Source organism: Podarcis raffonei, chromosome 7 (genome assembly GCF_027172205.1).
Source record: "Podarcis raffonei isolate rPodRaf1 chromosome 7, rPodRaf1.pri, whole genome shotgun sequence".
NCBI lineage: Eukaryota > Metazoa > Chordata > Lepidosauria > Squamata > Lacertidae > Podarcis > Podarcis raffonei.
The window spans coordinates 91564313-91678969 of record NC_070608.1 but is presented as its reverse complement, the minus strand read 5'-3'; the positions used below and the strand labels follow the sequence as shown (position 1 = coordinate 91678969).

At 42.0% G+C, this 114657-nt stretch overlaps 2 protein-coding genes and 1 long non-coding RNA gene across 9 annotated transcripts; 2 read left to right on the top strand and 1 right to left on the bottom strand.

The window, feature by feature from the left end:
- Nucleotides 1-2666: 2666 nt before the first annotated feature.
- ELF1 (E74 like ETS transcription factor 1) lies at nt 2667-77093 on the bottom strand. Of its 3 annotated transcripts, XM_053397554.1 has the most exons (10): nt 76934-77093; nt 76489-76543; nt 39437-39722; nt 20270-20444; nt 17993-18100; nt 16908-17069; nt 11781-11864; nt 8751-8943; nt 7359-7808; nt 2667-4265 (listed from the first exon to the last, which is right to left on the bottom strand). In XM_053397554.1, the coding sequence occupies exons 3-10, from the start codon at nt 39506-39508 to the stop codon at nt 3641-3643; spliced, it is 1869 nt and encodes a 622-aa protein (XP_053253529.1). In that variant the 5' UTR covers nt 39509-39722; nt 76489-76543; nt 76934-77093; the 3' UTR covers nt 2667-3640. The 3 variants fall into 3 exon arrangements, with proteins under 3 accessions (XP_053253529.1, XP_053253531.1, XP_053253532.1); XM_053397556.1 differs by lacking the exon at nt 39437-39722; XM_053397557.1 differs by lacking the exons at nt 39437-39722; nt 76489-76543; nt 76934-77093 and adding an exon at nt 23360-23647.
- On the top strand, nt 4261-10403 carry LOC128418102 (uncharacterized). Its single transcript, XR_008331660.1, has 2 exons — nt 4261-7079; nt 10137-10403. It is a non-coding gene; the product is annotated as an uncharacterized LOC128418102 (long non-coding RNA).
- A 102-nt stretch (nt 77094-77195) lies between the features above and the next one.
- On the top strand, nt 77196-105978 carry WBP4 (WW domain binding protein 4). Of its 5 annotated transcripts, none has more exons than XM_053397559.1 (10): nt 77198-77356; nt 80847-80919; nt 83474-83536; nt 83625-83748; nt 84247-84408; nt 84895-84950; nt 86817-86883; nt 88007-88125; nt 89239-89444; nt 105524-105978. In XM_053397559.1, coding segments are annotated over exons 1-10 (1080 nt in total). In that variant the 5' UTR covers nt 77198-77354; the 3' UTR covers nt 105732-105978. The 5 variants fall into 5 exon arrangements, with proteins under 5 accessions (XP_053253535.1, XP_053253534.1, XP_053253533.1 ...); XM_053397558.1 differs by having other exon boundaries at nt 87962-88125; XM_053397561.1 differs by having other exon boundaries at nt 77199-77356; nt 80847-80959; nt 87962-88125.
- Nucleotides 105979-114657: the final 8679 nt, after the last annotated feature.

Here is a 114657-nt window from a genome sequence, read left to right as displayed (position 1 = left end):
AAGATCTTATGGGACTGTAAGATTGCAAGGCCACTGTTGCAGGGGTTTTCACTGTCATGAACTGGCAGGACAACAGGGAGGAGGAAAAGGAGGAAGAGGATCCTGGCAAGGGGTTTAGCTGGGACTGGGACACACCTGGGGAAGCTGAGGATGGGGAAAGGAGGTTGGTGTAGGAAGTACTCGTGGGGAGATGGAGAATGGTGGGGGTCAGTGCACAGGAACCAGAGCAGCAGGACCAGAGAGGCCCGTCTCTACAATCATGGAGGACTCCAAGGCATAAAGAGCAGCGGAAGGGACCTGCTAGGAAGCTGAGGCAGGCAAGGGCCCACAGCCCAGCTCCCTAACTGACCAGCTGGGGCTCATTAGCTCTGGGAGGAAGTGTGTGATTCCCCAGCTGGAGTAGGCTCCGAACAGGTGAGGTCACCTGCCCCATCAAGCTCAGAGGCTGCAATCAGCAGACAAGAGATAAAAGGGAAACAGAGCGGAGGTGCTGTGTCTGCCCAACTTCCCATGTAAGTTGGACCCTCGCTTGGATGTTCCAGGGAGTTCTTGGGGACTGTGCTTGTGTGGGACTGACCTCCCAGTGCCCTGACCCCTTTATCAGCTGCAAAGACAGGAACCTGGTCTGACTGGACTTTGGACCTGTTGGCCTGCTGGACTGCACACTAACATCTGATGTGGAATCGTGCACTCCAGAGCGACTTGCCGCCAGGTACCCTGTGGTTCAGGATGTCCACACTCAGTGACCACGCTCCAAGGATAATCAAAGCTTCACAGTGCCCATGAGGTGTTCCCCCACCCCTGGAATGGAAAACTGCCACTGATAAAATCATAGAATCATAGAATCATAGAATCATAGAGTTGGAAGAGACCACAAGGGCCATCAAGTCCAACCCCCTGCCAAGCAGGAAACACCATCAGAGCACTCCTGACATATGGTTGTCAAGCCTCTGCTTAAAGACCTCCAAAGAAGGAGACTCCACCACACTCCTTGGCAGCAAATTCCACTGTCGAACAGCTCTTACTGTCAGGAAGTTCTTCCTAATGTTTAGGTGGAATCTTCTTTCTTGTAGCTTGGATCCATTGCTCCGTGTCCGCTTCTCTGGAGCAGCAGAAAACAACCTTTCTCCCTCCTCTATGTGACATCCTTTTATATATTTGAACATGGCTATCATATCACCCCTTAACCTCCTCTTCTCCAGGCTAAACATGCCCAGCTCCCTTAGCCGTTCCTCATAAGGCATCGTTTCCAGGCCTTTGACCATTTTGGTTGCCCTCCTCTGGACACGTTCCAGTTTGTCAATGTCCTTCTTGAACTGTGGTGCCCAGAACTGGACACAGTACTCCAGGTGAGGTCTGACCAGAGCAGAATACAGTGGCACTATTACTTCCCTTGATCTAGATGCTATACTCCTATTGATGCAGCCCAGAATTGCATTGGCTTTTTTAGCTGCCGCGTCACACTGTTGGCTCATGTCAAGTTTGTGGTCAACCAAGACTCCTAGATCCTTTTCACATGTAGTGCTCTCAAGCCAGGTGTCACCCATCTTGTATTTGTGCCTAGGGAGAGGAGTATAGTTAAGCTTTATTTCACATCAGCCCTTTATACAATAATCACTTGTTTTGATGTATTACATGTTCTTGTGCTATCTTAAAACACTTACCCAACTCATCATGGCATAAGCTTTTGCAAACTAGAGCCCATTAGACAGATGAAGAGTTATCATCCACTGGCAGAAATGACGAGCAGAATCCGAAACCAGGGAAGAGAAGCGGCGGAAGAAGAATGGAAAAAGTTTAAGGACTATTTAAAGAAATATTACAAAATTAATGAAAGTTAGAATGATGTTGGACTGGAAAATAAATGGTTACTATTAGCAATGGTTAAGACAAGGAGAATAAGGAAGATTAGCTTAAATTCAAAGTAAAATAAGGGAAGATTTGCTGAGTAATTGATTAGAATCTGGAATACAGAAAAGGGAGGCATGAGGAAGTCGAGGAAGAAAGGTTTAAGAAATTAGGATATGAAATGGTACCTGTTTTTCTTTGTTTTGTTTTTGTTATTGTTTGTTTATGTATTTGTTGTTGTTATGTATTGTTTGTGTGATTATAAAAACTGTTTAATAAAAATATTTAAAAAAAAAAAAAAGAAGAGTTATCATCCATTGGCAGCTATATGAAGCCAAATTGCCAGGAGATGCAAGGGGTACCAGCTTAAATGTATACAATTGTATACTTTGTTGTTTCTGCCACAAAAAGTTGTGCTTCTGGAAGCTGCTAGATAGAAGCCTGCTTAGTACATAACAATGCAGGATTGTCATAAATCACTGCAATGTGGGGATAAGTAGGAGTGGACGACCGTGCAGAAGAGTCGTCAGTCAACAGTGTGCACACAATACTGGAATATTTTGGAGAGGAGTGAGAAGTCCTGTTGCATGAGCAGGTCACCTGTGAAGCGTTGGATGCAACCTACCAATATTGGGGGATTAAAAATTATTTTTATGCTGAGTGTATTTGATGGCCATATTGGTGAAGACACTTCATTATTTGCTGTACTGTGTTTGAATTTGTTTACCAAGACTGTTTTATCCTGAACTGTTCTACATGGTAATGCATGCCAAATTTATCTCTCCAGACTCCTAGATTCACAAACAAAAACATATAAACATGTTGTACTTGATTTATTTTCATAATAAACCAATTAAAATACAAAAGACAAAAAAGGTTCAGAAGGGTTCCACAATTTAAAATTTTTTTAAATACAAATCCACTCTGTAATATCTGAATACATATAACTTTAGAGCTCTAAACATAATGATCTTATTTGTATCTATAAAATATTGCTCTATGGAAAATTTTTTTTGAAAAAGTCTTTGAGAAATTAAATTACATATTTACAATAGAAAACTGTAGTTCTATAGAAACATTTTAATCTCAAAATACTTTCATAAATCATACAATTCTTTTTTCACCTTCCTACAAAATAATGGGAAACACATTTTTTAAAGCTTGAATGTTGAAGTGGTCTGAAAATAATTGCACCTGTAATGATAACTTCAGTTTTGGTGAACAGGGAATACCCAATATATCCGCATTATGAAAACAAAAGCATATTGTAAATTAGTATCTTCTTGGGACGGGAGGTGTATTTCATTTTGCACAATGAAGTAGTTGGTGCAAACCACAATAGAAACAAGGATATTTCCAACTGTCCGCTTGTTTTCTGTCCATATAAAAACAAAAGTATTTTAGTTCACTGGCATTAAACAAATCTTTGGAATTTGCTAAAAGAATCACATAGATGGGTGAAAACATCTTTGTAGAAATCTATTATTTTAAAGCACTGATTACAGCAATGGTTATAATATTATGCAAGATAGCAAGATAGACAAATAATGCATGAAGTGTATGAAATTAAGATTTTTTGGACAGTGATCTAAAAAAGATAAATGCCATATTCCTTCAAGCTTGCATTTTTAAACAGTAATATTTTATATCATTTAGCAAACAAAACACTGAAATTAAGTGTATCGTATTACTTCTAAATTAATTTCAGAAATTAAAGTAGCTTTGTAATGCCTGCTTTGGAATCAAATGATACATAAACAGCTGATGAAGTCCCATCACACACAAAAAACCTTTACTTGTATGAACTTTGCTCCAGCTGTTCACTTTCTTGCTTAATTTGCACAGAAGAGGGAAATCCATTGGAGTTGGATACCACCGCCATCAAAGGCTGCTGTTGGAAGCCTTGCTCTGAGTGTTTGCATTCTTCCACTGTGTTATCCTCTGCCTCTGATTTTATCACTCCTTGTATAACAGTTGGTTTCGTTTCTGGAGCTTTAATGACGGAAGTGATCACAGTGTTGGACGGCTGAGCAACAACGTGTGAATTGCTGGGCGTAAAAGTTACCACGGGGGTAGCAGTGTTGAAGGATGGAGAAGAAGCCATGTTGACTGTTCCATTGCAAATGGTCTGCACGTTGCTGGTGAGAACTTGGTGAACCTGAGCAGGACTGAAGACAATGGATGAAGGAGGAGAGACTGGCTTGGGAGACTGCAGCATAATGTTCTCTTTAAGCACAGTCATGGGCTGTGAAGTTGGGATGGCTTGTAGAATAAACTTTTGGGGTGTTGTGGTGGATGTTGGATCTGTGCTGGCTATCACTGTGGTTAGAGGCACTGTCTGGAGTGTTACTGTATGCAGCTGCTGGTGATTCCCTGGGGACACAACAACCGGAACTTGGCTTGGGGCTTGGATAGTCCTGTTAAGAGAGGCAAAAATAATTACATTTCCCCCCCCTGCTTCTAATGCATTTGTAATATTGTTCTGTTTGAAAGCCACATAACAATGAACTTGCCTTCAGCCTGGAAAGCCAATGCTAAATCCCTAATGAGGACTCACTGGAAAGCACCAAACTCTCTTTCAGCCTAAAGCAAACGATGTTGAGGATGAGGAGAAAACTGGAATAGTTGTGAGGAATATGACAAATGAAGAGGGCGAGGCTCTTCACACATTAAAACTAAAACTAAAGTCTGACACAAAGCTAAAGTATTAACATACAAAATATCTTGAATCTTTGTGAACACAATTTAGAAATAAAATCTACTTGTTCATCCAAAATAGAAGTAACTCAGTTGACCACCGTAACTTTCCCCAAATCTGTTCAGTATCAAAATATTACTTTTACCATGTGCCCAGAGAGTTCTGCCTGTGCCTCCTCCTCCTCCATCTCAGTTTTGCCCTTGCAGAACTTAGCAGGGAGAAGGAGGACAGGGACAAAGCCAGAAGCAGAGGACTCTGCCTGCCACTTCTTGGCCTCGCTGTCTCCACCCTGCTGCTCCCAATGGGCATCAGACACTGGTGAATTCCAATGAAGGCCTTTTTCATTTCTGCACAGCATAAGCCTTGAGATAGCTGAGAAGCAGGGAGTGGCTGCTGTCAGCTGATATTCAAACAGAGAGCAAATTTAGAGAGTAGGGTTCATTATTGCTCTTCTGGCTGAAAAATGGCCGCACTGTAAGACTTTTCCCATGGCATCACAAAGCTGAAAAAGACCCAGAATCCTCTATTCACACTTCTTACCCTAGAAGTTACTTTCTGCAAATACAAGTGAGGGTGGATGTTTAAAATATCCCCCTGGCGAAAAAGGCAAATGCAAAAAAATTGCAGAGAGGCATATTTTTGATGCTTTCTTTTTGGAATGGCTAATTGATTCTATTTTTCAAAGGCTACAAAAGACACCTTAAATAAAACAGCAGCAAAAAAGTAGGGAAACACTTCGGCATGACTGTTTATCTTCTTAAAATACCCCCCCATCAAAAGTCCTCCTCAGCTTCAATAACTAACAGTTCCTTAGTTTTGCACAAACGACTCAAGAAATAGCGAAGTCTGTGTGCCTGGATGTGTTTGTGTTCTGTAAGGAGGAATTTAAAAATAACCCTCAAAATAGGGAGTGTCTTCTGTATTTCTCTCCCTCCTTCTACCCCTTGGTACTCATACATTTCGGCTCCCGAACGATTGAAACCTGGAAGTGAGTGTTCCGGTTTTCAAACATTCTTTCAGAAGCTGAACGTCCAGCGCAGCTTCCGATTGGCTGCAGGATGCCCCTGCAGCCAATCAGAAGCCACACCTTGGTTTCTGAATGTTTCAGATGTCGAATGGACTTCCGGAATGCATTCTGTTCAAAAACCAAGGTACGACTGTATTCCATTTTGTTCCATGCCACCCTCCAATACTGCTCCCCTCTCATCCCATTGCCTTGTACTTCAGTCCTCCCTGCTTGTGTCGGCTGTGAAGCACTCTGGAGGCAAGCCCAACCCAGCCCAGCAGAACCACAACACCAAGCATGGCACTTCTAGGCATTGTGAGGCCCCTCAAAACTGGCTGTTGTGGACTAACCATATTCACAGATTTTTATCTCTAATGCCCACTGACCAGCAGTGAAGTCTGTGTGAAAATAAGTAAATAAAAGTTTGCATCTGAAAGCAACAGCCTGTGTATTGGGCTTTTATTGGAATTGTCCCCACCCCCAATCCAAGTTTGGAGGAGGAACAGAATTCCCAAGCCAATGTTTCAGTTATTCAGTGCAACTTGTTTTTTGTTGTGAGGTGAGCACCATAACCCCAATATTATAGTTTTGAGGGAACAATGACTAATTTTCAAACTTTTTCTTGTAGCCACTGGGTTCTGGACTACATATGTGCCAAATTCTAAATTTCTGGGTGCCTTGGATGTACATTAACCATTTGAGAGAGAAGTGCAAATTTGCCCTCCACTTTTAGGTATCTTATTTTCACATCTTCCTAGTGTCCTAGTCTATGCATGACAAGCCAGATGCAGTCCTATCTGGCCTGCTAACCACCCATTTAGACTTTTGCAATGGGTTAGACATGGAGCCAACTTTTAAAAAGCACTGAAAATTGCCGTTGGTCCAGAATATGCTCCCAAGATTATTTTGGCCACATTACATCCCAGCTCTGCCAGCTGCACTGGATCCCAATTAAGTTTCTGGGCTCAATTTAAAGTGATGCTTGCATACTTTTAAAGCTCTTAACAACTTTAAAGGCCAAGTTACTTTTAAAATTTTTTTATTTTCTCTGATCCTTAACATCCTCATCAGAGGAGCCCGTGCTTCAAGTGCCCTTGGCAAATGAAGTGAGATGGGTGGCTCCTAGGAAGAAGGCCTTTGTGGTGGTGGCATCCTGTCATTGTAGCACCCTCCCATCTTTTTAAAATTATAGGCTTCTCAAATCAGGGTTTGTGATTTATTTTATATGCATGTTCTTAATTGCTGTACTTATTCATCCTTCAATAATAACTTTTATCATCTGTATCATCATATTTAGTATTGTATTTTATTCCTTTAATTTTTTGTGAGCCACCCAGAAGGTATATGTCATTGCACAGTGTGGAGGAATGAAGGTACACATCTGTCTGTTTTAGGGCTTGGAACAGACTTTCAAAGTTCAAAGCCTTGTGCTGTTGTGGACCTGTTTAGCAGGAGCTGCTTGGTGGCAGCAGGGAGCAAAGAGACTGGGAGCTTCTCTCTGGGAGCTGACATCTTCACAAAGTCAAGGTAACCCAAGGTTTGGCTTAAGTGACTTGTTGACGAAACTCAAAATGGTTTCTGGTTAACAATTTAGGTACTGTTATTATTTGTATGTTTTAAACAGATTTTATATATGTATATAGTTTTAGTTCTCTTAATTGTTTTTTAATTGTTTTTTCCATGTTTTTAGTGATTCTTGTTCTTATCTGTAAGCTGCCTTGAGGGGGAAAAGCGGGGTATTATGATTGTTGTTGTTAAAGCTAGCTGCGCCCAGCAGCCCCAGGTGCCCTGTTCTGACATTCTTACCTTATGTTCTCCTCCAGCATGTTACTGCTCACAGCTGTGTTTCCTTCTGGAATGGGTTGCACGGGGTGCATTAAATGTACTGTCCGATAAAGCTGAGTTGGATGGACTGGCTGACTAGGCTGCACCATCCTCAACACTTCTGATGTCACGGTGGGCAGCTGCTGTTGAAAATTTTCAATGGGCTGCTTAAGCCTGGCAGACTTGGAGCTGACTGGAGTCTTTAAAACAGCAGCAGATGTTCCTTTTTGTGCCATGTTTGAAGACGTTTTAGACCTGCCCATTTGGTTTCTATTACCAGCAGGTGCTGATTGTAAAGATGAATCGGGGGAATCTGTACTCAAACTTGGATCTTCATCATCTATGTAAACAAGGTCTTTTGGCATTTCTTTAAACTGATACACCAAACGTTGTCCTTCTACTTTGGCCAGAATGCCTCTTTGGTAATAATATCTATTTGAAGTAGGAAAACACACCAAAGATTACACAAAGGAATAGAGTTGTACCTTGGTTGTTGAACAGAATCTGTTCCAGAAGTCCATTCGACTTTCGAAAACGTTCGAAAACCCAAGGCATTGCTTCTGATTGGCTGCAGGAGCTTCCTGCACTGAATCGGAAGCCGCAGAAGCTGTGTCGGACGTTCGGGTTCCAAAGAACGTTCACGAACCGGAACACTCACTTCCGGGTTTGCGGCGTTCAGGAGCCAAAACGTTTGAGTCGCAAGGTGTTCATCGACCAAGGTACGACTGTACTTAAAAGTTGGAGAAACTCTACCTAAAATACTGTTTTAACACTAACAGGTTAATGCAGCAATATGCACTTTTAAAAGAATGAACACAATTCATTTCCTGCTGTTTCTGTTCTTGATGAGCTTTGAATACTCAAGTACTTTCCCCCAACAGATCACTCTCCATATTCTGAAAGGTCTTCATGCAACCAAGGACATTCTGCTCAAAGTACAGAACAGGATCCACCTGGGCTTATGAAGCCACACTGCAAACAAAAATGCAGTTGTGGGCCTGAGATGGTCATGATTTAACAGCCGGTATCCATGCTAAGAGAGGAAGATTGTGAGCCATGTCTTACCAGTCCAGCGCTAGCTAGTCTTGATTCAATCACAGTATTAATATTTCTAGAATGTTAATATTATTTTCAATCTTTTCCCTCCCAACAGTCAGCATGGCAGGCTCACTGATCAGACTCTATCCTCATTAGGTTGGGAGTGTGGTTGTTGTTTTGGAGAGCGGGGTGAGCTCCGCACAAAGTATTTTTGTATATCTGTATATAATATTTACTAGTATTAGTGCTTAACATTGTTTTAGCTTAGGATGCTCTCCCCCTTATGATATACATTTTGTGCTGAGTATATTCTGTCATGATCTTAAGTTTACCTACCTGAGAGCCCTGCCCATTGTTTCATAATTCATATCGGGTTTGTTTTTGTGCTTTCCCCACAACCTTGACACGGCCTTGGAATCCACAAGCTTAAAAATGCCCTTTTCCCTCTGAGTCCATTTTATGTACTTCGGACAAGTGGCTTTGTCCTGAAGCAGAGCTAGCAAGAACTCCCAAAGGTAAATTGTGTTTCCTAAAATAAATGAATAAAAAGAATTTCAGAAAGACACATTTTGAGAAAACAATTGTTACCGCAGTAAACAACAAATAACTTGTCCCAATAAAATGATACTTGTAAGTACAAAGATGTGTAATTTCTTAATTAACTGAAAATAAAATATACAAACGATGACCTTCACATACATAACAATAACTTCAAATAAATTATCCTGGATTTTGGGACCCTTCTTTTCTTCCATAGTCCCACAGCCACCTCTCTGTCTCAAAATCGCATTATGGGTTCATTATAATATACCACTCATGTAGATAGAATCATTAGAATTCTATGCAAACATTGGCATGCACTCTGGAATGTACCAGGTTGTAATGAATTTCCTTTGATTGGCCTGAGACGGACCAAATCAATTAAGGAAATGTTAGTACACACGGATATGAATTCCGAAAGAATTATAATATACCATCAGTAGTTCTGGGCCCACTGGTCACCACAAATGTAGCAGATGTTTATCCTGCCCTTTTTCTTCACAGATTAAAGAAATTTATGATGAGAAAACTAATTTCAGATTTGTTATTTGTCAATTTAGTACATGTCAGACCAGAGACGTTGTCTACCTTATTCAATGTCCTTGTAATCTATTGGCTCCACCACTTCAAGCAGTTGGGGTTCGGATTGGGGAACATCGTTCACGCATACGTAACACCAACATGGAGGTACCTCTGGTAGAATATTTTGTTTCCCACAACCATTCAGATACGGATTTATTATTTACAGTTTTATGGGTGAGTCAGGGGAGAAAGGGTATCAGAAAAGATTATGAACATCAGTTACGGCAGCAAGAAACCCGTTTTATTTTTATGTTTAAATCCATTCATCCAGGGGGACTTAACTCGGAATTAGACCTCAAATGTTTTATTTTATTATCTGTATCCTTGCTGTTACTTTGTACTGTGGCTTTAAGCTCAGTCTCCTTGTTATCAGTATCACCTGGGGCTGGCTATATATATTTTTCAAAAAATGATGTTAGTAACAGTGACTACATAATCGTATGAGCACTGTTCCAGAGTATTTTTCATTCTCATGTATATTATATCAATTCAAAAAAAGATTGGGTATGTAACCTTTTTATGTTACAGTTTATAATTTCCACGCTATTTGAAGTTATTGTTATGTATGTGCAGGTCATCGTTTGTATATTTTATTTTCAGATAATGAAGAAATTACACATCTTTGTACTTACGAGAGTTTGTTGAAATAATTGGCTGGTGAAGAACTGAACGAAACAGTAGTTACTATCCGGAAACACTGTTCAGCAGAGTTCAGAGTTGGACATCAGAATTGGACATTTGCTGATTATACAAACTTGATTTCCGCTGGGTAAAGTCTGGCACCGTGACTTATTCAAGGACTTTCAGAGACTTCAGTTTGATAGTTTTCATGTTTTGCATTATTCCATAAAGTTTTCTATACTGTAAGTGTTTCTGGCCATTGTGTTGCTTTCAATATTGCTGAGTCACATTTTGCAACACAATGGTTTGTTTGTTTACCCAATAGAATGACAGACTTTCATTCTATGAAAGTTTCATCTGATTACTCTAAATATCATGCCACATTTTCCCATGAGTGCTGGGTAGATTCCTGCCACAATCTGTATGATTTCTCTATTCAGTAAACACTTGCCAAAAGTTATAAAAGGAACAGGGATTGTATTTGTCCCTTGCTGCTTTGACAGCCAATGCCATTTACTCTGGGACACCAAGAGTCGATGTGAAGCCCATCGTCAGTTTCCCAGCATCTGGCTATCTCCATACGGGCAGCTGCCAATAGAAAGGCTAAGAGGTCATCATTCGGGTAATCTTGAGTGGGTGGGGTCCTAAGTCCAAGTAGTGCTCATTTCCTTGAAGTCAGCACTCCAAAAAAGGTTTGATAAAGCCGCAAAACCACCAATAGAGAAATAAGTCCCTTTGACTGCACCCCCCCCCAACATTTAGGATTGACTTCCTTAGATATTTGGGGTTGCCTCAAGAGGGCACAGGGCCACCTATGCAGAATGAGGATTCCCTTATCTTTGCAGAAACCTATTTCAACGGGCTCTTGGACTACAAAGCTGTCCAATTTTGTTCCAACTTTATGTTGATCATTTTCAACATTTTGTCAAAAAGCAAAAGTATTTGAATCCAACTATTATACTTTGGTTCTGAGTGAGCATGTCAAGGCTATAACATTTGCAGATTCTCTACCATCAAGTTCAATAATGCCCAGAGTCTCCACACAAGTAGCACTATGTAGAGAATTTTACATGGGATCAAATCAGTCTATATCGTAAGGAGCTCACAAGCATTACAGGACTTGTTCATAGTTCATAGTGTTGCTATTCTTCACTTAGACTAGTATTATCTGACAGGCACAGAGCAGAGTCCATTGTAAGACACACACACACACACACACACACACCCTGGAAAAGCCACCTTTATACTGTAAACCTCCCTGTGATTCTTGGATGGAGGGCAGTATGTAAGCTTAATTAATAACAACAACAACTTAAAAATACGGTGTGGCTTAGTATCAGAAAGTACCAGCAGTGGGTACCTGTGTACTCCTGCAGTACAAAAAAGCAGCACTTGCCATGGAATGAGGCAAGGGCAATTTCACAATTATCTTCTTTACTGTTATCACTGTAGATGGCAAATTCACTTCAGATGAAACAAGAAACACCTCTCATTGCCTCTTAAACCCTATGATCAGAATGAAGCAGCCCTGCTGAAGTAATAGTTGTGCTTGACTCCCAATTATCCAGAATGTTATATACTCAGCTCTATCGACAGGCGTCAGATCACGTTGCCGATGCTTACCCTTCCCATCTTTGCTTTTCTTTTTCACTGATATGTTTGGAGTCAGAGTAGGAGATTCTGGTCGCGGAGCTTTGGGTTTCTTCCCTGAAATAAAATGACTGTTGTATGAACTTTCACACTGAAACTATAAAACAGACATAGGGCAACCAATGCTTTCACTGAATATCGAACTCACGGCATGTCAGATTTAAAACAACCAAACTGCTAGATAAGATCACAACAGTTCAAGGACCCAGCACACCAATGGAGTCCAAGTCAATGATTTTACAGTACTTACTTTGTGGGACAAATAGCTTCCCAATTATGGATCTCCAAATAATTTATCCAAAACTTAGCAATAAGCCTTTGCTAGTTAAATTCTGATAATTTATATTTATCCCATTTAGCAATGAGCTAAATAGGCATCTAAGAATCAATATTTTATTTATTTTTAATTTATAGCATCAACTGATTTTAAATAAAAACTGTAAATGGCTTACAAAAATATTAAAATTACCAATAAAAAGTTAAAAACAAGTGATTAAAACAATTAAAATTAACAGTAAAAGAGTAAAACATCAATATCTACAGCAGTTTACAAAAAGAATAAAACAATCAAATCAGTAAAAACAGTTAAAAACAACTATTAAGAACATTATTTAAAATAATTAAAATCAATGATAAGCCTAAAACCAGATTAAAATACATGTAAACACTCCACATATCTAGATAGGCTTGCATTAAAAAAAGCTTTTAGCTGGCACCAAGAAAAGTGCAGTGAAGGGGCCTGCTTGATGTCATGAGGCAGGGAGTTCCAAAGTGCAGGTACTGCTGCACTAAAAGATCATTTTCTTACAAACGTGAAGCAAGTAATATGTGGCTCTGTAACAGCACCAGTTCTGCTGGTTGAAGCAGATGAGTGGGAGCATATGAGGTAAGCATAAAGTAAAGTAAAGTTAAAAAAAGTAAAGAAGTTCCAAGCCATTAAGCTTGGCCTGGAAACAAAATCAGTAACCAGGGCAGATCCTGGAACAGAGATGCTCTATGCTGACAAGGCCTCACTCCTGTTAGCAACCATGCAGCAGCATTCTGCACTAAGTGCGGTTTCTGGGTCAGAGCGTAAGCGCAGCTCCACAGAGAGTCCATTGAAGCAATCCAATCTTGAAGTCACCAGTGCCTGAACTACTGTGGTCAAGCTCTCGTGGTCCAGAATGGTTCAAGCCACCGTTCCAGTCACAGTTTGAAAAAGATGCTTCTAGACACTGAGGCTGCCTGGGCCTCCAATGATGAAGATGGATCTGGAAGCATCCTCAGGCTGCCTTCAGTGGTAGCGCAACCCCACCATGGGTGATTGACCATTTCCCCACATGGTCAGCATGGTAATGTGCCAGGATGTCCCCAGTTCCCATATCATGTAAACAAGGAGGTACTTGGCCCCCCGCCCCATTTCTGATATGAATGCTAAGCATTATTACACATTGGCCACATTTGCACAACACAATCCTGGCTGGTCTGGAAGTCATTAATCATGGTTCCCGGTACACATGCAACAGGAAGCTATGTCAACTGTGACTTCCTGATCTGATTTCCTCACTTGCCTGAAGGGAGAAGTGAAATGGAAGCAAAGAGGTTCAAGTGACTGTACAAAACGAGCACATGTCATGTGGTTTATTAAACAACTTGGCCATGTGATTATTGTATAATCATCTTTATCAATTTATATTATATGTATATATAAACATATACATGGGAGGAATTCAACGTCACACTAAGGTGGTAATTCTGTCAGCACAAGCATTTCGGCTTGCACACAGTTCTGTGCAGAGCAAGGGGAGAAACTCCATTGGGTAACAACAGAAAGGACTTATGCAGGGCTTCCACTGATGCAACTCATTAGTTGAATCTACCCATCATTATGGCTCATGCCATGTTGGAGACTAAGAATCATAGAATCTTAAAGCTGGAAGGTACCCCAAGGGTCATCTAGTCCCACCCCCTGCAATGCAGGAATTTCAGCTAAAGCATCCATGAGAGATGGCCACTCTGCTTAAAAACCTCCAAGGAAGGAGAATCCATCACCTCTCGTGGGAGTCTGTTCCACTGCTGAACAGCTCTTACTGTCAGAAAGTTTTTTCGAATGTTTAGTTGGAATCTCCTTTCTTGCAACTTGAAGCCATTGGTTCGAGTCCTACCCTCCAGAGCAGGAGAAAACAAGTTTGTTCCACCCTCCACGTGACGGCCTTTGAGATATTTGAAGATGGTTATCTTGGTCATCTCTTTTCCAGGCTAAACATACCCAGCTTCCTTCAAGCACTCCTCATAAGGCTTGGTTTCCAGACCCTTGATCATCTTGGTTGCCCTCCTCTGCTCAACTTCCAGCTTGTCAACATCCTTCTTAAATTGTGGTGCCCAAAATTGGACACATTATTCCAAGTGCGGTCTGACCAAGTTAGAATAGAGTGGTACTATTACTTCCCTTGATCTGGACGTTAGACTTCTGTTGATGCAGCCAAGAATAGCATTAGCTCTTTTTTGCTGCTGCATCACACTGTTGACTCATGTTAAGCTTGTGGTCCACCAAGACCCCTAGATCCTTTTCACATGTACTGCTAGTAAGCCAATTGTCCCCCATCCTATATATGTGCATCTGGTTCTTCCTGCCTAAGTGCAGAACCTTACATTTGTCGTCACTGAAATTCATTTTGTTAGCTTGTGCCCAGTTCTCCAATCTGTTACAGTCATTTTGAATTCTGATTCTTTCTTCTGAGGCATTAGCTACCCCTCCCAAATTGGTGTCATCTGCAAATTTTATGAGCATCCCCTCAATTCCTTCATCCAAGTCATTTATAAAGACATTGACCAACAAAGGGCCCAGGACAGAACCCTGCGGCACCCCACTTGTCACTTTTTTCCAGGATGACAAGGAACCATTAATGAGTACTCTTTGAGTTCGGTCAGTCAACCAGCTACAAATCCACCTAACAATAACCTCAAGAAAGTCTTTATTTTTTCTTTGTCAAAAGCCTGACTGAAATCAAGATATACTATGTCCACAGCATTTCCCTGATCCACCAAGTTTGTAATTCCATTAAAAAAAAAATCAGATTGGTGTGTCATGACTTATTTTTGAGAAACCCATGCTGGGTCTTTGTAATCACAGCATCCTTTTCTAAATGCTCACAGAGCGACTGCTGAATTATCTGTTCTAGGACTTTTCCTGGTACTGATGTCAAGCTCACTGGTTGGTAGTTACCTGGGGACAGCATTTGCCCACCTCCAGTCTGTAGGGACCTCACCTGTTTTCTAAGAATTCTCAAATATAATAGACAAAGGCTCTGAAATTACATCCATAAGCTCCCTTGGATGCAGCTCATCAGACCCTGGTGATCTGAATTCATTTAAAGTAGCTAGGTGTTCCCTTACTTCCTCTTTTCCTATCTTGGGCTACAGCTCCCTCCTTACATTATTTATTCTGTTATCACCAGGTTGGGCATCACTTTCCTTTTGGGTAAAGACAGAGGTAAAGTAGGTGTTGAGGAGTTCCGCCTTTTCTCTGTCACCCTATAGCATTTCTCTATGTTCCCCACACAGAGGACCTGCCACTTGCTTGTTCTTCCTCTTACTTCAGACATAGCCAAATAAACTTTTTTTATTATTTTTAACCTCTCTTGCAAGCCTGAGCTCATTCTGAGCTTTAGTCAGCCTGACTTTCCCCCTGCAACTGTAGGCTACTCGTGTATGCTCCTTCTTTGTGATTTCCCCTTTCTTCCATTTCTTATACATGCCCTTCTTAACTCTCAGCTCATCTGTAAGCTCCTTATGCAGCCACACTGGTTTCCTTCCACTTTGCTTGCCTTGTAACTGGAATGTACTTTAAAAAAGGAAGAAGCACCTCCCTGTGATGGGCTTTCACACAGATGGCATGCTGTTTAGGCATATGCATCAGCCGAGAGGTACCTAAACACATAGGCTTCACACCAGCACAAATAACACAGAAAGGAGCCATAAGCTGAATCTGACCTCTGGTCCAACTGGCTCAGCGCTGTCTACACTGAATGCCAATGGCTTTCCATGCTTTCACTGTCCTACCTGGAGATGCTGTGGATTAAAACTCAGAACTTTTGCATGGAAAGCAACTGCTCTACCATGGAGTCATGGCCTCCCCAATTAAATGATGTACTTTCAATATTTGTGCCACCTGTGTGGAGTTCAATCACCAGGAAGGAGTTTCCAGAGGTCTCTGCATTTTAAATCAGTTTTAGGTTTGCAGAATTGAAGTAGGCTGAACATGCTGCTAACCTATAGCTTCTACTCTGAAAATACCCAAGAATCAGAGTAGGTAGGTACTGAATTTAAACAGTTCAGTTCATGCTGTCTCTATCTTAGAATAATAATACAGAATGCTGCAGCGAGGCTCCTCACAGGGTCTCTGCCATGGGAGCATATTCACCAAGTGCTTTTCCAGCTGCATTGGCTCCCGCTGGAGTACAGGGTCAGATTTAAGGTGCTGGTTTTGACTTTTAAAGCCCTTCACGGCCTAGGACCCTCGTACCTATGGGATCGCCTCTCTTGGTATGCCCCACGGAGGACCTTAAGGTCCATATATAGCAACACCCTAGAGGTCCTGGGCCCTAAGGAAGTTAGATTAGCCTCAACCAGAGCCAGGGCCTTCTCAACACTGGCTCTGGCCTGGTGGAATGCTCTGCCTCTTGAGAACAAGGCCCTGCGGGATCTGATCTCTTTCCGCAGGGCATGTAAGACAGAGTTGTTCCACCTGGCCTTTGGCTCAGAATCAGTTTGATTCCCTCCCCGTTTTTCTTTTTCCTTTCTCCTCCTATGATGAGATTGCTTCCTAATTGTTTTAATGTTGTATCTTAATTTTTTAAATTGTATTTTAATCAACTTGTTTTTATTATTGGTTGTTAGCTGCCCTGAGCCTGGTCTTGGCTGGGGAGGGCGGGGTATAAATAAAAAATTATTATTATTATTATTATTATTATTATTATTATTATTATTATTATTATTATTTTACTGATGAGCCACTATGCTAATTTGGATTATTTTTCCAATTGTTCAATGGATATTATAAACATGCACATACTTATTCCATTTGTAGGAGAATGTTTAGCACATAATCACATTTCTTACCTTTTCTCTTTTTTGGTTGCTCAAGTGCTAGAGTGCTTGGTGATTCAGCAAATGCATCTTGGATTTGGTGAACCTCCATCACCTCTGGAATCCCATCTAGTGTGACTGACACATGAGTTATAGGACCAAGGTCAACATCCTCCTCCATCCCAAACCCATGGGCTGCAGAAAAACAATAAAGAAGTCAATGAACACTTTAATGCTTTTGGAAAGGTTTCTAGCAATGAGGTTACAAAATAGTCAAGGCTCTGTAAGAACAAAAGCTGACTTTTGAATTTCAATCACTTTAACAGAATAACTAATAAAATGCTAATGTATCTTGACACATGTTAATTTGAATATACTTAATGTAGGTTACCTATTTCTCTTGACTAATCAAGTGACCTACTTAATTACAACCTTACAGGGCTGTTAAGAAGGTGATACTGGATAACTCCATGTGTGCTGCCTTACCCTCTCTGAAGGAAGAGCAAGATAAAATGAATACATCAGCTCGTCCCGGAAGTGACTTAACCAAAAGTGAACCAAAAGAGAGAGGTCTTATAGTAGCTCCAAATCTGAAGCTACTGAAACGGATTAATGTGAACATCAAACCAATGTTTTTAAAAAATCAGTGATAAATTTAACATTTAAGTTGTAAAGAGAATGTGGAAAGAAAATGACGCTTGTGTGGACATTAAATATTTGTGCCTGATCCAGGCAACATTTTTACAGGTTTCATTAATGTCAATGTCATTGGCTTAAATCTTTCCAAGACCAATTAGACTCAAAAGCAACTTCTGTGAAATCATGCTCCTTCTTTAAATAAAGGGAAGAAGATCTACTAACACTACTCCTTTAAAGTAAAAGCTTTTCATTAACCCTTCCATTTCCGAAAATTGGAAGATTAGGACTAATTGAAAGGGTTGTTAATGATATTTTTAAAATAGCCTTATTTTCTTCCCTAGCCTGCCCTATGGTGCAATGGCAAAGCTACCAAGTAAACCTACTAGAGAGCTCAAGCCTTCTCTCCTGCAAAATTTAACACAGCCGCATAGTTTTTGGACAGAAGACACTTTGCACGGATATATTCCTGTCAGACTCACTTGATCTCTTCTCATCCAGCATTGGGCCAGGAGAATCCATATTAAGAAGAGCTTCAGCAGCTTCGATGGTTTGCATTGTTTCATCCCCATTCTGACAAGACGCTTCAACTGCAGATAAGAGAGATAATTCAGCAAAAGACTAGCATATGAGATGAAATGAAAACATTCTTTGATTTGGGTTTCATGCCATATATGGGATCTTGGAACATAACTACAAATCCCATGAGGAGAAAATATTCATGATAGTGAATCTGTAGCTGCATTTCCTGCTTTCAGCCACTCTTGTAATAAGCTTTCTCAAGCCTTGCACATTTTCCACTTTGTTATGCATAAATTCAATCTCTCCCCATGATGTCAGGGATTGTGTTGAGGAGGAATGGTGGGAGTCTCCCCCTCCCCCTGCTCCTGATCAGCATCCTGAATCCTCCCAGGAGCAGTGGAACAGTATAGATTTGGAACAGTGGTTTACAGAGGGACATAGTTCAGAATACAGAAGTTGGGAAGAACTGGGAGACAGAGAGTTAACAGGCTCACTTTCACTGGAAAGTGCCCATCTGCTCAGCCCAAGGTCAAGGAGAGCAAGATAAGGGGCAGCACAGAAAGCAAAGTGGTTGCAAGATCAGGTTGTAAGACGCAAAAGTGATGTGAGTGACAAGGGGGGAAGTGGGTGGAATCCTTAATTGTGAGCACCTGCTTCTGCTCATCTACTGCCAAAGTGGGGGGAGGAAGCAGAGTCCCTGAAGCCTGACACACGAAGCTCTTGAATTATTAGCTATGTCAAGAAACAGCACCAAAAAGATTGACAACTGAGGTGCTGTGTCTGGAGATTTCAGCTAATAATGAAGCAGAAGCAAGGCTCCCACAACAGTGTCTCAAGGAAAAACAAGATGGATGGAAAAACAATGTGTTGGTTCCAACATATTTTTTACTACATCTGTACCTCAAAAGGCCTTATGGTTCTGTCTAACTTTATTATCAGTCAGCAAACCACAATCCGTAGTTTGAAGTATGCTGGAAAATGATGGTTTGGTGTTGTCAGCGCTGCCCAAGGTCCCAGCTCACACAAGACCAACGCTGCTTCTTGCTCAAGTTAAAAAGTCTTTATTGAAGTTCAGTCTCATTTCCAGACGCGCAGCGCGCAACGCTACATCTATCCATCAGACCGTAGAAGTCCCATCTGAATCTCCTCCCCCCTGACACCAGCTTAAGATTCTAGCCTTACTCCACCTCTTCCTCTGTTCCTTCTTTCTCTGGGTCCTTCTGCTAGTCGGAGTCTCAGCCCTCCGAGATTCTTCTGACGCTGATTCTCCCGACTCTTCCCCCCCCCTCTTTCGGGCTTTAGGACCTGGCTCCCAATCCGGGTTTTCTGCTGTCCCGCGCTCCTCCACATTTGAACTTGGCGCGCGCGCGCAGCCTCCCACTTTCCTTCTGACCGTTACACTTGTGTCACTGCTCCCCCTTTCGGGGAGGCTAGCTGGACCTGGCCTTCCCTCCGTCTCCCCACTCCCCGATGGAGGAGAAGCTGGTCCTGACTCACGTGACTCTTCCCCCCCACTGTGCTCTGGTGGGGGAACTGGCCCTACTCCTCCGCTACTCCTTTGGGACTCCCCTCTGGTTCCTTGTTTATGGATCGTCCCCCCTGGGACTCGCCTCGCCCTTACCATAGGCGCCCCCTCCTGGGAATCTTCTGATTCGCTGGAGAAGCTCATGGAATCTCTCGGTCCACTGTCATATTCCCCTACGCTCCCCTCTGATTCCTCTCCTCCGCTCTCTATTTGCTCTCTCCCCTGCTCTTCTGCTCCTGAGCCTCTGACAGGTGTGATATCTGAATTGATAATCATAGTTACAGCTGTTGATCTGCCTCAAGATTCAGTAATGAGATGAACTTTTGAAGGTGAGTACAGAAAGGATGAAAACAAAAGCAGATAAGCAGTTATAAACCATGGGTTTGCCCCATCATTAGGAAACTCAAACTATGGTTCAGTGTGATAACTCAATTGAGCTGGTTCAGGCAATCATAACTTATTGAGCCAAAATATGCACAAGCTTTTGTCTGAGCACAGAGCCACTTCATGTGAGCTGAAATGAAATCAGAAAGCCTCCAATTAACCATAGTTTCCCATTTCATTTCAGCTAGTAACCATGGTTTTTCCAACTTGGACCAATCATGAAACCATGGTTAATTGGAAGCTTCCTGGTTTAACAGGTCAAAAGGCATGGACATATCTCAGCCACTGTGTCCTTAAGTGACAATGCAAAAAAAAAATGCTTACAAACCTGTAAGGGTGATATCATCATCTTCTATAATTTCTTCTTCTGCAACATCCAGCGAGTTCTCTGTTATCATGTCGCTGGGTTCAGCAACACAGGACAAACCAGAGTAATTGTTCAGGAGATCTGCACTGGGTACATGTTCCACAATGACAGCAGGAAAGATTGATGGATCACCCAGCTGTAAGAAGAAGGGGCAAGGCAAAAACAAAACATTACTTTATCAGCAAACAGTGGGAATAATTAGACATAATGTCACAACACAAATTGGCAAACGTGTTATCTGTCTCAACTTCATGAGTCAGCTAGAGCAATAAATTGCCTTGTAAGCATATCTTGCAATGTGTCTGCTGTAGCTTGAGGCATACTAGAATCCTGCTTTTTGGCACAGACATTGTGCATATCTGGGGTAGCCAATTTGGTGTCCTACAGAGCGTGGGTGCTGCTGTAGGACATGGGTGGCACTGTGGGTTAAACCACAGAGCCTAGGGCTTGCCAATCAGAAGGTCGGCGGTTCGAATCCCCCCGACGGGGTGAGCTCCCACTGCTCGGTCCCTGCTCCTGCCAATGTAGCAGTTTGAAAGCACGAAGTTCAAGTCGATAAATAGGTACCACTCTGGCGGGGAGGTAAGCGGCATTTCCGTGTGCTGCTCTGGTTCGCCAGAAGCAGCTTAGTCCTGCTGGCCACATGACCCAGAAGTTGTACACCGGTTCCCTCGGCCAATAAAGTGAGATGAGCGCTGCAATCCCAGATTCGTCCACGGCTGGACCTGACAGTCAGGGGTCCCTTTACCTTTACAGAGAATTTTAGGCAAGAATTCTTATCAGCACTAGCTGGGGATGATGGAAGTTGAAATCCATCACCTTCTGATGGGCACTGTGTAGGCTATCCCCGTCTAGATCATCTGATGAGTTGGGACCCACTAGTGGGACCCAGTGACGCAACATGGGGTGCAACAGGACACTAACAGTTTACACTTGCATGGTAGCAAAGTAATAAGTGTTCCTTAAAAATGTTGGACTAAAGTCATTTCCAGATAGAAAAGCTTGAAGACTACTATTCTAGATAATATTTTTTTTTAAGAATAATTTTTTATTAACTGACCAATCACATCAAATCAAACCAAATTACATAAATTCCAAATTACACAGCCGAATTTTAAATTTTTGTTGGGGGTACCCATATTTCAAGTTCCGAAGGGGATCCAATCAACTTCTTGCTTCTTACTGCTGTTTTGATGTCCACAAATCTAATCTTATGATGTTCACAGTACTATCCAGTCCTTTCTTATTGTTTTTCCACATCTCTTGTTGTTATTTTCATATATTTTTCCTTTCTCTTTGTGACCTCTGATAGTCTCCGCAAGCTGGTTAGAACATTTTGTAATCCTGCGTGGATATTTTTTTTTTTATCCAGTAGCCATATCCAGACGTTTTCCATATAACATCACTTCCATACATCAAAACAGTCTTAGCGTCATTAATCTTCACCAATCTGCCTCCTTTCTCAAAACCTCTGAGGAGATTCAACAGGAATGCAGTCTAAAAACAAGTCCGTTCTTCCTCCCGGCTATAAATCCTTTGGCAAGATGGCGACTCCGAATTAATTGCTGCACCATTCCCAAAAGCTCTTATTGCTTCTCGATCTTCATAAAGCATACTTTTGGTTAAAGTTTATCTCCACACAGACCTTAATCATCCTGCTTGGGTCAGTTCAACTGACGATTCTAATGAGGTGGGGTTCTTGTAAATCACATAGAAGGAAAGTAAAAAAGGTCCCCCTCCCCATTCAGTCCCATTGTCAACATACCCAGCCTTTGGTGTATCTTCATCGTAAAATATTCCTGTTTCTCCAACCCGTCGTCTTCTTTCGCAGAGGTCACTTAAATTAGCAGACTTCACTCCCCTTCTTCACTTGAAATATGTGCATTTGCTTCTTTTGTAATTAGTTATTCCAAATTGCTGCAACTAGTGCGCGATCAGAGACAGCGTCCAGGAGAGCCGAGGTCCACACTGGGGCATTCTGCCTAGGGCGCTCACCCCCTTCTTTCAAATTAGGGGGTGATTTATGGGCACAGCAGGCAAGGGCAGTGTTCCCCATTTCCTTGGGGCAACAAGGGAGGCTGCCTACTCCCATAACAGCCTCTTAATTACCCCGTGTGGGTCGGAGAGATGGTATTGTCAGCCATCTTCCAATGCGCCCCCTAGTGGCCCCCCTATTCTAGATAATATTTGGGTCTTTTCCAACTCCATGAGAGCTGGTGTTGCATAGTGATTAAGAGCGTGAGTTGAGGTCTGGAAGTTCCCCATTTATATCTCACCTCAGCCATATAAAGGCACCTCAAGTGCCTTTAAAGTAAGCCTCAATCCGTAGTACAAGGACATTCATTCATTCATTTATAAACATTTTTATTCTTCCTTCAACATAAGGTCCCAGGGTATGTTATAACAATAGAACAAACAATTATAAAATCAAATAAAACCATTACAATTATAAAACACATACAACTGCTTTTACTGGAACAGATCCGTATGATACTGTTATAGCTGCAAGGATTTTTGCATGTTAAGTCTTAATTGTTAAAGTTATTTTTTGTTGTTGGTAAAAACAAAACTGGCTACCAATTCAGACTTGCGGCAAATGTCAAAATCACAAAATAGTTAGTTAATATGTGTGCAGTATACCTAATCTGAAGCACTTTCCAATTTTGCTTAATCACTCTTCAGAATAAAGCCCATGCTTTAAAAATGTTCTGTACAATAAAATGAATATACAAGGAAGACAAAGAAGGAATAGTAATTAGTATAAGAGAATAAGATTTAAAATATTGTACTTTAAAAAAAAATTATGTGCAAAGCAGAGAAAGCCACATTAATATTAAATTATGGAAGCTCTGCACAAATAAAATACTTAGTTAAACTGAATGACTTACAACAGGGAAGGGGAACCTGTAGCCCTCCAGATGTTGGGACTACAATTCCCATCTTCCCTGACCGCAGACTGTGCCTGCTCAGGCTGATTGGAACTGAAGTCCAACAGGATGTGGACTTAAAATGTTGGGAGATGGCAGAAAGTTAGAAGGAATTATTTCACACCTTTTCGGTTCCTCCAGACCACTTGAAGTTCTTTTTTCTTCCAGACTTTTAATAGATGCTATTGCTGTTGTTCACATCTGTCTTGTCTCAGGAGACACCTGGAAGACAGCACACCTCCCGGGACATCTCGTTTCCTCCGCAAACTGGTGCCTCTGTCCCAGTCAGTAGGGAGTCACCTACCCCTGCCACTTGTCTCTCCCTCCGCTGGGGAGTGGCAGGAATCATGATGTCTTCCACAGCCTCCTCAGAGTGTTCTAAGGTCTGCATCTGCTGTTCTCGAGTCTTTTCCTCTCGACTACTGGCGCTTATCTGGATATTATTAGGATAGGTTACAAAGGCAGGAACCTTATGGCTCAAGTACTTCCCACTCCTTCCTCTCAGCTTGCCTTCTCCACACTGCAATTCCCTTTCTCAGAGATCATCTCCATGGAAGGTAGCAAGTGGGTTATTGGCATACTCATCCATGATCCAAAGGGGTTAGGTCAAGAATGGAAAAGGACTCCTCCAAATCCATCTCCTCCTGTCTCTTCCTCCTCTCCTCTGGAGGGTGGCAGGATCATTTTGTGCACTGTACCTTTCACAGCCACCTTGGTGTATTCTGAGGCTGGCAAATGCTTCCCATGCTCCTCTGGCCCACAATTGGTGTCCAAGGTGAGAGCATGGAAGTGATTTTGCAGCTCCAACAACACAGTATGGTTTGTGACAGTCCTACTTCTGTGCATCACATTCCTCCAGGAGTTAGTCTCTTGCAGTGGGAGATCTTCCTCCTCCCTAGAGTCATCTCACCTCTGTTGCTGTGCCATCACAGTCCAACTCAGCTCTACTGAGAAACACTGCATCTTGTCCTGTCACTCGAAGTGTGTCTAGGTGAGCTTCAAGTTGCTGGACATTCTCTTCCAGCAAAGCAACCAGCTTACACTTGCTACAAATGTACTTTCACACATTCTCTGGCAGAAAGACCAACATGGCACAGGTACTGCAGGTCATGGCAGTAGCTCCCTTGCCCTCTATGACTCTTGGTCCTATGCACACCGTGAGACAGGACTCCAGGCCTCCCCGTCAAATTGCCCTCGCAAATGCCCACCTGCAAGTTCTGATCACAAGTTCTTGGTTGTGAGCTCCCAGAAGCTGCAATGTGCTAAGTTTGCTGCTGGCTGCTAACTCCTCCCTAAGGTTTACTCCAAGTATAACACAGCTAGATATCTGCCAATGTGTATGATTTAAATGCTTTTGGAATTCAATCATTTAGCAGAGACACCATTTCAACAGAGTTTTATAAAAAGAGGCAGTATAAAATTGTGATAGGAGTAATTTGGCAACTTTCATAGGCATATAGGCATTAGTTCCTCTTCTATGAGTGTCCCACAGATGTCTCTATTCTTCCTTAAATTCTATTATATTAGCTCAGCTCAGTGAAACTGGAACAACCCCCATTCACCTTGTGGAGCCAAGAGGAGAGTGGGTGATTCTCTTGCAGGTGTGCTGGGCTTCTGAGGTACTTGGGGCTGGTGACCAAGGCGTGCCAAAAAATATGCAAACCATTTATTGCATTTGTAATACTTAGCATATGAAGAGGCTTTTAGAATACAGTTCTGTATTTAGACTCTTCTTTATCTTAGGCAACTTCCTCTTCTGCTGTTGTAAACTTTTCCTTTTTTAAAGGAGAAGTTACAAATGAGACATATTTACTATAGGAAGAAACCTTTAGAATACAACTATGTATTTGCACTTTGCATGTTTTTTTCCAGCTTAGGCAATCCCTACTGTTGTAAAAATCTGTTCTTACAGAAGTCAAGAATTATCTGTTATTGACAGTGCAAGCCTATACATCTACTCAAATGTAAGCACCATTCAGTTCAATGAGAGTTACTCAAAGGTAAGTGTGCAAGGATTACAGCTTAAGACCACCATCAATTTTCGGTTTCCGGTTGACGTCATGATTAATGGCAGTAGCTCTCCACTGCCCTCCAGGGCAGTAAGGAAGTTCAGGAAGGGGAAAGCCAAAATTTATGAGGTAAAATTCCTGGCAATGTTCCCCAGTGGGTTCTGGGGAGTTCACTGCAACTCGCTACGCCGCTTTAGCCCGTGTCTGCCGACTTGAAAGGCATGATTCGTGACTGGTTCCTCATTAATTTGGAATACTGGCATTAATCATGAGGCACTCACACTCCTGGTCTGGTCCAAAAGTAATTTTAAATGAAGTCCATTCAGCCTCGATCGAGGGGGGAGGGCATAATAAAACCTTGTTAAATTCCTTATTGAACATAAATCAAAAGCCTCCCCCTTCTTTTCCTTGGTGACAGATCCAATAACAAAGCCACAGCTACACAAAGACTGAACGAAGGAAGATAATTATTAACTCTCCCAGCACCATCAATTTTCCAGAGAGACTAAATATATATTTTTTTTCATTTTAATTGACATTTAACAGGTGTGCTGCACTTATTATTTTTTACATGTAACCAATTATGTTGTACTATACAGAATATGCATTGCTCCAATGCAGCCTTCTTCAACCTGCTGCCCTCCAGATGTGGCAGTACAACTCCCATCATCCATGCTGGCGGGGGCTGATGAGCTGCAGCCCAAAGCATTTGGAAGGTATCAGTTTGGGGAAAGCTGCTCAAATGGGATGCTTTTATTCACTGGGTTATAGATGCCACTGATGAAAGGCTAATTTGAGACTGAAGTGTACCAAATTCTTGGTGGAATAAATTTATCTCTGCACATTTGTATGAACGTTTTGTGCTATCCTTATCAGCCCTTTTGCAGAGCGGGTGTCTGTAATCAGTTTCAGTATCAGACTGTCAGCAAAGGTAGGAAGAAATCAGGAGAGAACAACTCAGCCCAGACACAGAAACCACAATAGATGTAAAGCAAATGTCACCTTCTGTTATAATACATTTTAGCATTGTTCATTGGTAGTGATGCAAAGCACTGTTAATACAAACCATGGTTTGAAATCAATTAATACAAAATGGTGGCAACTGGTTTACAAGATTAGAACTGAGAAAGGAATTTCTCCAGAGTTAAATGGAGGGCATGTACCAAAGCTGGCAAACTATCAGCTGCCAGGCATCTTTTGTTCAATTCAGACATCACTTCAAAATATGACTAAGGAAGCCCAACTAAAGCTTGTGTGATGGCTGAATTGTCAAACCATGGCTTACAATCAGCTGGAAAGCCATAATCAGAAGCTAGAATCAGATCTTAGCTTTTCAAAGCTAACATTTGTGCTAACTATGGTTTGACATGACATTTGAATTAACAAGCCATAGTTACAGCAACTGCATCTCTTTCAGGGGTTGCTTAACCATGGAGATAGATGGGAGTAAATTTATGAAACTGAGAGGGCAGAAAACAAAGACCATGAGATGCATCAATGAGTCGTGTTTTGCTTGTACATTTGGAAACACAAAACATGGATTGGGTTATAAACTACGGCTGGCTCAAACCCTGCTTTAATGTGTTGTCTGCGCTAAGCCAGAATCACATCTGAACTATGGGCAGTACCAACAAAAACTCTAAAACACTGCATCCTAAAATCCGAAATGTTTATATTCACAAACCATTGACGCATTAAGCTGTTGGCATGCAAGAGTAAAAACATACATACTAGAAGATAAAGACACCCAGGGGGGAAAGACCCTCTGTGGGCAGGCAAGAGTGTTGGACAGAAAAGTCATATTGGAAGAGGAACAAGACTCAAGCTGACCGGACGGGGTGGGACACAAGTAGGCAAATGCCTGAGGCGCATAGCAGAGTGACCAAAGGTTAGAGCACAGGAGGGAGCAGAGGTAGCTATGGTTTAGGTCTGGAAGACCAGAGGATCTATGAGGAACATGCATTTTACTATTATTATAAGAACTGAGCAGCAGATACCAAATGAACAATATATACATCTAATTCTAAGTACAGAGTAAGATCAGCTTTGCTCACCAGCATCACCATGTGCTAGAAAACAAAAACCTCTCAGTCACAAAAAGCTACTTTGCAAGTTGCAAATGTGGACTCAGGAGCATCCACAAGGGAAATATTTTACTAAGAGGAGCACACTAAGCAACCAACTGCTTTAAGACTGATTCTCCTTTAATAAGGAGAATCTTGCAAAATATTTCCCTGAACATATTTCAGTCGTCACCAACTCCTCTTGCTCACCAATATGAAATGACAAGGAAACATCTAACTGGAACAATTAGGTGTATTTTTTCTTATTAGTTTTTTTTTAGGTAAACATAATGGATGAAGGCAACACATACAGAATCAATGCCATACTAAGGGTGAAAATAAGAAGGCAAAACTATTTAATTTCCATCCGTCCTTACTGATTCCAAAATAGGAAATTGGCTGCACCAGGAGCTGAAAAGGTCAGACTTCCGGAGTCGGCGCCATCGGCAATGGCGGATTCCCTCTAACTCTGAGGGAGTTAGCTCCGCGGAAATCGGGTCTTGCCGCTACGGCGAAGCGGGGACCCTTCAAAAAACCACAGGCTGGTGAAGCCTATGACCGTGGGACTCAGCGGGCACCTTCAGCGCCCCCCCCAATTTGCAAAGGAACCCGGCTCCGGGCACCGGAGTGAAACGGGGTGAGCGGCGCGGTGTTGAGAGTCAATTGCTTCTTCCGTGGAGTGAAGCTGCACAGCTGTTGCCGGAGAGCGCTGACTTTTTTCCTGTGACAATTCAGCTATCAAAACAACTACCGTGAGTAGGTTAAACTTAAAGATTTAAAATAAGGGAAGAAAAAGCACTAATTTGGCACCGAAACGGGAAGGCTTAAACAGGAAGTCCGCCTTCCGTTTCTTGTAAACAGATCAAAGCAAAGATCATCTAAGCTAAGACCTGGAAAATCGCTTTAAAAGGACTTAAATCCTAACATCAATACAAGAGATCTCCCTCCCTGAGTTGCAGGAGAGGGGAGGGAAGAGGGAGAAGTATTTTTGCCTGCAAAAAGAGAGGAAAAGAAACAAAGACCACCACTTAATGCCTGGGAACGGGCTGTCAAGTGACAATAAGATTGCCATACTGTGAATCGCGCTGTTTATGGATATTGTAACCTTTTGACAGTTAACTCTGCAAGAGAGATACTTTGATTTTGACTGGCTTCTCCGGACTTTAAGGAACTGTAAAGTAACTGAAACTGAAATTGAAACTGTTGTTTATTTTGTTAAATGGGGGACTTGGAAAAGTTACTTTAATGCAACAAGAATTGACTGTTACTGTGTCCCCCTAGAGGAACTTTGAAATTGTTACAACTGGCCAGGGAATTTTCCACTTTAAACTGGCTAGGGGAATTTTCCACAGCAAAACAAACTCCGTCCGTGGGATTGACCTTGAGCCTCAGATAAAGTGTTATGGCAGACTTGCCTCAGGAAAAAACAACAAGATCTGATAAAATTCGGCAGCAGCGAAGAGCATCAGCATCCGGCCCTTCTGCACCACCAGGGGCAGCATCTGTTCAAGTGGGGTCAAAAGGAATGGCATCTGAAGATGTTTTAGCTTTGGCATTAGGTAAAATTAATGAATCTTTGGAAAAACTGAGCAAACAAGTAGCTGAAGCAACAACTATAATTGACCAAAACACTACAAGCATCAATAATTTCGGACAGAAGGTGAACTCTAACACAGAATCTATTGAGAAATTGCTGCAGGAATCTACTTTGACCCGAAAGACAGCTGAAGAAGCAAAGGAAAAAGCACTGGCCATAGAGGAAAAGATACCACCGATATGTAGGCAACTTGAGGACCACAGGTCGATGTTATCCATGATTGAACTGAAGGAAAGACAGACAAATTTAAGGATCAGGGCGGTACCTGAACTTGAGAAAGATAACCTAAGTGACTTTCTTATGCAGGAATTTGCAGACTTTTGGAACCTAGATTCAGAGAAGCAAGATATCAAGATAGTAAGTGTCTTCAGGCTTGGAAGAGGGGGGAGAAAGAACAGGGTGAGAGACTGTTTGATTACCCTCCGAACAAAAGAGGAGAGAGACAAAATATTGAGTCTGCATTTTCAGAAGACCTTGGAAATACATCAATCAAGAGTGGAGATATTTAAAGACATTCCGAAATACCTTCTGGATCTTAGGTCTAACTACGGAGATCTGGTGACCCTGTTGAGAAGTAATAGAATTGTTTTCAGGTGGGAATTCCCTCAAGGCCTATCTTTTACCTTCAAAGGAAGAAAGCTAAAAATAAGATCAGTGGATGATAAAGAAAGATTTTTGAAAGACTACAGAGAAGATCTGCAGAAAGAATCTGAAGAAGAGCCAAGAGCATTAAAACCAGGAATACTAGACATAGCATCACTATCCTTTGGATTGGACAACTCAGAGAAAGTGATACCACCGACAGAACAAGAACAATTACTGGGTGCAGTTGGAGGAAAAGTAAAGTAACCACGCCATGGCTCTGCAGCTATTAAGCTGGAATATTAATGGTTTTAACTCCCCGGAGAAGAGGAAAAAAGTCTTTCATTTATTGAAAAAGGAACAATTGGACTTGATTTGTCTACAGGAAACACATGTGATAAGGCTACATAGGAAAGTATTGATCAATAAAAGATTGGGTCAAGAGTTTATTTCATCGGATAAGGTTAAAAAAAGAGGAGTAGTGATTTATGCAAAAGAGAGCCTATCACCGAAATTTATTTTTAAAGATGACCAAGGAAGATTTGTGGCAATTGAAATTCAAACACAAGGAGAGAAATTTTTGATAGTAGGAGTTTATGCACCTAATGAGGGGAAATCTGAATTTTTTAAAAAGTTGCATGAGACATTGCTGGAATATATGGATTACAACATTATCATGATGGGAGATATGAATGGAGTGGTATCTACAAATATGGACAAGGCACAGAGACAGGTAGTTACTAAGGATGGCAAACTACCAAAAACCTTTTTTGAGATGACTGACAATATGGACTTAATTGACATTTGGAGAACAAAGAATCCCTTGGGTAGAGAGGGAACTTTCTTCTCTGAAGCCAAAATGACATGGACAAGAATTGACCAAATCTGGATAACTAGAGGACTGGCTCTTAAGATTCGAAAAGTGGAAATTTGCCCTAAAACTTGCTCCGACCATAATGCTGTGAAAATGGAGATGAGACTAACACCAACTGGTTCCTTCAGATGGAGGATGAATGACACCTTGTTTAGAGACGAAGAGGTTACCAAGAAGGCCCAAAAAACCTTGAGAGACTATTTTGAGATAAATATGAACACTACTATTGAAAAAAGAGTAATCTGGGACGCAAGCAAAGCGGTTATGAGGGGGTTTCTAATTCAACAGAATGTATTAAAGAAGAGAACTCAAAAGGAGAAAAAAGACAAAATTTTGGAGAAAATAAAAGAGGGCGAGAAGAAACTGAGAGCGAAACCAAAGTCACAAGAGATTCTGAGAGAAATAAAGTTATACCAAGTCCAATATATGAAAATGATGAAGCAGGAAATAGAATGGAAAATTAAACATATGAGACAAAGGACATTTTAATCGGCTAATAAATGTGGAAAACTGTTAGCTTGGCAAATGAAAAAAAGACAAAAACTCAACACCATTACTAATTTGGAAGTGGAAGGAAAGAATATACAGAATCCAGTGGAAATTAGAAAATGTTTCCAGAGGTATTTTAAACAGTTATATACACAAGGGCCACAGAAAGAGTTTGATATAGACCAATTCTTAAAAACAAATGGATTACAAAAAATCTCTCAAGAAAACAAGTTAATGTTGAACCATAAAATAACAGTACAGGAGGTAGAAGGTGCCATCCAGAATATGCAGTTGGGCAAATCTCCAGGGCCGGATGGCTTAACCTCAAAATACTATAGATCTTTGAAAGATTGGATAATTCAACCACTAAAGGAGGTTTGTAATGAAATTTTGGAGGGGGGAAAAGCGCCAGAGTCGTGGAAGGAAGCTTACATTACACTTATACCGAAAACAGAGTCTGAAAAGACACAACTTAAGAACTACCGCCCCATATCCTTGCTTAACGTGGATTACAAAATTTTTGCAGACATTTTGGCTAAAAGATTAAAAAAAGTATTAGTGGAGGAGATACATAAAGACCAAGCTGGCTTTCTCCCGGGCAGACACTTGTCTGACAACACGAGAAATATAATTAACATTTTGGAAAAACTGCAAGTGAATATTAATACTAAAGCAGTCTTAATATTTGTAGATGCGGAGAAAGCTTTTGATAATATCTCTCGGAGTTTTATGAAGAAAAAACTGCAGGGGATGGGGGTTGGTCAAGGTTTTGAAAATGGTATAGGTGCAATCTACTCAGAACAAAAGGCCAAACTAATTGTTAACAATGTGGTGACAGAGGAATTTAAGATAGAGAAAGGGACACGACAAGGCTGCCCAATTTCCCCATTGCTTTTTATTTCGGTCCTGGAGGTTTTGCTAAATATGATCAGAAGGGACCATCTGATTAAAGGTATACAGGTCGGAGCCAAACAGTACAAATTGAAAGCTTTTGCAAATGACTTAGTACTGACACTACAGGAGCCAGAATCTAGCACTAAAAGAGTATTAGAATTGATTCAAGAATTTGGTCATGTGGCAGGATTTAAGTTGAACAAGTTAAAAACTAAGGTTCTTGAGAAAAACTTAACACCGATTGAGAAAGAGAGGTTTCAGAAGGAGACAGGTTTAACATTGGTTAAGAAAGTAAAATACCTGGGGGTTAATATGACCGCTAAGAACTTAAATGTATTTAAAGATAATTATGAAAAATGTTGGTCAGAAGTGAAAAAGGATCTAGAAATATGGTCAAATTTGAAGCTTTCCTTGTTAGGTCGAATTGCTGTTATAAAGATGAATGTATTGCCAAGAATGTTATTTTTGTTTCAATCATTGCAAATTTTGGACAAAATGGACTGTTTCAAGAAGTGGCAGAGAGACATTTCTAGATTTGTCTGGCAGGGCAAGAAGCCCAGAATAAAATTTAAAATACTAACTGATGTAAAGGAAAGAGGTGGATTTGCCCTACCAGACCTTAAACTTTATTATGAATCAGCAGCATTTTGCTGGCTGAAAGAATGGCTGCTTCTTGAGAACACAGACATTTTGGATTTAGAAGGCTTTAATAATGTTTTTGGGTGGCATGCATATCTGTGGTATGACAAGGTTAAAGCACACAAAGCATTTAAAAACCATATTGTCAGGAAAGCATTGTTTAATGTCTGGATAAGATATAAAGACTTACTTGAAAACAAAACCCCAAGGTGGTTATCACCAATGGAAGCAAAGGCTCAGAAAAAGCTCAATATGGAGGCCAAATGGCCGAAATATTGGGAGATTTTGGAACAAGAAGGAGACAAATTGAAATTGCAGAGTTTTGAGAAACTAAAACATAAAGTGCGAGACTGGCTTCATTACTATCAAATAAGGGAGGCTTACAATCTGGATAAAAAAATTGGCTTCCAGGTGGAAAAATCAAAATTGGAAACAGAACTATTAGACCCCAAAACTAAGATACTATCAAGAATGTATAACTTGCTGTTGAAATGGAATACTCAGGATGAAACGGTTAAATCTGCTATGATTAAATGGGCACAAGATGTTGGACATAACATTATGTTTGCTGACTGGGAACAGTTGTGGACCACAGGTATGAAATTCACGGCATGTAATGCTTTAAGAGAGAATATTATGAAAATGATATACAGGTGGTACATGACACCAGTCAAGCTTGCAAAAATCTACCATTTGCCCGATAATAAATGTTGGAAATGTAAAGATAATGAAGGCACATTCTTTCACCTTTGGTGGACGTGCCCAAAGATTAAGGCTTTCTGGGAGATGATATATAATGAAATGAAAAAGGTATTTAAATATACCTTCTTGAAGAAACCAGAGGCCTTTCTCCTGGGCATGGTCGGCCAATTGGTGTTAAAGAAGGATAGAACTTTTTTTATGTACGCTACAACAGCAGCAAGAATACTCATTGCAAAGTATTGGAAGATACAAGATCTACCCACCCTGGAAGAATGGCAGATGAAAGTGATAGACTATATGGAATTGGCAGAAATGACTGGCAGAATCCGAGACCAGGGAGAAGAGTCGGTGGAAGAAGATTGGAAGAAATTTAAAGATTATCTACAGAAACATTGTAAAATTAATGCATGTTAAAATGATGTCGGAATGAAATGAAGCAGTTTTAGCAACAATGTTAAAAAGGAATATGTAAAAAAGGATTGTTAATAGATGAAAATATAAAGTTATAATATGTTAAGATAAAGAATTAAGATAAAAACAAAGAGGGAAAGGATTTGCTGAATTAACCATTCGAAATGGAATACAAAAAAGGGAGGTGTGAGGAGGTCAGGGAAACAAGTAAATGAAAGGCAAGATATGGAAAGATGGATTTATTTTTAATTGTTTCTTTCTCTTCTGTATTTTGTATTCTTTGTTTTCTTTTTTCTATTTTCTTATTACTTTTGTAACTTCTTTTGAAATTTTTAATAAATATCATTTAAAAAACAAAAAACAAAACAGGAACTGAAAAGATCAGTTTTAGCATTTGCCATGAACAGCAAACTGCACAAAGTTTAGCAGAGATGTAAATTTAAACAGATTAAAAATCTGTCCAGCAGCCTACACTTCTTCAAAGCAGCCAGAATAAGTACCAGAATAAGTAACACTGTGGTAGCCTTCACACCTCCTTGCCCCAAGCATGTATTCTGCATAGCTCAGGGGGACTTGGGCCAGTCACTATTTCTCCATCAAACCTACTTCTGAGGATTGTTGAGAGGATAAATTGGAGGGTAACAATGGCAGAATCAGTATGTTGCCCTGATCAACCTGGAAGAAGAACAGGATACAACCAAAGTAAATAATATTCTATTGCAAGTTGGTCAGACAATGGAGTTACTGCTCAAAGTAGCAAGTATATTCCCAACAATAAGTTCTGGTTTCATGACTCTCCAGGAGTGGTCCATTGTCATGAAGGGATAGAACAGGATTGTAACTGTGCCTTGAGAAGATATTATATGATGAGGACAAGAGAACACCTTCAACAATCTCTGTGCCTGCAATAATTCCACCACAGAACTCATAATCTCTAAAATAACAATAAGCTTAAAAACGAAATGCAAATCACCTCTTTTCAGAGAAAAATATATAAAGAGAAGAAGTTGTGGAAGGATCTGATCTCAGTGGTGGAGCAAATGCTTTGCTTGCAGAAGGTCGCAGGTTCAACTCCTGCTATTGCCTGCTATTAGATAGAAGACATTGAGAAAGATCTCTGCCTGAAGCCCTGGAGAGTCACTGCTAGTCGGAAGAGATAAAACTAGGCGAGATGGACCAATAGTCTGGTATGGTATAAAGCTGCATCCTTGATATTGCTATAGTTGGGCTATTATTGGGGAAATATTGCGAAACTAATAAATAATTATTTGGTATAAGGCTGCTTCCTGTGCTTAGAATCTTGTTCTCCTGCACCCTCCCCACCAAAGTAGGATGATGATGAGCTGTTCTATACCATTAGGTATTTTATACCACGCTGTACAAAAAACAACAAAATTCAATGGGTTTGTTGTTGTTGTTGTTTAGTCGTTTAGTCGTGTCCGACTCTTCGTGACCCCATGGACCAGAGCACGCCAGGCGCCTCTGTCCTCCACTGCCTCCCGCAGTTTGGTCAAACTCATGCTGGTAGCTTCGAGAACACTGTCCAACCATCTCGTCCTCTGTCGCCCCCTTCTCCTTGTGCCCTCAATCTTTCCCAACACCAGGGTCTTTTCCAGGGAGTCTTCTCTTCTCAGGAGGTGGCCAAAGTATTGGAGCCTCAGCTTCAGGATCTGTCCTTCCAGTGAGCACTCAGGGATGATTTCCTTAAGAATGGATAGGTTTGATCTTCTTGCAGTCCATGGGACTCTCAAGAGTCTCCTCCAGCACCAGAATTCAAAAGCATCAATTCTTCGGCGATCAGCCTTCTTTACGGTCCAGCTTTCACTTCCATACATCACTACTGGGAAAACCATAGCTTTTACTACACGGACCTTTGTTGGCAAGGTGATGTCTCTACTTTTTAAGATGCTATCTAGGTTTAAATGTTAAGGAGAAACGCCTCTGGGAGTAGGAAAGTCTTTGCCAAGTGCCCAAAGTTCAACAGAGTGGTGGCTTGTATCAGCTCAGCTGGAAATTAGTTCCATAGACCTGGGCCCACAATACTGAATGTGTGGCTTCTGCTAGATATGAGCCATGGGGTGCCACAAAAAAAGAGACTCCCCTAGAGATCTCAGTGATTGGAATCGGCTGTCCTTAAGGTATCCTGGACCCCCAGTTGTTAAGGGACTTGAAAATTCATGAAGCCAATGTTCAAGCAACAGCGTTACGTATGGCAAGTAGTCTGCCCTTGCCATCAATCTAGCCACGTCATTCTGTCCCAGCTGGAGCCTACAGACCAGATTACTGCATTGCAGTAATCAAGTCCTGAGGTCACCAATGCATAAATCACAGTTGAAGAATGGCAGGACAGTGGCTGCTCGGGTGCCTCATGTTCGCAACCTGCAGTGCTGCGTCTGCGTACGCGCGGGTCGCGATTCGGCGCTTCTGCTCATGCACCAAAACCCGGAAGTAACCCGTTCCGGTACTTCCAGGTTCGGCGCAGAGTGCAACCCAAAAACACACAACCTGAAGTGTCCGTAACCCAAGGTATAACTGTCATTGGTGTACTAACCACAGCTTGTGAAAGGCACTCCTAGAACTGAGGTTACCGAAGGTTACCATTGACAAGGCTGGATCCAGGAGCACAAACTATGAGCCTGCTTTTCCAAAGGGAATGCAAACACAACCAGAATAGGCAACTGGCCAATCTTCCAGACACAAGAATCACTTGCCTCCATCAAGCTCCATTTATTGACCCTCATCCTGTCCATCAATTTACAGTGTTCAGGTCCTTGTACAAAAACGCTTCTAGCTTTAGGCTCTGATCTAAATAAGCTTAAATGTATAAATTAGACACAACGAAGAAGAATTTCATAGCAAAGTAAAATTCTGTAACTCTCCTCAAAGCAAACTGATCTGTCTGGCATGCCACAAGCTTGTCTCTACCCCCCAAAACTGAGAACTGATGAAAATGGGTATCAGCAAGTGAAGGGGTGAGACCATTGTCATGTGCACCCCCCTCAAACATTTTACCTGCTTTCTTGCTGCCAGCAGCCTAGTGTGTGCCTGATAGTGGTTGACACTGGAGGCCCTCATGTAGTCTTGGGAATCTGAGGCATTGGCTTGAGTGGTTCCCCTTCTCCCTTTTGGGACCTACTCAGAGGGTAGTTGTATTAACTGGCTGGGCCTCTCCATGGGATTTGTCCTGCACTATCCCACAAGGTTCCATTTGTTTAATGTGTATATGATGCTGCAGAAGAAAATCATCGGTTGGTTTGAAGTGAGATGCCATCTACTGTATATCTGGAGATTTGCAAATTGTTTGGCATGGGGAGGCACATCCCCTGAAAGACAAGTATGGAGATTGGCGCTCTATTGAACTCTGCACTATCTGTGGAGGCACAAGGCGGGATTCATGGCTTAGGACACCTTTCACCAGCATAAGCTGGTTCATCAGTTGTTAACTTTATGCAATGTCTGGCATGCGCTGCCTTTGAAGACAGTTCAGAAATCAGAACGCAGCTGCCTGGAGAGTGGTTGGGACCAGGTTTTGGGGTCATTATACCAGTTGCAATGGCAAACTATTCATTTGTGGATCCAATTAAAAGTCCTGCTGTTGACCTTTAAAGGCCTAAACAGATTAGGACCAATTTCTCTGAACGGCTCTTGCCCCCTTCCCAGCCTTATGACTGACCTCAGAGGCTCTACCATTAAGGCCTATTTGACTGACAGATAGCAGATGCAGGGCCTTCACAGTGCTGGTCCCAGATCCCTCCCAAGGGTGTACACTTGGGTCCAACTTTATTAGCTTTTGAATGGGCCTTATGGATTTTTAATTTCAATCTGCTTTTAACTAACGTGTTAGCCCAAGTACTTCATTATTTAAACTAGGGTGGATAACCTGAAGTCACCATACACAGTCTCCAAACTCCATCCTACCCTGAAATTTGTCATTTCTTAAAATAATAATCAATTTTTTTAATTGATTGCTTCTATGGTTCTCTCAATATGATGCCATAAGGTTTTTTTGCCCCTCCCAAGGCGTCTCCAAATTTTACCCCTATTTTTTTTTAACTTATAGGGTTTTTTAAATAATGTTTTTGCTGACTGATCCCATGGGTCCCTCACTATGGTACTATGATGCCAAAAGATTTTCTATAGCTCCCAAGCCCTACCCCCCAACTAGACATTTTCTAAAAAACCACAAAACCTTGCTTTTACTGATCACTCCCTTTACTGTTCACTCCCTGATATGATTCTGTGAGCCCCCAACCTGCAAAATAAAATAATAATCAAATGTCCCCTTCCCTCTTTCTGAGCAGGGTTTGCAGATGCAAGAGGGCTCCTCCCAGCCCAGCCCTGCCAAAGCTGATGATCCCACTCAAGCACAGACAGTGGGCCTGTGGTACCCTCTGATTCAGCCCAGCTCCCCAGGATTCTTCAAGGGCCATGAGCACCTCAGTTTGCAAGGCCCTCTGGAAAAAGCACACCCAAATTCTGAGCTGCCTTGACTGCCCTCTCGCCCCTCTGCCTCATGCCTTTTGCTTGTGCACAGAACGGGGGAGGGAGAAAGCCACAACTTTTCAGCCGTGGCCAGAAGACAGGACACTCTTCTTGAAGGATACACAAGTGCCAAACATTTCAAGAGGCAAAGTGCCAATAAAAGCTGCTCAGTCCTTTGCTACAAAGTTGGCTAAACTGTGGCTCTTTGGCTCCAACCAACACTGTTAATGGTCAGGTATAGCGGGAGCTGCCGTCCGGGGAGTTACAGCTTAGCCACCCTTCATTTATTTTATCTATCTGCAATAATAACAGTTGACACCAACATAATCATTTTTGGCTGCTCAGAGGTGCCTTTGGACCCAGAAGGCAGCAGAAGGGGGTCTAATGGGGTACGGCATGCTTATATGCACACCAACACACACGGGAGGCCAGGAACGGAACCCCTGAGCGAAATGGTTGTCACCTAGATACTGCTCAATTGTTTAAAAAAACCCCTCAAAGCAGTTACAAAAAGAAGAAAACGATGACATTAGCAGCAAAAGTAATTAAAAACAACTATTTAAAACATTAAAAAAATAGTTAAAATCAACAATAAGCTAAAACCTAGATTAAAACACATGGTCAACATTCTACACGTGTGGATAGGCTTGCCTAAGGTGTTTTTAGTAGGCACCAAAAAGAGCATAGTGAAGGCACCTGCCTAGTGTCAATAAGCAAGGAGTTCCAAAGTGTGTGCGCTTGTCACACTAAAAGATTGATTCACTTACTACCAGTAGTACCTTGAGCTTCACCCAGGAGCAAATGGGCAACCACTGCAGTTCTCCGAGCACAGATGTTATATGCTGACAAGGCCTCCCTCAGCAAACATGCCACCCCACTCGGCATTAACTGCAACTTTCAGATCAAGTGCAAGGGAGGTCCTACATAGAGCACCTTGTAGTAAATCCAACCCTGGAGTAATCCATGCCAAGCCTTCCTGGTCCAGGAAGGGAAACCTGTGTATGTCATACCAGTTGCAATTGCTAGAAGGCACTTCTAGCCACTGAGGCTACCTGGACCTGGACCTACAGTGACAGACTGGATCCAGAGATACTCTGAGACAATCAACCTCCTCTTTCATGGAGAGTGCAATCCTATCCAGAGTAAACAATTCACCAGTTTCTCAGATGTAGGAACCACTCACCCACAATGCCTCAGTCTTGCTAGGATTCAAGTTCAGTTTGCTTTTTCTCATCCATCTGGAGAATTATAGGTGTTATAAAGTCTTAAGGCATGAAGCCTATCAACTAAATTGCTCATAAACACACATACACTAGAAAGCAATTCATAGATGTGCACAGGATTTCCCTTGTGATTAGAATCAAAGGTTCAAAAGGGAAAAAAGTAAAATAACGCTTTTAATATTTGCGTAGAATACACCAGTGGTTATCCGACATGGTTTATTTTATTTCTCTCTTACCTGTTGCTCATCCTCCATAACATTACTGGCAAATTCAAACATTAGGTCATTCTGCTGTACAGCTGCTGCCATAATAAAGCATTCCAAGATTTCAGTTCTGCATGTGGGGAAAATGCTCCTTCAATGTAAAGAAACAGAGTTTATCATCAGAAATGAGTTGTGTGGGGTAGACGATCTTGAAGTTACTCAGGTACCCAGATTCTTATACAATCTTCCTGGATTCTACTATTCACAGACAGGTCAATTAGAAAATGCCTTCCTGAATACGCTTGTAATCCAAAGGCCACTGAAAAACAAAATCAAGATCACAGTCATAAAAAATGTAAAATAAAATCAAAGAAGACGCTATAAAATCCATCTCTTTATTTTTTAACACCTTACTAATATTACTTAAAACAGACAAATGCTTTATTATTATAATTGGGAAGCACACTTTTCTAGCAGCCATCAAACAGAAATACAATGGAGTAATCAGAAAACCCACCATCTAAGGTGACTGGAGGGATCGAATGCCACCAGTCCACGTAACACATTTCTGCCTTTCAAGCCGATCCAACTTTGCAATATATACTTATTACTGGTTTAAGAAAATGTCTCTCTTTACCACACTCCTAAGACTCATTGCTTGTTTTTGATCTAAAGATGCAAAAAAGTCTTCTGCCACCCCTAAGTGAACAGATATTTGGGCATTTTTTTCAACCCTGTGTAAATGCAACGTGAGTGTATTCTTATCTCTAACACCGGCTTGTAAACAGCAGGAAGGAAACACTGACCACGTCATGGCAAATGAGACATGCAAAGAATTGTATGCTACAAAACTCGATAAACAAAACTGCACTAGGAATATTGCAACATGTGGGGAGATAGACTTATAATTCTTTCATTCTAACAAACCATGTATAAAGTTGGACTAAATCAGTTTAGCAGGAAGTGATAAGCTATATCAAAATTCTAACCTGAGATAAAAATAGTCAAAGCAGCGCTATTAAAAGCAAAACATAAATGAGATCAAGATATGATGTGTGATGTTCTTTAATTTTAGCAGTCCTCTTGATATTTGTACTCAGAGAGTTTTTGTACCAAACCCATATTGGAGTGGAAGCTTTCAGGAGGTCACAAATGCAGCTGATCATACTTCATTTTTATTTCCTATACATGCGCTGCATCAAACTCCACTGTTAGGTCAGAAATTCCCTAATAATCCCTGCCAACATTGCAGAGTGTTACTATTATTTCCCTTGATCTGGACACTAGACTTCTGTTGATGCAGCCAAGAATAGCATTAGCTCTTTTTTGCTGCTGCATCACACTGTTGACTCACGTTAAGCTTGTGGTCCACCAAGACACCTAGATCCCTTTCACATGTACTGCTAATAAGCCAGTTGTCCTCCATCCTATATTTGTGCATCTAGTTCTTCCTGCCTAAGTGCAGAACCTTACATTTGTCCCTACCGAAATTCTGATTCTGTCTTCGGAGGCATTAGCTACCCCTCCCAAATTGGTGTCACCTGCAAGTGAATACCTTCATCCAAGTAGTTTATACATATGTTGAACATCAACTGGCCCAGAACAGAACTGTGTAGCACCCCACTTGTCACTTTTCTCCAGGATAATGAGGAACCGTTAGTGAGCACTCTTTGGGGTCTGATCAATCAACCAGCTACAAACCCATTTCACAGTTATCTCATCCAGCCCACATTTTACCAGCTTCTCTGCAAGACTATCATGGGGGATGCATTTGTCAGAAGTCTTACTGAAATTGAGATACACTATGTCCACAGCATTCCTCTGATTCACCAAGCTTGTAACCCTATCAAAAAAAGAAAGGAGATTCGTCTGGCATTACTGGTACTTGTTTTTGAGAAACCCATGCTCGGTTTTAGTAATCATAACTTCCTATTTTTAATGCCCATAGTCTAACTGTTTAATTATCTGTTCTAGAGCGGTTACTAGTATGGACCTCTAACTCACTGGTCAGTAGTTACCTGGGTCTTCTCCCCCCCCCTTTGAAGATGGGGGCATTTGCCCACCTGCAGTCTTCAGGGACCTCACCTCTTCTCCAAGAATTCTCAAAGATAATAGACAAAGCCTCTTAGATTATATCCACAAGCTCCTTCAGTACCCTTGGGTGCAGCTCACCACGCCCTGGAGATCTGAATTCATTTAAAGCAGCTAGGAGTTCCCTTACCACTTACCGTATTTTTCGCTCTATAACACGCACCTGACCATAACACGCACGTAGTTTTTAGAGGAGGAAAATCCTTAGGCATGCCACCCGTAGGCATTTCCTCCATAACACGCACAGACATTTCCCCTTACTTTTTAGGAGGAAAAAAGTGAGTGTTATGGTGCAAAAAATACGGTATTTTCCTATCTTAGGCTATAGTTCTCTCCTTGTATCATTTATTCTGTTATCACCAGTAGAAACCAAGCAGCTTCTCAACCAACTTGGGTAAACCACCTGCTCTCAGCAGCCAGAAACACCATAACCAGACACTGGAGAGACCTGTCAGGAGTAAGCATGGACCAATGGTACCAAATAGTATGGGAAACAGCCCTACTAGAAAAAATAACTAATAAACTGAAACTGACACGGGGACAAACAGAAGAAGACGCCTTCACCCCGGTATGGCTCCCCTTTATCACATACACAACCCAACAGGACAATGACAATAATCCACCAACAGCATACAAATCAATATGGCTAACCTGATCCAAAACACACACACACCTCACTCACACACGAAAACAAAGATCACCACAGCCAATCACAAGCAAACAATCACACCCTAGGCCAACCCCAACCTCTCTCACCACCAAAGGAACACAAGTGAACAACACAAGCAACGCTGACACCAAACTCTACATACATTAAACATAATAGAAACACCGCCACCCGACCCCACCCCCATCCATCTTCCCTCTCTCCACCCGCCCTTTCTTTTTTCTTTCTTTTTTCTTCTCCCCCTAATGCCTCAACAAATGAAACGGATTTGTAAAAATGTTACATGGAAGAAGAAAAAATACGAGGCACTACACTTCTGTAAAACAAAAAAATCCTTAATAAAATATATAAAAAAAAACAAAAACCAACTTGGGTAAAAAAAATTATGGACACTTTTAATTTCTAAGCATATCTACCCTGAAAGTACTGTACACCTGAAAGTAATGAAACACCTGAAAGTACTATACAAAAGTATCAACCATCATATGAACATTCAGGAGGCAGTCCATATTACATCTGAATACAGTTTGTGAACATCCAGTCAAGACATGTAGAAAATGGCAAAGGGCTAAGTTACACCATGACAGAGAGGTCCCTCATATTAATCCAGAAAAGGCGATTAATGTTGATATTCCAGCAAGAATACAGAGCATTTATCCAGAAGCCTCATCCACATAGTATTTTTTTTAAAAAAGATTTGCTTTTGGTATATATTGCTTTGTTTTGTATAGATTTTGTTGAGATTAATGCATTTCAGCAGGTTGGACTAGATAACTCTCTAGGTCCCTTCCAACTCTACAGACCTATGATAACAAGTAGCTCAGAACTGGAACATGTGAAACTATAAAGGCTGAGTTCACACACTGTGTTAAATTGCAGTTTCTTGTTTTCCAATTATGAGCTCATGGCTTGTTTCTCTCCAAACAAACTAGGGGACCAGATTCAGACATGACAACCAAAGGCTTGTAGTTGGTTGCTACGACTGCAATGTCACTAGGAAGAGGGCAGGAACTGCGGCGCACAGAAGGATGGACTTTTGAGGAGCGTGTGCTACAATTTTTAAAGTTTAATTTAAGCTGCCTTGAGGACTTATATAAAGAGATGGGTAGAAATATCAACAAACTGAGTACAGTTGGTTCCCAAATGCCTTGGTACTCAAACAACTTGGAACCCAAACACTGCAAACCCAGAAGTAAGTGTTCGGGTTTGCAAACCTTTTTTGGAAGCCGAACGTGCTCCATTTTGAGTGCCACACTTCCGTTCTGAGTGCCACACTTCTGATTTGAGTGTTACGCCTTCTGATTTGAGTGTTACGCTGAGGTCTGTCTGTTTTTTGCTATTGATTTTGTGTGTTTTTTGTGGCTCTTTCTTGTGGGTGACTGTGTGGAACCCGTTCAGCTACTGATTGATTGATTGATTGTGTGACTGCAGTACATTGTTTATTGCTTTCATTTTATGGATCAATGGTCTCGTTACATAGTAAAATTCATGTTAAATTGCTTTTTAGGGGTTATTTTTTAAAGTCTGGAATGGATTAAACCATTTTGCATTCCTTTCTATGGGAAAGCGTGCCTTGGTTTTGCAAAACTTTGGTTTTGGAACGGACTTCCAGAACGGATTAAGTTTGAGAACCAAGGTACCACTGTAGATCTGGAGCCCACAGGTGCCTGAAGGCTGCATATATTACATATATTTGCAAGCCTCTTACAGCTTAAATCTATCTTATTGGAAGATGCTAATATATTAATATGGTCTTCCTCCCTCCCAGTTGCTGTCAAGTGTGACCAACATGAACAGTCACATCTCTAGTAGGGCAGGCAGCTGGTATGATTCAGCTAGACCAGAAATTCCAGTTTGTACACATTGCTGTCTCTCTTCCTTCAGGACTGTGCCTGCACTATCCTTGTGTCAGATTACAAAGAGCCAGGACTTTTAGCCCTTGCAAAACAACTAAACATATCACATACTGAGATCTGCCTATACCTGTTGTTTCATATTTAACCCCTTTCAGTACCAACAGGACCCCTTTATGTACAAAATGCCATAAAATACTTTTAAAATAAGACTTATAAACACAGTTATATTCCTAGATGTTAATATATCTTAACATATATATATATATATATATATATAATCACTTTAAAGTATTTCAGGTAGCAAAAAAAATTTATGTCATGTCAGAACGAACTTGCTCAGAAAGCAGATACAAGGGGGGGGGGACAGAAATTATCTTTTATAAAGGTTCTTGACTTGCTTTTCTATTATTGCAAGAAGTATTTTAAATACACCCATTCACTTATGATACTGATAGTTCACATTTTCATATAAACACTGTAAGCAGTAGTTTTAATAATTGCTCCCTGCTGTCAGGTTTCTGTTTGCTTTCTGTTTGTTTCCTGCAATAAGTAGCTGTTCAAAGTAAGCAAAAGACGTATAACCCAATCCACACTTGACTGCAAAGTTAAATTTGAAGCATATGACAATCTAAGCAATGGACCAGTTCTTGCTCTCAGGGATGAGCACTGTATCCTTAACGCGGATGCTTCCACCTCTTCTTGCTTGCCATTCGTCAACCATTGCTCCCCTGAGAAAACTCCCTTTACTGTTGCTATTTTTAGAGCTCTCTCTTTCTGCCACTTCTCACAGCTCTTCCCTCAACTCTATCCAATACAATTGCTGGTAACACTTAAGAAACACTGTATACATTTTGCACAAAGCTTTGAAACTTGTATGCGCTTTCTACTGACTGTTAACTACTGTTAACTACACCCGTCAAAAGGAAGAAAAGCACAAACATGCTCTGTAAGGTATGAATTATGTTAGCACCTTTTCATTTACATGCATTATCCACTGGACAGGTTTGTCCTGGGCTAAGAGGTTTTTCAAATGCTAATTACAAATGCTGAGAAAAACTGAACTGAAAAGGCAGGCTTAGCTGATGAAAAGAGAAAGCACCACACAGCCTGCCCAGGAGAGAAACACAGGCGACTTTCTAGCTCGATGCAAGTGGAGAGGTCAGTCACTGGAGACCAGTGACTTTGGTCTTGGAGACCAGCCACATGGTGCACTTTCAGAAATGGCATCTTCCTTTTAAGAAACCTTTACTGTGCAAAATGCTCATAACCCTATGGAATCAACGAACCCTATCCCTCCTCTGCTCTTAGAAAGGCACATCCAAAATATTACGCTAGCATAAATCCTTTGTTTCAGGGCTCTTTATGGAACTGTAGGATAGAGACGACACAGTTGTAGTAATCAAAGTTAAAAACAGCAAAAACCTAAAGAGAAAATGAAAAGCGGACAATAGTTCTATAAAATTGCGAATGCAACAAGCCCAATTTCTTTTAAACTACAATTTGTTTTAAACTGTTTTTTGTGCTGCATTTTATTTGGCTGCAACCTGCGCTGGGACATTCTGGTGAAAGGAAGGAACTAGTAGCAGCAGCATAATCTCCAACATTTCTCCAATAGGGACATCCCATTCCATAAGGATCATTTTACTATTTATACCCCACACATACTATTGGGTTGCCCCAGCATTCTAGGCAGCTTCCATATATCAAAACATAATAAAACACAAAACATTTTTAAAAAAACATTTCCTATACAGGATTGCCTTCAGACGGGTCGGGGGTCAGATAACTCCATACCCTGCAACATTTCTCCAATGAAAATAGGGACATCCTAAGGAAGAGTGGGACATTCTGGGATCAAATCAGAAACCAGAAAGGTTTCTCCAAATCAGGGATGTCCCTGGAAAATAGGGACCCTTGGAGGGTCTGTAGTAGTAGCAGTAGTCGTAGTGCTGGGAGTTTTTAAGCTCTGGTGAAACCAACAGGATCTAAAAACCGATGAAGCCAAGCATGTGATCATAGAACAAATGTTTTGGGAACACAATTCAAGGCTGGGAATGTGGGCAAAGGGCTAGTTTGATCATGAACTTCAGCGTCTGCCAGGGAACGCTTGCTGAGGAAAGCCCTGCCCCATCCTCAGTGCTGTGTTTAGTTTCCAGCAAAGAAGCAGGAAAGTGAAGAAAATACACCTAATCCAGGTGCATTGCAGAAGCAGTGAATGAAAAATGAGAAGCAAACAAAATACAATGAAACACTTTCCTACCTCTGGGGTACCTTGCAGCCCCACAGAATCCTTACAAGGAACAGAACAGATACACTATGGCAAGCAAACAACAGCTAGAGATCAGCATGGACCGGCTGTGCCTACTCAGAACAAAGTCCTGTCTCTCAATAATACAGACGTACCTCGGAAGTCAAATGGAATCCATTCTAGAAGTCTGTTCGACTTCCAAAAAGTTTGGAAACCAAGGCACAGCTTCCGATTGGTTCCCAATTGCGCAGGCACGCCGGAAACAATAGCAGAAGCGCGTCAGATTTTCAGCTTCCAAAAAAAGTTCGAAAACCAGAACACTCACTTCCCGTTTTCAATTGTTTGGGAGCCGGAACATTCAACTCCCAAGGCGTTCGGGAGCTGAGGTATGACTGTATACGGGTTCTGCCATGATTTTCTTAGGTAACCTTCTTGTTTGGGCACTAAGCAAATAACCACTTTAAATTTCCTTTATTCTCTTCGATCGACAAAGTTAGTGATACCCTAACTTACTATGGGAATAAAATGAATTCCGCCATCTAAATTAGGAGTTCTAAAGCAAGATGAACTCAAAACAGGAGATTAGACAGTCCTGAAAAACTGGGCATTGGTCTTTTGAAACATCAAGCTTCCTGTAGGACTTATCCCAATGTCTTTAGTTAAGACACCTGCTTCAACAAGGGTAGTAAACAGCAACAAAGGTTCTGTCCTGCTCAAGGCACTGTGTTTCACAGTTTAAATTCACATGTCTGGATAGCCAGCCTTGAAATAGCATAAAGGCTACTTACAAATGCAGATTGTATAAATTACTACAAATAATACATCACAAAACAGTTGAGATTTAAAACTTTCTTTTTTTAAAAAAATAAATCATTAACTAGCAAGCAGTTACAAAGAGCTTTCCAATTAGGCAGTTATCTATAGGAAGTGAGTAAAATATTGCAACTCTGCATTTCAGAACTGGCTAGCTTCTACCTGATTAAGAAATCTTTCCAGCTCAAAAACCTGCACATTCTTTCACCAAATGAAATTGGTTGAAAGGGAAAAAATATCCTGCTTTGTCAAGGATTGTCATGTGTGAGAGCCTTAAAAACTTCAAAGTAAGCAGACCCTCCTTCTTCACTGGACTGTTTGCAGCAAGCAAGATTTTAGTTTTGCCCCCAGCAGATAGGAGCCGTCATGGTGACAAGGCTGGGGGAAGAGCAAGGCATCACCACTGCTTCTGGTGGCAGACGGAATTTATGGGCTGCCAACAAGCAACCATTTTTCTTATTCTTTCGGACGAATATGAAAATAATTGTACTTAACCTAATGGATGTGATCCATTATATAACATCAATGATAATCACATTTATACTAGTTTGTCACAGGCATGCAATTTACTCCATCATGTAATTTCATGTTACCCCAATTGGAAGATAGATTTCATGGAATTCTACAATGTTCTGATACAAATAAATTGATTGTTTCTGACTAATCCTAACAATGATTAAATATTCAGGTAGGTAGGCATGTTGGTCTGACGCAGTCAAAATAAATAAAACAAAATTTAAAAAATTGTCCAATAGCACCTTAGAGACCAACTAAGTTTGTTCTGGGTATAAGCTTTCGTGTGCATGCACACTTCTTCAGATACACAGAAACAGAAGTCACCAGACCCTTATATATAGTGGGTGGGGTTTTTCTCAGGAGGGTAGTAGGAGATGGGTGATTGACTAAATGGGTATAGTAAACCTGTTGACAACTGTTAACGACTGCAATTAGTCCTACAGGAAAAAGCAAGGGATAGTATGCAGATGACCAAAAATAGCTTTAACTATTAATTAATTATCTACTCTGCCTTATTCCTCCATTTGTTGCTAATGATCAGAAATTTTCCCATTTCCATTAAGTCCAGTCTTCCCTGAAAAAAGAATACAGTTACTTTTTCCATTTTAGACTGTTACATCATAACCTTCATGAGAAGAATTAAAGAAGAGCAGTATCTTGGTTCATCTGTTCCACTTCTAGTGGTCTAACTGACAGGAAGCAGACGTGTAGCTATGAAGTATGAGTGACAACTGCTTCCTGCCTTCACTGCTGCATCTTTCTTTCACACTTGTAGTAGGAGAGTTCATTAATGCCACAGTATACTAAACAAAGCATCAAGTGTCATGCCTTTCAGAGAAACACCTGCTAACATCTGCAAAGCAACATGCTATAAAAACACAAATTCAAAACACTGTGGGGCAAGGGGAGCCAATTCCCACACAAGGAAAAGATAGAACTGGGGGAGATGAAAGATGGCAGACATTCTTTGAAATTATGTATATTACCAAAAATCACAAACCACCATCTTAAGAAATAAGAAATTATGTTCCCTAGCTTCACAAGATCTAATGGCTAAGCAAGGCTTCTAGCAATTGTGACCTAAACATACAGTATTGTTGTGAGTTTGCAGGGGAGGAAGTTGGCTGTATGTGAGATCCTCTTCACCCCTGGATCCCTGAATCCAGCAAGTGTTAACATAGAAGCCAAGTTAGCTTCCTGTGTTAAGGTGATCACCTGGCCATTAAGAGAACAAAGGCGACAGGAATCTGTGGGAGACAGCAAATAGGCAGGCACCCTCCCCTCAACTCAGAGAGTTAGAAGACAAAGCCTGGGTTTTGAGTTGCAGCGAGGTGAATTCAAAGCAAAGCAGCAAGCTGGAGAGAGGCAGAACAACCTTTGAGAGCAATGTTAGATTTCTTCTTGAATCCATGACCCTTTCTGGGTGTTGATGCTGTGAACCCCTCCCTCATAGGCAGAGGTTGTATATATGCATAAAGAGATCAGATATCATAAAGACACCACAATCTCCTCTGTGTCTCATTCCAAAAGGAAACATGAACCCTGGGTAAGGGCCTGGAACTGCTGGAATTGGAGATTGGGGTGGCATGCAACAATATGATGTGCCACATGTCCATCATCACAAAAACTGTATGGAAGCAATTAATCCTGCATTTTTATGAAACACAGCATGATTAAAACTATTGAATGATGCAAGCATTTCAGAGTTTGACAAACATCTGCTGTCAACTGTAGTATACACCTTTCTGCTACAAAAGTCATACAAAAAATTTACTTTCTTCATCAAAGAACCATCACAAAACAGGAAGTACCAGAATGGGAAAATTATGGGAGTTAGCTGGGAGGGATTACAACCAAGCCTGGCAATTTTAACTGGGCAATCTTAGATTTTGCTTGGAAAATACTTAATTAAGATACAATGGATATTGTAACTCCAACTACTTTTTCCTAGGTAAAAATCAACCCTGTAATTGTTTAAAGCATTAAAATATTGCATCATTTAAAAGAGGAATTTTCACAAACATTTGGAACTAAGAAGCCCAGATCTCTGTGTCAGATCTAACCAATCAGTGGCAACTGAAATAGAGGAGGTGGGGGAAAGAAAGAAACCATATATACTTGTGCCCAAATGCACACCAAATTCACAGCAAGCAGGCAGCCACAGAGCCTCCAACTTTTAAAAGCCACTTCTTTAAATTGTGGAGGAAGAAATGAGTGTCTGCTGATAACGGACCTGAAACTCTTGAGAAGCCGGATGGATCTTACTTCTCAACACAGCGTGCATCATTTGAACAATACACATCTCCATTTGTATTTAGAAATAAAATTCAAATTCCCACCATAAAGGGCTCCTCCTTATGCGCCAGTTTCTTGCTACATTTTGTAACCTAAACTTCCATATACAACTAAAATTATAAAAACAAAAACAATTTACACGCATACACGCAACTTTCCTAAAATTATTCAGATTGCAGACTGTTTCAAATTCTGGAATATTACAAAAAGGACTTTGTAGGTGAGGAAGGGAGAAATGAAGTATAAGTGACACTTAAAGTAACAACTGAGTATACATTCCATAGTTGGAAGAAGGTTGCATCCAAACAGAATGCCAAACCATGGTTTAATGCTATGAAAACCAACACATGCAAGTTTCTCTGCCTCCCAACTCTCTCAAGGAGATCTGAAGCTTCTGCTTCCATTTAACAATTGTTAAGTGTGTTCTCCCAAAACCTGAACTGTGGATAATATTAATTATGTCTGTTGAAACAAGCCAGTCAGCCAGACTCGTAAAATATGCTTTAAAATTGATTTATTTCAATAAACCATCATTAAGACAAACCCCTGTTGGTCAAACATCACAACAAGCTATGGCTAATTTAATATTGAAAACTCCCCAAATCTTTCTTCCAACTCTGCCAGGGATGGAGGAGGAAGCACATGAGACCAAAGCTGACTGAAGCTTATTCTTGAACAGTTGAACAAGGCCAAAGTTTCTCAATCCTTTTTGGGAGTGGGGAATGTGTTTGAGACTTGAATCTGAAAAGATGTTACAATTTATGGAGACTAACAGAATTATCCAATATTAAATATTTATTGCCATATTCCTTTGTACATTACAGGGTCTCTTCCGATGTATCATCTAAGTCTGCCAGTTGTTCATGGGGAGGCAAGTCTATTTCCCCAGGGAGCCTCTTGACATCTGAAGGCAACCCTGTTTAGCGAAGTTTTTAATATTTGATGTTTTATTCGGTTTTTAATCTGTTGGGAGCCACCCAGAGTGGCTGGGGAAACCCAGCCGGATTGAGGGGGTTATATCATCATCATCATCTTCAAGCGAGTCATTTTTATCATGATCAAAGTCTGCCAAGCACCTCAAGACCATTTTTCTGTTGCTCGTAAATTTGGTTTCTTCCAGTTGTTTGCCCACATCTTATGGATCTTGAGGAGAGTGGAAGCGATGCATTGCATCTACTGTACTACTTTGATCTTCCTACTATTTCTTTCAGCACAAAATGAACCCAATTAACAAAGCCTTCTTTTTAACAGTGGTTACACTTTAAGGCTTAGATGCTTTCCCCCTTTACTAGGAATAATTTTACACAGCCTTAAATTGCATTGATTAGACCCCTGTGGGTCTAATCACTGCTAACGCATCAGAAAGAAGCACTGCAAATAAACTTCTTTTCCCAAAGTCTTATTGAAGCAGAATTGCCTCATGTATAAAAATATCCTTGGCATATTATTAGCAGAACTATCCATAAAACAATTACCCAATAAAATATTGCCTAGGTCTGGGGTTGCCAACATAGTTCCTGTGGGCATAGATGCCCCCACATACACCCTCCCTGGTGCCCACTGGGTCTCCTCCCCACTTCTGAAATTAGGCTTGAAAGAAGCATCCGGCTGTAGCCGATAGTTGCCATGTGCGTTTAGTTGTAGCACGTGTGTGCGGTGTCCACAACAGTTTCTCCAAGTCTGTGTAAATATGCAAACGCAACCATAAGGGTTGGTGACCCTTGGCCTAGGTTAACTATTTCATATGGTTCAGCAAGTAAGCAGTACACAAACGCAGAGTATTCACTTCTACAATAAGTGAATGCTATGCCCTACAATTCCTGACTTGGTTAGACGTTCAGAAGCCATTCTGAGCACAGACAAAAGGTTGGTTCAGAATCAGATCTACAAATTATGCTCAACAGAGTGCACAATGCAATGGGGGTGTGTGGATTCACAAGTGCCCTATGAGGTCTTTGCATGTGCAATCAGAAAGACAACACATATCTCCTACAAGACTGCACTTTCAATGATCTTGCATTTATTAATGTTCTGTCACTCAAGTTATATTAGGTGGAACTATTTCAGAATAAAGTATTACTGATGCAAATCACATCTACTTCCTCTGGTCCTTCCTGGAGAAAGTGATGAAAGGAGAGCAGTTTCAGGGTGCTATACAGTATACCTTTAAGGTCTGTATATAAAATCACTGTGAGGGAAGTCACCTGGAGGTTTGGGTTGAAGTGCCATCAGTATGACACCCAATTCTACTTCTCTTTTCTATCTGCTAACCACAGAGAGGCCCTGAGGCAGTTTTTGGGTGGATGAGAGGAAACAAGGTGAAACTTAATCCAGGTAAGAAGACTGTGCTGTGGGGTGGGAAAACCAACTCCAAATACTCTGAATGGAAGTTTGCAAATGCTCCCAGACTAGGCTGCCCTCCCCACGGAAAGGGGGAAGCCTTCTTTTTACTATCCTTTTACCGCTGGCTTCAGTGGTTGGTTTGTGGCTGCATTTTTAGTAAAGTCACATTAGCTCATTTTAGTACCTCTGGATGCGAACGGGATCCGTTCTGGAGCCCCATTCGCACCATGAGCAGAATGCAACCCGCATCTGCGCAGGTCGCCACATCTGCGCATGATGTCATTCTGAGTGCCTGCGCATGCACGAGCGGCGTAACCTGTTCCGTTACTTCTGGGTCGCCGTGGGACGCAACCTGAAAATGCTCAACCTGAAGCACCTTTAACCCGAGGTATGACTGTAATTCATTGCCCTGTTTTGAAATGTATGATTTAAAAACAGATTATGGTTTGAGCGTGTCAGTTTATGTAAACCATTCGAAAGCACATCAAAGTGCAAGTAGATCAATAGGTACCGCTCCGGCGGGAAGGTAAACGGTGTTTCCATGCGCTGCTCTGGTTCGCCAGAAGCGGCTTAGTCATGCTGGCCACATGACCCGGAAGCTGTACGCCGGCTCCCTCGGCCAGTAAAGCGAGATGAGCGCCGCAACCCCAGAGTCGGTCACGACTGGACCTAATGGTCAGGGGTCCCTTTACCTTTTTTAAGGTAGAGTTACGTCATGGTGTCAGTTTCAGGACAAAGGAGGGTTCCTGCTTCACCTTAATTTCTGCTTTGAGAGCTGTATCTGAGGAAAGTTATAATGCCTTCCCTCTGGGTATGCAGCACAATATTCTAAATTTAGCAAGTATCCTTTGTACTCTGACCCTTCCCCCTTTGCAAAATCAACAGTAATGGAGGTGTTGCTAATCCTCTCTCATGAGCATCCTTTGCTCTGGTTAAGAGGTTGCCAGAATTCTACTGTACCCTGCAATATGAATGAAATCCTGCATATGATGCCCAGGGAACAACTACATTAGTCATTTTTGTCATCAAGTAGCTTCCAGTTTTACCACAGAGCCTACGACTTGCCGATCAGAAAGTCGGCGGTTCGAATCCCTGTGACAGGGTGAGCTCCCGTTGCTCGGTCCCTGCTCCTGCCAACCTAGCAGTTTGAAAGCACGTCAAAGTGCAAGTAGATAAATAGGTACCACTCCGGTGGGAAGGTAAACGATGTTTCCGTGCGCTGCTCTGGTTTGCCAGAACCATTTAGTCATGCTGACCACATGACCCGGAAGCTGTACGCCGGTTCCCTCGGCCAATAAAGTGAGATGAGCGCTGCAACCCCAGAGTCGGCCATGACTGGACCTAATGGTCAGGGTTCCCTTTACCTTTACCTTCCAGTTTTAATGGAGGGGGGAGCATAAACTGAGGAGCAAGAACAGATTGGTCAGATAACCAAAAACATGTAAATATTTTGATATAAAAATCAGGATGCAACTATTGTGTAATCTGCAAAAATCAACAAGTGAGGTTTTTCAAGATGCAGAGGCAAATATAAGCATCAGCTCATGTCTTTTGATCAAGTAGCTGTTAAAGTATAGCAGAAGAGGCCAGCAGAATACAAGAAATTGGCAACTCCGCAAACTTTGAAACCACAGAGATAAGAACAGATGTGGTAAACATCAAAAAAATATATTCCAACACATTTTTAGCCTTCACTGCTTTTCATCAGGGGAACATTACTGAAAGGGTTACTTTTACTCCCAAGCAAGTTGGTGACAATCCCTTGAAAGAGACCTCCTGAAAAATAATTGCAGTAGTACCTTATTTTGCCTATACTCCAGAAATATACTAGGAGTTCTGAACAGTTTATTGCTACTCTACTGCTTCTGGATAATAATTCCGGTGTAATATATAATGTGGCCAAATTCTGCGGAGCAGCAATTAAAATGTGACACATAATGACTAGCACCCAGGAGTAGTATATTGACATATGATCATGAAGGGTTCCCTCTGACGGATAAATGACCAGCTGGAACTGCTTTTTTATGTATATGTAATTTTATTTATTTTAGTTTGTTCTAAGATTTTAAATTTTTTAATTGGTGATTTCATCCTAATACTGGTCATTGACCATAATAAAACAACTTGACTTGAACTGCCGTAGTTGCTATTTAACTTTGCTTGAGTCCCAGAAACTCCAAGTGAACACACAACATGAGTAGGTGCCAAACAACAATTTTGCTCTCTTAATGAAGAGATGCACTTCTCTCTTTCCCTATCCATCCATCCTCTTTCCCAGTTTTAATATTTTGATGTAAACTACTTTTTGTGAAATGCAGCGCGCGCACGCGCACACACACACCAGAACCAACAACACAAAACATCCCAAATGTTTCTATGTGGGTCCTGTTCTGTTCAGCTAGGTCAGCCATTCTATTCTGTTCTGTTCCTTTTCTTTCCAATAGGCTAGATATCACATTCACTGTTCACGCAAAGGACAAATTAATAGAGACTTCATATCCAACAGCAGCCGCCACCTGGGTTGCTGTGACACATTGAACAAGCAACTTGGCACTGCAATTCACCACTTTTTGTTAAATACGTCCAACAATTTGGAAATGAAGGGTTGCTTTAAAAAACAACAACCCCAAAAACCCCAGTAATGAAGAAATGCTCCTACTGCAAGCAGAAAATATTTTATAATGGTCATTTCAATACCAATGTTTTAAAAAGAAGCTGGCAGACTTGGTTTTGACAGGAGACCACTAGGAACTATGAGAACATTAATAATCATTACAAAAAGTGAACATTCACCTTTAACTTTTTACGCTGCCCCTTAAGTGAGATACGATGTGATGAGAATCTCCTGTACTTTTTCTACACTACGTAACAGTCATGGAGGAGATCAAGCTGGGAAAAGTATAGGGGAGGGGGCTGATCTCACAACACCTTCCACTTAAAAATTGCCTCCTCCTTCAAGGTTGATCTTTCCCCTTGGAAAAATTGCAGGTACCCCCAAAAGGGGCAGGTGGAATTTTTAACCAAGAAATGAAACAGAGATGTGGGCTAACCAAAGACTAGACCACCACTCAAGCTGTGAGAACTTCTGTGTCCTACCTGGTGAGACGGATGAGGGGGAGGAAGTTGAACGTGAATCCTGACAAGGTAGAGGCACTGTGTGTGAGACTGGTTCCCGTGTCCAAGAAACTAGTCAACTCCCTGCTCTGAATGGCATTGCGCTCCCCAAGAAGGAGCAAAGTTCACAGTCTGGGGTTGCTTCCAAATCCAGTTTTGTCACTGGAGGTCCAGGTAGGCTCAGTGGCTAGAAACACCTTTTAACAGATGCAAGTGGTGCAATGCCTACGATGTTCCTGAATCAGGAGAGCTTGACCACAGCAGTTAATGCATTGGTTACTTCAAGGGTGGATTATTGGAATGCTTGTAGGGCTTCCCTTGCACTTCATCCAAAAGCTGCAGATGGTGCAGGATGCTGTGGCATGATCGCTGACAGGAATGAGACCCTGTCAGCGTAGAATGGCTTTGCTCAGACAACTGCAGCGCTTCCTGGTTTGCTACTGGGCCAAGTTCAAGTTGTTCCTGTTGGTATAGAAAGCCTGTGACAACTTTACAACTGTGACAGTTTACCGGTGAGATTGCCTTATCCCATATAGGGCCACTCAAGCACTTTGATCTGCGGAACAAGCACTGTTAAAGATGCCACATAATCAGTGCTTTTTTTCTTAATTTTTTTTTAGGGGTACTCTCATTTTGACTCAAGAAAATCACCATTTTATAGTTCAGATCAAAATGGACAAAAGTACAAAGATTCCCAAAATGTTTAGGAGTATTCATATCCCTGTGTCCCCCCAGAAAAAAGCACTGCACATAATACTTGGAACACATTTGAAAGAAATCCATATTTTAGTGTGACAGCACACATTTTGGAATAATTTTGGTCATTTTGAAATCAGGCCAGCACATCCACTGCACTTTTTCTAGTGCCTGGCCTGCTAAAAACGTTTTGTTTAAGCGTGACTATCTAGATATGTAGAACGTTGGCCTGTGTTTTAATCTGGTTTTTTGCTTATCACTGATTTTATTTTTTAAAAATGTTTTAAATAGTTGTTTTTAACTGGTTTTATTGAGAATCTGATTGTTTTATTATTTTTGTAAACTGCTTTGAACGTGTGTTTTTTTAAAAAAAACCACACACACACAATCAAGCACTACATAAACTTTAATGAATAAATAAATATCTAGTTTGACCTTCTGAGGCTAGCAACCCAAAGTTGTCATGTTCAAGGGCTTCTGCCCAACTCCTGAGAATGGTTCAAAGGCTGTTGTTGTTTTGAGCAGCATACACCTCCTGCCCCTATCACCAACCTTTCACATCTCCTCAGATTCAAAAGAGGCTTGCTTTGTGGCACCGGTAAAGGTTGACTGCGGTTCACAAAAAGTTGTCCTAAAACAATACTGAATACAGACAGCGATCACCAAGTTCTTTCGATCACAGATATATATGTGGATTTCAAAGTTATTTTTAAATATCTGATAACATAGGCTCCTTATATGCTAGGAAATACCACTACTTTGAAAGCATTAAACACCAGGGATACTGCAGGAGAACTTAATAGAGAGGCTGAAACAAAGGAACAGCACCAGAAATTGAACAGCATCTGACCAAGCCTCTCCCCCCCCCCCCCGCCGCCAACATGCAAGCTTTCTATCTTGGTAATGTTGGTAGCAGCAAAAAGCCCCATTGTATTCCATAGACACAGGGAGACATTACAGGCAGCTTTTCCTCTGGCATTGCATCTTCTGTTTTAAGGAATCGGACCTGGTTTTAAAAGTTGATCAAGTTTTGTTTTCAGTTGAAAAGGGGAAATAAAACACAGCTTACTCAGATAAGCCTTCAGCTAAAACTTACAACTAACGCCTAAACAAGACAGGCAGAATCCCCCATCTAAAATCATGTTGTGGAAAACAGTAACTTTGCATGCTGAAGTCAATAGACAAATAATTTACAACTCAAGCGTATTCCCCTCCCCTCACAGAAACAGCCTTTCCACTCCTTGGTCCTAACCTGAGACCTTTATGTTACAACACAAACTCCCTTCTGCTATAAAATGTAATATATACGTTTTGCAGTATAGAACGGCAGAAATTCCCAGCAACAACAGTCTTTAGGATTATAACAACTACAAACTCTTATTTTTCATTTTTTGGGTAGCATAACAGAAAGCTGAGTGCTAAAATCACAGACAACAGAAGACTGGCTCAGTTTTCCTCAGTTCAGTCTCTTGGATGTGAACAATCAGAATTCAACTCTTTAACCCAGCTCAGTTTACTAATGTGTCGTCTGGAGGATTGCCACAGGCTTGCCTATACCATGCTTAGACACACGTAACTATTTTACAAATAAGAATCCACCTTAAAGGTAAAGGCTACACCTGAAATGTATTTTTTCTGCGGCACACAGTGCTGGATTTCAACAGTTTATATTATATTATTTTCCTTTTTCAAAAGCATTAAATCCATTAACACTTTTATACATAGGTAAACCAGTAAAGCTGACATGCCCCCTTAAAGTGATTTTCATTTTTCCTGCAATCAAACTTATTGTGCTACAACAGATCATTTTCCCAGCCTTAATCTTGCAAACCCATTTTTTAATATTGTGGCAAACAAAACATTTAAATACAAAACAGTCAGTATTACACTATCTGTTCCCTATTTTTAATTAAATTAAGCGTGTGACTTTCAATTATTAACATAGCCAAAAGCACACAGCCATGTTTGTTTTTAAAAACTCAGCAGGTACACCTAATCCTCTACCAGAAATATTAAATTTAAGTTACAGACACTTCACCAAGTTAAGTCAGTCAAAATTACCTTGTTTGCAGAGTCCCAAAAGCTAGACAGTAAAAAGTAATCCAGCAGTTTTGTGCAGTTAAAATGGCTTCTGTAGATTGGGGAAGTGGTGTGTGTGCTTCAGCTTATGAGTCATACATGAAACTAAATGTTTCTCAGAGAGGCACGCCCAGGTTGCTGTGGGCCCAATTACTCCACCAGGTCAAACATGCAAATCTTCAGGTAAGAGGGGAAAGAGAGAACAACCTGAATCAGCCAGCCACACCTTAACTAGTTGGAGAGCAAAGGCCGAACAATTGCAGAAGCAAAGTGGAGCATACAGACGGCACGCTCAACAAGAGGACAAGGAAAGGCCACAGCAATTCATGCAGCCCTATCAGATATTCCTCCCTGCGCTCTGTTTGCTAAGAACCGAAGAATTTCACTGTTCAGAGCAGTTAATGATCAATCACCAAACCCTTTACACTGTAAATCAGCTAAACACAACTTTGCAGTATTGTTAAAACCACTTAATTCAAATATAATTTACTTCAATTAAATTGCAACAGAAGCCATTGTTTTTGTCAGAGTAGTAATTATTCTGAACACTCCATAACCTTGCACTGGGGGAGCAGGGGCATCAGGGTAGTTTGCAATACTTCTGCCATGTAAGATAACTCTTCAGCATAGCTTTTTTGGTTTGAGTCAAAAAATAAGAAAATAAAAAGGGAACTTGGAAAAACAATTACATACAGCAAGACCAATCTTACGAGGTGTAGCCATTCAGTAAAGGCAGGGCAAAATGAAACTGGAATCAGGAAGGACAGTCCTAGCACTGGCCAAGAAGTTGCAAAGGAAGAAGACACTAACAAGGAACAGCTGAGTTCAGAACATGCACCATGGATGCTGGTATTGTTATTAAATTTGTATAACCCCTTCATTCAAAGATCTCTGGACAGTTCACAGCATAAAAATCCAAAATAAAAACACAAAATACATAACACAAACAAGAACAATCCCATAACCCCCACCCCACCCAAAGACATGTAAAAGGTCACAAGATGTTAGTTAGCCAAAGGCCTGGTTAAAGTGGAAAGCTTTTGCCTGGCACCTTAAGATGTATAATGAAGGCGCCAGGCGAACTGCCCTGGGGAGAGCATTCCACTGATGGGGAGCCACTGCAGAGAAGGCCCGTTTTCGTGTTGCCACTCTCCAGACCTCTCATGGAGGAGGCACCCAAAGAAGGGCCTCCGAAGATGATCTCAGGGTCTGGGTTGGTTCACATGGAGAGAGGCAGTCCTTGAGGTATTGCGTTCCTGAGCCATTAAAGGCTTGGTAGGTCAAAACCAGCACTTTGAATTGGGCCCGGAAACCTATTGGTAGCCAGTGCAGTTGGGCCAGGATTTGTTCAAACCGTCTTGCCCTGGTGAGCAACTTAGCTGCCAAATTTTGCACCTGCTAAAGTTTCTGAACGGTCTTTAGAGGCAGCCCCACATATGACATGCTATAGCAATCCAACTGGTACCACATATCAGGGAGCCCACCGCAGATTGCAGACAGCAACGCAGCACCTCCCCACAGTCAGAGGGGCTGCCTCCTTTTCTTCCTTGCCCCCCCCCCCGCGCTTCTTCACTTTACAGACTGCGGACAGAAGGAGAGCAGAAGCAGAAACAACTGCCAGTATTAATAACCTGTGTTCAACAAAAGTGAATTATTACCTAACAAAAAATAAGTATGTGGTAAATACAGCAGCAAGTCTTGTGGCATCTTAAAGGTGAATACATTTATAATGGCATAAGCTTTCAGATATATAAAATGTAATCCTGAGTTTCAGGTACATATTGGTGAGAGCTAATTAATGCATATAGCGTGATAAAAATCCAGTACCAGTTATAATTGTTAAAAAAATAAAATAATAGAAAAATGTTGGGGATGTTACCTTTTCCATACTTTTTAAGTAAGAAAGGGGCGGATGATTCCTGCATTGCATGGGGTTGGGTCTCTTCCAACTCTACAATGCTGTGATTCTAAGAGTTGAGGTGTCTCAGAGAAAGAGCTATGCAATGTTGCGAACTCCCCCACTTCTGCCTGTGCGCCCTAACTGACCTTTCCTATCAGATAACGTCATTACATGGGGAAAGCGTTCCTTATTGTAAAGATTACCAAGTGTAGATTTGGAAGGGACCCCAAGGTAGGGTTGACATATGTCCGGATTTTCCCATACACAGTCAGAATACACTGGTACCTTGGTTCTCAAACTTAATCTGTTCGTGAAGTCCGTTCCAAAACCAAGGCGTGCTTTCCCATAGAAAATAATGCAAAACAGATTAATCCATTCCAGTCTTTTAAAAACAACCCCTAAACAGCAATTTAACATGAATTTTACTATCTAACGAGACCATTGATCCATAAAATGAAAGCCATATCCATGTACTGTACTATAAAATAAATAAAACAGTACAGTGGTACCTCAGGTTAATTACTTAATTCGTTCCGGAGGTCCGTTCTTAACCTGAAGCACCACTTTAGCAAATGGAGCCTCCTGCTGCTGCCATGCCACCGGAGCACAATTTCTGTTCTCATCCTGAAGCAAAGTTCTTAACTCAAGGTACTATTTCTGGGTTAGCGGAGTCTGTTACCTGAAGCGTATGTAACCTGAAGCGTATGCAATCCAAGGTACCACTGTATTGTAGATAATAAAAATAAAAACAAATTCTTACCTGCACGGATGATAGTCAGTTTGGATGGGGGCTTTTATCCATTTCCACAGTCACACAATCCATCAATCAGTAGCTGAACTGGGTTCCACACAATCACAAAAACAAATTAACCGAAAATGCCACAAAAACGCAAAATAAATAGCAAAAACAAAAGCGCCAATCTTAATCCATTCCAGATGTCAGAAAACCAAGGTGCAGCTTCTGATTGGTGGAGGCGCCCCGGAATCAATAGCCAACAAACACATTGGACGTTTGGCTGACCAAAAAATGTTTGAAAACCGGAACAGTTCCGGGTTTTCGGCGTTTGAGAACCAAGGTACTGCATTCGGCAGCAGTGTCCAGGCAGAAATCGGGAAACTGTCCGGGAAAATGCAGACGTATGGCAGCCCATGGCAGCAGTGCCCTTTTTGCCAGTTTTCCATACAAATAGCTCAAAAACAGCAATCTACCCCAAGGGTCATCTAGTCCAACCCCCTGAAATGCAGGAATGATTTTATTGAAAGCCACCCTGACAATTTTAATCACGATTCTAATAATATATTAAAAAACCATATGCCAGAATTGTTTATTGTTGGTATTCCGTCAACAGAGATAATTATACAGTGATTAATGACAGCCAAGACATAAATCTTGGTTGTCACATCCTCTCTTTCGTCACGCTGGCCACGTGACCCGGAAGTGTCTCCGGACAGCGCTGGCCCCCGGCCTCTTAAGTGAGATGGGCGCACAACCCTTGAGTCGGACACAACTGGCCCGTACGGGCAGGGGTACCTTTACCTTAAGGGATCAACCTCTAATGCTCTGAAGAAAGCTACTCTTCACGCTGAAGACGGGGGTGTTTCTGATACAGTGAGTGACTGGGAGAGAGAAACTAACCACTACTGTGCCCAGACACCACAGAATAGCCCTGAAGGTTAGCCCTCGAGGTATTAGGTCAGCTAGATCTCCCTTCTTTAATTATCTTTGAGACTGTGATCAATTACAACTGAGGTGATCTGTCTACCAGTTAAACTATCACCTGGAATGTAAACTGACTGCTGGCGTAAGAAGAGGCATTAACAGACTGAAAATAAAACAAAAAAAACAAATTTTAATTGTTTTAATTGTGACTAGGAAAGATTATTAACAAATAAGGAAGCTCTGATTGTTAAGAATTTTCATTTTATATTGCTTTTAATTCTTTGTCCCTTATGTGGAGTGCTGGCTGCAAAAGTGAAACTAATTTTTTCAAACATCGGAAAGGAATGCACTTCTTTGTTAAAGAGACAGATGCAAGTTTTCAGATGCAAGGCAGAAACTGTTAGGTAGAGACTAACAGAAACCAGTATGGTAAAAATACTGTTGAACACCACTGGCTGTTGGTACCATGTGGCAATTATTGGATGACCAACTGAAAGAGCTCCATAAAATGGTGAATGAAAGATCAAACTAAATTCTAACTGGTCATCCTTCCATTACCATCCCATAGGAAAAATGAGTAGTGGCTCTAAGGGTCGGAGCTTCTAAACCACTCTCCATTTCCGCCTCCAAGTGGCCATTCCAAAAAGTAACCACAAAAAAGCTGATGAGGTTGCTATACCATCTGGATTACGTTTACTCCACTGAGTTCCCCAATATGTCTCAATAAATGCTTTCATAAAAACTAGGTTAATCTGGTTGCAATGTTATATGCTTACTGAGGAGTTAAGTAGTACTGAACACAATGAGAATTACTTCTGAGTAAACAAGCCTATGATCAAGTTACCAGTCTATCTACTGTGGTGCCCACCCACTCTTTCTGTTCTGGGGATACATGTCCGACTTGAAGATGTAGAGATACCCTTAGCATTATCAAACATATAATACCAGAGTTGATAGCAGAAGCAATACGTTCCTTCAGCAAAAAAAAAAAAAAAAAAAGAAGGAGGAGGAAAAAGCTTTCTCCTAAAGGCCTCCTTCTTGGCTGGGACATGTGACTAAGGGTGAATGTACAGTGCTTTACAAAGAAAGAGAAGTAGGCTTGCAGAGCAGCTACTGCCCATGGATGTATAAGACTCTTCCACTCATCCCTCTCCCTCCATCTCCATGGAACCAGTTTTTCAGGTTTTCTAAGTTATACTCTGGAAAACCCAAAACAGGCCCTGAAGAGTGTGTCAACTCTGCTGAAATAGTGGCATTTATGTTCCGGTGGTACAACTGTTACAGATGTATTGATTTCCAGCCTTCAAGGTCTGTACATAGTCAGACGTGTAAACGGCCTCTTGCCTAGCCATCTGTAGTAAGAACTGCATCCAGGGAATGAGAAGCTCAAGAGGAGTCTGAATGAGGCATAATTAGCCCCTATCCATCCCCCAGTGGAGCAGGGGAGACGGACCACACAGACAGAAAAACAGTCACCCATGCATACAGAACCTGGCAGGCAAAGATACATCCACATGTAATTAACATAAAGCAGGCCAGGCCACAGGCACAGCTAGGAACAGACATAACTCTACCACATCCAATTCCCCATCAGTCACATCCACAATACAGTGGTACCTCGGGTTACATATGCTTCAGGTTACATACTCTGATAACCCAAAAATAGTGCTTCAGGTTAAGAACTTTGCTTCAGGATGAGAACAGAAATTGTGCTCCGGCGGCGCGGCAGCAGCAGGAGGCCCCATTAGATAAATGGTGCTTCAGGTTAAGAACAGTTTCAGGTTAAGTACGGACCTCCAGAACGAATTAAGTACTTAACCCGAGGTACCACTGTACCATCTAGTGCAATCTGGCAGAAACATAGAGGATACAGAAACTGAATTTTCCAGGCTCCCCCACCTTTCCCAGGCCCGTAGTGACATGGGAATGCTCAGGATGTGGAACATCTCAACAGTCAACTGCCTCACAGTATCAGCAGAATATATAACCTACATGTATCAAGCTCAACTCAGATGACAGTTCACATGCCACAGGGCTATGCCTCACATGCCCTACCTACATGGACTCTGATGTCACAAGGGATGGCTCAGGTGAAGGGCCACCATAGTAAAGGGGCATCCTGCCCTCACAGCTGGTGGGGAAAGCAGAACTTTGCTAACATTTTGGGAAGCAAGTCTGAGAACAGAGATGCTTTTGAGACAACAAGACCTGGCAGGTCAGTTGGGGAAAAGGGAGACATGTGTAGGTAACTGCTGAACAACCCAAGTGCCCCACCTCGTATAGATAATCAAAGGCAGTGGAAACACCCCTGAGCAAATAGCTGCCCTTCCAGTCTTTCCAACACACGTGGACTACCAGGCCCCATCTCAGGTTGCAGATGTCAAGGTTCAGCAGCTCACCCCACACATATGCAATTATTTCCAGAAGCCTCAACACAGAGACCTGTGCAGCAGGTCCCAATCACCATTCTCGCTGTATCTCATTTATCCGTTCGCCAGGTCAGATACACAATATGCATTTGTACCACCAGGGGCCAGCTGTACAAAGACAATGGGGATGCAACTCCTTCCTGGTACCGCTGATGGCCTGCACAAATAGAACCTGAGTACAGTGGGCATGGCTTGCAGCACCTCATACAGAGTCAGGCTATTGGTCCCATTTAAGGCAGGAATATCTCCTACCTCCACCAGGAGATGCCAGGGGTTGGACCTGGGACCTTCTGCATGCAAAGCAGATGCTCTGCCACTGAGCTACGACTCATAGTCTTCCAGAATGCTTGTTTTCCTTTTCCCAAGCGAGTCTCTCCCAGCCATCAAAGAATAGGAATGCAGTGGAATTTGCACAGGGAAATCACCAGCATATCCACTCCCTGGGAAATATTCTCACTTTGGCTTCCACAGCAAGTCCTCTTGGCATGTGATCAACACAGTTATATATATGCGCAGGCAGGTGACTAAGGGTGTGCATATTTATATAAATGGATGCAAATTCTGGATTCTGGATTAGTTGTACTTACGGGTCACCTTCAAAGGTAGCCCCACATAGAGCACATTGCAGTAGTCCAAGCGGTAGATAACTAGAGCATGCACCACTCTGGTGAGTCTGCGGGCAGATAGGGTCTCAGCCTGCGTACCAGATGGAGCTGGGAGACAGCTGCTCTGGACAAAGAATTGCCTTGAGCCTCCATGGACAGCTGTGAGTCCAAAATGACTCCCAGGCTGCGCACCTGGTCCTTCAGGGGCACAGTTACCCCATTCAGGACCAGGGAGTCCTCCACATCTGCCCGCCCCGTCCCCCAAAAACAGTACTTCTGTCTTGTCAGGATTACGCCTGAATCTGTTAGCCACCATCCATCCTCCAACTGCCTCCAGACACTCACACAGGACCTTCACCGCCTTCACTGGTTCTGATTTAAAAGAGAGGTTGAGCTGGGTGTCATCTGCATATTGATGAACTCCCAGCCCAAACCCTCTGATGATCTCTCCTAGTGGCTTCATATAGATGTTAAAAAGCATGGGGAGGACGTAACCCTGAGGCACCTCACAAGTGAGAGGCCAGGGGTCTGAACACTCATCCCCCAACACAACTTTCTGGACAAGGCCCAGGAAGAAGGAGAGGAACTACTGTATAACACTGCCTCCAGCTCCCAGCCCCTCTAGACAGTCCAGAAGGATGTCATGGTTGATAGTATCAAAGGCCACAGAGAGATCCAGCAGAACTAGGAAACAGCTTTCACCTTTGTCCCTAGGCCGCCAGAGATCATCCACCAGTGTGACCAAGGCTACCATATTTTTTGCTCTATAAGACACACTTTTTCCCTCCTAAAAAGTAAGGGGAAATATGTGTGCATCTTATGGAGCGAATGCAGGCTGTGCAGCTATCCCAGAAGCCAGAACAGCAAGAGGGATCGCTGCGCAGCGAAAGCAAGAGGGATCGCTGCTTTCGCTGCACAGCAATCCCTCTTGCTGTTCTGACTTAACTTCACTGGAGAGGCACTGCCCAGTGCCTCTCCAGGAAAGCAGGAGGAGAAATAGAAGGGGCTCCATTCCTCCTCCCACTTCACTGGAGAGGCGCTGCGCAGAGATTTAGAGCTGCGCAGCGCCCCTTCTGCAAAGCGGGAGTGGCAATAGCAATGGCGAAGAGGACCTTCTTCACCGCCAGTATTGCATCTGCATCGACATTGAGCTCTAACCCGTGTCCGGTCTGATTCGGTGAGTTTTCCACCACTGGCGCTCTAGCCATCTCAATGATTGTTTTTGTTGTTGTTTTTATAATAATATTTATTAAAATTTCAGAGGAAATACAAAAATATAAAAAGAAAAAAAGAAGACAAAAAGATACAAAATACAGAAAAATAAAAATAAAAATAGTTATAAACAAATCAGTCATTCCATATCCTATCTTTCATCTGCCTATTTCCCTGACTTCCTCACACCTCCCTTTTATTGTATCCTGATTCAGTCATTGTTTCAGCAAATCCTTTCTATATTTTAGCTTATAACCAATTAATTAACTCTATACATCCTATCCATCTTTCACCATATTCTGATGTTCAATTTACCTTACTTTATTTAACCTTATCTTACCATAAAATACCTTAACCTTATCTTACCATAAAATACCGTAAAATACCTTAAAACTTAAAAACTTAATACTTATTTATCCTTATATCATTTCTGCTAAAGCCAGACAATTTCATTCCAACATTCTCCCTAATATTCATTAATTTTACACTAATTCCCAAAATAAAAAATTTTCTTTATAGACTCTTCCAGTTTTCATCCAACGTCCCTTCTTCCTGGTCTCGGGCTGTGTCAGTCCTTATTATCCAATTCCATCTAGTCCATCAACCTGGTAGTCTGATATCCGAGGCTCTTAAGTCTCTTCCATGCCCCTTCTGCAGATCTTTTTCTTCTTGTTTATACTTGCACTTTTCCATGTCTTTTGTTGGTCTCTTTCTTAGTTTCTTTCCTTTCTCCTTAGGGAGTAGGTCTCCGGGGAATTTCCATCCATACTCATGTCCATCTCCCCACGTCAAACCAGCCCATTCCCCACAGTCCCACTCCCCACAGTCATCAATATAATCCAAAAGATCTTTAACAGCATATTTCAAAATCTCTCCAAAGTTGAGATCCTCCTCAGCTCCAGACTCCCTCAGGCCTAATTCAAGTTCATTCTTCCAAAACAGCTGCTTATACTCCTGCAGGGCCTCGGGTCTCACCATTTGTGTTGCTTGAGGTAGCACCGTAGCTTCCGCCATTATTATCTGCCCTTGCATTTGCCCAGTCGAACCAGTTTCCTGGATTGGTCCCTTGTCTTGCAAAAGGCAAGCACCAGGACTTCTTCCAAACACATTTTTATTCAAGGTCACAGTCTGGTCCCACGATGTTAATCTCGCAGCTGTGAAATCCCCAAGTAAACTGCAGCAACAATTTGACAAGCTCCCTCTAGAGGATACAATTTCTATTTGTGTCCATCTTTTTAAATCATGTCCAACAAAAGAAAGTTACTTTCAGTTTTCAAATATTTTGTTTCTTTAGAATGCAACAGGCAGCATTGGAATCAATTTGTTTCTCTTTTTTCTTGCTATCTGTCAAAATGTTCCATTCACAGTCAATGAACGTCTCTGATAATTTCTGTTTCTGGCACCCCATTCCCAGGTTTGAGACAGTGGTAACTTATTTTCCTTTACTCCCTCTCCAGCAGGCTTTAACAGTTTAATTTCCCCCCTTTTCTCCTGCTTCCAAGGGGGTTTTAATGGTTATAAATGAAGGAAATTTCGACCTTTATAAAACGACTTTCCAGGCTATTAGCTTACAAGATTTTTGCTTCAGTTTATTTACAGAAAGCGGAAGGCGGACTTCCTGTTTTGAACCTTCCCGCTTCGGTGCCAAATTAAGATATTTCTTGATCCAATTTTCCGTTTCTACTCACTTGTTTAGAGTCCAATTGTTTAGAGTCCAATTGTCGACAGGAAAAAGTCAGCGCTCTCCGGCAATGGCAATGCGGCTTCCCTCCGTGAAAATAGCAGTCAGTTCGCAGCACCGCGCCGATCACCCTACTTCACTCCGGAACCCCAAAATGGGGTCCCCCGCGAGTAGGGGAGGCGCTCCTGGTGCTCTGCCGAACCCCACGTTCCCAGGCTTCTTCCACCTGGGATTTCTAGCGGGTCCCCACCTTCGCCGTGGCGGGTAGACCCAGTTTCCACGGAGCCAGTTCCTCCGGTCGGAGGAACTCCGCCATTTCGCCGATGGCGCTAACCCAGAAGTCATCTCAATGATTGTTTCATCACCCTCAGTTCCGGGGAAAACCACGGGGCTGTCCGGGCTCCATGCAACTGGAGAGGGCGCTTCGGAGCCAGACACTCGATAGCCCTTGATAGCCCAAAAAGGGAACAGAAACAATGCTTCAGTCAAAGGGTTCTGGCTAAAGGTTGGAAGGTTTGGGGGGAGTTGCATTATTTTTCCTGTAAATTATGGCGTTAAAATAGAAACATTGTAACACCAGCAGATGCTGAGTTACTTATAGGCTGGATCTAGACACATCAAAGAAGTGTTTCAGTTTAAAGCATTATGTACAGAGGCCATATGTTCCCAAATGTCAGGAGCTGTTCCTCTGTTTCCAAAGGTCTCACTGCCCGCTGTTCAAAACAAAATGCTAAGACTAGATTTATTCTGTAAGGCCAAGCTTAATAAGATGGGGGGGGGGGGGCGGGACAGACACTCTGCATAGCCTAAGAAATTATTCTGATCCAGAAACAGTAATGCTGTTTGCACATGCAGTTCTCCTACAGCAAGAGTCCAAAAGCTGGTTTGGAGGATGTCTACAGCTAGCAACTGGATTCTGCCCAGATTTCCCCATCACATGCATTCTTCCTACTCAAGCATGCTGCTGTCCATTTATCTACTCAGAGCACAAGCACAAAAGCAGCAAATCTTACAACTATTTATATTTGACTAAAAGAAATCTATCATACAGTGAAGGGTTTAGGAATAAAGTAATCAAATACTTCTACCGCTCAGTTAATAAGCAGTAAATGTTAGATGATAATGCACGTTAAGTGATGGTTTTACCAAGCAGTAGATAAAAAGGAACTCAATGGAAGGGGAGCACTTCTATTCAACTTATTTGAAGCAAAGAGGAGAAAGAGGGAATATAAATTTTAAAAGGAATCATTAGATATTATGATTGTCACAGAGCCACAAACAGGCTGCCACTAGTGATCATCTGGAATCCACACAATAATAATAATAATTTATTATTTATACCCCGCCCATCTGACTGGGTTTCCCCAGCCACTCTGGGCGGCTTCCAACAAAATATTAAAAATACAACAAAACATCAAACAAGAAGGATGTGCTGCAACAACAGTCCTGGGTATCCTTCCAGAGAGGGACATCATTGGGCACAAGGCACACGAACAGTTTATATTTGACAGTCTTCCCACACAGCTGCCGTAACAGGATGGAAATCTGAGCAGGAGGTCCAAGGTTACTAGCTTCTAGTGCACCAATACTGCTTTTGATGGCTACAATTACTGTCTACTGAGGGCAGAAGCATGGGCCATGAGCAATATGGCAATAAGAAAGCAGAACATGTGCATATAGCTTGTCAAAAAGCAAGCATTAAGAGCTTCCCAAATGGGGCTGCCTTCAGGTGTCTACAAAAATTTCTCTCTAGCACAGATGTTATTTTCTGTGTGTTGTCTGTAGGGATTTTGGAGCAAAGTAAACAAAAGCCCCAGATATGAAGTTGTAATGAATGACTGGAAAGATCTCTTGTACATAAGCAGACTCAGGGAGGAGCTATGGCACAACAGAAACAAAAATCTACATACAGTGGTAACTCCGGTTACAAACTTAATCTGTTCTAGAGGTCCGTTTGTAACCCGAAACCGCTCATAAAATGAGGCGCGCTTTCACTAATGGCACCTCTCACTGCTGCCGTGCTTCTGGCACGAGACTTCCGCTCGCATCCTGGGGCAAAGTTTGCAACAAGGGGACCTACTTCCAGGTTAGCGGAGTGCGTAACCCGCAGCGTTTGCAAGGGGGATGGTACGTAACACGAGGTTCCACTGTACAGCAAACAGAACTGGGGGGCCTGAATGACCCCAGCCCATCCAGATATATGGCTGGGCAGCCCTATTAAATGAACAGCAGATGAAAACAAACCCTTTGCCCTGACAAATGCAATCAGAGTTAGTCTACTGTAGAGCAGAAAATAAACTTCAGAGAGCGATACCGTTGAACAGTCTTGCTTTACGGATCAGTGTTGAATATTTCTGTAGAACTGGGGAAGGATCAGGGGTGCTGCTTTTGCCATCTTTACTGTCCCACATACATTTTTAAAGGGTTTTATCTTAAAGCTCAGATAGTGTCTCCAGTACATTGTTTATACAAAGTCTTCCAGTTTCTTTGTCCTATAGCACAGACAAAACCAGGTTTAAAAGAATATTTCCCTAGTCTTACGTAAGAGAAAGAAGTTGGGGCAGATGAATCTACAAACAAAAGTTGAATATTGACTCAGGCTCAACTTTGGCCACAGTGGCAGACCACACCTGAAGATGTGCTTAGACTTGTTTACACTACCTTATCATTTACATGCTCATGATATTCAGAGATGAGACAGGGTGAAGTTCAGAGCTCAAGTTGTCTGAAGCAGCTTTCAGACTTAGGGACAATTAATGTAACCGAAGCCTTGACAGATTTTTTTTGAAATGAAAAGCAGAGAATTGACAAGGTTGTGTAGGAACACAACAAGTGCCCCATGCCTCAACATATTATACCCAACTCCATGTGTTAACTGGTCTTAAACCTTGAGAGTGCAAACCAGCATATGTTGATTGACAGTATTTTAATAATCTAAGGATTTTTTTGAGGGCACTACTAATGTAGTTGTCTATCAAAGCTCATGCCACAGTAACTTACTGATCCTTCAAGGGGATACAACAATTTCTTTTTTTAAAATTTAATATATATTCATGTAACATTCTCCATATACAGTTTTGATTACAGGTCATAATTTTATCTGCTAATATTGTTTTTAAAAATTCAAAATTCCAAGTTTGAATAGTTTACCTCTCTATCTCTAGCAAAGCAAAATCTTTCTCTCTCAACTTAACTATAAAAAAAAATGTAAAAAGAACATCCAAACTAACTTTTTATTGAATTTGATCCTCACAACAGAAGCATGTGTTGCATTCAGGTGCTGTCAAAGACTTATAACAGACATACACCTCAAGTTCGTTAATTTCAAAAATCTTCAACTTGGGGCCCATTTTCAAATGCAAAATAAGGGATCTATTGTTCTTTAAATTGAATTAAGCAATTTTATAAGCATCTATGCTTCTACTGCATGTTCACTGCCAGCAGCAATGTACTCTGCTACAAGAAAATTTTCACTTCCTGCAGATGGTCTCAGCATCTGGTAGCCTTATTTATTTGATATACCAACTACACATTAGATGCAACCTAAGTGCATAACTTTTTCATCCTTATAGTATACTAAACTCCATAATCCAGCCTATGGCTGACAAACCAGTAGACCTACAGCTTGCCTGGGTTCTTCAAGATGTGGATCCTTATATTACCCTACAGGTTGCTAAATTCCTAACAGCCGTCCTCTCGTACAAGAGACGGAATGGAATGTTAGCTGATTATTGATAGTTATAAGAATTTTCTATAATGACATCAGATATTGATTTTAGTGTAGTGCCGAAATTTTTTAATCTTAATCTTAAATTTTTTAAATGAACGGCTAATATCTGTCCTTGTGAGTTGTGAACTGTGTTATACTACTTGTGGTTTGTATGAGTCCGCTGTTTTATTTGATTTGTTTTGTTGTGTTGTGTTTCATGATGGGCGTAAAGCCGAATAAATATTTTGGTTTGGTTTCATCCTTACTGCCCCTTCAATTGGCTGTTTCTATTGGAAACAAACATCAACAAAGATCAACATCAAAGTTATACCAGATCCTAACTCTGTTCAGCAGTAGGGCTGTTGCTGCTGCTCTGCCTAAGACTGGCAGAGGGGAAACAAGCCTTTCAAATAGTATTTTGCACCACGTTGCCGTGTCACATGACTGTGCCTAAGTCGCCCCTCCCCCAGTCCCATCCCTGGAAACACCCCCCTTTTTGGGACTACATCAGGCTCATCTCAGCCAGCTGGGCAAGGATGAGCAAATTAAGCCCATCTGAGCCAGCGCTGAGGACTTTAATCCAGCTGAGCGGAAGATCTGCTGCATCCTAGGCTGCCTACCCCAGTGGAGCTTGCAATAGGACTGCCCCCCAACTCTACTAAGAGTACAGCGGTACCTTGGTTCTCGAATTTAATCCGTTCTGGGAATCCATTCGACTCCTGTAACAGTTCAAAAACCAAGGCACGGCCTTCTTAACATATTTAGCAAAACCTCCAGAACCGAAATAAAAAGTAGTGGGGAAAGTGGGCACCCTTGGCTGGTTCCTTTTTCAATTCTAATTTCTTCTGAGACCACATTATTAACTATAATTTTTGCTTTTTGTTCAAAATAGATCACATTAATACCATTTAGGAATTCTTGTCCAACCTCCATACTTTCTAAATTCTTTTTTATAAAATTCCAGGAAACATTGACAAAGGCCTTCTCAGCATCAATAAACATTAAGATCGCTTTACAGTTTTTTTTAGCTTCCAACCTTTCTAGCACATCGATTATATTCCTAATATTATCTTTCATGTGTCTTCCAGGCAGGAATCCTGCCTGGTCCTTATGAATATAATCTGTTGGTATCTTCTTCAGCCTATTAGTTAAAATGTTAGTAAAATTTTTGTAATCCACATTAAGTAATGAGAGCGGTCTGTAATTATTTACGTTGGATCTATCTTGATCTGGTTTTGGTATCATAGTTATAAAAGCTTCCTTCCAGGTTTCAGGTGCTTTGTCCCCTCTTAATATTTTATTGCACACCTTAACCAACGGCTGAATAAGCCAATCTTTCAAAGTCTTGTAATATTTTGCAGACAAACCATCTGGTCCTGGGGCTTTACCAAGCTGCATCTGATTTATGGCCTTCTCAACCTCTTTTCTTGTGATCAATCCATTTAGTAGGATCTATGATTCTATGATTCTATGATCTTTTTATTTTGGGGAATTTTTTGAAGGAGGAAGAGGTCAAAGGTATAACAGTAGGATCCAAACAATATAAGTTAAAAGCCTTTGCCGACGATTTGGTGTTAACTTTACAAGACCCAGACTCCAGTGCAGTGAAAGCACTGGAGCTGATTCAGGAGTTCGGGCAAGCAGCAGGATTTAACTTAAATAAGAGCAAAACCAAAGTGTTGGGGAAAAACTTAGATAATGAGGAGAGAAAAGTCCTTCCGGAAAAGACTGGCCTTGTCTTTGTGGAAAAAGTGAAATATTTGGGTGTGAATTTATCAGTGAAAAATTTGAATTTATATAAGGATAATTATGAAAAATTATGGAATGAAATTAAGAGAGATCTTGAGGTATGGTCAAATTTAAAACTGTCAATGATGGGCCGTTCTTATTCCAAGCTATCCCAATTATTGATAATGTAAAATGTTTTAAAGAATAGCAGAAAGCATTGTCTAAATTTATCTGGCAAGGGAAAAAAACCCAGAATTAAATATAAAATATTAACAGACTCAAAAGAAAGAGGGGGATTTTCCTTGCCAGACCTGAAGATATACTTTGAAGCTGCAGATTTCTGCTGGATTAAGGAATGGATTCAACTAGAAAATGTTGATGTGCTAGATTTGGAGGGATTTGACAATGTATTTGGTTGGCATGCATACTTATGGTATGACAAGATATCAGCCCATAAAGGTTTTAAAACTCATGTAATCAGAAAATCTTTATATAATGTTTGGATAAGATATAAAGATCTCTTAGAAAGGAAAACATCCAGGTGGCTCTCACCAATGGAAACAAAGGCCCAGAAAAAGTTAAATATGGAGAGTAAATGGTTGAAATATGCTGATCTATTGTGGGAAGACAATGAAGGACTTAAATTAAGACCATTTGATCAAATTAAAGATAAATTAGATTGGCTACAATATTATCAGATCAATGAACTGTATAAGCTTGATAAGAAAAATGGTTTTGCAATGGAAAAATCCAAATTAGAAACGGAGTTGTTAGATACCAATGCTAAAAACCTATCCAAAATGTACAATTTATTGTTGGAATGGCATACAAAGGATGAACAAATTAAATCTGTGATGATAGATTGGGCAAGAGATGTTGGACACAATATAAAGTTGGAAGATTGGGAAAGGCTGTGGAAGAAAGGGGTTAAGTTCACTGCATGCACTGTATTAAAAGAAAATATTATGAAAATGACGTACAGTGGCACCTCTGGTTCCGTACTTAATTCATTCCGGAGGTCCATTCTTAACCTGAAACTGTTCTTAACCTGAAGCACCACTTTAGCTAATGGGGCCTCCCGCTGCTGTCACGCAATTTCTGTTCTCATCCTGAAGCAAAGTTCTTAACCCGAGGTACTATTTCTGGGTTAGCGGAGTCTGTAACCTGAAGTGTATGTAACCTGAAACGTATGTAACCCGAGGTACCACTGTATAGATGGTACCCCTGTAAAATTAGCAAAGATTTACCACACAAATGATACTTTATGTTGGAAATATAAAGAAAAAGAAGGTACCTTTTATCATATGTGGTGGATGTGTCCCAAGGACTTCTGGGAAAAGATTTATAATGAGTTGAAAAAAATGTTGAAAAATACATTTATTAAGAAACCAGAAGCCTTTCTACTTGGACTAATAGGATTCGAATTGCCCAAAAAGGATGTTAGATTGTTTTTGTATGCCACCACAGCGGCAAGACTATTACTAGCCAAAAATTGGAAATCTCAAGAAATACCAACAATAGAAGAATGGAAGATGAAGATGTTGGACTTTTTGGAGCTGGCTGACCTGACTGGAAGAATCTACAATCAGAAAGGAGACTCAAGAAGATTGGGAGAAATTTAAAGAATATCTAGCTAAATATTGTAATATAAGATAATTGGAAATCACTTGGAAGTTGGCTGAGGATTATAATAATAATGGGTCGTAAAATACTAAGGACTAGAATCAATAAAAGAGAAGCTAGTAATTAAATTAGGTATTGAAAGTAATAATTGTTTCTATGTTTTTCTTTTTGTATTGTGTATTTTTCTGTTTTTTTATTATGTATTGTTATTATATTTTGTTATAAAACTAGAAAAGCAATAAAACTTTTTGAAAAAAAGACAAAACCAAGGCACGGCTTCCGATTGGCTGCAGGAGCTTCCTGCACTCAACTGGAAGCCGCAGACGCCAAGTCGGACGTACGGCTTCTGAAAAACATTCGCAAACCGGAACATTCACTTCTAGGTTTGAGGCATTCAGGAGCTGATTTGTTTGGGAGCCAACCAAGGTACCACTTTACTCATAAAAACCTAATCCCCCATTGTTGTATCTTCTTAAAAATATATATTGGCCTCAGCAAATAAAATGTATCACATGCCATGCCTTCACATGCCAGAGCCAGTGTGGTGTAGTGGTTAAGTGCGGTAGTCACGTAATCTGGGGAACCGGGTTCGCGTCTCCGCTCCTCCACATGCAGCTGCTGGGTGACCTTGGGCCAGTCACACTTCTTTGAAGTCTCTCAGCCCCACTCACCTCACAGAGTGTTTGTTGTGGGGGAGGAAGGGAAAGGAGATTGTTAGCCGCTTTGAGACTCCTGAAGGGGAGTGAAAGGCGGGATATCAAATCCAAACTCTTCTTCTTCTTCTTCTTCTCTAATTTTAGGTGAAATTATAAAATAGTACAGCTTTATCAGTATTTGTGTCTTTCTGCTACTACCGTATTTGCTGTTTCTTCATATTATTGACGGTTCTGAAACTAAAGAGGAATCGCAATAACAGCTGAACCTATCAGAAACCACATAAAGCAATACTATAGCACCAAGGTTTGGTAACTTCCATTCATGGAAAGGAGAACTTGCTAGAGTTCACAACACTGGCAAGTAAATAAGCAGGTAATTACTAATAAAGAGGTATGCAGGAGTAACAAATAATTTTAATTAATGGTACACATTTCTTTACAAACTGTCCATCATCCATTTTAGTACTTCACTAACTCATAAGTGAACTAATCATTATGAATTGTCAGAACATTAATACAAGCCACACTTGCTCGTAATATCAAAAGTAACTGCAAATTGCATTAGAATATAAATATGTGAGATATAATACACCTTTATATCCACTGGGTGGCAGTCCTTCAATCACCAAATCAATATTTATACCCTAAGGACCAACCTTTTCATGTTAATAGTATTGCCCACAAATCCTCACTTCCTAGCTGAAGGTTACCTTATGGGGCTGCAGTTGTGCCATGGTTTAGTATTGCAATAACAAGTCTTTGTGGCCACTGGGTTCCTAGGATCGCCACCGTTTTCTCCAGTGTGACCATGAAAAGAAGATACTAACTGCAGCTTAGTGTTCTGCCCAAACTCAGACAAACTGCAGTTAGTCTTTACTGAGGTTTCCTAAAACTTAAAATTATGCAAAGCACTCATGAGGCCTCCCAGAACCACTCTTCCCAGCACCTTTCGCAAAGTACAGCCCAGGATTCAAGCGCTGCTACAGCAGTGCTTTAAAGTGGCGGGTGTGACCTGAAACTCTGGCGTGCTGTGTGGGCTTCTGCAGGGCCCACGGAGCCGGAGGTTCCTCTTCCCCCGTGGAAGTGGGGGGGGGGGGAGAGACTTCCTTAAGCAGCTAACCTAATGCAGAGGCCGAGAGAAACTCGCGCTGCTCCGAGACTTACCTCTCCCGAGTGGCTCGCTCAGCCATCGCTCTCGCCTCCCAGCTCACTTCCAGCGCTGAAGAAAGAAAACAAGCGGCAAGAACGTAAGAGCGGAGGAAAGGGGCAGCACCTCTCCCCGTCTTGCTGAAAACCAGACACCCCCCCCCCCGTTTAGATGGTGCCTGTTGCCCCCCGTTGGCCCAAAGCCTCCGCGGGAGAGCGAGCGAGCGAGCCGGGCCCGTCGGGGCGGGGACCCTGAGCATCCCCGGAATCGCCCCGAAGGGCCGCCCGGACCCCTCCGCGGGGGAGAGGAAGGGAAGCCCCTCCGAGCCGCAGCTGCGCGGGGCCTTTTCTTCCGACCCGAAGGGGCGGCCCGGGTGGGGCTCCAGGGGGTCTCCCCCCCGGCGGGGAGCGCGAGAGGGGGCAGGGCAGGAGGGGGAGCTCGCACTCGAGGAAGCCAACTGACCGGCCCGCCACGGCGTCTCCTTCTAGCGGACGGCGCCCCGTCGGGTTTCCGCGCCACCCGAAAGCGCCTCTTTCCCCGCCCGCTCTGAAGTGGCGGAGCCCGCCCGCGCGGGACTCGAACCCGCGGCCGCTCAGAGCCCGCGCGGGGGGGGGTCTCGTGGGGGGGCGTCGCGCGCAACTCGCCCCGGCTCTGGCGCGCCCCTCCCCCCGCCCGCCCGCCCGCCCGCCCGACGGGAGGCTCCTCCTCCCCCTCCCTCCGCCTCTCCGAGGAAGCGAGCGGGCGAACGCGCGGTGCGGATTGAGCCTGTGCGGCTGCCGTCCGTCGCGTCGACTCTGGGGGAGAGAGAAAGGCGCTGCTGCTCGGCTCCCTCCGCTCCTCAGGAAACAGACCCGGCGGCGGCGGCGGCGCCTCGGCGAGAGAGATGTAAGCGCTCCCGGGAAGGGAGGAAAGCGGGAGGGGGCGCCGCCGAAGGTGGGTGGGCCTGGCTCCTTCCCTCCCGCCGCCCCGCCTCAGGCCGCCCCGCGAGGGAGCCTTTCACACGTGAAAGGGACGCGGCGTCTCTCAGCCCCGCTCCCGGTTGCTCCTCAGAAGCCCGTCTCGCGGGGGGGGGGCATCACGCGCGGGCCTACACGCGTCCCGGGAGCCCCCAGTATCGCACGCCCGTGTTTCATTATCAGGCCAAAGGGGCGGGGAAACGGGTCAGAAAACTCCCATACAGGGATAAGGACGAGAAGGATATTAATTATAATTAATAGGTCGCCTTTATTCAAACCAATCAGAAATCACAAAGTGATGCACAAGTTTTTGGCCTCATTTAAGAAGGAGAGGAGAAAAAAAAATGTTCATAGTTTGTAAGACCAGAGATGAAATGGAGGAGAGATGGGTCATTCCGCATCAAATCAACGCAAAAAACAAGGGTTTCGCCACCCTCTCAGATTTTGATGAAACTTGCTGTACACCCTTCCCTTATGGTTGAAAGAAACCCCCTTAAATGTTTTTCCTCTATCTCAAACAGTTTTAATTTTATAGCACTTCAAAGTTTCGTGAAATCTATGTTTCTGTCCCTCAAGATTCTGGCCTTGTGTGCATTTTATTTTTTCCCCTCCATAACCAATGATCAGATGTCTTTGAAATTTTACATAGAGATCAATAACATGATGCGGATTTCAGGAAAAAATACACCAGCACTCAAAAGATTTAATAAATGCCTAAATGTAGATTTTTTGGTAGAAAAACTAGGTTTAGAAAAGCTGAATTTTCAGCATTAGGGCACAATGCAATCAATAGGTTTTGATGGTAAAAATTATTGCAAATACATGCTCTTTCTCAACAAAGACTAAAATTTATGGATCTCTTATGTCTTATGACAAAATTTTACGTTTTTGGGACATCGTGGGGGGGATGGGGAATGACTACTGGGTACAACTTTCCTACAATCTATAGCTGTAAAATAAAAAAATAATGAAAGAAAGTTGTTCATCTTAAAATCTAAAATAATATTAAAACTATGAAAATTGGCTATATCGTGAAATCACCCTAAAAAATATATCTGTCAGAAACTTTAAATCACGGGTGTCAAACACAAGGCCCGCGGGCCGAATCCGGCCCGCCAGACCTCGTCATGTGGCCCGTGTAGCCACCAGCGGCTGCCAGCCTTCACCTTTTATTCTCCCCCCTTTTTTTTTTTTGACACAAGAAAGCCGCCTCTTCAGCACATGCGCAGCAGCCTACAAGCCAGAGAACGTCTGCCCTCTAGCGGCGCCAGCCGTTCTACACAGGAAACCTCCACTTTACATGCATTCAGGAAACCTCCACTTTTTTTTTTATATTGAGCGCATATTGAGTCCTATAGATACAACTGGCCCTTTGAGGGTGACCAAACTGCTGATGCGGCCCCCGATGAATTTGCGTTTGACACCCCTGCTTTAAATGCTGACAAAAGAAAGTCTCTCAAAAGTCCAAAGTTAAACTGTTACTAAATCTGCATAGCTGTGAATGCCACTCTACTTCCCATTCACAAAAAATCCCCTTGCAGAGCCTGTCCGCAGAAATCAGAAGCTGACTTCCTTTTTTGCTTCTGTTTCACCAAATCAGTCAATTTACACCTAATTCCTTTTTAAAAAACTTTATTTGGCTTTTACCTCTAATTGGAAGATCCGCTGCTTGTGGTGGCGGTGTGTGGCTTCGGCAGTAAAGTGCGGTGGAGCCATGAGCGAACTCAAGCCTCTTTCCCCCGCGCAAAAATGGCAGCCTGGAGGCTCAGGAGGGTGAGTTCCCACACTCTGCTGGACCCGTAGGACACCCACTCCTCCATGGGATGGGGGTTGGGGGCCCCTAGCCCTGGCGCTCACCCCCAAAGCTCTATCTGCCAGAACTGTGCCGTCCCTTAAGCGGACGACACGGAGCACACTGCCATTACCTCCACAGCGAACCAGAAGTCCTATCCTGCCCAATTCTTAAGTTTCCTGTGTGAACTTGGGCCCATCACTGTTTTTCAGTCTCATAGTTATTGTGGGAATAAATTGCATCTTTTTATATGTTATTCACATGTATAAAAGTACTACAGTAATACACATACCGTATTTTTCACTCCATAAGACACACTAAAAAGGAAGGGGAAATGTCTGTGCATCTTATGGAGCAAATGTGTGGTCCCTGGAGCCAAATTGCCGGAGTGTGGCACGCTCCTGAGCTGCTCTTTGGGAGTGAGCTTTTCTGTCCCTAAAGCCCAGGAAAGGTTTGGGAGCAGCGGGCAGGCTGTGCACCGTTGCCCCACGCTCCTGGGTTGCTCTTTGGGGGGCGCAGCAAATTGCCGTCTCTCAGTGCCTCCTAATTGAACTGCAAATGTTTGATTGCCTTACTGGATTCTGAGCTCCATTTGAAATTTAAAAATACTAAGTTTGGGGATTTCTTCAAGTAGCAGTTTTGCAGAAATAGTCATCAATACATGCAAAGCATCTCCACAAACCAGTAATAGTGAGCTCAGCTAAACTAAGCAGGCATCTGGCTCAGTAACAGTTTAAAATGCACAACTATAACCGGACATCCTGTGTGTTTGTGTGTGGACCATGTTCCTAGCAGCTAATCTTTATTGCTGAAAAGAGGCACTGATATTCCACTCCAAAACTATAATTCATTAAAAAAATTCTTACAAGCACAGTCCACCTATACCAAACCAAAAACTTTGTGTTCTCTTGGTATTGAATGGAAGCTATTTATCTGCCCTCTTTTCCTCCTCTGTTCTTTGCTCAATCACTCCACTTCCCACTCTTTGAATCTTCCTTTCAAAACAACTATGCCTGTTTTGAGAAAACTTCACAGATTTAGGAACAGGAGCGCAGTCATTTGATGTCTTTGCTGTTTCTCCATACTCCAAGCCCTTCTCATTTGCACAGCCCTGGTTTCTCTCCCTGACTATTACCATTCTTGATTAATAACAGTAAAATGCTCAAATTTTAGTTTATGTGACCGCTGCCAATACTGGCTTCCCAGTGATAATGAAAACAGCTACATTGTAATGGAATGTCTATCCTTTTTCCATTAACTTCGTTATGTACCGTGGCTCGCTTTAAAGCAGCAAAGCGGACAGGAGCCGCCCGCTTTGCTGTTTTAAATAGTTTAGTGCAACGTTTGAGTCAGAATTTTTTTTTCTTGTTTTCCTGCTGTAAAAACTAGGTGCGTCTTATGGCGCAAAAATACGGCACTTAGTATGTTCTAAGAGCCTTCACTGTTCTTCACTGAGATTCTCTGAAGCACTCCTGTGTTTCAGAAAACAAAGAAATGGTTGGTATCCCACATTAGGAAAAGTAGATTTTTGGCATTGGAACAAATAACTCAGTGAGAAGGTTGGGATTCAGTTTGAGTTGCTTACTCTTGCAAAATGGCTTTTAATTTCCACATTTTTCTTTTCTAGGGCCGATTACTGGAAATCTCAGCCCAAGAAATTCTGTGATTATTGCAAGTGCTGGATAGCGGACAACAAGCCTGTATGATGATCTACCTTCTGTACTCTTAAGTGAAACTGAAGTACAAAAAATGAATTATATATTAATTTTCAGCAGGTCAATCTAGACTTGGAAGTTTGTATTATGAGGAGTGGTCACCTGAGTGCTGAGTCTGAGCGAACCCCAGGTATATCTGAGATCCAGATATACTGCTTCCTTAGAGGTTGTGCAACAGCTACTGATACTGTCCTGATCTTTATTGGGACCAGCTGTCATGAGTGCTCCAATAGCTGCAACACTATTCTATTCAGGCATTGTTCCTGAATGAGAACAACCCACATGCGTAGGAGGCATGGGATCACCCCCACCCCTGTTCTGTTCACTCAGTCCCTGACCTTCCGAGGTTAAATGTGGAAGGTATGAAGGGGGCTAGAAGCCTCTACATGATGGGGAAACCTGCTTTATCAGGGGGCTGGATCATGCAGAGCCTTCCACTCACATTTAAGTGAGCACAGGTAAAAACTCCTCAGACGTCCCCTGCTCATTACAGAAAGGTTGGCGACTGATTGGGTCAGCTGGGTATGCAGGGGACAATTTTGTCCCCATGCTTCCTACCTGTGTGCCCGAGCAGGGTTAATATTGATGGTAGTTGCATGTCATGTGAGCTGTGAAGTCTCAAGATCTCAGGTTGGTGGAGGGCACTCCTTGCAATATTTCTGTTTGTTACTACAATATTGATGAATTCTCTTTGATCATTCTTCTTATAAGTCCCTACACCCTTATTTTAACAAAGCAAATTCCTAGCTTTCGCGGCTTTAAAGATAAACTTGAAAAAATGTGGACAATGGCTGGTGAAATCTTACAAGCAAGAATATAACTCTGCAAAATTTTGAACAATCTGCTTACCTACTTCCATGGCTGACACAATCAGAATAAATTATGCAAATAAACCAATGCATACAAACTTAATTTTCATGGTATGTTTTGACTGACTTTGTGCAAAATCTGGATTACTTTGGCAGTTCTTTGCGGCACAAAGTATAAACTTAAGGCAATAACAAAATCTTGTAAGCAAAAAATGTCAGCTGCGTTCCTGTATGGCCTTCTGCCCCACCCCTTCAAAACATCATTGTAATCCTCTCTAAAGTTGTTCTTAAGCACCTTCTTGCATTTCTGTCTCAACAAAGGAAGTCCAGCCTCTTTCTCTCCCTTAGCGTGACTTTCTCCAAACCTATTCCTACTTCACAATCTGTAACCCTGTTACCTAAATTAGAAGCTTCAGTTTCTTCTTCTGCTACCCCTGCTTTTCCTGTGGCTAAACCCCACTTCCCATTCCAAAGCTTACAAAGAACTGTGTGAACAAAGAAAAACATTTTAACTTGGTAAGATGTTCAGGTGCATCATTCTGGCAAGTGGTGAGAACTTTACCACACTTCAGCTGGTTGGAAATAAAATAAGTAGCAAAGCAATCCTAGGAGGAGAAGGAAGGAGAGGGTGCAGAGATTTTTTATTCATTCCCTTTGCTGTGCTCCAGAATTGGGCCCCTTGGAAGATGTGTGCCTACAGTGCCAGAAACACCCTGTTCTGAGACTTTCTGCTGACTGCTGGCAGTGAGAGCCCCCCCCCATGAAGCCCTTTTCTATTGGTAAAGGCTGGCAGAGAGAAGCCTGCACACCATTCCAATAGTGCCCCTTGCAGGTCATCAACATTGGGGAAGTCAGTAGTGTTGTGCGCTAAATTGCCAATTGGTAAAATATGTACTGACCAATGTGACTATATTGTATTTCACAAGCACTACTGTCTTGTGTGCTCCATCTGTGGGGGTGGCAACAGTGCTTCAGGCTGGTATTCTTCACTGCTGCTGTTACTAAGTATTATATGCCTGATATATATTTAAAATAAATTAACGTTTCAGGAATCCTTGTGATTGAAAGAAAAGGAAACTTGTTTTCATCCTTCCTATTGTGTGTTTCTTTTATATTTATCTTTGTAGCCTGAACTTCTGAGCATTTCACTGAGGCGAGCCTGTATTAGTACGCAGTATTATTTTGAGATTTTAATTGACTGTAGTGATCTTATTTATTTAAGATATTTTAGCCAGCTTCTGTTAACAAATAATTTAAACAAGAAAATGATAAAAAGAGCAGATTGAAACAGAAGCAGAATAAAAAACGACATAATAGCATAAAACTTCCTGAGCACTGCCACAAAATCCAGCTAAAATGCCTGAGAGGGAAAAGAAAAGGTGTCTGGAACTTAAAAGCAAAGGTACCAAGCAAGGCTTCCTGGCGGGTGCATTCTGTGAGTGGCATGCCGCCACTGCAGCGGCCTTCCCCCCAGTTCCTATCCGTCCTTTTAGGGCAAGCAGGCAACACATAGAGCTGTGCCTTTGATGAACTCTTGGAACAGGTTCATATAGAGCACAGTGGTCACTAAGGTACCCCAGCCCCGTGTCATTAAACTTCTTGTTGGAACTCTAGGTTACTGGTAGGTTTGCTTCCTTTTGTTTTAATATGTCACCTGTGTTCAGTCTCATTTGTGCTCCTGCCAGTTCACATTTCTGTGTATTTTAATTCTGTCTCATTTCCTTTTAAAGAGTATTGACTTTCATGAACGAGGAAAAAACCATAAGGAAAATGTGGCTAAAAAGATTAGTGAGGTAATACAATATATTAAACCTTGTTTAAACTAATCACATTATATTAAATTCCATTATTTAATGGAACTCATTATTTTTTCAATTGCAGATTAAAAAGAAAAGTTTGGAAAAGGCAAAAGAAGAAGAAAAAATGTCAAAGGAATTTGCAGCCATGGAGGAAGCTGCAATGAAGGCTTATCAGGAGGATTTGAAAAGAATTGGTGCTACGACAGGTAGGGCCTGACGCTGCCAAAGAGATGAACAAGCTCCTGCTTAATATGTTCTGTCACTCACTTTTCCCATAGCTGTAGTTGTTTCCTCTTTCCCTCCTTAAAAAAACAGCAGATATAAATCCCAGCAATTCACTTCTACATCATGTCCAGGTGAGCTTCTCTTGTTATAATCCAAATCAGAGAAGGTTACGCTCGGCCAGCTTCTGTTCAGTGAATTGTCCGATAGAGGAGTCAGCAAGATGGATTCCCACTCCCTGTCACTCAAGCCCCTCTCCTTCACTGAACCTTTTGGCTCAGCAGGGAAGGGGAGCTGGCTTAACAAGTTGTGAGTGATCTATATCCACTCTCTTTAATCCAGGGGGATGATAGCGGGTGTAGTTCTCCCAAACCCCCAAAATATATCCTTGGTCTTCGCTCATGAAGGGAGCATCCACAGCAACCCAGAAGTCCCCGGAAGTTTTGATGTTTGTTTTTTAAAACTGGAACTTGATGTTTCAGAATCTTTAGGTCAGAGCTCAGCACCAAAAAAGCGTGAGGAAAAGAAAGAAAAGAGAAAGAGAGAGAGAGAGACCACAGAAACATCATCAGATGCAACAAAGGAATGGGTGCGAGGATTTTCTCCAGAAGGCTATATGTATTACTACAACACTATATCAGGAGGTAAACCTGTAACAAGGAATGTGGATTTAACCATCCACATATCTTGCAATGGCTCATTTCCAATTACCTCACCACCCGCTTGTACCTATGACATCAGAACAAAATAACCTGCTCTCACCACGCATGGAAGTTCCTTGGCTAAAAAAAACACATTTGCCACAGACTTCTTCCTTTCTGAAGCTTTTCTCCAGTCTGCCGTCTTCAGTCCTTCAGGAGCTATCAGTGTGACCACGTGGAGCCACCCTCCTGAGATTGGCATCACTGCCGCTTACCGGGATGGGGATGAGGCCCAGCAAGGTGGAGGCTGCGTGGACACATTGGCAGAGCCAGCTCAGTGCTCCCCACGGTGCTCCCATCACTGTAGCCATTACCCAGCTATCATTACTTCCATACAGATTTACTTTATGTGTCACCATCATTTTTTCAATGTACAGACAACTGAAACCTAATATCTCTTCTTTTATTATTATCATCCCCACCCTTAAGAATCGCAGTGGGAGAAACCTGAAGAATTTCAGGACAACCTTCAAGAACTCCAAAAGGTAAATGAAAGTTGTAAAAGCAAATCCTGCTTTTGTTTTATTGTTATGCAGGTTCTCTGAGCTTGAACTGGTCATTAGAATTACCAGTAGCTAAGTCCCACACCAAAGGGGAAACACCAGCTGAAGCCATGTGTCCCTTATTGGATCTACTCCTTTGGCAAATGCTGCACACCATAAACTAAGTCTTGGCATGACTCACATTTTCAGAACGCTTCCTGCTAAAGTTAAGTTTTAAGTATGCAAAGTTAGATTTTATTTTTATTTTTTACTTTTGTTGTTTAGTCATGTCCGACTCTTCGTGACCCCATGGACCAGAGCACGCCAGGCACTCCTGTCTTCCACTGCCTCCCGCAGTTTGGTCAAACTCATGCTGGTAGCTTCGAGAACACTGTCCAACCATCTCATCCTCTGTCGTCCTCTTCTCCTTGTGCCTTCCATCTTTCCCACATCAGGGTCTTTTCCAGGGGGTCTTCTCTTCTCATGAGGTGGCCAAAGTATTGGAGCCTCAGCTTCAGGATCTGTCCTTCCAGTGAGCACTCAGGGATGATTTCCTTAAGAATGGATAGGTTTGATCTTCTTGCAGTCCATGGGACTCTCAAGAATCTCCTCCAGTACCATAATTCAAAAACATCTATTTTTCGGCGATCAGCCTTCTTTATGGCCCTGTTCTCATTTTTTACTAGAGGTCAAAATACAATTTGTAGAGGAAAGATGTGGCAATATCTTAAAATTAACCAAGCAAGCGAGGTTATACTTACACAAGAAACTATATGGGCTTGGGGTCCTGGCACAAGTTAGTTGCATTTTAAATCAACAGGAAAGATTGATATTATACATACAAAATATGTACACACGTTTTGGGTAGCATCTAGCATTATACGAGTGGACGAGAAGAGTCCCTTTTCTCTTATTCCCTTGTAGTCCGCATTACATGTCATCCTGTGCCTTTAATCAAGTTCCAGCTATTAAGTGCAAATCAATAGAACTATTCACATGAATTAATTCATTTTATTTCATAGTAGTCTATAACCAGCAATTTGTCATAGCATCAAGTTTAATTTTCCATCTCTCCTGTGCTTATGGGTAGTCTACTTCCCCACTCCTGTAATGTCTCAGATTTTTAATTGCTATTTAATTGGAGAATTGACTGCGTTCAAGTGTAGAGCAAAAATTAGTTTAGCTACAATTATCATGTTGCATGGGTATTTAGGAACAAGTTTGTAATGTGGCTTAAGGTGTGTGAGGACAGGATCCAGGAGCAAGTCTTTGACATGTTTCTCTGGTATCTTTTCCCAGGACTCATAGCGCCCGCCATATATAATTGGTGGCGAGGAAAATTAGATTTTCTAAGTGATACTTCTTATACCTACCTTTGTTCAATTTCTTTTTTTAATGCAGTTTCCAAGGTGTTATACAACATCATTCATTTTGCTTAGTTCTCTGGTGACCCTTATTATTTATACAGTACAATCAAGAATTATAAAGAAAAAGAACAGATCCCTGTCCTAAGAATATTGCTTTCTAAAAGCTGACAGTTTGGGGAGACGAGGGTGTGGGGAAATGGGATTTCCAAGGTAACAAAGGACTTGTTTCACTTGTTAATGGAAACAATAAAGTTTATTAAGTCAAAGGCTTCAAAGAAAAGGTGTAAAGATGTATTTCAGGTAACTTGGCTATCTAAGAGCCATTCTGTCTCTGTCCAAATTCTGTTAGAGTGTATGGAATGTCCCCCAGATGATTTTAATGAGTTAGATATAATTGCAATATTTTCATAAGTGGAGTCTGACCTTCCTTGCCTATATCCATATGGTACATCAGTGAGACTTGGATTAATCTTTTACTAGGTGGTTTATTTTTCTCTGTTAGACAGCCCAGTGGATGGAAGGAACAAGTGAAGATGGTCGCACCTATTACTACAACACAGAAACAGGAGGTAAGGAAGATAAAGAAGAGATGAAACATAGGAAGGTGCCTTATCCAGAGTTAGACCATTGGTCCACCTAGCTCAGTGTTGCCTACACACACCAGCAGCAGCTTTCCCAGATTTTTGATATAGGTCTTTCCCAAAATTCCTTGGAAATGCTGGGATTGAACTTGAGTTTCTGCCCATGCAGAGTTTTGCCAGTGTGAGACAGCCCTACACTTCTGTGAAGTCAGTAGCACAAATGGAGAACTAAATCCCAGGGGGTGGGGGTGGGGTGGAGTTGTTACCCTGATAAGGCCTTCATGTCCTTTCTGTAGGAACTTGTGGGCCATAGAGAAGCTGCAGCACTGTTCATAAGGTGAAATGGACTGAGTCTGCCCTCTTAATGTCATGACTATTTGAGCCAATCATGTCTGAAGTACAGTGGATGATAACTAGGTACAGTGGTACCTTGAGTTACAAACACCTCAGGTTACAAACGCTTCAGGTTAAAAACTCCACTAACCTGGAAGAGTTACCTCGAGTTGAGAACTTTGCCCCAGGATGAGAACGGAAATTGTGTGCCGGCGGCGCAGCGGCAGCAAGATGCCCCATTAGCAAAAGCATGCCTCTAGTTAAGAACAGTTTCAGGCTAAGAACGGACCTCCGGAACAAATTAAGTTCATAACTAGAGGTACCACTGTAGTTCTTCTCAGTACTGGCACACCAATTGTGGAAAGCTCTCCCCAGGGAGGTTTGCCAGGTTGCCTACTTTGTTGTCATTTTGGCACTAGGCTGGGAGTAGCTGCCAGAATTCAAAACCAGTAATTTTCAGATTTATATCTAGCTTCCCGATGACACCAAATTGCATCATCTACCTCAGACCCATATTTGTTTCTGTATGTTGAGTGTACAACTGATGCTTTTGCATTAACATTGTGAAACGCAAATAACAGTTGTTTGTTTGAGTGGGGTTAAGAATGGGAATTTAACATTGTGTGATGTTTTGATTTGTTAGCCACCTTGAGTTTATTTTGAAAATAGGCTGGATATAGATTCTTTTAATACAAACTATTGTTTAAAATACATTGCTGTCTGTGTTTTCCAGTATCAGCCTGGGAGAAACCTGATAATTTTGTGTCTCCTTCAAAAGAGAGTCAAAAAGAAAACCATCCTGAAGACAGCCAAGAAATGGAGTCAAAGAAAGCTGAATCAGATGCAAGGAAAGCAGGCAGTAAAAGCGAACTGCAAAAGCCAAAAAGAAATCTCCGGGTAAGTCATTTTCCTAAGTCATTTTCAGAATAAACCCACATCTTTTATCAAGTCATATTAATTATTGAAGTTTGAATAAAAAGTTCATTGCCATCCAGCAGAAATGCTTGCCACTGAGGAGACCAGGCCACAGAGCCGGGGTGGGGGGTGGGGAGGGTAATGAACAGTCTCTCTGCCCATGGCAGCAGTTTCTGGCATGCCAGTTGCCATACGTCACTATATGGACAAGGGAGATAAAAGCCCTTTGGATGAGCCAGTTATGGGGACAGAGCGCTTCTTTCAGGTGGTTTTGGGATGTGGATTGTGGTTAGAGAGGAAGCCAAAGGCAATCTTCCCCAAGGGTGAGAGACTGGTTGAAAAGAAGGGATAGGACCCCCTGTCTCTGGGTCACAGCCTTATGACAATGGGGGATGCTTAGAGGGTTTTGAGTGGGAGTAGGGCTGGAGGAAGCGGGGTATTTGGGAAATAAGGAGGAGATACCAGGGATGGAGGACCCATAAAGACATCTTGCTCACTATGTTGCACTTGGATTGCTGATTTATTTATTATAGAACTTGTTTAGGCTGCTTTTGTATAAATTGTGTTGAGGTTGATGTTGTATACGTTGGTCTCACTATCAAAACACCATGCATTGTCAGGAAATAGGTGAGTGTTTGTGTAACGAGTCAGTGTTTTCTGTTGAGTCATATGAGGAAATTTCGAATGCATTCCTGACCACCAAATTTTGACACCAAAGTGATGGGAAAAACCAGGAAAATCCTCTGAAACCTTGCAAAAGGAAAACAGGGAAGGAAAACATGCTCTCTTGTTTGTCAGATATCCCCGCCCCCACCCACATGGTTTCTGGCAAAATGGCTGTCACAGACCAGCAAAACACAAAAAGTAAGCCTTGTTGAAGGCTGCTTGTTTAGTTACAGCACTACATGCAGGTCCGGCTGTTTAGATATATGAATCTGTGGTGTGTAACGCACAGTTTGGGTATTAATTCCTCATGTTTGGATAAGTGAATTTTTGTATAACCAGTGTTTGGTGTGTGTGGACTCTCTCTTGGTTAAAGGAAGTTGTTGGTGGTGTATTGCTCAGTAGTTTGCTGTTGGCTTTCTTTGCTTTCAGAGGAAAACAGAAAGTGATGACGACGTAGAGGAAAAGCCTCACAGACGCAAAAAGATCAGCCCTTATGGGGAATGGCAAAAAGTGAAGCAGGAAAGCAGTGATATAGAGGATGTACCAGCCGTTCGGCAGGAAACCTCTCAGGCAGCATCTCGAAGAGTCAAACCTTACGGGGAATGGGAAGAAATCACGGAAGATAAAGATCCCTAGTAAGTCCCAGATGCAGCGTGGAGACCATTGATTGTATACCATTTCTTGGGAGAGCGTTAAATTCCTCTGAATTCCTGTTATTGCGATCTGAACTTCAAACCGGATTCTGACAATGTTTTGATAACGTGTAACAGAGACTTGGTTGGATGAAGCAGATGGGCCTGTTCTTGTCGCTGCTTGCCTACCAGGTTTCTCTTAACACACAACAACCCAGGATATATGGGTGGGGTGCAGTCATTAGCGTGCACCAGGCATCCTATTGGGAAGACCCAGTTTTCTGAGTGCATGTTCTGGAAGTTGGGCAATAGGGGCAGTACAGGATTCCTTTTGGTGTACCGACCTCCCCGCTGCACCAAGGATTCCCTGCCTGAGCTGCTTCAGGTCATGGCGGATGTTCTCCTGGAGACACCTACTTTGATTGTCCTAGGAGATTTTAACGTCCATGCCAAAACAACCTTACAAGAAAGCATGGCCTCCATGGGGCTGTCCCTGAATAAGTTTGGCCCAACCCATAGTCGCGGACATGCCTTAGACCTGGTATTCACCTCTATAGATGTGTGTGATCTGACACTAAATAAAAGCGAAACAAAAGAAATGCCATGGTTGGATCACTTCCTGGTACACCTGGCCTCCGTGACCCTTCCCCTCTGCAGGGAGGTGGGACCAATTTGGATGTTCCACCCCCACCACTTAATGGATCCAAATGGTTTCCAGAGAGTTGTAGGGGATGTTTTATCCCCTGTTTAAGGCCTTTCAGCTGATTTCCTGGTGGCCCGCTGGAATGCGGAATTAACCAGGGCTATTGACTGTCTGGCTCCGAAGCACCCTCTCCAATTGCATGGGGCCCGGACTGCCCATGGTTTTCCCCAGAGCTGAGGGCGATGAAACAATAGTTGAGACGGCTAGAGCATCAGTGGTGGAAAACTCACTCTGAATCTGACTGGACATGGGTTAGAGCAGGGGTCGGCAAACTCTTTCAGCAGGGGGCCGGGCCACTGTCCCTCAGACCTTTGGGGGGCTATGTTTTTTGGGGGGTGGGGGAATGAACAAATTCCTGTGCCCCACAAATAACCCAGAGATGCATTTTAAATAAAAGGACACATTCTACTCATGTAAAAACACCAGGCAGGCCCCACAAATAACCCAGAGATGTGTTTTAAATAAAAGGACACATTCTACTCATGTAAAAACATGCTGATTATCCGCGGGCCGGATTTAGAAGGCGATTGGGCCGCATCCGGCCCCCAGGCCTCAGTTTGCCTACCCATGGGTTAAGAGCTCAACCTCGAGCCTACCAAGTGGCGATAGCGATGGCAAAGAGGACCTTCTTCAGGACCTCTATTGCATCTGCAGGAAACTGCAGCAGGAAACTTTACAGGTGGTTTGCCATCAGGGCCTGGTAAAGACCCCAAGATCTCCTTCAAGAATTCCTTGATTCGGAAAGAGGTAGACTCCACCGTGGGAGCAGGGCTAGAGTCCTGTCTAAAGTTGCGTGGGATCAATTCTAATCTGTTATCTCCAATGATGTGGACAGGCTGCTTGGATGAGTGAAACCGACCACCAGTCTCCTTGATCCTTGCCCATCCTGGCTAATAAAAGCAAGCCGGGAAGGACTAGGTGATGGGCTCTGCAGAGTGGTGAATGCTTTCTTCTGTGAGGGACCCTTCCCAGACCCACTGAAAGAGGCAGTTATTAAACTGCTTCTTAAAAAACATCTTTGTACCCGGCCAATATGGCCAATTATCGCCCAGTCTCAAATCTTCCATTCTTGGGCAAGGTGATTGAGCGGGTGGTTGCTGAACAACTGAATGCAAACCATTTGGATCCCTTTGATCATGGAACTGAAACTGCCTTGGTTGCACTGGTGGATGATCTCCGGCGGGCTAGGAGCAAAGGTGAAAGCTATTTCCTTTTTAAAAAAATGAATAAAAATATTTTTCATTTTTTAAACAAATTTTTTATACCTTCACATTTGTTGTTGTTGTTTAGTCGTTAGATTTTATTTTATTTTTTACTTTTGTTGTTTAGTCATGTCCGACTCTTCGTGACCCCATGGACCAGAGCATGCCAGGCACTCCTGTCTTCCACTGCCTCCCTCAGTTTGGTCAGACTCATGTTTATAGCTTCGAGGATACTGTCCAACCATCTCGCCCTCTGTCGTCCCCTTCTCCTTGTGCCCTCCATCTTTCCCAACATCAGGATCTTTTCCAGGGAGTCTTCTCTTCTCATGAGGTGGCCAGAGTATTGGAGCCTCAGCTTCACTATCTGTCCTTCCAGTGGGCACTCAGGGCTGATTTCCTTAAGAATGGATGCGTTTGATCTTCTTGCAGTCCATGGGACTCTCAAGAGTCTCCTCCAGCACCATAATTCAAAAGCATCAATTCTTCAGCGATCAGCCTTCTTTATGGTCCAGCTCTCACTTCCATACATCACTACTGGGAAAACCATGGCTTTAACTATACGGACCTTTGTTGGCAAGGTGATGTCTCTGCTTTCTAAGATGCTGTCTAGGTTTGCCATGGCCTTTCTCCCAAGGAGCAGGCATCTTTTAATTTCGTGACTGCTGTCACCATCTGCAGTGATCATGGAGCCCAAGAAAGTAAAATCTCTCACTGCCTCCATTTCTTCCCCTTCTATTTGCCAGGAGGTGATGGGAACAGTGGCCATGATCTTCGTTTTTTTGATGTTGAGCTTCAGACCATATTTTGCGCTCTCCTCTTTCACCCTCATTAAAAGGTTCTTTAATTCCTCCTCACTTTCTGCCATCAAGGTTGTGTCATCTGCATATCTGAGGTTGTTGATATTTCTTCCGGCGATCTTAATTCCAGCTTGGGATTCATCCAGCCCAGCCTTTCGCATGATGAATTCTGCATATAAGTTAAATAAGCAGGGAGACAATATACAGCCTTGCCGTACTCCTTTCCCAATTTTGAACCAGTCAGTTGTTCCATATCCAGTTCTAGCTGTAGCTTCTTGTCCCACATAGAGATTTCTCAGGAGACAGATGAGGTGATCAGACACTCCCATTTCTTTAAGAACTTGCTGTAGTTTGCTGTGGTCGACACAGTCAAAGGCTTTTGCATAGTCAATGAACCAGAAGTAGATGTCTTTCTGGAACTCTCTAGCTTTCTCCATAATCCAGCACATGTTTGCAATTTGGTCTCTGGTTCCTCTGCCCCTTCTAAATCCAGCTTGCACTTCTGGGAGTTCTCGGTCCACATACTGCTTAAGCCTGCCTTGTAGAAGTTTAAGCATAACCTTGCTAGCGTGTGAAATGAGTGCAATTGTGCGGTAGCTGGAGCATTCTTTGGCACTGCCCTTCTTTGGGATTGGGATGTAGACTGATCTTCTCCAATCCTCTGGCCACTGCTGAGTTTTCCAAATTTGCTGGCATATTGAGTGTAGCACCTTAACAGCGTCATCGTTTAAAATTTTAAATAGTTCAGCTGCAATATCATCACTTCCACTGGCCTTGTTATTAGCAGTGCTTTCTAAGGCCCATTTGACTTCACTCTCCAGGATGTCAGGCTCAAGGTCAGCAACCACACTACCTGGGGTATATGAGACATCCATATCTTTCTGGTATAATTCCTCTGTGTATTCTTGCCACCACTTCTTGATGTCTTCTGCTTCTGTTAGGTCATTTCCACTTTTGTCTTTTATTATGGTAATCTTTGTACGAAATGTTCCTTTCATAACTCCAATTTTCTTGAACAGATCTCTGGTTTTTCCCATTCTATTGTTTTCCTCTGTTTCTTTGCATTGCTCGCTTAAGAAGGCCGTCTTGTCTCTCCTTGCTATTTTTTGGAAATCTGAACAAAGAAACAGTGGGGTCACTTAGAGGAGAAGATGGTGAAATGCAAACAGGGGACACAAAAAGGGCTGAACTCCTCAATGCCTTCTTTGCCTCAGTCTTCTCCGATAAAGAAAACAATGTCCGACCTGAAGAATTTGTAGCAAATGATTCAGCAGAGGAAACACAGCCCAGAATAACTAAGGAGATAGTACAAGAATACTTGGCTAGTTTAGATGTATTCAAGTCTCCAGGGCCAGATGAACTGCATCCAAGAGTATTAAAAGAACTGGCAGATGTGATCTCAGAACCACTGGCAGTCATCTTTGAGAATTCCTGGAGAACAGGCAAAGTGCCGGCAGACTGGAGGAGGGCAAATGTTGTCCCTATTTTCAAAAAGGGGAAAAGAGAGGACCCAAATAATTACCGCCCAGTCAGTCTGACATCAATACCAGGGAAGAATCTGGAGCAGATCATTAAGCAAACAGTCTGTGAGCACCTAGAAAGGAATGCTGTGATCACCAATAGTCAGCATGGATTTCTGAAAAATAAGTCATGTCAGACTAACCTGATCTCGTTTTTTGACAGAATTACAAGCCTGGTAGATGAAGGGAACGCAGTGGATGTAGCCTACCTTGATTTCAGCAAGGCATTTGACAAGGTGTCCCATGATATTCTTGTAAAGAAGCTGGTAAAATGCGGTCTTGACTATGCTACCACTCAGTGGATTTGTAACTGGCTGGCTGACCGAACCCAAAGGGTGCTCATCAATGGTTCCTCTTCATCCTGGAGAAGAGTGACTAGTGGGGCGCCACAGGGTTCTGTCTTGGGCCCGGTCTTATTCAACATCTTTATCAATGACTTGGATGATGGACTCAAGGGCATCCTGATCAAATTTGCAGATGACACCAAACTGGGAGGGGTGGCTAACACCCCAGAGGACAGGATCACACTTCAAAACGACCTTGACAGATTAGAGAACTGGGCCAAAACAAACAAGATGAATTTTAACAGGGAGAAATGTAAAGTATTGCACTTGGGCAAAAAAATGAGAGGCACAAATACAAGATGGGTGACACCTGGCTTGAGAGCACTACATGTGAAAAGGATCTAGGAGTCTTGGTTGACCACAAACTTGACATGAGCCAACAGTGTGACGCGGCAGCTAAAAAAGCCAATGCAATTCTGGGCTGCATCAATAGGAGTATAGCATCTAGATCAAGGGAAGTAATAGTGCCACTGTATTCTGCTCTGGTCAGACCTCACCTGGAGGTCTGTGTCCAGTTCTGGGCACCACAGTTCAAGAAGGACACTGACAAACTGGAACGTGTCCAGAGGAGGGCAACCAAAATGGTCAAAGGCCTGGAAACGATGCCTTATGAGGAACGGCTAAGGGAGCTGGGCATGTTTAGCCTGGAGAAGAGGAGGTTAAGGGGTGATATGATAGCCATGTTCAAATATATAAAAGGATGTCACATAGAGGAGGGAGAAAGGTTGTTTTCTGCTGCTCCAGAGAAGCGGACACGGAGCAATGGATCCAAACTACAAGAAAGAAGATTCCACCTAAACATTAGGAAGAACTTCCTGACAGTAAGAGCTGTTTGACAGTGGAATTTGCTGCCAAGGAGTGTGGTGGAGTCTCCTTCTTTGGAGGTCTTTAAGCAGAGGCTTGACAACCATATGTCAGGAGTGCTCTGATGGTGTTTCCTGCTTGGCAGGGGGTTGGACTCGATGGCCCTTGTGGTCTCTTCCAACTCTATGATTCTATGATCACCAGATGGGCAGCATCGAAATTAGATTGATTATATTTCTGCAGCCAAAAATGGAGAAGCTCTATACAGTCAGCAAAAACAAGACCTGGAGCTGACTGTGGCTCAGATCATCAGTTTCTTATAGCAAAATTCAAGCTTAATGGACATGGTGATGTCCATGTATAGAGTCGTCTCTTGTGTTGTTGGAAAAGAGTGTTTGTGATGACCAGCTTCTTCTCTTGGCAGAACTCTCTTAGCCTTTGCCCTGCTTCGTTTTGAACTCCAAGGCCAAACTTGCCAGTTGTTCCTTTTATCTCTTGACTCCCTACTTTAGCATTCCAATCCCCTATAATGAGAAGAACATCCTTCTTTGGTCTCATTTCTATAAGGTGTTGTAAGTCTTCATAGAATTGGTCAATTTCAGTTTCTTCAGCACCAGTGGTTGGTGCATAAACTTGGATTACTGTGATGTTAAAAGGTCTGCCTTGGATTCGTATTGAGATCATTCTATCATTTTTGAGATTGCACCCCAGTACAGCTTTTGCCACTCTTTTGTTGACTATGAGGGCCACTCCATTTCTTTTACAGGATTCTTGTCCACAGTAGTAGATATGATGGTCATCCGAACTGAATTCGCCCATTTCCGTCCATTTTAGTTCACTGATGCCCAGAATGTCAATATTTATTCTTGCCATCTCATTTTTGACCACATCCAACTTACCAAGGTTCATGGTTCTTACATTCCAGGTTCCTATGCAATATTTTTCTTTACAGCATTGGACTTTCCTTTCGCCTCCAGGCATATCTGCAACTGAGCGTCCTTTCAGGTTTGGCCCAGCCGCTTCATTAGCTCTGGATCTACTTGTACTTGTCCTCCGCTCTTCCTCAGTAGCATGTTGGACGCCTTCCGACCTGAGGGGCTCATCTTCCAGCATCATAACTTTTATATGCCTGTTGTCTTTGTCCATGGAGTTTTCTTGGCAGGGATACTGGAGTGGCTTGCCGGTTCCTCCTCCAGGTGGATCACGTTTGGTCAAAACTCCACTATGACCTGTTCATCTTGGGTGGCCCCGCACGGCATAGCTCATAGCTTCTCTGAGTTATTCAGGCCCCTTCGCCACGGCAAGGCAGTGATCCATGAAGGGGACATTCACATTATTTTCAATTTTTTCACTCCTGGGATTACTTAGATCCCTTGGCCTCCCCCAACACTACACAAATTTTCTCCTATTTCTTTGCATCTAAACACATTTTTCTAGTTCATTTTCTCACTCTTTCCTTTAACTAATATTACATTATTCGTGTTACAATAAGCTGTTTCCTAGTTCTGCTGGATCTCTCAGCAGCCTTTGTTACCATCGAGCATAACATTCTTCTGGACCGTCTAGAGGAGCTGAGAGCTGGGGGCACTGTTATACGGTGGTTCCATTCCCTCCTCCTGGGCCGTGTCCAGAAAGTGGTGTTGGGGGATGACTATTTGGAGCCCTGGTCTCTCACTTGTGGGGTGCCTCAGGGTTCCGTCCTTTCTCCGTTATTGGGGGGTTTTGGCTGGGTGTTCATCAGTATGCAGAAGATACCCAGCTCTACCTCTCTTTTAAATCAGAACCAGTGAAGGCGGTGAAGGTCCTATGTGAGTGTCTGGAGGCAGTTGGAGGATGGATGGTGGCTAACAGATTCAGGCTGAATCCTGACAAGACAGAAATACTGTTTTGGGGGGACAGGGGGTGGGCAGGTATAGGGGACTCCTTGGTCCTGAATGGGGTAACTGTGCCCCCGAAAGACTAGGTGCACAGCCTGGGAGTCATTTTGGACTCACAGCTGTCCATGGAGGCTCAAGGCAATTCTGTGTCCATAGCAGCTGTCTCCCAGCTCCATCTGGTACGCAGGCTGAGACCCTCCCTGCCTGCAGAATGTCTCGCGAGACTGGTGCATGCTCTGGTTATCTCCTGCTTGGACTACTGCAATGTGCTCTATGAGGGGCTACCTTTGTTTTGTTTTTTTAAATAATATTTATTGCTTTTAAACATTACAAAAAAGAAAAAAGGAAAGGAGAGAAACAATACAATACAATGAATAAACAATACACAACACAACATTCACACAATAAACTAAACAAAACAGAGCAAAAATGATTTAAAACACATATTATATCTTTTCAATATCATATCTTACATTCACTTGTTTCAACGACCTCCTCACACCTCCCTTTTTGTATTCCACTTCTATTAATTGTTTCAGCAATTCCTTTCCATCTTCCTCTATTTTCTGTCATATAGTTATCTTAACATATTTTAACCTTATTTTCCCTTTAATACTCCAATAGTCTATTTGTACTTAATTCCTTATAACATTTCTACTAAAGCCGTATAACTTCATTCCAACATTTTTCTAACACTCATTAATTTTACAATATTTCTATAAATAGTCTTTATTTTTTTTTCCCAATCTTCTTCCACCGTCTCTTCTCCCTGGTTTCGGATTCTGCCAGTCGTTTCCGCCAATTCCATATAGTCCATCAACCTGGTGATCTTCTGTCCGAGGCTCTTAACTCTTTTCCAAGTCCCAGTCCCTTCTGCAAGTCTTCTTCATATTTATACATGCACTTTACTTTGTCTTCTGCTGATCTTATTTTTGTTTTCCTTCCTTTGAAGCTGAAGAGTAGATCTCAGGGAAACTCCCACCTAGAGATGATTTTATTCCTTCTCGACAGGGCAACCAAGTCTCCGTAGTTAAAACTGAGGTGCAAAAGATATTTCAGGACGTCTTTCAAAATTTCTCCAAGTCTGAAGGCCCTCACAATTTTAATCTCTTCTTGACCCAAGTCCAGGTCCCAAAAATCAGCAAATTCCTCTGTGAGGGGATCTATCAAACTTTCCTTCTCCAGTTCAGGTAGGGCTCTGATCCTCAAAATCTTGTTTTCTTTAAATTCAATCATAGAAGGCATCAACTTATGGTCATCAAATTGCATCTGTAAGGCTGGGGCTCTCTCTCTCTCCAATTGTGTTACTTTAGGTTCAACGGCAGCAACTTTCTCCCTAGCCTTCTCCGCAGTTTGCCATGTCAAAGTGGATTCCTGTATCAATTTCTGAATAGTTTCTATATTGATGTTCACTTTTTGTCCCAAATTATCGATTTTGGTAGTTACCACATCCACCTTCTTGTTGAGCTGTTCCAGTGAGTCATTTATCTTACTTAATACAGCCACTAAGGCCTCGTCTGTCGACATTCTTAACCAATTCAAGGTCAATCCCAGAGTCTCACAGCTTTTTATCTTGCAGCTGGAAATTCCCCCAGCTCAGCTCTTGTAACAGTTTCAATAGCTTCCTCTAGAGGGAAACAGTTTCTATTTGTATTGGTCCTTTTAAACACAGTTCAAACAATAAAGTTAGTTTCAATTTTCAGTTACTTTTACTCCTTTTTAAACGCAGACGGAGACAATGGAAACAATATATTTCTCTTATTTAACTAGCTGTCAGTGAACGTTCTAATCACAGTCAATGAGCATTCTAAAGCACGTCAGTCCTGCTGGCAGCCCGTTTCCAGGATCGGAGCAATGGTATTTTAATTCTGTTCGCTCTCTCCTGCAGGTATATTCAGTCCAAAGCTTCTCCCCCTCTTCTCCTGCCACCAAGGGGGTTTAGTATTTTTTACTGATGGAAACTTAGTCCTTTACAATGAGCTTTCCACAACTTCAGCTTGCATCCTCATTGCTTCAGTCTATTTACAGAAGGGGAAGGTGGACTTCCTGTTTTGGACCTCCCCGTTTCGACACCAAATTAAGACGTTTAAAAATCCAATTCTCCGCTCTACTCACTGGTAGTTGCTTTAAGATCAAGTTGTCCACAGGAAAAAGTCAGCGCTCTCCGGCAACAGCTATGCGGCTTCGCTCCGTGGAAGAAGCAGTCAATTCGAAGCACCGCGCCACTCACCCCACGTCGCTCCGGATCCCCGAAACCGGGTTTCCCCGTGAGTAGGGGAGGCACAAAAGGTGCCAGCTGAATCCCACGTTCACAGGCTTCACCCTCCTGTGATTTGTAGTGGGTCTCCGCCTTCGCCATGGCGGCCAGACCCGAATTTCCACAAGGCAAATTCCTCCCGATCAGAGGAATTCCGCCATTACCGGAGGCGCCAACCCGGAAGTCCTGAGGGGCTACCTTTGAAGGTGACCCAGAAACTACAACTAATCCAAAATGTGGCAACTAGACTGGTGACTGGGAGTATCCGCCGAGTCCACATAACACCAGTCTTCCAGCGAGGCACCATGGCGGCCGCCACAGCAGAAAACAGCTCCTGAAGCCAGCCAAAGTAAACGGCTCTGGCTGGCTGACTCCCGGGCTACCAGGACTGCTGCCGCCAGCGCTGCTAGCATAGAGGAATCGGGGGTGCCCGGTACGTCTACCAGAGGAGCCTAACCCCCCCCCCCCGTGGCTTTGATCGAGCTGGGAAGGCACCCGGGCACCCTTCCAACGGCCCAGAGGAGCTCCAGGGCCAGGAGGACCACGGAGCTAATGCGAAGGAGAAGGAAAGGGGGGGAGAGGAAGAGGAAGAAAGAAAAAGGAGCCCCAACCTTACCGCTGCTGCTGCCATCGCCGCTGCTGACGGGAAAGAAGAGGAGAGGTAGGTGAGCATTGGGAGGGCAAAGGAGGCCACGTGGCTGAGCCCGACCCAAGCCTACCCCTCCGGTGGCTAGTGCGCCGAAAGCAAGCCTCAGAGGAAGCAAACAAGCAGACCTCAAAGATCACAGTAGATGCTGCAACATCCGCTTCCGCAACTTTCCTGAAAAAGTGGAGGAGAAAAGCCCAGCAGACCTAATTGTACGCTGGCTGAAAAATACAATCCCAAACCTGACACTCAAGGTACTTCAAGGTAAATTATTTAGACAATGTAACAACCCCCCTCCTATGGAACACAATGAAAGCGGTCACCAGAGGAGCTTGCATAAAAGAGAAAGCATTCCTTAAAAAACAAACCTCCACAAAAATTAGCAAAATAGAGCAAGACATCACAGCCATCTTATCACGCTACAAACAAACAGGATCTAAAAAACTCCTCAAACTTATAGAACAAAAAAGGAGAGAGCTAGACTCCCTAGAAATCGGCAAAACAATGGTCAGTATTCTATACTCTAAACAATGCTTCTATGAATATGGAGGGGAAAACTCCAGACTACTAGCAAATAGATGTAGGAAAAAAGCACTCAAAACAAGAATACACTGCAATCACCAAAAAAGATGGCAACATAACATTCTCCCCCAAAGAAATAACCTCAGGCTTTACAGAATTCTATTCCAACCTATACACCTCCCATAACCCACCTGAGAAGGAAATCAGAAAATTCCTAGTGGGACTGACCATGCCTACCTTAACTGATGAGAAACAGGAATTCATGGACAGTCCTATCACCCCAGAGGAAATAGATACGGTCCTCAAAAACCTGAAACCACACAAAGCCCCAGGCCCAGACGGCTTCACAGCAGCATTCTATAGGAAATTCAAAGAACCCCTGATGCCCTACATGACCCGCCTATTCAATGAAATCATAAAAGGGGGGCCCATCCCCAAAACCTGGACTCACTCCAAAATAGTCTCCATCCCCAAACCACTGAAAGACAGCCTCAAAGTAGAATCATACTGCCCAATCTCATTAATAAACCAATACTACAAGATACGCACATCAGTCTTGGCCAACCGCTAAAAATCTTCCTGCACAGGTTAATAGCCCCAGTCCAGACTGGCTTTGTCCCTGGTTGCAGTATTACAGACCCCATCAGGAAACTACTGAACCTGATCGAACACAGCAAGGCAACTAAACTCCCACTGACAATTATGTCCCTAATTAATAATATGTCCCTGCAATAAACCCAGATGCCAACTTTGCTGCCACATACACCCGGACAACACCATTACTGGCCCCAACAACATCACACATACCATCTCGGGACTATTTAATTGCTCATCGTCTAACATTGTATATGCCATCAAATGCCAACAGTGTCCTTCAGCTCTCTATATTGGACAAACAGGCCAAACCTTACGCCAAAGAATAAACGGACATAAATCGGACATCAAGAATCACAAGACAGAGAAACCAGTAGGAGAACACTTCAATCTCCCAGGACATTCTATACAAGATCTCAAAGTAGCTGTTTTACTACAAAGGAATTTCAGAAATAGACTGGAAAGAGAAGCTGCTGAATTGCAACTCATTACCAAACTTAAAACCATGGAGAGACCTGGTCTGAACAAAGACATTGGATTCTTATCTCATTATACATGACAAAGCCATTTTTCACCTTCTCACCCCTTGCTTTTTCCTGTAAGACCTATTGCAGTCGTTAAGAGTCGTCAACAGGCTCATCACAGCTATCTGCCAATCACCCATTCCCACCACCCTTCTGAGTAATACCCCTCCCCACCTTCTCACTATATAGAAGGATCTGGCAACTTCTGTTTCAGTGTATCTGAAGAAGTGTGCATGCACACGAAAGCTCATACCAAGAACTAACTTAGTTGGTCTTTAAGGTGCTACTGGAAGGGGAAAATTTTTTTTGTTTTGACTATGGCAGACCAACACGGCTACCTATCTGTAACTGGAATTATGTCCCTAGACATCCTTGCTTAGAATGGGAATACATATTAGCAGTACTAACTAACATGAAATTTGGCCCCAACTTCCTACAAATCCTCAAACAAATATACTCCCAAGCCTCAGCAAAATGCAGAACTAACAATATGGACTCAAATACTATAGCATTCCAAAGAGGCCCGAAGCAAGGATGCCCACTGTCTCCCTTCTTATTTATCCTGGCTCTGGAACCCTTAACAATCTAAATCCGAGCAGCCACAGAAATCAAGGGAGTGGAAATAAAAGGCAGAACCTATAAATTAGGGCTCTTTGCAGATGACCTAATGGTCACAACACCAGACCCCATAAGCACAACAACCTTCCTAATCAGAGAACTCAACACATTTGCAATGGTGTCAGGCCTACAGGTAAATTTTGCAGAGTCAGAAGCTGTGCTTCAACACCCCTCCTCACACCCAAAAAGAACTCACTAATGTCACCAAGATAAAACTTTGCCACACCAAGTTCAGATACCTAGGGGTACAAATAACCAGAAACCTCAATAAATTGTACCTCCACAACTACAATCCCCTGTGACGACAAATTAACAAAGACCTAAAAAGATGGAACAACATGAATTTCACTCTCTCAGTCAAAATAGCCATGATCCAAATGATCACCCTCCCAAAACTAACCTACCTATTCCAAACCCTCCCAATCTGGATTCCCCCAACCCAACTCCACAGATGGCAGAGAAAACTACACTCTTTTATCTTCTCACATAAAAAACCCAAGAATAAGCCCCAAATACCTGCACCTCCCCACCTCAAAAGGAGGATGGGGAATCCCCAACATAGAAGCATATTACATTGCCAACCAAATACGCCATATAATCCCATACATATTAGAAGATGAGAGAAAACAATGGATACACCTAGAGAGGAAAACAATTGAAAATACCTGCACCACAGCATACCCACTCCTCCCAAACAAACTAAGGAAGATTCCCACAACAGTTAACAGGTACACATAGACCATGCTCAAACCAGGGAAAGCAGAAATAGGCAAACTATCCCCAACCCCATCCCCACCAATCCCCCTGGCGTACCACCCAATATTCCACCATGCAGCACAAAACCTCCAAATAAAAACCTGGCAAACCAAAGGCTTATATTGCCTAATAGACTTCTATAAAAATAACAAACCTCTGTCAACACAAGAAATACAGGACAAACTAGAAGACACCCAAATGCCCTGGTTAGCACAACACCAACTACATGCTCTCTTAAACAATCCAGCAGTAAAATCAGTAGCAACTAGGCCCCTGACAACCTTCGAAAATCTCCTCCTAACAACAAAGGGGCACGGTAAAGTGATGGTATCCGCAATATGCAAAATGCTACTCCAAAATCCCACGAACCCCCTGGACATAATAAAAAAAAATGGGAGGATGACATAGGCTATGAGATTAACCCCACTCAATGGACCAGAATGTGGTCTAAACAACCCTTTAAATCCATATCAACGAAAAGGAAAGAACTTACTCTGAAACTCACCTACAGGTGGTACCTAACACCAAGAAAACTAGCGCTAATATGCCCAGGAACCTCACCAAAATGCTGGAGAGGGTGCACCTCCACAGGCACATACCTCCACATGTGGTGGGAGTGCCCCAAAATCCAACTATTCTGGACAACAGCTATACGAGAAATATGTAAAATAACTAAGCAAGTATTAGAAATCACCCCAGAACTGGCCCTACTAAACATCTTCGAAGACAATAATGCCCATTTACACCACAAAGAACTCATAACCCACCTACTTTCAGCAACCAGAAACATCATAACCAGATACTGGAGAGACCTGTCAGGAGTAAGCATGGACCAATGGCACCAAATAGTATGGGAAACAGCCTTACTAGAAAAATTTACCAATAAACTGAAACTGACACAGGGACAAATAGAAGAAGATGCCTTCACCCCGGTATGGCTCCCCTTTATCACATACACAGCCCAACAAGATGACGACAAAAATCCACCAACAGCGTACAAATCAATATGGCTAACCTGATCCAAAACACACACCCCCCACTCACACATGAAAACAAAGATCACCACAGCCAATCATAAACAAACAACCACACCCTAGGTCAACCCCACCCCAACCTCTCTCACCACCAAAGGAACACAAGTGAATAGCAGAGAACCTGCACAAGCGATGCTGACACAAAACCCCACATATATTAAGTAAAATAGAAACATTGGCACCCCACTCCACTCCCACTCACCTTTCCCCCCTCCACCTCTTTCCCCCTTTTCTTTCTAATATCTCAACAAATGAAACTGATCTGTAAAAAAATGTTACTTGGGGGAAAAAGAGAGAGAGAGATTGCACATACTTTTGTAAACCAAGAAAATCTTTAATAAAAATATATTTAAAAATAAATTTACATTTAATAAAAATGCATTTTAAAAAAAACCACCACTCATGAAAGACCTACCTTGGCTCCCAGTACGTTTCCAAGCACAATTCTTTTAGAAGATATCTGAAGGCAGCCCTGTTTAGGGAAGGTTTTTTTTATAAATCTTTTTTATTGAGTTTTACATTGCAAATTTAAATTCAAACATTAAACATCAACATCATCATTTAGCATCATTAGGATCCCCTGAATCCTTTGACTCCCCATCTCCCTTCCATGGTTACCATTTTCAATCTTTTTCAGCTGCTTCACTTATTTTCTGTTTTTCTTAAATAATCCATTTTTACCTTTATTTTTAGTACATTACAAGCATCACTCAAATCCTGCCAAAGTTTTTAGTTGTTTACAGTGTTCTCTTAAGTACAGTGTAAAATTTTCCTACTCCTTAAAGTTCTTCTCTTCCTGGTTTCTGATCTTCCCAGTCATTTTTGGCATCATCTTCATCAGCCATTCGTCTCTGGTCAGGACTTTATCTTCTTTCCATCTCTGGGCCAGTAGTATCCTCACTGCTGTCATCACATACATGAATAATTGTTGCTGCTACTTTGGTATCTCTGCACCTAAAATTCCTAATAAAAAAGCCTCTGGTTTTTTTCACAAACATTCTTTTAAACATTTTTTTCAACTCACTATAGATCATTTCCTAGAATGCGTTTGTTATCTTGCACGTCCACCACATGTGGTAGAACATGCCTTCCTTCTCCTAATATTTGCAACATACCTTTGAAGCAATTCTATACATCTTTGCTAATTTTATAGGTGTTAAATACCACTGACACATCATTTTCATATAGTTCTCCTTCAGCGCACAGCATGCTGTAAATTTTAACTTTTCCCAAAATGAAAATTAGATATTGTGCCCCTTGTATCATTACTGATTTAACTTCTTCATCCTTAGTATGCCACTCTAACAACTTACACATTTTGGAAGGTAACTTCATAATGTTTTCCAATAAATCCTTTTCAGACCTTGACATTTCCTTACTAAATCCATTTTTCTTATCCATTTTAAACACATTGTTTAATTGGTGATATTGCAACCAGTCTGTTGTTTAGGGAAGTTTTTAATGTTTGATGTTTTATCGTGTTTTTAATATTCTGTTGAGAGCCGCCCAGAGTCACTGGGGAAACCCAGCCAGATGGGTGGGGTGTAAATAATAATAATAATAATCCACCCAGCCCTCCCATGCTGCCCAAGGGCACACCTGGGGAGTGTCCCTTCAAACCTGTCCCCAACCTCGCTTGCTCCCATAAACTTACGTTGTCAATTTTACGTATGCAATTAACTTAACACTAGTCTGATTATATTGTTCTTTTATGTTGCCTATTTGATTCAAGGCTGAGCAGTGTTTTTGCTTGATGGGTTTTTGTTGTCAGCTTTTGTGTTTGAATTCCCTTACCGATGTCACGTGATTTTGGTTTGATATATTAGTGGAACTTGCATTTGTTTAATGCTTCTTTTTGTTTTGTTTTGTTTTGTTTTATCTTAGTGAAAAAATAGACTTGGAGCTTCCCAACGTGGAAAGTGACTCTCTGCCAGCCCCAGTTCTGGAAGCCCCAGAGGATGCCAAAGTGATATTTAAAGAAAGAACTGTCACTTCTCTTGGAGACACAACAGACGGAATACCAGTTTTCAAAAAGCGAAAATTTGAAAATGGAAAATCTAGAAACATACGACAGAGACTGAATGATCACTAACAGACTAACTATACTGCAGTGGGGGGTGTTTTTTCACGGAAGAGAGAAGAGGGGGAAGAAAACAAAATATTTTAAACTATTTCTTTGACGGAAATGGTTGGAAATTAGAAGCTTTTAATTCTTCCAAGTTTATTGGGTGTAAATTGTATTATACTACTTATTTTTGAGGTGATACTAATTTTGTTTGCTAAACAAAGGTTTTTTTTCCTTTATGCAGTCATCTAAATATATTTTTTTACATACCTCATCATCTGAATTTGTGTTTCTTGTCTTACCATCAGTATGTGGTAATAGTGAGTCATTTTCTAAGGGAAATGGGAGTTTAGCTGCTCCATTGCTTATGTTCTATTCCTTTGGTGGGTTATCATCAGTGAATAGCAGAGGGGATCCAATTTCATGGTGGTTGCTTTCTAAAATAGTATTGTAATTTATATGGTAGCTTGTCATAATATTAAGTATTGACGAACGGTGACAGAAGAGCACCTCCCCTTTGGTTTTTAAAGTTAAACAGTGAATATCTAACTACACCTTTTAAATTTCTGGAGAGTTTTGAAATGTGATGCAGCAATTGGCATCAAACCTTTCTCTCATTTACCTTAACAGAAAGTAGTAGAATACACAACAATTTACCATTCAAAGCCTAGGTAAGATCTCAATGTGATATTTCAGCCCCATGTTATGGACAACAATATTACCTTTTTTTCTTCTTCTTCTTCTTTTTTTTTTTTTTTTTTTTGGTTTCAAATATTTCTGCTTTTCTTCTTGCTACTTTTTTGTGCTTTTGTGATGGTAGCTTGTATATTCCTCCATCTTTTTTTACATTTTTATTGGTTTTTTTAACATACCATTTCCAACAATCATATAACATAACTTCTTATCTTATACAATATTTTAGACTTCTGTCAACGCCTCTGATGATTTTTCGTTCTTTATCACTTATTCTGCATTTCTTAATTTCTCTATTACTCTTAATTATCATTAACTAACAATTCTTCTCATAGTCTTTCTTGCAATAATTCAAATAGTCCTCCTTACAAAACTTCTTGCAATCCTACTAGCGTGATCTGTTCATTACCATTACTTTTCAAATAGTTCATATATTTACTCTAGTCTTCTAAGAAACTCTGGTCCCGCAGGTTTCGAATCCTTCCTGTTAATTTATGTGATTCTGCATAGTCCATCAATTTTGTCTGCCATTCTTCTTTCGTCGGTAATTCTTGCTCACTTGTATATTCCTTAGATTTCATTGTTTTTCTTTGGCAGGCTTTGGATGAGGGAAAGGAATGTTTTATGGATGAGATAAATAGACAAGGGCAGGTCTCTTTCTGCACTGCGGCAGAGTCCGTGGGACCATGGTCTCTCCGTTTCTGGTCTGTGCAGTGGCAGAATGGTAGCCTGGGCTGCGTGTACTTGTGGCCCAAAAACCTGATCCTGGGACACGAAGGTAACCTGAATTCTCTGGCCTGCATAGTTTTGCAAATTAAGTAACATATATTTGTTTTGCATGGTTATTATTCTACAGCTTGTCATCAGGGGAGGCACAAACAGCTTTGCAGATTCTATTCCTGGGACTTCCCTGGACATTGTCTACTCTGCAGGCGATCTTCACTGCCTTGCTGGTTTTTGTCTTCTTTCTTCACTATAAATACAGTTACTAATGAAGGCTGAAGGGGACCAAATCTGCGAGAAACTTGAAAAGAGGGAACAGAAAAGCATTGGGTGTAATCCCTGTTACAGTGCCAAATTAAGAGTCACATTTGCTTTTTGGGCCCCTCTTCTACTTGCTATGTTACCTGTAGAAGCTGGTTTTCACCAAAGAAGGGAGTATATGCACTTCTTTTAAACTTATTTTTTCCTCCCTAAAATAATGAGTTACAGTGCAATCCTATGCTTATTTTTTTAAATATTAAATTTCCGTTAAAATAAAGTTTTTAGCTGTTTCTATTTTAGTTGTAACTGATCTTGAGTCTTGTCAGGAAAAAGGCCAGATAGAAATAAATATAATGATGGTGATGTTTTGGCAGAACTTCCATTGAATTCAGTCAGGGCTATTCCAAAGGAACTATACATAGGACTGCCTTAATTTCTCAGGTACTAAATAGCTTTATTTCAGACAAGTTTTAAAATGCATGCTTGAGATATGCTAAATACTGCAAAATAATGGTATTTTTTAAAAGTACACTGTACCATAGCATGAAGCATAGAAACTTATGGTAACATGTTTGTCTGCTTTAAGTGAGAAAAGGCTAACTAAATCTAATAAAAGTACCAACATTTATTTTTGGACATGCCAAGTTAATTTGTTCTGTATGTGTTACTCCATTTGTTCTAATGGTTCCATTAACTGCCTTTTTTCTGATTAGCCCAGGTAAACTTCACATCTTAAATTCAGATGTGTTTACATGTTGTAAAGCAAGCTATTTTTAAAATTTGCCTTGTAACTTACCTAATTTTATATATGAACTGTTTTGAACTATCCTGCTGTGATCAGAGGCTCAGGTTCAAACCATCTGTCGACTTCCTCTCTTGAGAGGCTTTTCTCTCCATTTCCTTTTTAATGCTAACCTCAGTTTACTGTGACATTTAAAATCTGCAAACTGTGGTTGTAATCAGATACTATGGGTAACTGATTCTGCTTTGAAGGTCACAGCTAATGTCATAGCAAGCTATGGTTAGCCCTAAATAGGAAACACGAGGGAGGCCATGCATATTTTAGAGCTCTGTATAACTTGAATTTCTTGCTCTCTCGGTATTGACTATGCAACCCTCTAGCTCTAATTACTGTGGTACAGAAAGAAGCAGTGGGGTGAAGTAATTGGGGCAGAAGAAAGGAGTTTTGTGTTCCACACTGTTGCTGGTAAAGGGTCACAAAGTAAATAATTGCACTCTTCTGACTTTTCTTTGTGCCACTTATCTGCCTTTTTCTGTTTTCTCTTCTCAGAGGTTGCTTACAGAGTCAGCTATTCATTTCCTGCTGTGTGTGTGTGTGTGTGTGTGTGTGTGTTTACAAGAACCAAGGATTAATATGAAGCAGAAGAAAGGAAAAAGCTCTTGGATTATTAGGGCTCTTCAGTTTACTAATAATGAGTAATCATGCAAAAGTGTAGGATGGAAAATAATGCACTTCCTGTGCATTATTCTGAAACACTCTTATTTCCTGTTGTGTAAATATTTTTGTGTGTGAATTACTCTTCTAAAATGGCAGTATGTTGTTGGTGTATTTGCAAGCGGTGTGAATTACCAATAAAGAGAAGCAAAGAAGAGTCTGTGTCAGACATGCTGCTTAAATGATGGTTGCTTTCAGATGGGTGCCACAAAGCAGGTCTTGCAGGTGCTTACAGGTTGTATCCAGCGGTAGCACTCAGCTGGCAGTAACTTTGTGTCAGTGGGATGGGAGGGAAACAATCATAAGCAATGCCTCTCCCTCACCTTGCAGGCCTCCCCCCCCAAAAAAAAGCTGCTTGGGAGTTTAGGGACAGTACAGCAGATATGGGGGGCTGCAGTGGGAGGGAAGTTCCTATAAATTGCTTCCCTCCCCATCTTGCTGAAGGAAACCTTAGCAACAACTGAGCAACATCTTTGGTTACAGCACTATGTTTCAAAACCTTACCTTCCCCAAAACTGAGGAGAGATTTGTTCTATTCTGATTTGCAAAGAAATCTAAACCTTTAACTTTGAACTAGTGAGGCAATGTTATTTGCAATTATTCCATCTAAAATTCCTATGCTAATCTAAACTTAAAACTAGCTGAAGTCTTCCTAGCAAACTCACACTTTCACAAGGACTTGGATAATTTAGCTGTGTTAGATTCCCAAAGCTGAAAAATCTTTCTAAGGGAATGGGGACAGATCTGCTTATGCCACTCCTTGATTTCTTTCTTCCTCCCCCTGCTCCCTGCAATCTTTGCTTACTTTCCCTATTTTCTCACTCACCTACACCATGGCAACAAAGAACTAGGGTCAAAGTGTTCCATCTCCATAGGAGAAAATTTCCATGGCTGACTTTGAGTGACTTGAGCAAAGATTTCTTAGAACCAGGAAAAAATTTTAAATGCTCCAATTTGAATTTTCCTGGGTTCTAACTGGGGGATCAAAAATGTTTTCTGAATGAATATTTCCACTGTCTCCTACTATTATTATTTTTTTAATATATTTATTGAAATTTTCAAAAAATAAAAAAGAAAGACAAAAAAGAAAAAAGAGAGAAGGAAAAAAAAGAAAAAGCAACAATTGAAAAAGTTTACATTACTTGCTTTCCATACCCAAATTCCTTGACTTCCCCACACCTGCCCTTCTTGTATTCCAATTCCAATTTTTAGCTCAGCAAATTCTTGTCCCCACACTTTACCTTGTTTTCTCTGATTCATTTTAGTTAACCAATTTTAACTTATAAACCTCAATCTTTATATTTCAAAACTTATTCTTAAAATACTTTTCCTAAATTCGCCCCATCAATTTAATTAACCCATTTTAACTTAAAAACCTCGATCTTTATACATCAACACTTATTCTTAACAATCTTTTTCTAAGGTCGGCCCCAAATCCCTTCCCCAAAATCCCCATTTTTATGTTAGTGGCAAAACCAACTTAATTAAAATAAAATATATTTGTACACCCTTTGGATTCCCGAAGCCCTGCCACCCCCTTTCCCGGTTTCGAACCCCAACCAAAGTCCATCAGTCCATCTGCAATCAGCCTGGCGACCTCACGTCCGAGGCACTTAACTCTCTCTCATTTTCTCTCTGCCGGTTTTTTTGATAGTCCTTTATTTTAAATTCCGAATCTCGAAGAGGCTCTGTTACAATAAGGTCCATATTTCTTCCAGCCAGACCTCCATATTTAACAATGGAGCCAAGATCTTGTTTCTTACTTCTCATAAGTCCAAATGTCCCAAAGGCTCCAAATTCCACATTAGCCAAATTTGTATTCCATATGTCTTCAGATCTCCATATGAGGAGATCTCTCCAATTTCCATTCTTCACTTCAAACCAAATTTTCATCATCCTGTTCTTATTTTCCTTTGTGTCCAACTTAACAGGCCTCTGGCTCTCCTTGATCATCTGCGACATCACAGCACCTCCATCTTTTTCCTTCAGATCCTCATGTTCCTCTTTAAACACATCCTCAGATGACTCAAATTCCTTTTCTTGTTTGGCTGTAAGGATTTTTAGATCAATAACAACACTTCCCTGTTCATCTGCAGGAACTTGAATCATATCTCTTCCAGGCTCAGCAACTTTATTTACTGTTCCCTTCATTATTGTGACATTCACAGTCAAAACATCTGTCTGTTCCTGCAGTTTTCCCAGGAGCGAGAAGGTCTTTTCCAGTTCAGCCAGTATTTTTCCACTTACAGCCATTTTTGTAATGTCCTGAACCCCCTCTAGAGGGATTCTAGTTACTTAATGTCTTCCAATTCCCACCCAAAAGCCAAGTTAACCTTTCCTTCTTTATTTTAACAATTTGTTGCCAAATTGTAGCGAATATAACCAGCAAAGTCAGCAAAAACAGAGTTTCCCTTTTCTTCCAACTTTGACAGCTAGTTTGACAGCTGTCAAAGTCTTTATACCTCTTCTGCAGGCTCTCTCACCGATCGCTCCCGGGTCTTGGGGGAGGAGTGAATTCCGTTCTCAATGTTAGCCTTATCCTCCAGCACAATCACTTAAATTGCCCCAACGTAAAGTTAATTGCTTTTCTCCACAAAGAAGAAAGGTATTCTCACAACCTTAGTAATAAAATCCTTGCTTTACGATGTTTACAAGGCGGGTAGGCAGACTTCCTTTTAACACCTTGCCCGTTCGTGCCTAATTCCCAAAGATAAAATTTCCCTTTTAAGTCCAATTACCGTGTTACTCACGGGTCGTTACTTTTAATCCGAATGTTCAGAGGAAGAAGTTAGCGCTCTCCGTCCATGGCATGCGGCTTCACTCAGCAGGGGAAGCAGTTGAACTCACAGCACCACGCCGCTCTCCGTCCCCCGTTCCAGAGCCTTTAAAAAGGCTCCTTTGCGGGTCGGGGGGGCGCAAATGGTGCCCGCCGAGTCACCAAGTCCACAGGCTTCAGCGCTTGTGGTTTCTAAGGGTCCCCGCATCGCCGCCGCGGCAGAACCCGACCCCTGTTGAGCCGATTCCCTCCGGAGCTCGGAGGGAATCCGCCATTAGACGGTGGCGCCAACCCGGAAGTCTCCACCGTCTCCTACTATTTTTGTGCTCTTCTGCTCAGAAAATATTTTCTGTCTGGCACCTTCTCTTCCTGCAGTTATGTATATTGCAAGTGCTAACACATTGTTAATCTGTCTCATTGCCTTTGTTACATAAGTCAAGAACATTCTGTTTCTTGACAATTCATCTTATTTTATACAGCCTTGATGTGAAATCATAATCCTCATTTATTTCCACACTAATCATCTTAATCTCAGGGTCGTGGGTTTAAGCCCCGCATTGGGCAAATAGGTTCCTGCATTGCAGGGGGCTGGACTAGATGACACTCATGGTCCCAACCCTCCAGTTCTATGATAGATGTAAAGGGGAAATTTAATCTAGAGTGAGAGTCTTTCCCAGGGGTATCCAAGCACATGTATATCTGAGCTGTGCTGCCATTTGAACCTAGCTTCACCACCTCCTTTCAGCTCCAAGATGGGTAGAAGAGAGATCAAGGCCTACTATTAGCTTGCTGGATAATTCACAGTGAAGTGACATGCGTTACTGAATCACAATGTTGAACAATAGCATTTTCTAAATTAGGCTGTCATAATCTTTGATATTTGCACTTGCATATGCAGGCCATTCTGATATGTGTGGCTCGTGGGTTTCAGTTGGTAACTGGCTCCATGCCCAAGCCACCATCTCTCATAATGGCTGAACTGACTGGTTGATGGACCTCAAAGGGTCTCATAACAACAATGAATGAGCCCTGCCAGTCTGTGAAAAGTGAACGCGACTTGTTCACCAAGACACACCCTTTCCTTCCGCCTTGTTTCTTCCACTATGACAGCACATGACATATTAAAGCCTCCACACTGCAAGCAAACTATATAAAACATATATGTATCTCAAATCTTCAACTACCATGTGTTGTATGAGACTCAAAAATTCCTTTTATTTTTCTTAAAATTTTCCATTTGTAAAATATTTTGGATTAGTTTGTGATCGTATTGTAAATAAAAATGTCCTTTGAACCAAAGCCTACCAGCTATAATTGCCACTTAAAAGATTTACACAACATGACAAGAAACAAAATTAGACACTTGGAAATACTTTTTTATTTCCCTGTGGTAATAACTATAAATATGAAAATGCCACCATTGTGAAAACAATTTTTATCCTCTTTGGCTTTTGGAATATAAAATAAATAATCAAAATATGGCATTCACACAATTTGTTTTCCAACAGCATACTTGTGGTATTCTTAGCATGTGCTCACCAATTATGTTAAGAAATGTCTAGGCCAGCTTTTATCAACATGGTAACATCACTCAGGGCAAACACCTGCAAAGTTGGGGTTGGACAGGATCTTTGAGAGAAATCTCTAAAGAATACACATGCAGGATCCTTTGCTTATTGTTGATAAAAATAGCCATTAGCTGGTCCACATTGTCTGCCTCCCAAATAATTTGTTGCAAACGGACAGGGCCAGTTTTTATGCTCAAAATCTTCTATTATACACTGAAGCTGAGGTACTACTTATCATTCTATTTGAGATCGGTCATTTCAGCTTGGCCCCCTTGCTTTCTGGGCTTCTTTGGCGATCCCTCGTAGCCAAGTAAGATTGTCTTCCATAAACACGGTCTTAACAGTTAGTCCATAAGTGACTATGGAGGCCAATTCTGGATCCACATACCCTTCAACAGTGGGGACATTGGCTTCTGGGCGGGAGTTGATCACGGTGTGGATTTGGTGTCTGGGCGGGAGTTGAGTGTCTTCAAAACCCATGACACCTTTGGTAAAGACTGTTCTCCAATTGGAGCACTCACAGGACACTGTTTCCCAATTGTCAGTGTTTATACTACATTTTTTAAGATTTGCTTTGAGAGAGTCTTTAAACCTCTTGTTGACCACCAGCATTATGTTTTCCATATTTAAGTTTGGAATAGAGTACTCGCTTTGGAAGACAATAATGAGGCATCCAAATAACATGACCAGTCCAACAAAGTTGATGTTGAAGAATCATTGCTTCGACACCGATCTTTGCTTCTGGCATTAGTTTACCTGTCTTCCCAAGTGATATGTAAAAAATTTTGGAGACACCATTGATTGAATCTTTCAAGGAGTTGGAGATGGCATTTATAAGTGGTCCATGTTTCACAAGCATACAGTAAGGTTGGTAGTACAATAGCTTTCTAAACAAGCATTTTGGGTTCCTTGCGAATGTCCTGGTCCTCAAACACTCTGCACTTCAATCGGGAGAAAGCCACGCTCGCAGAGCTCAGGCAATGCTGGATTTCAGCATCAGTGTTGGCCCTTGTGGAAAGATAACTGCCTAGGTAGGAGAAGTGATCGACACTTTTCAACATTACACCATTGAGTTGGATTTGGGGCGCTGCAGAGGGGTTGTTTTGTGCTTGTTGGTTCAGCACTTTGTTTTTTTTGGATGTTGAGCAATAGGTAAAGCTAAAGGTACCCCTGCCCGTGCGGGCCAGTCTTGCCAGACTCTAGGGTTGTGCGCCCATCTCACTGTCCGGAGACACTTCCGGGTCACGTGGCCAGCGTGACAAGCTGCATCTGGCGAGCCAGCGCAGCACACGGAACGCCGTTTACCTTCCCGCTGGTAAGTGGTCCCTATTTATCTACTTGCACCCGAGGGTGCTTTCGAACTGCTAGGTTGGCAGGCGCTGGGACCGAGCAACGGTAGCGCACCCCGCCGTGGGGATTCGAACCGCCAACCTTTCGATCGGCAAGTCCTAGGCGCTGAGGCTTTAACCCACAGCG

What these genes read in the sequence shown, in the direction of transcription:
- ELF1 (XM_053397554.1), bottom strand. Translation starts at nt 39,508, where the DNA reads ATGGCAGCAGCTGTACAGCAGAATGACCTAATGTTTGAATTTGCCAGT. An exon ending in TGATGATATCACCCTTACAG is followed by an intron (nt 18,101 to 20,269) that starts GTTTGTAAGCAT and finishes TCTTATCTGCAG; the next exon opens with TTGAAGCGTCTTGTCAGAAT. An exon ending in GCAACCAAAAAAGAGAAAAG is followed by an intron (nt 11,865 to 16,907) that starts GTAAGAAATGTG and finishes ATTTTATTTCAG; the next exon opens with GGAAGAAACCCAAAGCTCCG.
- WBP4 (XM_053397558.1), top strand. An exon ending in GGATAGCGGACAACAAGCCT is followed by an intron (nt 80,920 to 83,473) that starts GTATGATGATCT and finishes TTCCTTTTAAAG; the next exon opens with AGTATTGACTTTCATGAACG. An exon ending in ACGGAAGATAAAGATCCCTA is followed by an intron (nt 89,445 to 105,523) that starts GTAAGTCCCAGA and finishes GTTTTATCTTAG; the next exon opens with TGAAAAAATAGACTTGGAGC.